Raw genomic sequence first — 125363 nt, 5'->3', positions numbered from 1 at the left:
CCCCCTGCCCCCGATTTGAAAGCGGAGGATAGTCCCATCAGGTGCTCAGAACTGAGTGGCGGGAAGTACGATCCGGGACAGAAGTGTGACGCCACCATTAAAAGCCCAGTTCTGAGGAGAGAAGAACGCACCACAGCCTTCGCAGACGGGACAAAATGGGACAGGCTGGCGGAGAGGAGGCACTAGCTAGGTGGGCAGAGCCTCGTAGAACTAAGCTCCGTCTCACGCTTCTGACCCGGCCACCTCCCCGCGGGAAACAACGTGGGGAGCCCTGCGGCCGTCTCCTCGCCCTGTGCCGGCTGAAGGCGGGTGGGCCCGACGCCTATAGAGAGGGGGCTGCTCGAAATACTGGCCAATGGGAGAGTGAGCGGCGGCGCGCGCATGCGCCTTCAGACGCCCTCCGGGCTTTGCGGGCGCCGAGACTGCTTTGCTGAACCGAGGATCCCTCAACGCCTGCCGAGAGCCAGGGGCGGCGCTTTCCGGGTTTCACTCAAACAAGTTGCTACCCGCCCGACCTGGGATCTGGGATCCACAAAGCAGCGGAACGGGGCGGTCCGGAAAAAGCAGTCCCCTCCCTTTGAGTCATTTGCTTAACCTTGGGTGCCTGACTAGCAGGGCCGGCTGGGAAGAGGCCACCAAGGGGTCTACACACACACACCAGAATCCAGACAGCCCTGAACCAGTGGGCAGGAGGCTTAGACGGTGTTGTGGGACCTAGACTTGGTTGTGGGACCTTGAAAAAGCCATTATCCCTTCCTGGGCCTTATTTCCCCTTCTGTATCTAAAGGGGCTTGAATTTAAGGCTCTCGAAACCTGAAGAATCTGAGTTCTGGAGTCAAACCGCCTGGGTTGACTCCCATCCTGCCTTGGCCAAGGTTCTTTAATCTTGCTTAACTTTTGTGTCTTCGTTTATAAAGTGAGGATTAAAAAATAGTACCTTCCTCTTAAGAGTTGCTGTGAAATTTGAGAAAAATAAATGCACTTAGAGTAGTTCATAGTACATGTTAGCTATTATTAATCCTTCTAGTATCTATAATAGTCTAGGATTTATCCAGCATTTCTGTGCCAAAAACAGAATCAACAGTCAGGCCTAGTCTCGGAGGAGGAGGTTTACTGCCAAAGCTGACCTGCATGCTCACTGGGCCCCCTGCAAATTGCTGGCGTGACTGCAGGAGCTCAATCCAGCCTCATCAGAGTCCAAGTTGGGCCACATCCATGGAACTCAAAATTGAAGGGCTCTTATCAGAGTTAGTTCTACAGGGGAAACTGGCAGGACCACTTCGATGCCTTCTGAGTCCCCTATTTTCTCCTCTTCTTTGCTGGAAGTGTGTTAGATTTCCAAACCAGGCAGAGTCTCTGGACTAGGGCAAGTGACTCCCCCCTCCGCTCTGAAAGTGACCCAGTTTCTCTTACCAGACAGGTCTGGTAACTTTCTCTTAATGGGATAGGTTTTGGGAAAGGAACTTCTTTCTTTTCTCTCAGCCTCTGACTTTGCCTTCTCTCTCTACACCACTCACTGTTGTTGACCTATATGGAGAAAGAAATGAGCATGTTGGTGTTGAAGGATTTCAAAAGCATATGGTGTGGATTAGAAAGAACATCATTAAATCAGATGGCTAAATGTGAGCTGGCTTAGGTAACAGACCATGAGGGTCACAGCCCTTTTTATTTTTGACTTTTTTTTTTAAATCTCTGTAAAGCTTTCTTACTGTTATCCAGAGTGGGGTTTCACTGAGCATTTCTTGCCATCTTTTCTGGCCTAGATTTGCCATTTTAGAAAGTTCAGTTCTACTGCTAATGGGCACGGAGGTTTTTTTGGAGTGATGAAATGTTCTGGATTAAATTGTGGTGATATTTGCACAACTTTGTGCATATATAAAAAATACTAACTGTACACTTTAGAAGGATGAATTTTATGGTATATGAATTTTATCTGTTTAAAAATTAGTCCCAGAAGGCAAAGCAGGTAAGAACGCCAACCAAATTCCCCTGGAAATTTCATGGTAGCCATTCTCCCATTCCCATCATCCTCTCCACTGGAGCACAAAAGCTTACTGCGATAAGCTTTTCCAAATTTCAAAGCCCATCTCCAGGTCAAAATATGACTGACCAGCTTCCCTCTCCCTTCAACACATTTACAGAGCTTTGGATATGTGCTATTTTACCATCTCCTTTCATTTATACAGGTACATTTATTCAGTTATGACTTCATATCTTCTTGATTCTGGGTTTGTAGCTATGTCCTGCGTTTATTTCTTGTCTCCTCAGAGAGCTCTCTAAAAATAGTAACTTTGTTCCATTATTCATCCTTTCTTCCCACAGTGTCTTGAGCAAGGTTTTGTGCATAGGGAGGTGCTTGGAACTCAGTTTTAAATCCATCCTTCCAAGTGATTGGAAATCTGGTTTAGTGCCAGATCCTTAGTTGTGGAAATGGAAATACAGCTGGTTTTGAGAGGAGGAAGGACTATAGACAGAGGTTGGCTCGAAAAGATTTAAGTAATCACAGCGCTATTCTTTCTACATGGTTTCAAAGGTCACCCTCTCTTAAGAATTTGACTGGTAGGGGGAAAATTTGCAACCCATAATTTTCTAGAGAAGATACCCACTCTTAACTAGCTCTGTAGATCACAGGAGTAGGTGATGGAGGCAAGGCATTGGGTTCAATGTGCCTTCTCAGAACAAACCAGGCACCATAGGGAGGCCAAGGCATTGGGGTTAGGCAGGCCACTGTGGCTCCTTCCAGAAAGGCAAGATACCCTTACTCCTACACACACAGATACACACAACCAGTGTCCAACTGTCCAGTGCCTTTTTTGGAAAACCTGAGTTCAGAGGCTTGCACCAAGATTATTCTGATCAACAGGGACCCACTCCTGCTTCCTCCTAGAGAACAGAGTAGTGTAAAAATAGTAGTGGGCATAACTACTATTATCATCTTTGTTTTGCAGATGAAGAGAATGGGCTCAGTGTAGCTCAATAACCTAATAACCAAGGTTATACAACTATTTATATGCCTGAGGAGTGGAATAGATCTGACTCCAAAGTCTATAGTTTGTAACTAGAACAGTTGTTTTCAGAGGGTTCAGAGGGTTCCTCAGAAGTTGCCACCAGGCAGGAGGAGCCCAGTGGTCGGGGTTTCCCATTTCCACAAATGGCTAAAATGGCCACATGTACGTCTATATTGTATATTGGAGTTACATGAGTTAAAAATAAGTTTGAAAAGAACCACATTGTACTATGCTGCCCTACTCCTAAGAATCAAGAAAGAATTATTCTACTCTCAGTCTAATGCTACCCCAGAGCCTGGCAAAAACTTATTGTCTTAAATGAGAAAAAACTGTGTAGTGGACCAATTTCCTGGCTCATTCACCTAGTTGTTTTCCTTAATCTGATTACATCTTTTGTTCCTTTTTAATTCTTCACCCTGTTCACAGGGTGTACCCACCCCATAGTCCTTGCTGTGTGTAGGGGGTGAGAAGGCAGGTTTCTGCAGGGTAGGTGCCCCTCCTCTCAACACCCCTATCCCCACCTACTCACTGATTCAGGGGCCCGGAATGTCTGTGGGGGCAGTAGACAGGTATGTCACCCTAGGGGTGTCTGATGATGATTCATCTCTCATCTCCGCCCAGTCTTCTCCTTACTGCTCTCTGGAAAATTGAACTCTTTTATTTGTCTACAGATAAAAGGAGATCCCAGACTCTGAACTCATGGAGTCTTCAATCTGTGGCTAGGTACAGTACTTAATATATCAGATTATGGTATCTGAGAAATGTATGTTGAAAGAGGAGGAAGGGTGGAAGGGAGGGACAAAGACACATTTTCTCCCCTTTCTTCCTCCAGAATAAAGTTAACCTGAAATTTCCTTGTTTGAATGTAGAGAGGACTGACTTTTAACTCAGAAGAGATTGTGAGACCACTGGTATGCTTTGGGATGGGAGAAATCTTACCCGTGTCCCAGTATTCCTTCTGTGATTCCACAGAGCAATGTGGAATCTCTGAGATTAATATACAGGAAGAGGCCACCAATCAGTGTGAAGAGAGTGGTACTTGAACAGTAAGCAACTTCTTGAGATTTTTATGTTTATTTGGGATGGCTTTGAAGGGGCCTTTCATCTCCCCCTTCCACAACTGCTTCAAGGTTTTGGATGGGGAAATTTAAAACTTTGTTATATATTCCAGTCCAGAGCATTTTTATCAATACTCATCTTTTTATCACCTTAGTTGGACTCCTAATCCCCGGCCTACCCCCTCCCAGATCCTCACCTGAACTTCTGGGGCTGTCTGAAATTGGCTCCCTGGTGGGAAATGAAGGCCATAATGGATTGTAAATGAGACTTATGACTTCCCCTGTCCTCAGTAGGCCTGATGACATTGAAATATGTGCTAAATTGGAATTCTTCCTTCTAAAAGGGACAGGAAGTTGATGTGGGCAGCCCAGACCAGGCTCCATGGATCCTGGAGCCCAGGCCAGTAAGGGCTCCATGGCCGGGGCAAGAGCAAAGAAAAGAGAAGGGACAGGAAGGGAGCTACTCAGCTTGCTAGATAATCTCCTTCCAGGAGTCTGAGGGCAGTTGGGCCTCCACACTGCTTTAAAAAAACTGGTGGGACTTGGTAATGCTGAGATGGGTCTGAAGTCAGGAGTCTTGAGAAAGGACAGAGATCTCCAAGTTTGACCTTCCTACAGACCTTAATGGGCTCAAGCTTCCTATTCTCAGCCAACTGGGGGTGAGCATTTTGCTAATTTAGAAACAGCGGAGAGCAGGCTGGCTGTGCTTCAGCTCTGTGGACTTCAGGCTGTCACCCTCACTCCTAAGACTTTGTGTGGGCTGGGAGCCTTTCCAATGAACTATGGTCTCTGAGAAGTTCCAAATGCTATCTTCCAATTGTTGGGGTCCCAATTCAGAGCCAGGACATGCATCTATACCAATGTCAGTGGTTAGTGGAGATGACCAAGAAGGTTGCTTCTAAGGTACTCAGACAAGGATCCCTTCCTCCAGAAGTTGTTCAAAATTTGCCAATCCAGTATCGTCTGGGGGAAAGAGGGGCACTGTCAGGAAGTGTCTGTGGATGTAAAGTGGCACTTTTCTGGAAGGCATTTTGGCAATATGAATCCAAGCTGGGAAACATCAGCTTTTTTTATTTCTAGGATGTTATTATAAGTTAAAAGTCAAAGACTCAAAGATTTGGGTACAAAGATGTTAATCACAGCACTATTTACAATAGCAAAAAAACAGTGATGACTTATAGGCTAACTATAGGAATCTGAATAGGTAAACAACATTTTAGCCATACCACAGAATATTATCATGTAAACAAAAAAGGCTTTTATATTTTTAATTACATCAACTATAAAAAGCAAGTTACAAAGCAATTGTATCTCTTATATGAATGCTGTAACTATCCCTCTACAGGTATAGAAAAGTATATACACAATATACATTTAAATATAAAATTTATTATAAATTATAGTTTTGTTACAAGATTATGGGTCTAATTTTCTTTTTATTTTCCAAGTTTTTTATTTTGCTATTTTTACCAGGAAATTTTTGAAAAATTAAGAAATCTGCCCTGGCTGGCATGGTTCGATGGTTTGAGCACTGGCCTATGAAGCAAAGGGTTGCTGGTTTGATTCCCGGCCGGGGCACATGCCTGGGTTGCAGGCCAGGTCCCCAGTAAGGGGCACATGAGAGGCAACCACACATTGATGTTTCTCTCCCTCTCCCTTCCCCTCTAAAAGTAAAAAATAAAATATTTTAAAAATCAATAAAAATTGAGAAATCTTAAGGACAGTTGCTATATCCCCGCCATACTGGAAGATGGGCTTTCTTCCACTCCACATATTTCACATTGCTGAACAGACCTCACCTGGAGCCCAGACATCCAATCTTGTCTGCATTGTGCCATCCAGTAGCCAACACAATCTTCATTCTGCGACCAGTGGGTAGAGGAGAAAAATACATTTACTGGAGAAAGCATCCTTGCTGTCACACAAATGCTTGAACATAATGTTTTGGACTATTCCATCCTTCTCTACTCCATGACTGCAAAGAATGAATGCCCTTGACTGCATTAAAAGAATGAATGACTGCAAAGAATAAATGAAAGAACAGTGCTTGGATATGAGCTTATACAGTTCTAAATGACACTTCTTTCCAACTGGTTTGCTTTGGTGACATCTATGATGGCGTAGACATCAAAAGCCTTGACCACAGCTATTGGTACTATTTTCAAAAACATAGCACCCATCCTTATTCCCTGACGAGTAATTTGCCCAGCAGCTGGGGCATCAGGATTCCTGGGCTCCAGGCCCCATAGATGACTCATGGCCAGCCCCAGGCTGGGCCTCCTGGCCTCAGTTTCCCTAGTTTGCTCTGTTGATACTTCCCACCTACTATATAGGGTGTTAACAGGAGTGAGGTGCTTTGAACTCTGCAGATGAAAGAGGCAGGGGAAGCGGCACCCAATTATTATCCCCTGTAACACCAGGCGTGGGAGCAGAGATTGGCTGCTTTCATACTGTTCCAGCCACAGGAGGCTCTTCATCGTGCTTCACTCTGCTCTGGCTGTCAAAACTGGAAAGCAAAGCTCAGTCAGCATTTCAACACTACTTCAGAATAGATTTTCTTTTCTTTTTTTTTAAAGGCAGGAAGAGGAGAGAAACATCAATGTTTGGTTGCCTCTCAGTGCCCCAAACTGGGAACCTGGCCCACAACCCAGATATGTGTCCTGACTGGGAATCGAACCGGCCACCCTTTGTTTTGTAGGCTGTCACTCAATCTACTGAGCCACACCAGCCAGGGCCAGAACAGATTTTGTTAAACTGCCCAAACCACCAGTGACCTATCTTCCCCGGGATTTATGATTCAGTAACACTCTAAAGGTGTTTAAATTCTTCCTTCCACATGGCTGGTGTGGCACAGTGGATTGAGCCCAGGCCTGTGAACCAAAGGGTTGTTGGTTGCAGGCACATGCCTGGGTTGCCAGCCAGGTCCCCAGTAAGGGGCATTTGAGAGGCAACCACACACTGATGTTTCCTTCTGTTTCTCCCTCCCATCCCCTCTAAAAATAAATAAAATCTTTAAAATAAATAAATAATTCCTCCCAATTGGCTCAAATCCTGTAGAATATGAACCATAACGTCACCACTAAGTATTCACAATTAAGAAGTCAACAAAGTGAGCTGGAGAGCCAGGCTTACTGAAGTTCAAATGCATCTTTTCCCTTCTTGTAAAATGGGACTTACTAACAGTCCCCATCTTGTTTGTATCCTTAGGAGTTGCTGTGGAACCACAGGAGGGCTGTGTGTGAAAACACTTTGTAAAATGGCAGCCCTTCATGTATGTTAACAGGACCAAATATCTGCAAGTAAGATTTCTGGCACAATTGCCATCTGTGCCCTTGAACCTCCAAGCTACAACTGTAAAAATAAGCCTGGGTAGCCACCTATTGGTTAAGAACACAAATTGCATCCTACCAGTTGCAAGTAGAGCAAAGGAAGCAAAAAACAGTATTTCCAACTTTAATTCATCTTAATTTTTCCCATGCCGCTCATGTCATATTATGTACTTAATATTGTTCTTTTTTTTTTTACTCTTTAAAATAGATTTTATTTACTTATTTGAGAGGGGAGAGGGAGAAAAAGATGAGAACCATAGATGTGTGAGTGAAACATTCATTAGTTGGCTATCCTTTGCATCTTGACCAGGGACTGAACCTGCAACCCAACCATGTCCCCCAACCTGGAATCCTTCGCTTTGCCAGAGGGCCCCCAATCGAGCCACACAGTGAGGGTTATTATTTATCAGTAAGTTTAAATCCTGGAGGGGTACAGCATTACACAGATTCTGTGTCCAATGGCCTTAGCAGGAAGGTTGCTTCGGAATTTAGCACGAACCATGCCACTGTTTCCATGAGCACGAGTTTCCTTTCCCCAGATTACTCTGGCTTTGTTCAGTTTGCCACCAGGAGTCACTGTGTTGTTCTTAGCTTTGTACACATAAGCACATCTCTTGCCTAGACAGAACTCAGTTTCATCTCGAGCATAAACACCTTCGATTTTAAGAAGAGCTGTGTGCTCCCTCTGGTTCCGGAGACCCCGTTTATAGCCAGCAAAAATGGCCTTGGACCACAGCCTTCCAGACATATTTGTTGTTGCAGAAGTTCGGTTCCCGGCAGTCACCCAAAGTTCAGTCTTATTATGTACTTAATATTGTTCTTTAAAAAACACACTTTATGCCCTGGCTGGTGTGGTTCAGTGGATTAAGCGCTGGCCTGAGAACCAAAAGTTCTCGGTTTCACCTCCCAGCCAGGTCCCCAGTTGGGGGCATGTGAGAGGCAACACTCTATGTTTCTCTCCCTCTCTTTCTCCCTTCCTTCCCCTCCCTCTAAAAATACATACATAAAATCTTTATTTAAAAAAAGCACTTTGTATAAATAACTTCATTTTTAAAGTAAACTTTTAATCACTACTATAAATGGAAACTAGCACTTGCCAAAGGTAGAATAAAACCACGAAATAAATACAATGAAAAGTTAAGATCTAGACAGGAAGCACTGCCTCAAGCTTAAGGATTGTTGTTAAAACTGAGGAGTAACCTAAGTACACAATTGGAGAATAAATGTCAATCCTCTAGTATGACCCTGTGCTTTGGGGGAAATACTGCCCTGTATGAAGAAACAGAACTCTTCTGAGGGAAGATGACATTCATCCGTTCTACCCTAGCTCCCTGAATGGTTGATGGAAGTCTGAAAGCCACAAAACACAGAAGAAAATAACTCTTGTATTGTGGCACGTCCCACCACAGTCCAAGTGGGGCCAGTGCTGAACTCCTGGTGGCAGTGCCCAGCCAGGGCTTGTAAGCACTGATGATATGGTGGGTGCTTTGCTTGAGCCATGCCTGGCATTTAGGCAGCCGTCCTTTGCAGGGCTGAGTGTCTCTTCATCAGTCTCCCACTCTGGCTGGGAGGACTGTTCTCAGATCTGCAGCCTGCTGAGCTGTCCACTGCTCACTGGGAGTTGCCGCCTTCCCTAGTGATTCTTTATGTGTCTTATTCTCCAGAGCCCGGCTGGTGGTTATAGCTTCATGGCTTCCTGCTCCACTGACTGGTCTGAGGGTGCCAGGTACTTCTCCTGGATGCTCAGGGTGCTGCAGGACAGTAGGTCAAGGATGACAGCATGGGCAGGATTTGACCTCTATGGATGACCGCCTTCCAACCATGTCTGGCAGAGTGCTTCCATGCTTTTCCCTTCCTCGTAATTATAGCTTCAGGTAACAGGGACCAACTGGGTCCAAGAAGCCTATCGAAGCAACCCGACTCAAATGCTCCTATATTCACCTCTTCCCACACTGCTGAGGGTCAAAGGACCAGAGAGTGGTAACCCTTCAGCTTTGCGTTATGACACATGCTCTGAGCCAGACCAATGTCATGCCCACTAGTCATGCCATTCTACTTGCAACCCCCCAGACCTGTCTCAGTCTCGGACTCCTATGCCTTTGTATACACCGTTCTCTTTGCCCTGCATTCCCTTTCCCTCTTAAGTTAACCAGGCTGACCCTTACTTTGAGATGATGCAACTCAAATGCCACTACCACACGAAGCTTTCTTCACCCACGCACGTGAAGCTTTCTTCACCCACGCACGTCTTTCTTTGTACCAATCCCTAATTACACAGAGTGAAGATTAACCCTAAGGAAATTAGGGTGCAGGGTAGAATCTAAAGTCAGCACAAATGTATATGGTTAAAAATATCCTAAAAAATCCTTTGTAAAGTACAATATTTGATTGTGTAACCACTATGATGTATACCAGAAACCAAAACAAAATAATACTGAAAGTAAACTATAACTGAAAATTTTTTTAAAATAAAATAAACCAGGGAATCAAAACCAAACTAAAATACCCTTAATATTCCTTAAATCATGTATTAAATACAGTATACATGGTTTTATGAATAGAATCCTGTATGATAAATATGACTGCATAATGTATGGTGTGCAAACCATCACAGCACTATTGAAAGTGCCCCTTCCTTTTTTTGCTGAGCACATGCAGTTGACTTTGCCAACATTAACTGCATGTGTGAGGCAGCTCCTCAGTTCCTCTTGCAGGCACTGCACACTCTACTATCATCATTCGTAACTCGTCTGTTTCCCTGTGAGCACTGTTTCTCATGTGTGAAAGGGTCTGACACAGGTCAGTAAGTGTTGGCTGGACCTACTGTCCTCCCTGTCCAAGGACTCTGGAGCCCTCCCACCCCACCTTGTCTCCAGTATCCTGTGTAGATGCCCCATGTCTGAAACCAGCTTAGAAAGCCTGGACTTCCCTTGTCCTGCCTCATGTGTCACCTCTGTGACCTGAGAGACTTCTGCACATGATCTCAGCTCCACCCCCACTGATCCAGTTCTGAAGGTCTAGCTGCCTCCCAGAGAGCTGACTGTCCCAGGGCCCCTCAAACATAGCACATCTGTCAGCTCCCATCCCTTCTACCCATGTGACAAACATTCCTCTTTCTTTCCTTGCCTCAGTGACTAGCACAACCACCCACCACTGTCTAAGCCAGAAACCAGAATCTAAATTCTGCTCTACGTCCATCTATCTTACAACCATCTAGTCACAAACGCTGGTAGTCTATCACCTTAATATTTTTCTAATCCACACCCTTCTTTCTATTCTCACCATTAACATTTCATCTCTTCTCTTCTCTTCTAGAGACTGTAAAACCTCTCCTGCCCCCAACACATTCCTTAAATGTATTTTCCACACTTGGAGGAGCTTTTAAAAAATGCACATCTGTTCATGTCACACGCTGCTTGACAACACTACACTGGCTGCTACTGTTCACCCAGGAGCTGAAGTCCACACTCTTCAGCAGGGCACTTACACACTACATTGCCAGCCCTGCACCCCGCCTCTCCCCCTCACTCAAGACACTAGGCAAACTGAACCCCTTGCTTTTCTCCCAAGTGACCAGTGCCCTTTCATTTCTGAGCCTCTGTATTTGCTGCTCCTTCTTATCAATATCCTTCCTTGTCCCAGGTACAACCAACCCTGAAGCCTTCTAAGGGACCACCCTTTGTACATGAAAGACAGTCACCAGGGAGCCCAATTGGTCCACATAAAATCAGTCATCTACAAGGGTAGATGTAGCCATTCCTGAGGCCCATGCCTCATTCCCTCTCCCTGCCCCTCAACTTGATTTTGGCTAAGAGGCTAGACAGCAAGGATACGAGGAGAAATGGAAGTCAGCTCCCATTGCAGCAGACATCATGGCCTCCAGGCTTCGCTGCTCCTGAACCCCGAAGCAGTACCCATTGGCTTTATCCACAGCCTGCAGGACCCGCTGGATACTCTCCTTGTCCTAGGCAGACACGAAAGAAACAGCTCTGTGAGTAAAACAGGTGTGTGGAATCGAGGTTATATCAAACTGCCTGCTGTCTCCAAACACCCTCCTCAGTCTTCCCTCATGAAGCCTCTGTATATGCAGCTTCCTTGGCCTGGAGTAGTTCTCCATGTTCCCAGAGGCCTGGCTATGACCCATTTTCCCTGACCCCCAATCCACCTCAATTAGAATAAGCTCCTCTATGCACAATCACAGCCCCCTGGGTTTATCCCTATTGTAGCTCTGATCCTACCATCTTACTATTAATAAATTATTAACTCATCTATTTCCCCTACTCAGCTGCGCCACCCTCAAGATCAGGGACACATTTGTCAAAGTATTCCCAGTGCCTGGCATAGTATTTAGCTAACTGTAAGCACCCAATAAATATGCATGCAACTTATTTATTTACTCGTCCACATTAAAGTAATAAGGATGATTCATACATGTCAGGAAGGAAAGATCAAAGTAATGTATTACAGTTCCTTACCACAATGCGTAGCATAGAAAGCCTTCAATAAGTGGTAGCTGTGCCCTGGCTGGATAGCTCAGTTGGTTAGAACATCGTCCCAATACACCCAAGTTGTGGGTTCAACCCCCAGTCAGATCACATACAAGGATCGACTAATAAATGCATAAATAAGTGAAACAACAAATCGATGTTTCTCTCTAAAAATCAATTTTAAAAAAGTGGTAGTTGTTTATGATTAATATTATATAATTCAACTCATTTTAGAGACGAATGTGGCACTAAAAAGGGAAGAGACAAGTTCACTCAAGTCTCCCAGGCTATCTCTGCAGGGTGAAGGTGAGAGGCACAGTGTTGGGTATGATTTTGCAAAGTTAACAAGCAGTTGCTCATCTTAAAGGAGCCCAAGAGACTTGTTCCTGGCTTTGGTCATATCCCTTGCTGGTGATTTTCTGATCTCATTTATTCTCATACTGAGGAGGGAACATGTGTGGAGAGGACCCAGCAACATAGAATAGATAGGGCCAAAGTTTGGCCCATCCCCTTTACTGGAATCCTGCTCACCAGAGCCCCCTGGTCCCCAAACCAAGGGCAGTGGATGATATTTGGACTCAGGACAAAGAGCATTGTTTGAGCCCTCAAAGCCTCCTGTATACTTGGCTTGATAAGGTCCCAGGCGCTGCCAGAGCCTATAACTAAGGGAAGAGGCTTCTGAGTCCCTGATACCTGGATATTGAGAGGAATGAAGGAGACCAGGCTGTAGTCTTCAATGAGCTGCACCAGTTTCTCATTGAGCTGACGGTAGTGGCGGAAGAAAGGGTCAGAAGCCAGGTGATCGAGCAAGTAGGAGAGGTCCAGGACCTCTGTGTAGTAGTCCAGGTTGAAGGCTAAGGAGAGAAACCAATGTTCAGAAGTAGCTGGCATCAGGCTAAAGTCCCAAGGACAGGGACCGTATTTTTTCTTTCTTTCTCTGCCTTTACTCCTTTCCTCATTTATTCTTTCAACAATGACACTAAAATAATTGCTAAGAAGAAAATAGATAATTTCACCTCCTGGCTCTGTCAATTACTAGCTATATGGATAGGTACTCACCTCATAGGGTTACTGTGAGGACTACCAGTAAATGCTATAAACCCCAGTGCCTGGTACAAAGAAGCATTTGATCAATGGTAGTAAATAATGACATCCAACATGTACCAAGTACAGTGCTTGGTGCCTCCCTCACGAAGCTCAGTCAGGTACCCCCAGGACACAGCACCCACTGTAAGGACTTTAGCAGGGTGGCATCTGGGTAAATCTCTTTCCCTTTCTGGGCCATTTCTTTTTAATGTAAAATGAGATCAGACTAGATGACTCAGGGCTTCCTGACTCTCAGTTCTGTGCCTACAAACTTCCCACTAAGAGGAGGAAAGTGGGCTTGCATTGTCCATTGCAGCCTGGAAAATCAGGCAGTTGCACTGCTCAGCAGGTCTGTCCCAAAGTGACCTGAGGGACTAAGCTCTACGAGATCAGAGATTCATCAACTCACTCCCTGAGCTCTGTCTCCGACATTCTAAATCAGTTCCAATTGGAAACTGACACCCCTCCCTGGCTGGTGTGGCTCCATGGATTAAGCGCCAGCCTGCGAACCTAAAGGCTGCTGGTTCAGTTGCCAGTTAGGGCACATGCCTGGGTTGCATGGTCCCCCACTGAGGGCATGCAAGAGGCAACCTTCTCTCACATACTGATGTTTCTCTCCCTCTCTTTCTCCCTTCCTTCCCCTCTCTCTAAAAAAGTAAACAAATTTAAAAATTGGAAAGAAACTAACGCCCCTGTGTTTTCAAGGAAGAATCTCCTGGGCATTCCAACAAACTTCGTGGGTCGCTTGACAGGTACGCTTCTCAATGAGAATTAACAAAGTGGAGTCGGGTACACCTGGGTTTAGATTTCACCTCAGCTAATGCACTAGCTGTGTGATTCGTGTAAGGTCTCTGGGCCTCAGATGATTTGCTTATCAGCCTCTTGTGAGGATGACTGTCAAGAATCAAAGCTAGGAAGGCTAAAGACTACCACATACCCATCTGGACTCGAGGCTATGAAGGGAGAGAAAGGCTCGGGAGGACTACAGATCTGGGCATAGGTAGGATGGGGCTCCTGGGCTTGCCGAGAGATGGACCAGGACTCTGACTGACACTGACTGACCAGAGGTGCTGACATCCCTCCATGTCCTGACTGGCATCCAGCAGGCCTTTCCTGGATAAGGGCCCTACACATCACTCTCCCAACAACCCTCCCTTCCTGCTCATTGCTGGTTACTTTAGCTGTTTTTTTTTCTTTGTGGCTAGAGATGCTATTTAGGAGAACTGATGCCCCAGCTCAGCAGAACACTAATTTTGTGGGAAAAAAATTCTGGCCATAGGGTCCTTATGAAACTGCACTGCCTCATACCAGCCTGCTTTTCCCTCAATTTTCTCTACCTTGATAAATGTCACCCTTACCTATCTACTGGCTTGGTCAGAAACCTTGAACGTCACCCTTAATTCCTCTAATCCACAAACAAATCCTATTTCTTGAGCAAGTTTTCAATCTATTTCTCTCCATTCCCATCACCACTGCTTGGGTTGCTGTGAAAATCTCCTAAAGCAGCTGTTTTCATTCTTGCCCCTTTCAGTTCATTCTCCACAAAGCAGCCAGAACGACCTTTTCAGTTCATGTTATTCCCCTGCTTAATATTCATGAATTACTTTCCTGTGTTTAAATGGTATAGGTTTTGCCCTGGCTGGTGTGGCTCAGTGGATTGAGAGCCAGCCTGCAAACCAAAAGATCGCTTGTTTGGTTCCCAGTCAGGGTACATGCTTAGGTTGCAGGCTAGGTCCCCAGTTGGGAACCTGTGAGAGGAAACTGATCAATGTATTTACCAAACATTGATATTTCTGTTTCTCTTTCTCCCACTCTCCCTCTAAAAGTAAACATAAATACTTTAAAAAATAGTACAGGTTTTTAGCCCTTGCTGACCTCTCTGACCTGATTGCCTACCACCCTTTCCCTGACCACTATTTTGGCTATCCTGTCTCACCCACTTTCCTTGAACACAAAAAACACTTTCCTGCCTAAAGGCCTTTACTCCTACTGGTCCCTGCCTACAACAGTTCTCCCTTGACAGACTCCTCACCATTCCGATCTCAGGTCAGATGGCACTGCTCATTCCCCACCACTCACTGTCCTATCATTCAATTTTAATTCCTTCAGAACACATATTGCCCTCTGTAGCCCCCTGCCCCCAAAACCCAGAACGGCATCTGGCACAAAATAAATGGGCAGAGGTCATGATCTGTCTGTGGCTATGATCACCAGGCCATTCATAGTCCCTGGAGGTGAGTCCCATAGTCCTTCAGCTGAGATCTCTGCTTCACTGTGGCCTAGCCACTGCCCTCTATACCTTGCCTGACCGAAACAGGAGCACTTACCCAGCTTCCCATAGTGCTCAATGAGGTCCATCTTGGAGAGAAGGTTGACGTGGGGCAGCTCTACGTGCAGCATGGTAGCCAGGGAGGTACACAGTACTGAAATAAACTTGGCCGGGTCTGTGCAGTAGTGAGAATCCACCAGGTGGACAGCAGTCAGCTGGGAGGGGAGGAACAGACAGGGTGAGAGTGGTCTGCAGAAGCAGAGAAAATCAGGGCCTATGTCTCCTCCTCAGTCAGACTGGAGGTGCGTGAGGACAGAGTGCAAGCCCTCTCCATTAGTTTCCTCCTTCTATTTTGTTCTAATAGCCACACTCCCAGGAGATATGGGCATTTTTCTTACAAGATGCCTTGCACTGAGCAAGGCATCAGTGAGCAAACAGTTTGATTTTCACTACATCTGACTCCATTCTTTCACTTAATCTTGCCCCCAACTCACAATAATAATCGCCATGTCGTTTTCCACTTAACTTCTTCCATACTTCCAATAACCCCAAGTTGGGCACGAGCACATCCATTTTACAGATGAGAAAACTAAGATTCAGATAGAGAAACTGACTTACCCAGGACCACATAGTGAGTCAATGGCAGAGCCAGAATTCTAAATCACACCTGTTATACTCCAAAGCAACTCCGCCCCTACCTCGCTGTGTGACATGGGGGTGTGGCACGTCCTCCCTGCCTTAGTTCCTCCATCTGCAAAATGGGCCTGCCCGACCCAAGACGCACCCTGAGGTCCCAATGGGCCATCTGGGAGAAGATGCTCCGCAGGGAGCCATGGTGCGTGCAGAGCTCCACTTGGCCTGGGCAGTCAAAGAGGAAGTAGTGGCCGCGGAGGGGGTCAAGCTTGGCACGCAGCCAGTCCAGGTTGGCCTCCAAGTACTCCATGCAGTACAGCAGACCGCCGTTAGGCCCCAGCCGCAGGGCGTCCATCACGTCGCTCAAGCCTACCAGCTCGCTCACGTCCACCGCGCACTCATACGGCAGCCCGTCGTTGGCCGGGTCCAGGTTCACTACCGCCACGCGCCTACCCAGCGCGCGCAGAAACTCGCTCATGCCAAGGCAGTACGTGGTCTTTCCGGAACCAGGTGGGCCGATCACCGCCTGCCCAAAGGCCGTGGTCAAAGCAGCCCCCGCCATGAGTCGCACTCGATCCGGTGAGCAGCAAGTAAGCGCGGCGGAGAAACAGGGAGGGCGATCGCCCCGGAGACAAAAGGCAAGGCGACGGGACCTATGGTGGAGGAGGAAACGACGCCCTAGATTTCCCTAAGGAGGAACAGCGGTGAACCGAGCAACGCAAAATTAAAGGCTCGGTAAGGGCGGCACCAGCACCAACTTCCGGGTGACATCGGAAACGGCGGGCACCGGGGAGGAAGTCCCGCCCTGACGGTGACGACATCGCTTGGCGCCACGAGTCTGGCTGCGCGCAGCAATTCGTCCTCGGTGGAGAAATGGGTCACGTGTGAGGCACCCTTGGGCAGTTGGGGTCCGGGCTAGGAACATTTCCCGATATTTCCCCAACCTTCCTCCAGGCCCAAATTAGAAGGGAATGAGAATTCCGGTCATACTTTTTTATTCCCCTTTCGGTCGCAGATGCGGGCCACCTGCCGCGGATTCTCCCCCTAATCGGTCGTTGCCAGTTAAGAGGTAGAAGCAGTGGAGGGCCCGCCCCAATACCGTCTTGCCTGAGCACCACAAACTTTATCTTCCAGGTTCCTTTAACACTCTTTCTGGCCTTCACGGTGACCACACCCCAAGGAACGTTGTGATGATAAATAACCTCAGTAAATCCGGCTTTTCAATGTACTGGGGGAGGCAACAGCCCCAAGCCCAAACAGGGACCAGGATTAGACCACGGGAGGTCATTAAGCCCTGGTATCAAAGGGGAGGGTATGGGGCTTTCTGTAAAAATGCCCCTGAGGTAGAGAGCCAGAAGGCAAATTCGTAACAAAGCACCCTGAAGAAGCCTCGAAGATTGCTGCTCCCCAGGCTTCTTGCTTTCATGGGAGATTTCTTCATGCTTCCCAGCCAGATAAGGCTGAGGCAGAGGGCTACCATTGTGCACTTATGATTAATCCTGAGTAAGGAAGCCCCTGAACCTGTCACTCAGGCTCTGAGACGCTGTCCAAGGCACAGCTGGGGCTCCTCACAAAGGTCATGTCTGTCAGAAACTTCATGCTGGTGGGTGGCTGGCGGCGGAGCAGCAACTCCCCTTGGTCCTGGGGTAGAGGCTCATCATAGATGGTGGAGATGAGCCCCAAACCAGTTCCACGGGGTCTCTTCAGTTGCCCAAATGGCTGTAGCTTCTCTCCGTGGTACCTGGATTAAAAAGGACCCAGCTGTCTCTGAAACCCCAGTTAAATGGGTTGGGGAGGACAGGGAAGTAACTACTACATATCCGGTTTGTTCCAAAGACCAGAGCCTTTAAGTCTGGATCTTTGCTCTCCGGCCCCCTTATCCATTCACCGATAGTGCCAGTAACCAGGGGCCTCACTGCTTTCATTTTAAGTATGCAAAGTTTAAAACAACTGTCAACCGCTCTGTGACTTCCTAATGGCAATCATCAAGCACAAATTCCTCAGACTAAGGGAATGACTCCCCTCCCCCAGGACATCCAGACCTGTTTTTTTCTATCTAACTCTATTCTGAAGTTCACCCCCTTGGAGTCTCCAACACCCACCCCAAAACCAGAGGGAAGGGGGAAGCACGGTATAGCTGAAAGGCTAGCTTGGGACCCCAAAGAAGTTCCTCAACCATACTCACCCCAATCCACGCTTGCATCTGGGGTGCTGGCCATCACTGTCCAGGGCCTCAGGCACTCCTGAGCACCGGCTGCCCAGGCCCTGGCCCTCAGCCCAGCCCTGCCGCTCCATCACCTTCCGCCCAATGCCCTGAAGAGGGAAGGGAGAAAACTCAAGAGATGGGGCTCTCGTGGAGGACAGGGGATGGAAGATGGAAAGAATAGGGGCAGAGAAGGCGAGAGGTCAATGGATTGGGCAGGCATAGTACTCACCTTGGTGTGGCGCTCAAAGGTGCCCACCTGGTGTTCCATCACAGAACAGTCCTCCTGGCCCGCACGGAGTCTTTGTTCCAAACGCATTTGAACAGAGTCCCGGGCATCCTTGTCTCCACCATCTGAGGAAGCAGAGCCCAGTTTGCAGAAGCATCTCTCCCAGCAGGCGGGAAAAATCAGGTTTCTAGGACTTCCTCACAAAATTTACATACTCATCTTTATGGTGTTTTATTACTTTATTATTTTTTCTCATTAGACTGGGAACTCACCAAGAGTAGGAACCACGGTTTTCCCATCTTAACAGATGAGGAAATTATGGTGCAGAAAAATCATTTGAACAACAAATGAAAGATAGAATTAGAACCCAGGTCTTCCCCTTCTCTCCTCATCCAGGTCATTCTTGACTCCAGAATCTAAATTCTTAACCAGAGTGTAAGCTACTGATCCCCACTCTACCAGGGTCTGCCCACCAGAATTGAGATTCCTGAGGGCTGTCCTTTCATGTCCTTGCTCCATAAAGGAAAAAGGCTCTGCCAACAGCCAGCACTCAGTGCACTCAACTAGAGATGTCTAAAGAGAGGAACACTCAGTGAGCTACCCCAAGGGAACTGGTGTCCTATCTCAGCTTCTGCTAAGCAGGTCTGGTAAACTTCACTGCAAGACCAGGGCACCAGTTCCCCCTCCCAGTACCACAACCCCTGGCCCAGGACCAGTACCTCTGTCGTAGTACACACTCATGTCCACATCCCAGTCATCGGCTGTCTGTTCATCAAAGTCTGCAGGTATAAAAGCATTAAGCAGCGTGAGCTAAGGACTCTCAGTTCTGTTAAGGGTTAAATCTAGACTTAGACATGTGTTCTAGAACTTGAGGCTTTTGATAATAGTTTTAAATTTCTCCTCTGGGAGTGTCATTCAGAATTTGCTGGAGGGTATTTTCTTTCCACCCAACTAATTCCCCCCCACCCCTGAATAGGATAACTGGGCCTTCATACACAGTCAAGGTAAGCCACTTTCCTAGCGCTTTATTTGGCTCACTACCAGGGAATGCAGCAGGAATCGCTCCCAACCTTGACTGGTGCCAGTATTACCTCCTTCTTCCTCCTGCCAGAACTGGGCATCAGTGTAGAACACCAGACCAGAGCCGCCCTTCTCCCATTTGAGCTCAATCTCCTCCTCAAAGAGCCGCTCAGCGGTACGCTCTTGCCCGGTAACATCTTCATGCAGCGCTTCATGCCGCTCCCACTCCTCACCCCGGTCATCATCCTGGAAGAAGGGGAGAGGTGACCTGCCTGTGTAGCTTCCTGACCTTAGGCCCATAAGGAGGGCAGCTCAGGGGACAGGCCCATGAAATGCACCCTCAGCACTATTCCTCCAAATTCTTCCAAGATGCAACACATATTAGGCTCTTGAGGCCTTGACCACCCCCTCTCTCCACCCCATTTCTCAACATATTTGTCTTTTTCCCCTGACAAGCCTACTTTACTCTTATTTCTGGGGGGGGGGCATATTTTCCCCCCTACCCGAAACATCTGCTCTTCTCTTTCACCACCATGTCTTCACTTGGTTAAATCCTCTTCCTCCCTCAAGGTCTATAGTCTAGATGGAGCCCATCCACACTGAGGCCCACAGCACTCTCACTGGTCTTGGAACTGCTGTTTTAATCAGCACCACTGTTTAGGCCTTTGTATATGGTATCACAAAGAAAGAAGGGACAAGATACCTATTTTCTACTGTGTCAGGCCCTTCACATATCTTAGCTCCTTTAATCACCCCAACAACCCTATGAGGTGAGTACCATTACCCCATTCTACAGGCGAGGAAACTTGGTATCAGAGGAATAAAGTGGTGTGCACAAGGTAGTATGTCTATACATCGGCAGAGCCAGCATTCAAACCTGGCTCGCCACACTATACAGCCTTCCCAATGTTCTCTCTTTCAAGGAGATTTCAAGCCCTTCAATGGCAGGAAATGGTCTTAGAATATCTTTGGAATGCTGTGCTAGGCCCTGTGTTTATACTGCTTGACTGGACTTGTGGAATGGTAAGATGAATCATGGTTTGAAATCTTGGGGTCTGGGTTAAACTCAAAGAGGCCTCAGGGATCACTGCTGCAGAACAGGTGCCAGAGAAGTCTGTATAGCACTACACAAGGGTGTGGTCCAGATGTGTTAGCAACTCTGTGCTTGAAGCTTTGAATGCATAGATGGATTACTTTTTACCCAGTGTGTGCAGGAAAAAAAAAAGTTTCCCAATCACAGGGGGTGTAAGGGATGGGTGGAGGTGACAGAGGATATAGAGGGGAATAAATAGTAATGGGAAAAATACAGTAAAATAAAAAAATAGAAAACATAAAATGGAAAAAAGAAGTTTCCCAACAAATCACACTTCCCCTGACTTTATGCATGCATAACCAAGTTTGGAGAAAGAGGTAGAAGAAAAGTGTATTTCATTGATAAAACTGAAGTGGAGGCTAGTGTTCAATCCACAGACTCAAGGTCAGAAAACAGAGGTGACTTCTCAGCCACATAATGAAAGCACACAGAGATCAGACAAGCAGCAAAGGGGAGTGGGTGCATGTGCCAGCTCTACCTCTCCTTCCTTAGATGATCTTATCTCTTGGTAGGTTTTCATCTATGAAAAGGACTCTCCTTACATTCCTGCTAAGGAATGAAAAGATGGCCCCTTTGAGAATCTTCTGATAAAAGTTCTGGCCCCTCTTCCCCCAAAATTGCATAGTTACACATGCAATTTATATTTAATGCCAGGGAGTTCTAATTCTCTGGAATCTTCCCGAGGACTCCAGGTTCAGAAGTCTTGTAATATACAACTGAAAAGAGGTAGTCTTTTTTTTTTTTAACTGACTGATTGATTGAAAGATAGAGAAACTGATTTGTTGTTCTACTTATTTATGCATTCACTGGTTGTTTCTTGTATGTGCCCTCACAGGAGATGGGACCTGCAACCTTAGCACACTGGGCAACTCTCCAACCAACTAGGCTAACCTAGCCAGGGTGAAGGGTGGTATTCTTAAGGTCCTGGCCTCTCTAAGCTGCCTGCAATGACAGGATGGCTGACTGTACTCACATCATCTGAGTGTGACTCTTCTTCCTCCTCTTTTTCTCCTTCTTCCTCTGGCTCTCCACAGAGGCTGGCTGATATGTCTGTCAGGCAGGTCCCCTGGGGTATTTCCTCACCCTCAGCTGTGTACACATGCTCTTCCTGCTCCACAGTCTCTGAGTCCTCATACTTGAAAGGCACGTTGCCATAGCGCCTGGAGGAGCCTGTCTTGGGGAACTGGAGCTGCAGCTGGGTGATGATCCGAGGGGGCAGGCGGCAGGCCCGGATCAACTCCAAAAAGACATGCAGGGGCGTCCCCACATTTCCATTGGGCATCAGCACTGGTGGGTTCAGCTCTGGCAATTGCTTCAGGTCACCAAGAGTAAAGGCTTCTTCTCTCTTAGCCTTCCGACTCTGCAGTTCCTTCCGGGTCTTGAAGGGAAAGGAGCCCAAACCTTGAGAACCAGTGAGAAGAAATGGCTCTTGAAACCTAGAAAGCCTCCAACAACACTTGAGCCAGAAATTGGTCAAGGTTTAAAAATCCTTTAGTCTAATGTTGTTCCTCTCTTTCAAACTTTCCCAGAATCCCTTCCTCCATTCTCTGACCAGAACCAACCAGTAATTTCATGCGATTTCTCATTACTTCAGTTGAGCACACAAGTTTCTTCCAGATTTGGTTCTTGTTGACCTTTTGGTTCTGCCACTAACCCCAACCCTTGCACACCCTCATATCATGCTCCAGCCACATCGAACAATTTATCATGTCTTGAACTTTCATGGGCTTTCACGTCCCTATTGGTTTCTCCTCCTCTATCTTCTCACAGCACTTAGTGATAAACAGCATATGCTCTGGAGCAAAACGCCTGGGTCTGTATTGTGACTCTGCCTCTGTAACCTTGGGCAAGTAACATAATTTCTGCATCTCTCAGTTTCCTTACCTATAAAATGGGTAACAATAAGTCCTATCTTACAGGATTGATATGAGGAGTCAATAAAAAAATGAAAGGCTTAGAAGAGTGCCTAGTAAGTACACAGGAAGTGCTTAGTAAATGTTAACCATGAGAATGGCTTCTCTGTGACAATTACCTTTTTATACACTTGTCTTCCTCTCTGGACTTTGTGCACAGAATGTGTCCAGCTGGTCTTTACCTACCAGCTGGAGTTACACTGGGTCTAGCAATATAAGCTGGGTTTGTTGAATGAATGAATGAGTGACAGGGCTCTACACTGTTTCTTGTTCCTCATCAAAGTGATTTCCCATGAAAATGGGAGCTGTACTGAGAAAACAAAAAGTCTCTTCATTTGCATCTTGCTTAAAGAGTGCTGGGTGGGGAGCAAGGAAGAAAGCAGGCAATAAAAGGATTAGAAACCTGATTTCCTTCTTATCCTTCTGTGTCAGTACAAAAAAATAAACCCCTTCAAATAGAAAAAAAAGAACTTGAAGGGGACATATTAAATGGAAAATGTTAGATCATCCGCATAGGCCCCTTCCTGTTTTGTTTTTTTTTTCTGAGTAAACTAATGTGCAATTTGAGCCTGAAGCTCTGTCCAGAAATGACCTAAACTCCTATAGAGACGTAAACAGAGAACTGACTTATCCTCATCACCTGTCAGGAAAGGGGCCTGCGTCCCAGGTCCAGTTTGCTATCTTTCCCAACCTTACCTGATGTCTCCGAAGGTAACCGAAGTCTGCGGATGAAACAACGACCAGGCAATGAAGTCCCCTGGGAATCCAGCCACCTGCGGCCCGAATACATGCGAAGCAGGCTCTGGGCTTGAGCCGCCCCCCGTACCGAGATAACGCAGCAGCAGGTACGGGGCTGGGCGGGAGCAGAGACCCGAGTGGAGAAATCTTGGGCATCGGTGACTAAAGTGTGGGCAAGACTCTGGCCCATAGGAGTTAGGCCAGAGTCGGGAGTAGCCTGGGGAGCTGCCCGCTCAGGACGATGCCGATAATGGAAACAAAGGAAACCACAGCCGCTCTGTTCCCGGAACTGGCTAAAGTAACTCCGTAGCTGGGCCGAGCGCAACTCCGGAGGTATGCCACTCACAATTAAGTAAATTACCGCTTCTTCCTCCCCATCTCTGGGCACCGCCATCTTGGATTATCACATGACCGGCTGAAACCAGTTCTCTCGGGAACACCGCAAGCGACGCAGAGAGTCTGCGTCACAGCGCCGTGTAATCCGTGATTGGTCAGCCGGGAGCTGTAGAATTGGACCTGTAATTGGGGAGGTTTCTGGGGGTCATCGTCCTACCTAGAGAAGCCAGCGAAGATGGAGAAACTCACCTGAGCTCTGGCGTGGTGGCTCACTTGGTTGAGCTTGGTCCCGTATACTAAAATTTTTCCGGACGACTTTCAGTCAGGGCACATTCCCAGGTTGCGAGTTCATCCTGGGATGTGAAATAGAGGCAACCCGTTGGTTTTTCTTCGATGTTTTTCTCTGAAATCAGTGAACGTACCCTTGGTACGTACCCTTGGGTGAGGACTTTTTTTTTTTTTTTTTTTTAAGAAAACTCACCAGAGAAGTGGGATTACAGAACTCTTTCATAAACTCTTATGAGTTTATGAAGCCTGCAAGAGGTGTAGTTTTCAAGACTTTTAGTTGTTGGGGAATCTCCCCAATCTAATTTCAATTCTTCAGAGACTTTTCAGTCGTTCGCCCATTTATTCTTCCAAACCACTGGTGGACTTCACAAATCACTAAAAAAAGATAATCCAGTTGAAAAGTGGGCCGAAGTCACTTGACAGAAAAGAAACACTTCTAATGAATTCTTAAAGATGTTCAATCTCTTTATAATCAAGGAAAGGTAAGAAGATCCATTTCACATCTACCAGATTGGCAAAAAAAAAAAAAAAAATTAAATCCTTAAATGTTGGTGACAAAGTGGAGCAAGTGGAGAAAACATACCGTGTTGGTGGAAGTGTGAACTAGTATAACTACTTTGGAAAACAATTTGCCCAGTAAAAACGAAGCTGCATATGTGTTTTGACCCAGCATTTCCACTTATAGGTCTGTATTTTAAAGAATTTTTTTGCTTGTTTATCAGGAGGTGTATTGACATAATTGCACTTTACCAACCCTGTGATCCTGGAAAACGGAAGGTTAAGAAACCCCTCAACCTGTGTTCTGGAACACAGGTTGCTGCAAAGAAACACCCTTCCTTCTATGACAGATAAAACGTATGGGCGCCCTCTTGTTTACCTGTGATAACGCTCAGGCTCCAAATTCCAATTCTTGGCCTCATAAACGCTCAAATGAACTGCTTGTTTCTACTAATCCATCACAACAAAAAGTTTATTAACCATGCTTTGGCTGGTGTGGCTCAGTGGATTGCTTGCCGGCCCTCAAATCAAAGGGTGGCAGGTTTGATTTCCCAGTTTAGTGCACATGCCTGTGTTGTGTGCCAAGTCCCCAATAGGGGGCGCGCGAGAAGCAACCACACATTGATGTTTCTCTCCCTCCCTTCCTCCCTCTAAAATAAAAAAAAATCTCAAACCAAACTTTAGTAACCTTCTCTCCTTCCCCCAGGTCCCTGAAGTTTGCACCCTGCCCCACACACACACCCGCCTCAGCCAGCACACAAACCCTTCTTAACAGCCCCTCCAGAGAACAGACTGGTGTCAGGGTAAAACCTCTGATCAGGCCAAGGCCATTCCACATACTCTCTACCAGTTCTTTCCAGCCAGTTTACTCTTCCCTAAGAAAGAATAACTTTTGCCTAAGGTTAAAACACATGCAGATTTTATGATCAGAGTGTTGTCCCATTACAAAAGCTTCCCGCTTCCTATTGCAATAGTTCCTTTCCTGCACTGCAATAATCATTTCAAATAAAGCCTCTCCTTACCAAGCCCAAATTTGTTTTTATTTGACAGTATATATGAACATTCATAGATGCATTTTCTTGTAAGAGAAATAAATTGGCATTTAGTACCAATAATTTCAGATACATAATATTGAGTGAAAATAAGCAAGTAGGAAAACACAGCTATTTTATTTATATAAAGTTCAAAAATACAAACTAAAAATGTTTTTAGGGGTACATAAATAAGTATGCTTTAAAACCATAAAGAAAAGTAAAGAAATGATTAACCTGAAATTCAGGGTACTCATTACTTTTGGGAACTTCAAACTTGATGATAATAATGACCTATGGGGCAATGATGAATGTTCATTGTACTAGTTTTTTTTTTAAGATTTTATTTATTTATTTTTAGAGGGCGGGGAAGGGAAGAAGAGGGAAACGTCAATGTGTGGTTGCCTCTTGTGCATCCCCCCACCAGGGACCTGGCCTGCAACCGAGGCATGTGCCCTAGACTGGGAATTCAACGAGTGACCCTTTGGTTCACAGGCTGACATTCAATCCACTGAGCCACACCATCCAGGGCCATTGTACTGTTATTCTTTACATGTATTTTATAAATATCACTTTGTTTTATTCAATTTTAATAGAAACATCTTAAATATGAAAATAAATCACTTCAAAAACATAAAGCAATGGTTACTTTGTGGTGATCACAAATTTATACCTATTTGAGAAATAAAAAAATAAAAATTTTAATGAGCATCTGGATAATTGTGAACAGAGACAATGTTATATCTGGATTCTAAAATTAACTGATGGAAGTGTAGATTGGTAGAACCATTTTGGAAAACTGGCAAGATCTACTAAAGTTGAGCACACTTTCTATAACTTGGAATTTCAGTTCTTGTTATATAGCAACAGATCTGCAAACATCTGTGCACCAAAAGATATGTACAAGAATAACCCTAGTAATATTATTTGATGAACCAAATGTTTATCAGCAGTATATGAGTAAATGAATTACAGTATATACTGTACAATGGAAATGAATCAATTACTGCTGCACAGCAAGAGGATGACTCTGAAAATATCAAGTGAAAGAAGACACATACAAAAGAGTACATACTATATGATTCCATTTATATAAAGTTTAAGACAAGCGATCTCATGAAATCAGGGAAAGTGACACCCTTTTGGAAGGATGGTGAGGGTTGATGGGGAGGGTTTCTGGGATGTTGCTAATGCTCTTTTATTTCTTGAGCTGGGTGGTAGTTATAGGAATATATTCATTTCGTGATAATTCATCAATCTATACCTGTATGATTTGTATACTTTTCTGTATGTTATACAACAAGGTTCAGTTAAAACTATATTTTTGTAAATATAAAAATTGAACAATAAATGCTTTACAGCAAACAATGTGGACCAAAGTAAAGCTGGCACGCTTTAGAAAATCTGTTAGATGACCCAAGAAGTTATGCAGTTATGATTGTGTGCAATTGCCATTTGTGGAACTAAATTTCCAGGGCCTCGCATGATGCTAGGTATGTAGTAGACTCTCAGTAAATCATTATCGGTGGAATGAATATTACTGGCACTAATATGGGAATATGCCACTAGGTGTTGGTTGGGGACTGCCTCCAGAAAACTTGGGGCCACTTCCTTGGGGGAACACACAGGTCAGATTTGTCATCAGAAACTTAAACCTGGGCCCTAGCTGGTGTGGCTCAGTGGACTGAGTACCAGCCTGTGAACCAAAAGATCACCAGCTCTATTCCCAGTCAGGCCACATGACTGGGTTGCAGGCCAGGTCCCCAGTTGGGGGTGTTCGAGAGGCAACAGATCTGATGTACCTCTCATACATTGATGTTTCTCTTCCTCTTTCTCCTTTCCTCACCCTCTCTCTAAAATAAATAAATAAATAAAGATCTTTTAAAAAACTTAAACCTGAAGGTAACCAAGACCACATTTTCACTCTCATTCTGCCTTATAGCAAAATTTATTTTCCAGTAGATTGTCCCTAATGTGTAAAGATGCCTGATAGCATAGTGTTTAAGAGCATAAGCTCTAAATCCAGAGCACCTGAGTTCAAATCCTGACTCTACCACTTATTAACTGTGCAACCTTGAGCAAGTTACTTAACCTCTCTGTGCCTTTGTTTCCTCATTTATAAAATGGAGATAATGATAGTACTTCCAGCAAAGAGTTGTTGTGAGTATTAAATAACATAATCCATGTAATGTGTTTAGGTCACAGCTTTCAATAAATGTTTGGTAGTTTTCAATAAGTTTAGTAGCTGCTCCATTTATTGGAGTGCAGCTTCCAATAAATGTTTAGTAGCTCTTCCAGGAATGGGTGATCCCCTTTGTTAGTGTTGATTCCTCTGAGAGCTTAGTCTTGTCACCTCCACCAGTTTTACAAAGATTGCCTTCCCTGCTGCCTTGTTCTGTGACATGGTCTCTGTCCACCATCTCTTGCCACAGTGCTCTCTGACATGTCTCTGCCTTTGCACCTATCATCCCTTCTGTCCGTAATATCCATCCCTTGGTTTGTCTGGCAAGCCCCTATTCATTCTCTTTAGCTCAAAGCAGCCACCACTTGACTGAAGCATTTTTCCCACCTCAGGGCAGATTTAATTACTTCCTCTTCTGAGCTCCTGCTGCCTCTTGTATTCCCTCTATCACCTTTCAGATCACTCTGTGTGTTACAGTTACTACTTATGTGTCTCTCTTTGCCATACAGGATGTTCAGTGAAATCAGAGACTGTATCTTATTTATTCTGTTTCACTTGGTAGCTAGCACAGGGGTCTGGTACAAGTGGATGTCAAGAGAGATGTTGAAAGATGGAGTGAATGGGTGGATGGCTAGTGGGTGTTGGCTTTTTGGAGGCATGACTGGTTCTAGAAATTGTGACTGCCCCAAGGCCAGGGTGTGTCAGTGCAGGGCACAGCTCCCTTCTGTGGCTGACTGCTTAATAAGCAGTCAGTGATTTGGCTAATAAAGGTAATGATAATAAAAATAATAAAATAGTACCCAAGACTGACCCTGATTCCCAGTGAGTCATCCCTGGCTGGGCCTCAGAGCAGAGATCATGGTAGATGGTCAGTGAACCGTTGCTGAGCTGGCTGCAGATAACTGGACCCTGCCATGATTCACTCTAGCCTGTGCTGGTGGCAAGAGCCTGGTCTCCAGAGTCCCACAGGCCTGTGTTCAAATCCAGCACAGTGATCTACCCAGACCTTGAGTAAGTTTCAAACTCTGTCTGAGCCTGTTTCCTTCTCTACCTTCCCTGGTTGAAGAGACACAGGTGCCATTCCTCAGAGGATGCTGATAATGGAGAAAGAGTCCCCCACCTTCGGAAAGCCTGCAGTCTCACAGAGAAAACATTACTGTATTTTCCTTATTACATTATACTGCAATTCTCTCTTTAGTTTTGCTGTTTCGTCTTTGTGTTTCTTGCAGATGGCTGGGGTAGGGCGTAAGAAGTGACTTAAGAGACAGCTATGAAACAAACAGAAGTGTAGCTCCTAGACCATATGGCGGGTGGGGGGAGTAGGAAAAACATTTGAAAAGGGGCAAGCTATTCAGATGATGGAAAAATAAGTTGAGGGGGAAAAGCCTGTGGAGAGGGGCAGTGGAGAGGCATGCCTTGTAATTAGTGGTTGTGCAGGGTTGGAGGAGGGGAAGGGTAAAAGGCAGGAAGACTCAGCCTGAGGGTTTAAAGAGGTGCAACAGTAAACTCAAGGGATCAGTTAGTAAAGGGACATAAAAGATAGAATGACCTGAGATCCCTACATCTGCTGGATTTGGTTCCTATGGGAAGATAAGGCATCTGTTCTGGGAAGAATTGCCTCCTGTGTCTGCAAGGTGAGAAGGGGCTGTGTGTGCCAAAGTGCTGGGAAGGGCAGGGCAGGGAGAGGTGCCTGTGGGCCTGAGGTTTGGGTCTGGGGCATCTGCGGTGCGGTAAGGGGTTGGGGGAGATGCAGGACCTGTTCTAGGTTCTAAAGGACATTTCTGCCCTGGCCTGTTTTGCTCAATGGGTTGGACCGTCATCCTGTGACCAAGGAGGTGCAGGTTCGATTTCTGCTTGGGCACAAACCTAGGTTGTGGTTCCACCCCTGTCCAGGCACATGCGGAAGGCAGCTAATCAATGCTTTTCTCTCACATCAGTATTTCTCTCTCTCCCTTCCTCTCTCTCTCAAAACAATGAGAGAGAAAAAAAGGAAATTAAAAAAATATATATTTTATTGATTATATGCTATTACAGTTGTCCCATTTTCTCCCCTTTATTCCCCTCCACCCTGCACACCCCCCTCCCACCCACATTCCCCATTTAGTCATGTTCATTGGTCATATATAAGTTCTTTGGCTTCTACATTTCCTATACTATTCTTAACCTCCACCTGTCTATTTCCTACCTACCATTTATGCTACATATTCTTTGTACCTTTTCCCCCTCTCTACCCCTCCCACTCCCCCACTGATAACCCTCCATGTGATCTCCATTTCTGTGATTCTGTTCCTGTTCTAGCTGTTTACTTAGTTTGTTTTTGTTTTAGGTTTGGTTGTTAATAACTGTGAATTTGTTGTCATTTTAGTGTTCATATTTTTAAAAGATTTTTAAAATTTATCTTTAGAGGGTAAGGGAAGGAGAGAGGGAGAGAAATATCAATGTATGGTTGCCTCTCATGTGTCCCCTGGGAACTGGCCTGCAACCCAGACGTGTGCCCTGACTGGGAATCGAATCACAATCCTTTGGTTCACAGGCCCACACTTAATCCACTGAGCTACACCAGCCTAGGCTAGTGTTCATATTTTTTATTTTCTTTTTCTTAGTAAGTCCCTTTAACATTTCATATAGTAAGGGCTTAGTGATGATGAACTCCTTTAACTTGACCTTGTCTGGGAAGCACTTTATCTGCCCTTTCATTCTAAATGATAGCTTTGCTAGATGGAGTAATCTTGGATGTAGGTCCTTGCCTTTCATAACTGGGAATACTTCTTTCCAGCCCCTTCTTGCCCGCAATGTTTCTTGTGAGAAGTCAGCTGATAGTCTCATGGGCACTCCTTTGTAGGTAACTGTCTCCTATTCTCTTGCAGCTTTTAAGATTCCCTCCTTAACTTTAGTCTTGGTTATGTAATTGTGATGTGCCTCGGTGTGTTCCTCCTTGGGTCCAATTTCTTTGGGACTCTGAGCTTCCTGGACTTCCTGGAAGTCTACTTCCTTTGCCAGATTGGGGAAGTTATTTTTCATTATTTTTTCAAATAAATTTTCAATTTCTTGCTCTTCCTCTTCTCCTTCTGGCATCCCTATGTTTTGGATGTTGGAACGTTTAAAGATGTCCTGGAGGTTCCTAAGCCTCTCTTCATTTTTTTGAATCCTTGTTTCTTTATTCTGTTCTGGTTAAATGTTTCTTTCTTCCTTCTGGTCCACACCATTGATTTGAGTCTTGGTTTCCTGTCCATCATTATTGGTTCCATGTACATTTTCCTTTATTTCGCTTAGCATAGCTTTCATTTTTTCATTTAATTTGTGATCATATTCAACCAAGTGTGTGAGCATCCTGATTACCAGTGTTTTGAACTGTGCATCTGGTAGGTTGGCTATCTCTTCATCACTTAGTTGTATTTATTTCTGGAGCTTTGACCTGTTCTTTCATTTGGACCATCGTTTTTGTCTCAATGCACCTGTTATGTATAAGGGAAGGAGCCTTAGGTGTTCACCAGGGCAGGGCAATACGTCAGTGCGTTGTGACGCTGTATGTTGGGGAGGAATCCAAGAGGAAACAATGCTGCTTGCCTTGCTCTCTGCCAGTTTTCAGTCCCTTCCCCCACTACCCACAATCAAATTGAGCCCTTCTGGTGCTGATTTCTGTGGGTGGGCTTGCGTACATTCTAGGACCCTGTGTGTCTCTCCAATGGACTCTCCTGTGAGGCTGGGAGTTTATCCCACTGCCACAACCCCCACAGGTGTTTTCAGTCAGAGGTTTGAAGCTTTATTTCCCTGCAGTTGGACCATGGTTTGTGAAGTCTATCTTGCTCTGCAGTTGTTCTTTCCAGTTTATCTGCACTTGAATGTGGGACCACCCAGTCCGCAATCCACTACCTCATCGGGTCTATCAGCTGCAGCCTTGCCCTCCCCAGTCCTCCAGCCACTGCTGTGCTGTGAGTCCTCTCTGCACTGGCTGCCCGTGCCCACCCCTCCTACTGGTCTTGATGAATGTTTCTTCTTTAACTCCTTGGTTGTTGGACTTCTATACAGTTCAATTTTCTGTCAGTTCTGCATGGTTTTGTTTTTAAATTTGTTGTTTTCCTTCTTTTGGTTGTGCATAGGTAGTGTGTCTACCTACACCTCCATCTTGGCAGGAAGTCCCAAAAAAGGATACTTTTATTTGGGGATTTGATTAGGTTCTGACTGGAAGAAGTTAAGAAGGGCATGGCATGGCTGAGAAGAGGGTGGATGTTGGAGTCACCATGGGGAAAAGGGGTGATTGGCTAGGTGAGGCACTAAATGCCAGGCTCTGGGCAGACATTGTAGATGTGCAGACGCAGGCCTGCCTACTTTGGGGGTTACTCTCCCTTTTACTGTGACACACAGAAGATGGAGAACACACCCTGGTGTGAGGATGTCTGTATGTTGTATGTCACACCCTTGGGTGCAGGGGTGCATGTCTCCGCGGTGTGATGTGTTTGGGTCTGTTACGTGTCACTGAGTAAGTGTATCTGTATTTCCATGCTGTGTGCTGTGTATGGGTGGATGGAGGGTCTATTTTATGGGTCTATGTAGGTGTGTCTGAGTATATGGGCGGGTGTGAGAGAGCCATAGGTGTGAGTGTGTGTCTTTTGTGTGGGGTCTGAAGTGTGTGTTTCTGTCTCATTCTGGGTTTGAGTGGTGCGTGGGTGAGAGGCACCCGGGTGCGTGCCTTGTTGCTGCTACTGGGTGCCCATAATGGGTACAGGGCCAATTCAGCTGTGGTCCCTATCCTGGGGGACCTTAGGGAGAGGCCTGAGTGACGATTTGACTCCTAGACTGTCGTCCCTGAGTGAATGACCTCTCATTGAGCAATAATTAACTTGGCCACCATGAGAAGAATTCAAACTGTGGTGGTGAAGGGGGTGGGGACTGGTGAAGGCAGGCCTTATTGCTGGAGAAAGGAGGAGGCCTCAAAGGGAGTCCCATAGGCATGTGTGTTGCTATCATTCCTTCCTGTCTACCCTGCAGGTCAGTCACCCTGACCAGGGTGCTATTCAAAATATTTAACAAAGAGTGAGGAACAGGGATTGACCAATCAGAACAGATATAAGCTGTGCCCTGAATGGAACAGTCTGGGAAGCCATGGCTATGTCAAGCATTGCCTCTCTAGTTGCTGAACAATGGGAATGGATTCTGGGAGAAGGACTGGGATACAGGGGCAGTACAAGAGAGTTCAGGGGGCTTAGGGAAGTGGCTGTGAACCAACGTCATGGAAGTGTTTTAGACTTTAACAACTAAACCTCTACTTGCCTTAGCCTTTGAACCCAGCCATGGGTGTCCTTGCCCACTCCCATTGGGAGAATCATGGACCATCCTCTTCTCTTGGCTGTGGGCATGGGGTAAGTGAATCATGCCAGACTGTAGAAATTCCAGACACTTTGCCTGTTTCAGACTAATGACATGGGATGGGCTGCTTTGTTTTCCTCACCGGCTGTGATCTGATTCTTATTGAGGTGAGAGGGAACTTGTAGGAGGCAGGAGCTAAGGTGGGGGTCAGTAAGGAGTTGGGGGACAAAGAGAAACCCCTTTCCTTCAAAGATAAAGGCAAGGAGGTGATGAGGCTCTGAACTAGATTCATCTCATGCAAATAAATCTCATCCCCAGAAATGAAATCATCACCCGCCTCTGAAAATTAATATTCCATTTCTCTGAGGTCTGGCTCCTACATTCCTTATGGTTCCTTCCTCTTGGGCTTGCTGTGATGGGGTCTGGAGGCTGGAGTCTGGAGGCTAAGGTGAGATGGTCCCTTCTACGTGCACAAACTACAGTGTCAGGCTCCAAGGGTATAAAACATTTTATTACAAAAACTAATAAGTTAGTTATGTACAAAGTCAGTAGGACATCTAGTCCAATAGCAGTCTAAGCTTTCATCCCCACCCCAAGAGAGGACAGGAATCTTGCACCAGAAAATATGGGGACTACCAAGGGCTCGCCAGACATCTGGAGCACTGTGCCAGACCAAGGAAGGCCAAGACAGGGTGTGGCCGAGTGAGGGTCCATTCAGTCCATCTGGCTGTGCCAGGGCCAACTTGCTTCTTGGAAGCCAAGTGTTGTATGCATAGGCTTGCCCCTTTGGGAGCGCTAGGTCAGCCCTGGGGACAGCTTGGCCAAATCAGTGCTTCCAACTTCTGCTCAAGCTACAGCTGATCTCTGCTTGGACTGGAGTCGGTCGACTCCTCAGCAAAAGCTCATCTTCGAGCAGGCCAGTGATGTCAACATCTCCAATGATGGGGCGAAAGAAGAGGTCCCCAAGCAGGCTGGGAGGAATGGACTTAAGGGTAGAGGCTGTGAGGAGGACACGAGCCAAACGGCCTTGGCTTGCTGGGCACCAGGGTTCCAGGACCTCACACAGTGCTTGATGAGCTTCCTGTTGCAGGTGCCAGATGTGGGAGGAGGCATGAAGGCCTGGTATGTCTGTGGGCAAAGGGCGAAGAGGGCTGGTGAGCACCCCATGCCCAGCCACCCCTGGGTGAGACTGGCTACATACCTGAGGCTACTGCTCAGCCTTTGAGGCCCCACTACCAGCTCCTTCATTTACTTTTTTCACTTTATTCATTCATCGATTTATGAAGAGGCAGTATAGAGTAATGGTAAAGAGCCAGGCTGCCTGCGTTTGAATCATAGGTTGTCACTTATTAGCTGTCTGACCTCGGGCAAGTTATATCAGCTCTGTGCCTTGGTCTCCTCATCTGTAAAATGGGTATAACATTAGTAACTCAGCTTGTTATTTCCTCAGCTTGTTATTTTTAAAAGATTTTATTTATTTCTTTTTAGAGAGAGGGGAAGGGAGGGAGAAAGGGAGAGAAATATCATTGTTCAAGGGAAATATTGATAGTTGCCTCTCACAAGCCCCCAACTGGGGACCAGGCCTACAACCAAGGCATGTGCCCTTACAGGAAATGAAACTGATGACCCTTAAACTCACAGGCCAGTATTCAATCCACTGAGCCACACCAGCCAGGGTCTAGGCTTGTTACAATGTTTAAATGAGCTTGTATATGTAAAACTATAGAATTGGGCCTAACATATGGTGAGTGTAATATGAGTATTTTCCTACTATTATTATGATTAATTACTACAATTTTTTGCAGGCCTCTTGGCAAGGAATTCTCATCTAGATGCTCTGCAGATTACAAAAAACACTACCTCAATCCATTGCTTTCCTGGCTGCACTTTACAAAGGCTCCTCCCTCCCCTCCCCCACACCTCCTTATTTTCATTCCTCTTCTCACATAATGTTACTTGTGTCTGAGGCACAGCTGTGTCCGCCTACCCTTCCCTCCCTCACTCCCACCTTTCCTGAGGGTCAGGGCAAGCTTTTTGGGCAGAGTGGCAAGGGCCAGTCTTTGGTGTGGACAGATTTAAGTTTCTATTCCTGCTCTGCCCCTACCTGGCTGTGACCTTCAGCAAGTCACTTAGCCTCTCTGAGCCTCTTTCTTGAGATGACTGATATAAGGAGGATCTAAAGAGATAACAAATGTCAAACCTTTAGCGGGTGCCTTCCCTGGCCAGGCCCTCCCCCATCCAGCTTCGGCCCTCATCCTGGAGTGTCTGGGAGCTCACCAGGGTTGAAGAGGATGGTCCCTTTCAGGTAGGCATACTCTTTGGGGCCCAGCTCCAGGCTCCAGATGGACCCCAGGCAACACTGAAGCCACTGCACTGCAGCAAGTGAGGGCTGGGGCTGATCCGGCTGCTGGCCACTGCCTGTACTCCTGTTAGGCTCCTCCAGCAAGATCTTCTTGAGTATGCTGGGAACTGGGGCCTCCATCACCTCGAAGGTCACAGTGTCTTGGGCCAACCCAATCAGGAAGAGGGGGCCCCAGCAGCCCCGCAGCAGCTGCCGCTGATCCTGGGGCAGCAGCTGGCAGAAGGACGGCAGGTTTTTGAGGAAAACCACTGTCTTGGCCAGAACGTCCAAGGCTTCCCGGCAGGTGCGATGTGGGGCGCACAGCCTGACAGGCCGGTGCTGCCTACAGAGGCAGTGCCTAGGGGCTGGGGACACAGAGGGCCTGGCCCTGAGGCTGGGGCTCAAAAGTGCATACAGAATGGCTGGGCGTTCTGCAGCATACTGGCACGGGCAGGTTCCTGCCTGGCTGGAGCTCATGGTCGAAGATCCACTCCTCCTTCCTCCAAGCTCTCCCGCCCTCCCTCTGCTCTGCACTGTGGGTGCTATTTATATTCCCAATGGGGAGGAGGGGGGAATGGCCTGACAACCTTGACTCCAGAAGTCATGTTCATTGAAAAAAAAAAGAAATACACTGACCCTGGCAGGCCTGGTGGGGAACTGCTGGGGGAGGGGTACTTGGGAGTTCCACGTGGCCCTGATATCGCTTCAGTCAATGAAGTGAATGGTGCAGGGCATGGGGCCACCTGTCCACTGGCCCAGCTGCCCCTTATCGGATGACTCAGGTGGATAAACAGGGTCATTAACCCAAGCTGTACCAGGGCATCAAGGCCTCAGGTGCACAATCAGCAGGTGACCATGGCAGCTGTCCCTACTGGTGCCTGCAGGACTCACTAAGCTGGGAAGGCAGCCCCAGAGCTGGACAAGCCTTGAATACGAGGCCCAACCTGGAAGTGCCTTATCACTGGCTTGTTTGCCTAACCTTGAGGCTCAGTTCCTGTTGTTGGTAAGGAAGAGGCTGCAGGGAAGGGAGCCAGAAACCTGGGGGCTGGGAGGACTCTGCCCACTGTGTAGTTCGGGAGGCTCCTTCCTCTGACTCCAGTTCTGGGACCTCTGCAGAAATAAGATCCTTAAGAACTCTCCTTCCCCAATCTGGATTCCTAGAGCTCCTGAAAGGCTGTATCTGTCGGGAAGCCCTTGTAGGATGACAGTGAAATATGGCTGCTGCTTACCTACTATGTGCTGGGAACTCTCCACTCTAGTCTTCAGAGCTTCCCTATGAGGTAAGATTTTTACTTTTGAGACTCAGAGAGGTGAAGCGAATTGCCCAAGGTCATGATGCTAAGAAAAGAGAGAGAGAGAGAGAGAGAGAGCCCAGATCCGTCTGATTTCAAAGTCTTCCCTTGTTCTTCCACACCCATTGACCCAAATGTGCAGCTAGAAGAACTCTGGTGGCCTGAGTTTCCTAGCATTGGTGGCTATCTGGGCCCTCACCTTGGCACTGCCTTGTTTGCAGATGTTGCCCACTTATACCTATGCAGAAACATTGCTCTGTCTCTAGCCACATGGCAACTCTGTCCTTGGCAACTGTCTCAGGTGTTAGGGCATGCAGTATGAGAATGGCAGGAAGGTCCTCAGCTGTGTCATGTCTGTGGACCTTACCAAGCCCAGCCTGCCTGGGCAACCATCACTGTCCCTGACACTAACTCCTGGCTCCCAGTTGCGACCTTGGGCTGGTCCCCAAATCTCTGTGAGCCTCAAGAACTTCATCTGGAACAGTAACGCCTGCCTATAGGGCTGCTGTGAGGACAAAGTGAGGTCCTGGATCCAAATTCCAAGCAGTTTCTGGCATATGTTAGGACTTTGCTCCCGCATTGCCTCTGCCTAAGGACCTAAGTATCAGCAGACAAATGAGGCATGCCTCTTTCATTTGATTGTTAGTAATTTTAAACCTTCTATTTATAAAGTCCCTTTCATGTCCTTTTTTCCCCTCAATCTTCATATCTTCCCCTCAAAGGAGACTCTGGGGTCAGACTGCCTGAATCTAAATTCTGCTGCCTCACTTAGCCGGTGACCTTGGGCAAGTCACTTTAGATTTCTGTGCTTCAGTTTCTTCATCCTTAAAGGGGTAGCAAGAAAGGCCAATAGTGGATATTGGTTTTGTGGGTCCTAAAACTTATACAATTTGGAGGGCCCTCTTTTTTCATTTATTGATTTGAGAGAGAGAGAGAAAGAGCGAGACAGCAATTTTGTTGTTCTACTTAGTTATACATTCATTGGTTGATTCCTGTATGTTCTCTGACCAGGGACCAAAACTGCAACTTTGGCATATCAGGACGATGCTCTAACCAGCAGAGCTACCTGGCCAGGGTGGAGGGCTCTCTTTAATAATAGAAAAGCAAGTATAAAAGTGGGTATTTAAAATGAGAAAACAAGTCACTACCAATTACAAACTAAAATGAGCTGACCAAAAACACAAATAGCAGAAACTCAGGAAAATATCAAAATACCTTTGCTGACCAGTTGCCTGACAATATCTGCCTGTGTGTTTTAGCTGTGCACTTTTTGCTCATCTCTTCACCTGTCAATGCTAGTTCTTTTGAAATCATCACAAACACAAAAAGTTTGCAAGTACAGGGAACTTTTTTTACTTTGAACCATTGAGAGTAAATTTTTGCCTTCCTAATGCCTCAGAACTCTTGAATACTTTAGTGTGTAATTCCTACAAAGACATCCTCCTATATAATCATAATATAATAATCAAAATCAAGAAACGAACATCCAATCTCAGACCCCATTTCAGTTTCACCAAATGCTCCTGTGACATAAGTTACAGTGGAAGGGCCCAGTCCAGAAGCTCGTACTGCATTTCTTTGTCCTGTCTCCTCATCTCTGCCAGTTGGGGAACTTTCTCTCAGTCTTTCCTTGCCTTTCAGGACCTTGACACTTTGGAAGGGTTGTAGTTATTTGGTTGCAAAGCTCTCATTTTGGGTTTGTTTGAGGCTTCCTTATGATTAGCTTTGAGTTACATAGCTTTATTTTTTATTTACAAATGTTTTATTTATTGATTTTAGAGGGAGAAACAATTTATTGCTTCTCTTATTTATGCATTCATTGGTTGATTTTTTTTTTTTACTTTACTTATTTAGCCCTGGCTCGTGTGGCTTCAGTGGATTGAGTGCCGGCCTGTGGACTGAAATGTTGCTGGTTTGATTCCCGGTCAGGGCACATGCCTGGCTTGTGGACTAAGTCCCCAGATGGGGGCATGCGAGAGGCAGTGGATAGATGCATGTCTCACACATCGATGTTTTTTTTTTAAAAACATTTTACTTATTTTTATTTCTTTTAAAAATATTTTATCTATTTTATTTTTAGACAGAGAAGGGAAGGGAGGGAGAAAGAGAGGGAGAGAAACATTGATCAGGGTCGGGACCAAACCAGCAACTCAGGCACGCACCCTGGCTGGGAATCAAACTGGCATCCTTCTGTCTTGTGGAGGATGCCCAACCAACTGAGCACACCAGTCAGGGCACTGGCGTATTCTTGTATGTGCCCTGACCGAGGATCGAGCCCACAACCTTGGTATATTGGGACAATGTCTAACCAACTGACCTACTGGGCCAGGACCAAGTTATGTATCATTAGTAGGAGTATCACAGAAGTGATGCTGTGTTCTTCTTGACACATCCTTTCAAGGAACACACATATCCATTTGTCCCATGGTTTACTTTGGTCACTGATTAAGGGATGTCTGCCAAACTTCTCCACTATAGTTACTCTTTCTTCTTCGTAATGAATCAGTATTTTGTGAGGAGGCATTTTGAAATGATGTAGCTATTCCTCCTCATACTTTGAATGTATGTATGTAGGTACTTAGGTATGAACTCATGGTCTCCTGTTTTACTCAGTGGCTTATAATCTGTTATTATCATGATTTATTTTGATGCTCAGATTGTCACAGATTTGGCCAAAGGGGGCCACATTCAAGCTGGAGTCTATATTCTTTTGATATTCCCCATGATTCTCTGAACACCTTTTATTTTCTGGTAAAACAAAATGTCATTTTTCCAGCTCCTGTAATCAACCACTACTCCAGGAAGCTCAGACTCAATCTTTTAGTGGAGAATAGTGTGTAAAACTGTGATCTGGGCACTGGAGTCATATTTAGAAAGCAAGATCTGCTCATTGCTGTTAGGGTGTCACTGGTCCCAGGCCCTCCCAGAGCTAAGGGACGTGGGTAACACAAGTGCACTAACACACATTTATATTGAGGTCTATACCTACTTACAGATAATAAAAAACATGAATTCAGATTATTTGCTGCAATGTTAATGTACTATAATGGGGTTTATTCCAGTTCTCACCCTTTCTATATTTATGCTCCCCTTCTCTGACACTGATAAATCTGGCTTCCATTATTCTTAATTTATTAACTTGTTGGATCATGCCTCTAGTTGTAACCAATCTCCCATCTCTGCCCTACCCCATGCCATGAGAGAGAGAGATACCTTCCTCACCCGACTTGGGCCCTGATACCTTTTGCCAGGCTGTCCCACCCCCTGCCACTCAGGGTCCCCTTCTTCACCATGCTGAGCCTCTGTCACCTCATGCCAGGTTACCACCACTGATGGTTGCCCTCCTCATCTTGCTGGGGCTTTGACTTCCACTTGGGCACATAACTCTACCTTGTTGTGCCCAACCTAATTGTTTTAGGACTAAAATTTTTCAAGAGAAAGAAAGAAGAGGTAAAGCTGTCAATGACTATTAAAAATAAATTCCGACTTCCGCCAAGATGGAGGTATAGGTGGATGTGCCGTGCCTTCTCACACAACCAAGTTTAGGGACAACTAAATATTAGCAACACAAAACACAGCCAGAACACGGAAAATTGAACTTTTCGGAAGTCCGTTAACAACAAATTCTGCAGCCTGACCAGTAAGGGGCGAAACCAGTGGCTGGTGGAGCGGGATTGCACAGGAGGACTCGGTCAGACGGGCTCAGGCGCGGAATCCAGAAGCGGAATCCAGGCGCAGGGTTGGACCTAGTGAGCGACCCAGCGAGTGACCAGGCGAGCGACCGCGGAGGAGACAGCGGGGAAGCGGTGCTGCGTGTTGACTGGGGTCGCCTATTTGTGCGCGAGCCGACAGGCGAGGGAGTGGGTTCGACCAGGGCGGCTGTAGAGGGCGCCGCCATTTCCCCGCTCTGACCACGCCCCCACATACAGCGTCACAACCCAGCGACCTGGGAGTCCAAGGTGCCGCTTCTCACACTTAAAGGGCCAGAACAGACCAAAAATGTCGCAAATTCTCAAAATCCCTGAGCCCATAGACCTAAGCGATGAAGAAATAGCAAAACTCTCAGACGCACAGTTTAAAACACTGGTCATCAGGATCCTCACAGAACTGGTTGATTATAGCCACAAATTAGAGAAACATATGAAGGCGAAACTAATTGAAATGAACGGAATTGCACAGGAAACCAATAGCGATGAAAAGGAAACTGGGACTCAAATCAATGGAGTGGACCAGAAGAAAGCAAATAATGGCCAAACAGAAAAGAGTCAGGAAGCAAGAATTCAAAGAAATGAGGAGAGTCTTAGGAACCTCCAGGACATCTTCAAACGCTCCAATATCCGAATTATAGGGGTACCAGAAAGGGGAAAGGCACAGCCACCAGTGGAAAACTTATTTGCACAAATAATAAAGGAAAATTTCCCCAATTTGGCAAAGGAAATAGACAGGATTTGTAGGAAATCCAGGAAGCTCAGAGAGTCTCAAAGAAGTTGGACCCAAGAAGGAACACACCAAGGCACATCATCATTACATTAGCCAAGATTAAAATGAAGGAGAGAATCCTAGAAGCAGCAAGAGCTAAGGGGACAGTCACCTACAAAGGAGTCCCCATCAGACTGTCAGCAGATTTCTCAAAAGAGACCTTACAGGCAAGAAGGGGCTGGAAAGAGGTATTCCAAGTCATGAAATCCAAAGACCTACAACCAAGATTGCTCTATCCAGCAAAACTTTCATTTAGAATGGAAGGACAGATAAGGTGCTTCTCAGATAAGATCAAATTCAAGGAGTTCATCATCACCAAGCCCTTATTATATGAAATGTTAAAGGGACTTATCTAAGAAAAAGAAGTTAAAGAAACATGAACAGTGAAAGGACAACAAACTCACAGTTATTAACAACCACACCTAAAACGAAAGCAAACTAAAAGGACAGCTAGATCAGGAGTGGAAACATAGAAATGAAGATCTCAAGGAGGGTTAGCAACAAGGGAGTGGGAGGAGGAGATAGGGGGAGAAGGTACAGAAAATAAGCATAGACAGTAGAAAGAAAATAGATGGGGGGGCAAGAATAGCATGGGAAATATAGAATCTAAAGGACTTGAGACACATGGTCATAAACTAAAGGGGGGTAATGGTGGGTATGGGGGGTAGGGTAGAGGGGAATGAAGGGGGGAATAGAACAACTGTAACAGCATAATCAATTAAAAAAATAAAAATTAAAAAAAAAATAAATTCCCACAGTGAAGTTAAAGAGACGATTCTGTTTTTTCTCTTGCATGGTTTGTAAAAAAAATTTTCCTTCTTGATAGTCAGGATACATAAACCTACCACTTCACAGAGATGTATATGCCACTTGTAGTACTGCTTATAGGTTTGTAGCAGGAATTTTGATAAACTCTACATTGTGGAGTTCCTATCAAAAAAGAAAGATAGGGGGGACCATTTTAATTGATGTGCTCAGTATTCCTTAAAGGAAATATCCTCTTTCTTGAGTTGATCTCAGTATGAAATAACAACTTAGTGATAATTGATAGGATTTCGCACAGCTTTGCTTCTTGTTCCACACATATCCTTTTTTCTCCTCCACCACCCACGTACTGCCAGGCATCTTGGGAATCATTCATATTGGGAAGTGGGATTAGAGCAGGAAGAAACAGTGGTCTTAAACCAGTTGTAGTCTTACAATTTTATTTTTGAAAATAAAAAATATACATGACCCTATGACATTGCTGGGACCTCTCCCAGTGCCTTGAATGGGCCCATACAAGTGCAAGGCCCTGAAGTTCGAGCCTCACTGGCTGTACAGAAAATCTGCCTCTAATAGTGCCTGCCTTTCCTAGGTGTTTGTAAGGCTCACATGAGATGTTTGGGAGGACACAAAGTGTTTGGCACACAGCAAGTGTTGAATGCAATGGCAATTCATGAACAGCTACTTTTAAGTAAGGGAGTAACAAGATCTGGCTTATCCTTTAGCCAAAAGATTGCTCTGACTGCTGGGGGGAGGATGGACTACAAAGGGATGAGAACAGAGGTTAGACCAGTGAGGAAACTATAGGAACAGTTATCCAAGCAAGAGATGATCTGATTTAGACAGCAAGGTGGGAGGGGACAAAATCAGAATATATTTTAGAGGGAGAGCTGATAGGACTTACTAGTGGATTCCATGAGACTAGACTTTTGGCTGTGCAAATGGATGGGCAAATGGAGGCTTGGGCTTTGGTGAACGCATGCTTGAAGGGGCCATTTACTCCATGGGAAAGACCTTGGGAGGAATTAATTTCTGTGTGCAGGTGTAAAGATGTTTGCCATGTTAGTTTTTTTAAAAAATACTAATTCTTGAATAAAAGCAAATACCTATTAAACTCAAATTTCAAATTGTCTCATATAGTCTCAATTTTTATTGCAGCAAAATACACATACCATTAAATTGACCATTTTAAGTGTACCGTTCAATAGTATTAAGTACATTCACATTGTTGTGCAACCATCACCACCTTTCATCACCAGAACTTTTTCATCTTCTCAAAGTCATGTGACTTTTGAGATATCTGTTAATCATCCAAGTGGAGTTGTCCAGGAGGTAGTTAACTAGATGAATCTGGATCTCAGGAGAGGTCTAGGCCTGAATTATTGTGAGCTCACCTATGGAGAAAGTGTAGAGACGAAAAGAAGAGAGAGCAAAGGACAGGGCCTCCAACATCTTTACAAGTCTGGGTAGGACAGGGCACTGGGAAAGTGTGTTAGTGAGTGAGAAGGAAACCAAGTAAGTGCAGTGACACAGAGCTCCATTAATTTGCTGGGGCCGCCATGACAACCACAGACTGAGTAACTTTAACGACAGAAAATTATTTGCTCAGTTCTAGAGGCTACAAGTCCCAGATCAAAGTGTTCGACTCATTAGGAGTCTCTTCAGCTTGCAGACAGCTGCCTCCTGTGGCCTTTTCTCTGTGGTTGGTCTCTTTCTCTTCTTGTAAGGACACTAGTCCTGTTGGAGGAGGGCCCCCTTTCTTATGAACTCATTTCACCTTCATTGCCTTTTTATAGGGCCCTATCTCCAAAAACAGTCACATTGAGGCTTCAATATATGAATTTGGGGAACATAATTCTGTCCATAACAGAAGCCTAAGAACAAAAGTGTTTCCATAAGGAGGAAGGGGTAATAAGCTATGTCAAATGTAGCTGAGAGACTGAGAAAGATAACAGTGGTCCATGGTCAGAGGCTTTTAGGAAAAAACTAATTAAACTGAGGAGAGATGGAAGGTAAGGAAGTGGAGAAATAAATATAACAATCTTTTCAAATTTTGCTGTGAATTAGCACTGAAAATTAGGCCCTGGATGAGCGCAGACCTGCTAACTGAAAGGTCACAGGTTAATTGACCTGTCAAGACACATGCCAGGGTTGCCAAAAACAAGAGGCAACCAATCGATGTTTCTCTCAGACATTGACGTTTTTCTCCCTCTCTCCCTCCCTTCTCCTCTCTCTGAAAATAAATAAAATCTCAATGAAAAAAATCCTAAAAATTGGGGCACAGTAGAAAAAGTGGGCCCCCAAATAATAAAACAGATAAGTGACATTAAAGCATGTTTGTAAGTTGCAGGGAGTGATCCGGAAGAAATTTGTAAAACGGTTAACTTTAAAAAAGGGTAACAAAGGTAGAGCCCCTGAAAGACTAAGATGTGAAACTCACTGCCAAGCTAACTGCCAGATGCCTGGGACCTGCCCCCACTGAAGGTCGAATACAGCACTATTACATACTTTGCAGGCCCTAGCGCAAAATGAAAAATTGAGCTACCTTGTTAAAAAATAATTAAGAATTTCAGGACTGCATCAGAAGAGCGTTAAACCAAGCACACAGTTCCTTTAAGCCAACGGCCAGGGCGACTGAATTATTGCATACACCCACTAAACCGGTAGAGTCGGCAGCGATGACGGAGGTAGGCGGACCTTTGGGCAGGTCCCCGCGCCTTTCTAGGTCTTCACTGACTCAGGGAAGGACTGGAAGAGATATCTGACTGTGGACACTTTTAGACCCACCGTTCCAGAACCTGGGAAACCACCCTCACGGATGTTGAATCAAGTTTGTTCCTTTTTAACTTCCAAGTCCCGCCTCCACGCTCCCCGCCCCCGGCATATTAACTCTGGCATTTCTGGAAGGCTCCAAAGCGTCTGGTGACCATAGCAACGCACTCCAAACTTGGGAGCCCTCGGTTCCGCCCACAGCTTACTGGGCGCGCTCGTTGATTGGCTCAGCAATTTAGCCAGTGGTCGGCGAGGCGGGCTGTTTGCTGCGTGTTCAATGGTCTCCAGCCGAGAAAGAGACGGGAAGAGAGAGCGAGAAGGCGGGGCGGAGTGGCGAAACTGTGCGTGTTTCCGGCTCCGCTGCGGCGGAAGGTAGGGGACTGGTGTCTCGCGGCCGGACGGGGCCTGAAGGAGCGGGGAAACCGCGGACTCGAGTGCGGAGTGCGGATCTTGGAGGGTGGCTAGCGGTCGACGTGATGGGCGGAGAGCAGGAGGAGGAGCGGTTCGACGGCATGTTGCTGGCCATGGCGCAGCAGCACGAGGGCGGTGTGCAGGAGGTAACGGCCCGCGCGGCGTCAGACAGGCCTGGTTTAGCAGCATCCGCCCACCTACTAGGCCCTAGACACGCTCCCTCTGTCCTTCTGTGCTTTCAAAGTCTAAGGTCCACCCTTAGACCTTCCAGGCTCCAGGGATACCCCCACATTCTCATCCTGGAAGGTCTTCTCTCTCCGCCTCACGTCCTGCCTGTTTGGTATCAGTCTCAGGCCCGGGCTCTGTTGTGTAGTTTCTGTCTTTGTAACTCTGGCGTCCCTGAATCTGCAGCTGGAAAACCCCAAGAGTCGTGGGACCCCCCCCCCCTCAGTCTCACACATTCTTCGGCCCTGTTTCCTCTCTGATGGCCTCCTGCGAAGAGCATCCCCTAGGGCGAACCATCCCGACATTGGGATTGGCAGCTACCTATTTGGAGTGAGCCCAGTGATGTTTGAGGGGCGGGGTGATGTTAGCACGTGGTTTTCAAGTATTTGTTGAGTGATGTGTGTCAGACACTCACTGGACTGGGTGCTGGGGATTCAGATCTGAGCATAAACCCTGTCCTTGGCCTGATGGAATTTACAAAAAGTTTTTCAAAAGCATAATTCATGCGTAGTGACCACACACAATGACACATAGTGTGTGAACAAAATGGACCAACTAGTATTGATTCTGGTGTTGGTTTGTTGGGACCAAGACACAGGGAGTTAGAGGCAGAAAAACCTATTACATCAGCCCAGAATGCTCATTCTGTAAAGAGACCGAAGGAACTTGTTCAAGGCCATCCAGCAGGTTCCTGATATAGATGGGCCCAGACTCCTTAGGCTTGTGTGTTTTCTGCAGTTCACTGCTGATTCTCTATCTCCCTGGGACAGGGTTTTTTTATTTTTATTTTTAATTTTTTTTTAAATTTCTTGATTTTTAGGACAAGAAATACTGATTTGTTGTTCCACTCATTTCTGTTGATTCTTTTACTAAAGATTTTATTTATTTTTAGAGAGAGGGGAGAGGAGGGAGAAAGTGAGGGAGAGGAACCTGATGTTCCAGAGAAACACCAATCTGTTGTTTCTCTCACGCCCCCTGCTAGGGACATGGACTGCAACCCAGGCATGTGCCCTGAGTGGGAATTGAACCTGTGATCCTTTGGTTCATAGGCCAGCACTCAGTCCACGGAGCCACACCAGCCAGGGCAAGACCTTTTTTTTAAAAAAGACTTGTTTATTAATTCATTGAATAATAATAACAATAGCACACTCATTACATTCTTTATGTAATGTAAACATACTTTATGAACAATAACTTTTCAAAACAAAATAAATTTAGCGAAAAGCATTATTTTACTCTTTTTGAGGTAAATCTCTTTAATATTTGACTTAATCCAAGACCGATTCTGCTAGATTCTGATATCTGCTTCTGCATCTGCATCCAATCCTGTTGTAATGTCACGTGTCATGTGGCCTCTGGAAAACTCCACTCTGTATACACCTGTGAGGGCATGAGATGAAAAAGACAAATTAAAGTCTCTCTGGGTCCTCAGATATCCAGACCACATCTTGAGGGCTCTGCTCTATAACAAGATCTGTTTATTTCTTACTTAAAACTTATATCTGTCTGAAATTACCTTGCTTACTTGTCTGATTATTGTCTCTTCTTCTTGCTTTTAGTGCTTTTCCCTTGTTTTATTTTTTTGTTTGCTTTTACATTTTTGAAATTATTGGGGTGACATTGGTTTATAAAATTATATTGGTTTCAAGTGTACAGTTCTACAATATATCATCAGTATATTGTATTGTGTGTTCACCACCCAAAGTCAAGTCTCCTCCCAGGGCCCAGGTTTGATTTTGTTTTTTCCTCCTTATTCTAACCTGAGGACATTTTTTCATTGCTTTTAGAGAGAGAGAAACATGGATGTAAGAGACAAGCATTGATTTGTTACCTCTCGTATGTGCCCGGACTAGGGATAGTACACACCCAGACCGGGGACCAAACCTGCAACTTAGGTGTGTGCTCTGACTAGCAATCAAACTCGCAACCTTCGGTTTTGGGTCAGTGCTCCAACCAACTGAGCCGTACTGTCCAGGGCGAGGGCCCATGGTTTTTAAGCCCTGGTGGATGTAAGAGGAGTCCTTCGTATCATTAGGTTGCTTCCAGGGCCACAAGGAATGTGAAACTCCTTTACACATACACACAAGAAATGAGAATTTGCCTTTCAGGTGATACAGGTAAGTGACTAAAGTAGGGCCTGTTTGGGAGGATGTTTCCTTAGTTGAGAGGCTCCTGCATAAAACAGTGAATACCCAAGTTCCCTTGTAGACAAAGGAAGTTGATTTTTGTGCGGTTGAGGAGCTTGCAAAAGGGCATTTCTGTAGCTTCAATCTTATTTTGTCTTTCAGCTTGTGAACACTTTCTTCAGCTTCCTTCGGCGCAAAACAGACTTTTTCATTGGAGGAGAAGAAGGGATGGCAGAGAAGGTAAATGTCGGGGGCCGCTCTCCCTTTGATAGCTGTTTCTTTAGAAGAAAAGCTCGTCTAGCCTTTCTTCGCCATGATAGTAACCTTCAGCAGAAGTAAATGCCAAGGGGCTTTTTATTCTCCCTGCCAGGTGCTTAATCTACCCTATTTCCAATGAACCTTTAGCAGTTCCAAAGGGGTAGGTGTTACTATCCCTACTTCATAAATGAGGAAATTGACTCTGGGGTGTTTGGCACTTTATCCAAAATCTTGAGCTGAGTTGTGGGATAGCCAGGGTTGGAACCAGAGTCTGTCGTAAAATTGCCTTCTGCCCCTGACACCATGCTTCCCGGTTCCTTTTCTACTGTGGAGGTTTTATATAATTACCTAGCTGGGAAGTGAGAGCAGGCAAATGTTAGAAACTGAGCTTAGTCCTGGCTGGGTAGCTGAATTGATAAGAGCATTGTCCTGATACACCATGGTTGTGGGTTCGATACCCAATGGGGCACATACAAGATTCAGCTATAAAATAAGTGGAACAACAGATTGATGTTTTTCTCTCTCCCTTTGCTCTCTCTAAAATTAGATTTTATTTATTTACTTTTAGAGAGAGGGGAAGGGAAGGAGAAAGAGAGGGAGAGCAACATCAGTGTGTGGGAGATACATCAATTGGTTGCCTCTCTCATGCCTTGAGGTGGGGACCTGGCCTGCAACCCAGGCATGTGCCCTGACTGGGAATTGAACTGGTGACCTTTTTGTTTGCAGGTTGCTGCTCAATCCACTAACCCACACCAGCCAGGGTTCTCTGGTCTTTTTAACCTTCACATCTGTAAAATGGAGAAGGGTGGGCTCTGATCTGTAGGACCTCTTCTGGCTCAGATATTATTTTGTATTAGCACTAGCACCTCCCATTTTTTTCTTTGGGCCAGACTACCATATCAGCATTCATTCATTTGTTCAGTGAATACTTATTCAAATTTTTCAGTGAGTGTGTTTTGAACACTTAACATTTTACCTGTGTTAGGTATTACGCCATTCCCTTCAGGATTATGGAGGTGAATACAGACGTGGTCTTTGTTTTCATTGATTTCACAGTAAAGTACCTTCCACCCCCCAAAAAGAAGAGAAAGGAAGATGAAGAAGTGTGTAATAGGGCAGAAGCCCTGGGAGCATATAACGGGTATTAGCCTAGGCTGGGGGCTTAGGAAGACTTCATGAGGAAGTGATATACGAGGCATGAAGGATGAGTAAGAGGTAGCTGGGAGAAGGATGAATAATATTAACAAGCTTCAGAAGTATTAGGGGTAATGTTAGCTGCCATGTAGTGGCTGTGTGCATGTCCCCTCTTAGACCTGGTTGTGCTCCTTGGCTCTTTGTTTCCATAGGGTCAGCTTCTTCCCCAGAGGTTGGTCAGGCTCTGAGGCAGGCAGAAACCTGTCCAGGCTTCCCGCCTGGTCTCCATTTGCAACACAGTAACTCCTTTGTGTTGAGCACCTACCATGTGCAGGTCCACCAGGTACATCGTTTCCAGTCACAGTGGTTAAAGAGCAAAGGCTCTGGAGTCCAGCAGATATGAGTTTGACTCCTGGTCCCTCTACTCCCCACTTGACAACTGTGTGGCATTGGCTGAATCACTGTCTCTGAGCCACATTTTTCTTACCTGTAAGCAGGGATAATCTTCACAAGACTGCTGTGAGGATTAAAAGGTAATAAAGTGGCCGGCATATGAGAGTACAAGCCCATAGTCCCTTTATTTTAAACCTCTTGGGGCCATATGTGTTTTGGGATTTAGAATTCTTTGGACTTTAGGAGGCAATACAGTGCATATACTGTACTTCTCGCATAATACCCCAGTCTAGGGGTCAGGAGCAGCATCTTGTAATCAAGCACATTAAAATTTCTGTAGAGAAATGCATGTCAGTATTCATACTAAGTGGGAGATATGAAGACTAAACATCTTCATGCCACAAACGTACAAAAACACTTAGTTTTTTTTTTTTTTTAAGATTTTAAGGGAGGGGGAGACCGGGCGGGGGGGGGGGGAAGAGAAAAAAAATGTACTTGAAAAGTAACTAAATAAAATTTAATATTTAAAAAAAAAAAAGATTTTATTTGTTTATCTTTAGAGGGGAAGGGAAGGAGAGAGGGAGAGAAACATCGATGTATGGTTGCCTTTTGTGCGTCCCCTGCTGGGAACCGGCCTGCAGGGAACTGGTCTGCAACCCAGGCATGTGCCCTGACTGGGAATTGAACCGCGATTGTCTGGTTCGCAGGCCTGCGCTCAATCCACTGAGCTACACCAGCCAGGGGTAAAAACACTTAGTTTTTATAGCTTTGGAGACTAGCAATTATGTATGGATAAGAGGTGGATTTGGGTAAAGCCATAATGATCAGATCAGTATGGTATGGACAGAGGAAGGGAAGTGGACCACTGAAGCAGAAAAGAGAACCTAGAAAAAGTCTAGCATGTATATGGGGTTTCATATTGGTCTAATATGGTAATTCAGTTCAGTAGGCAAAGGATGATTTAAAAAGTCATGCTGCTACAAGTGGTTATTTGTGAAAAACCCAAATTGTACCATCTGTTTAACTCTTACGTAATAAATTACAGAGTAATAAATTCAAGCGGAGTCTTGTAAGGAAAGCTAGGAAACTGTGTCATCATGTGTGAGGAGGCCTTGCAAGTAGAAACCTGGAAGCTGTGAAAGAAAAGGTTGCTGTTCGCCTCTTCAAACATTGAAAACTTTGGTATGGCAAAAGAGATACTGACATAGAAAGTCAACTGAAAAACCATAGATTTGGGAAAATGCAATGTGGAGGGCAGATACAATCTAATAGCTGATTTAATATTTAGGAACTCTCATAAATTGACAAGAAAAGGATAAACAGTGGGCAATTACAAGAAGAGCAGATCTAAAGAGAATATGAACAGATGCTCAAATTCACAAGTAGTCAAGGAAATATAAGTTAAAGGAACAGTGAGATGCCCTTTTCTTTCTAACAACAATTTTTTAAAAAGTGCTTACAAGAATGTGGGAAATAGCTACTTTTTGCACATTGCTAATAAAGGTGAATTTTTGTAACTCTTTAAGAACTATTGTGAAAGATGCTCAGCGTCCCTGTCCTGGCTGGTGTGGCTCAGTGGATTGAGCATTGACCTGTGAACTGAAAGGTCACTGGTTCAGTTGCTAGCCAGGGCACATGCCTGGGTTGCAGGCCAGTTCCCCAGTTGGGGGCGTGTAAGACGCAACCAATCGATGTTTCTCTTGTACATTGATGCTTCTCTCCCTCTCTTTTTTCCTTCCCCTCTCTCTAAAAATAAATACATAAATCTTTTTTTAAAATGCTCAGCATTTCTGTAATTATTAGAGAAATGTAAATCAAAACCACAAGATACCACCCCTTACCCATTAGGATGGCTTCTATTAAAAAAAAAAAAAGTAAAAGGTGTTGGTGAGGATATGGAGAAATGTAAGCATGTACACTGTAGGTGTGAATATAAAGTCATGTAGCCACTATGGAAAACAGTATGTGGTTCCTCAAAAAATTGAAATAGAACTACTGTATGATCCAGCGGTCTTACTTCTAAGTATATACCCAAAAGAATGGAAAGTTGAAGAGAGTTTTGTACATCCATATTCATAGAACTATTTACTCAGGTAGAAGCAACCCATGTGTCTGTTGACGGCATATGGATAAACAAAACATTGTATATACATATAATGGAATATATTCAGCCTTTTAAAGAAAGACATACACATGTAAGATTACATTTATATGAATTTCAAAAAATAGCCCTTGCTGGTGTAGCTCAGTACATTGAGCACAGGCCTGCAAACCAAAGGGTCGCCTGTTCAATTCCCAGTCAGGGCATATGCCTGAGTCGTGGGCCAGGTCCCCAGTAGGGGGCATGCGAGAGACAACCACACACTGATATTTCTCTTTCTCCTTTCCTCCCCATCTTGCTAAAAATAAATAAATAAAATCGTTTTTAAAGAAAGAAAGAAAGTAGGAATATGTTATCTTCCTCAGGTGTGTTGGGGATTGATTCTCCCTCCTTTTTGCGGTCAGGATCCATCCAAGTTCAGGATCTCATGCCTTTGGATTAAATTTAAATACCTCTGTGGCTTCCCTGGCTAGACTGGTGGGCACCACTCTTTACATCCCTGTCACCCACCCCAGGTCAGGAAAAGCCTGTGTTCAGGTATGTCTGCTGAGTAGCCTGGGGCCTATCTTCTAGAACTAGCTCAGCCTTCCTCACCCCTTCCCTACTTTGCTGGGCTGTGGTTCCCAAAGATGTGCCCTGTGGCAGCAGCTCGACTGACAGCCTGCTGGTTGGCACTCTGAGTAGGCTACGCACCCCCAGGGGTCTCTGCTTGGGACTGGGGCTGGGCCTAGGTAAAGCTGGTCGGAGGATATGGGGAGGTGGGGTCTGAGGCTGCTGTGATCGGCCTTGACTCTTCTCTTTGGTTCAGCTCTGCCCTCATCTAACCTCCAGGAGCTAGGAAGCAACAGGACAGGCGTAACATGATTTACTGGAGCTGGGAAAGGGGAGGACTCTGCTCCCGCCTACCCTTGGCTACTGGTTAGCAAATGGCTTGAGTTCAAGGTCTCCCCGATTAGGGACTTGCAACCAAAGCCCTGTGATAGAACAGTCTCCACTGGTGTGATTGTCTCATGACTGTTTCTGTTAATAGCAGAATGGCCTTCATGTGGCTGATTTCTCTCTCTCCCTCCCTCTCTTCCTCTCCTCCCTCGCCCCATTTTGTTAACCCATTTGGTTTTAGGAAGGGTTTTGGTGCCCTTTCAACTTTGTAGAGTACAGAACTTCTGCAGTATGGCGTAGAGTTGAGGATATGGGGGTGCCAGGAGGAATTTGCATCAAATGAATGAGAAGTCACAGGACATTTGATCCAACGTTTAATTGGGAGCCCATGAATAACTTGGGTGACTCTGAGTACCTCCTGGGCCTTTCAACTTTGGCTAACCCCTTTTTCCATCTATCTTGGGCTCAGAGATTCTGCAAAGATGGTTTATTCATCACTGTAGGTGGTGGGTACCCTGCCAGACTTCCAGATGGGTGGGTCAATATAGGTTGGGTTTCCAAGTTTGGTATGTTTGTAGGCCTTCTGAAGATGAAGAGGTAAAACTCCAAACACTTGAGCTGGTCCTGGAGGATGAGTAGGAGTTTGCCAGGTGACCTGAGAGTAAGAACAAGGACATTCTAGGCGAAGAACAGCTTATACAAGGCTACTTTTAGGATAAAATAGAAGCACAGAGAGTGGTGACGCCTGATGTCTCACAGCTAGAAGGAGTAGGCCAAGAACTCAAATCTAGATGTGATTCTCCTGTGCATATGAGAATTAGCTAGGAATATTTCTTAAAAATACAGATTGCTGGGCCATACCCCCAGAAATTTTGATTCAATAGGTTTGGGGTCGGTCTGAAATTTAGCATTTCTAACAGATTCTGGGTGATGCTAATGCTGCAGGTTGTAGGAACCATACTTTAAGAGCTACTTGCTAGTGAGGTGGAGCCATTGTTCTCGTGTGTTTGTTGCAGAGAAGATATTTCTCCCCAGCCCCCAAAGCTGACTTTGGCTTACCCTCAGCCAGGTGAGCTGTGATGTGGCAAGGACTGTGGCAGGCTCTAGACAAGTGTCTGTCATGTTTGATTCTCATGAGAGGTGAGGAAGCAGGCTTAGAAAACACTGTTCACTTGTCCAAGGCCACAGTACAGACAGAGTAGACGAGTGTAGGTCCAAGCTCAGGAAAAGCTTAAGACTGGCTAAGTCTGGAGTTCTGATAGCTTCACTCTCTAGCGAAGGACTTTGAGGGCATCAGAGCACTTAACCGTTTGGTTTGCACACCAACCTATGAGGTGGGGATTCATTCTCATTGGTGAGGATTTCAAAGCTCTTATAGTTAGTAATTTGCAAAAAATACAATAGCTAGTGTGTGACAAAACCTGGATTAGAACCCAGGTTGTCCAACTTCGGTGTCCATACTCTTAGTCACTAGACCGTGTTTTTTCTTTTAATGTAGTCACTGTCTATTGAACCAGGTGTTTGCAGGTGTTCTCAGTATAACTATCAGTTAACGTGTGTTCCCATTTCGGAGGTGAGGAAACAGGTTCTGGGTGCAGTGCCTTGCCCAGGCATCTAGCGGATGGGGACTGTCTCCTGTCTCAGTGGCTCATTGCCTAAACTTCCTTCCCCAGCTCATCACACAGACCTTTAACCACCACAACCAGCTGGCACAGAAGGCCCGGCAGGAGAAGAGAGCTCGGCAGGAGACTGAGCGGCGGGAGAAGGCGGAGCGGGCAGCTAGGCTGGCCAGGGAGACCAAGTCAGAGAGCTCTGGGCCCCAGATCAAGGAGCTTACAGATGAGGAGGCAGAGAGGCTGCAGCTGGAGATTGACCAGGTAAGAATGGGCTTCCCTCATTTGCACCCCAACTTGTTGGCACTGGAAGAGAGGAGCCTTCTGCCAACTGCTTTGCCCTCTGCCACAGAAAAAGGATGCAGAGAATCATGAGGCTCAGCTCAAGAATGGCAGCCTTGACTCACCAGGGAAGCAGGTGAGATGGGCTGGGGATGCTTGGGAACTTTTGGGGACTCTACCACCTTGTCTCATCTCCAGAATACCCTTCCCTACTTTCCCTCAGCTTTGGGGTCCTCCCCATACTTCAAGATCTTGCTCACTCAGAGACATTGGACCAAAGGGTTTGTGTTAAAAACACCCAAAATCCGCTGGCCTTAAACCTTGGCAAGAAAGCCCAGAGGCCAAAGAGGGCAATGCCTGTGCAGGTATTGTTCAGGTAGGCTGGGGTCTCGGGGCCCAGCCTGGCCCTTTGTGGTGGGTCACTCTGGGGAAGGAGCCCCCCCCCAACCTCCTCCCACTGACCAAGTCCAGGTTCCCAAACAATTAACAATTGCTGGGGCACTAACTTGGCTTTCTGGAGGCTCTGATCTGAGACTAGGGGTCTTAGCCATACAGATACAGAAAAAGGATGTTGACCATTTGGCAGCAGCCTGGTTTTATTTTAGAACAGCCCTGCTCATGGCCATTTTGTGACCTTCTATTTTTCTATGCTGGGCTTTCTTCCCAAATCCCTTGGCTTGACAGCTCCAGCTGGATCCTATGGGTCCATTTCTGGTTGTCACTGCCCCTCAGCTGTGCCCTTTATCACATGGTTAGAACAGTCTGACCTCCTCTTAGAGACCAGAACCAGGTTTTATTTCTGGCTCCCAGTGGGCCATGGAGTAGGCAGGGGCTGGGTCTGTCTCATTTGTGGCTGTAGCCCAGTGCCAGTCCTGGGCCCAGCCCAGAGGGTTTCAGTCTGTGTCTGTCAAGTGAGTGGCTGAGCCCTCTGACCATGAGCAGGAGGCTGAGGACGAGGAGGAGGAGGACGAGAAGGACAAAGGAAAACTGAAGCCCAACCTTGGCAATGGGGCAGACCTGTCCAATTATCGCTGGACCCAGACTCTGTCGGAGCTGGATGTGAGTAGCAGGGCCAGGGAAGAGGGGAGGGAGCCAGGGCCTGGGGCCCCTCCTGACCACCTCTGTGTCGTGCAGTTGGCAGTGCCCTTCCGTGTGAACTTCCGGCTGAAAGGAAAGGATGTGGTGGTGGACATCCAGCGGAAGCACCTCCGGGTGGGGCTCAAGGGGCAGCCTGCAGTCATTGATGGCGAGCTCTACAATGAGGTGAAGGTGGAGGAGAGCTCCTGGCTCATTGAGGACGGCAAGGTGGTGACGGTGCATCTGGAGAAGGTGCGTGAGGCCCAACCTCCTGGCCTGCATCTTCATTCTTTTTTTTTTTTTTTGAGATTTTTATTTATTAATTTTTAGAGAGATGGGAAGAGGAGAGAAATATCACTGTGCGGTTGCCTCAGTTGCCTTTCCCGCTCCCCGTACTGGGGACCTGGCCCTCAACCCAGGCATGTGCCCTGAGTGGGAATTGAACTGGTGACCCTTTGGTTCACAGCCCACACTCAGTCCACCGAGCTACACCAGCCAGGGCTGCATCTTCATTCTTGATGAAGGAAGGGAAAGGGTCTGCTCATTCACTCAAGGACCATGCTGGGGACCTGGTGGACATATCTTATTGACTATACAAGACTTCAAATAGGTCTCTCCCATTTTTGAGTCAGGAAAAGGGCAGCTCATAGATTTGCCTAAGCTCTTAACATCCAGGAAGGGGTGGAGTCAGGGTCAAAACAGTCTTTATTACCAACCGCTCACCTTCCCTTAGATTCATATATGCATTCAGTTTCACAAATACTTAAAACAAGTACTGTGTACCAGGGACTATTCGATATGCTGAAGAGAACAATGAATAAAAGGTAGAAAACTGCCCTCAGAAAGTGAACATTCTTGCTGTCCCTTGAAAAAAGGTGGGACGCAGATGCTCGGAAACAAAGGTGGTCTTTGTGAAGTGCCACAGGTCTGAGGAGGGCTGGATGGCACCCGAGGCCCATCCCAGCCTACTAGACTGGCCATGGCTGTCCTTTCTCGCAGCCCTGTGTGCTCTTGGCACTTGCTTTTTCTCAACTGGAATGTCCTTCCCAGCTTCGTAAATCTGGTATAGTGCTTGTCTAGCTAGGTATCACTCTCACTTTTTTCTCTTCACCCTGGATGGCATCCCCCTCTATACTTTATTCTTTCCCTGCTGATTTGTAAGTATATTGGGGTCAATCTCCCCAGCTGCTGTGGAGGGCAGAGGTCCTGCTCCTCCATACTTAAGGTCCCAGCATAGGCCTGCTTGGGTCTCAGGTGAAGGACATGGGTGGGGGTTTGGTTTCTGGGAGGGTTGGTGGGTGGTTCCTGGGGCCCAGAGTGAGCTGCCTCCTCACCCCAGTGGTCCTCCCCTTCCTCACAGATCAACAAGATGGAGTGGTGGAGCCGCTTGGTGTCCAGTGACCCTGAGATCAATACCAAGAAGATCAACCCCGAGAACTCCAAGGTGAGCCCTGGCTGGTTGGGGAAGCTTCAGCTGGGAGATGAGGACCTGGGTGGCCCCAGAGTTTCACCTGTTCCTGTTGCTACCTGCCCCCAGCTGTCAGACTTGGACAGTGAGACGCGCAGCATGGTGGAAAAGATGATGTATGACCAGAGACAGAAGTCTATGGGGCTGCCTACCTCGGACGAACAAAAGAAACAGGAAATTCTGAAGAAGTGAGCAATCCAGAGATTGGAGTTTGGGGTGGTGAATATTGGGGGACTTGGATTTTGGTGATAGCAAGACACAGGAGCTGCCTGCCCATTCCAGAATGAGTCAGCCAAGTTCATAGCCTTATAGCCTTAGTTTGCCTACCCTAATCACTTGCTGAGGTCATCTCGAGGGCAAGGCCACCTGAGGATAGGAAGGAAGGTAATAATAGGTGGTCACTGCAATCTACAGAGCAGAGCCAGTATTGGCACCTTACCTTCCAGCCTGATGGGCACTAATGGGCCTCAGAGACCCTGGGGTCCACCCCATGCCTGGCCTGGCTCCAGGTTGCTCAGGGTTCTAAAGAGATTAGACTTCACAAAGGAGGTTGGGAGACAGGGACTAACTTTGGGGGAGAAGAACAACCTGTCTCACTTCCTGTTTTTCCTTCCCAGGTTCATGGATCAGCACCCAGAGATGGATTTTTCCAAGGCCAAATTCAACTAGCCCTGAACTAGCCCATTTGCCTCCCTGAACTCTTGGCGCTGAGCCTACAGTCATCCACCTTTCTTTCCCACTCTTCTCTGGGACTTGAGAGCCTCAGAGCTGAGGCAGACATGGGACCGGCCTAGGCACACAGGTCCCAGGGTATCATGGAAGAAGGGCTGAGGCCCTGGAGGGGGGTCTTATCCTCCTTAATTGGCCTACTGTGCTGTTACACATTAAAACTGTTTCCCCAATTCCACTTCTTTCCTCTCTTCTCTCTGGCCTTTACCTGGGAGGACAGGCCTCTTGTGCCTGCTGCAAGGAGCTGGGGATTTGGCGTCTCTCTGATTCCGCCCTGTGACCTAGGGAAAGTTCTTGCCCCCATCTGGGGTTCAGTTTCTCATTACTTCAAGGGAGGATTAAATCAAGACTTGGAGTTTGTGATTCTGAGCAAAGGTGAGCTTTTCTGGCTACAGGGACCAAAACATAATGTCTAATTTTCGGAGGGGCCTATGCCTCAGCAGAGTTTAAGACCAGCTATACTGGATTTCATTTTCACCTCTAAGACATCTTCCCACTGCAGTGGGTCTGTCCTCCAGCCCTGGGTCATGTTTTCTGAAAATACACGTTGTTGTTTCACAGGGGTCAAGAGCAGCAAAGGCAGAGGTGCCAGCCAGGGCTCAGGTCTGCTCTAGGTAGGGTCCAGTGGGGCCCTACTGTTTGTGTCCAACCTGGACCTCTGCAGGTTTCAGGGCTAGAGAGGTGCTTGCCTCTGCCCAAATCCAGTCCCCCACCTCACTGGCCAGAGTGGAGGTCACAGAGTGCAGGGAGCCGCAGAGGTTATGGTTGCAGCAGGAACGTCCAGATTGACTTGCCCAGGGTGTTTCACTCTGTGGATTAGGCTGACCCCTGAATTTGTGGAACACAGCATATTCTTTCAGCATTTCAGAATAGCTTATTGAAGACTGAGGCTGTGCGGTACTTAGCTTTGTCTGTTTCCCGTGCTTGATAAACCCTTTTTTTTTTTTTTAAGGGGGGGGGGATGCCAGTACTGGTTCCCAAGGATGTGTTGGGAAAATTGGGCTCTAGGGCCAAGGCTGGGTTTGAAGGATTATTTGTCACTCCTGTGTTCTGTGATATCCCTGGTCTCCAGTGCCCTGTGGTCATTTTCAGCCTTGGAGAGGCCTTGACCTGGGTGAGATAGCTTCAGGAAAAGTGCTCGTTTTGTCACTGGTATTGAGCCCCGTGGTCAATCCCAAGGGGCCATCCTGTGTGTCCCATAGGAAACTGAATAGACAGGTACAGTTTATTTACTTGTCACTTTCCAAAGGATGCCCATGAAGACAATGATACGGGCTGTGGGGGCTATAGGTGAGGTGGTCCTGGATTCTTCCAGGTTGTTCAGTCAGCTGGGCTGGTGGTCCTGCTCTGCCCTCATAGGGGAAAGAGACCCTCCTATCTGAGTAACTAAGTAGGATCCTTCTGAACCCAGCTGGTCTCTGGGACCCTGCTTCTGCCCCAAGCAGGTGAGCTTGCCAGCTTGGGGGCAGAATCTCTGAGACCAGCTTCTAGGTCCAGAGCCGTTACTTAGCCACGTGGCCCTCTAAATTCTTTGACCCTTCTGTGAAAATGACCCCACTCCAATATTGTTGGCAAAGTCAAGAAGGAAACCGGGAACACAGTGCTCTGCAGCACCAGGGAGAGGTGGAGGGAGTCGCAGGTCCAGAGCTGGGTGAAACTGCAGCTGGCCTGCAGGCAGTGAGCCTGGGCAGCAGCGGCAGTCCAGACAGGCCAGCATAGAACCTCACAATGACAAAGCAAATGTGAGACCTTAGGTACAGACTCTGCCTGGGCTCTTCTGGAACAGTGAATCTGAGAGGTTGGTGTTACTACTCCCATTTTAGCTTTCTGACCTTGGCCCTACAACACTAGCCAGGCGGGATAGTCTATCCTGTTTCCTGTTTTGGGCAGTAGTCAGGCAAATGGACAGAAAGGCCAGTGCCACAGCCAAGCTAACAAGGCAGACATCTTTATTTCCTTTGTATTTTTAACTATGGTCACAATACATGTGAAAACAACTGTTCAACAGAATATAACACAGAGTAGGCACTGCCCACAGAAATCGACTGAGACTTTCCTGCCCCGCAACCCAGTCCATTTAAGATAAGCTGCTTTTAGCCTTCATCCTCTCCCACCCGCTGTGGGAATAGGGAGGTGTGCATGATTGGGGCGCAGGTAGGCGTAGGGCTGGGATTCAATCCCAGAAAGTTAAGTTTTTGCTTTCCATGGCCCAGGCTGCCTGAAGGTCAGAGGCAGAAAGAGTCAGGTCGGGTCAGCCAGGGATCCAGGGGAATGTGGGCACCATGGCCCAGTGAAGTGCATGTGTTCCAGGAACCAAGGATGGAGAAGCCAGAGTGGGCACTGCCTCCTCCAAAGGGGGTCCTGGTCCCCCTTTTCATTCTATAGGCTGTGCTGCTCTCAGAAGAAGTTGGTTGTGGCCACTGGGCCCAGCTGGGGTTAGCAGTACACCTGGAGCAGGGGGGCCCCTGAGGAGTCCGTGTCCGTGCCCTGGAAGGACGAGTCGTGGCTGGCTGGGTATCCTGATGGGGAAGAGAGGAGGAGACAGGCTGAGAGGGGAAGGTACTCATTCAGGTCCCATGGGCAGGGAGAAGCCCACTGAGCAGGAGCAGAGAGAAACTTGAGCCTGGGTCTGTCTGATCCTAGCTGGGTGGCCCACTCAGTTTCTTGATCTCTGAACCCCAGCCTTCCTGTCTGTTAAAGGTAACCCCACGCCCAGAGGCTTGTGAAGGCCAAGAAGATAGCAGTAGAAATCACACACAGTACACTCAGCATCAGACTGGATGGCCTCCCATCCTCCACTCCCTTCTCCAGTGACCTGGGCCTAGAGACTGGTGCACCATCACTTCCAGCTTGCCTGTTCTGGGCACCACCTTCTTGCTGATTCAGGGGCAGCCCCCCTGAATCTCTCCCCACCGAACCCTTTAAGCTAGCTTGCAGGATTGGGATAGCATCTGCAGCTCCTCAGGTTTCTTGTCCCTTTCTGATCCCATCCTCACCCACCCCAGGAGGAAGTTGGGAGAGGGTCATGTGGGGGTCCCTAGGGCAGTCCCCTCTCCTCTCCACATTCATTAGGTCAGGACCAAACCTGGGGGTCCAAAAGGCCTCAGCTTCCTGGCGATGGCATCTGCAGTCGTCTCCTGGGAGATCTGCACTGTGAGTTCTAGAAAGGGAACATGAGGTGGGTAGCGGTCATTATTGCATCTTTTTAACTCCCCACTTCTGTCCCCGGCCCAAAGAGGGCGGGACCACTCACAGCTGGGCTGGAGAAACAATGTTTAAGGCAAAGACAGATAACAAGTGCGTGTGTGCGCACACGTGCGCTTCTAAGTATGCACAGTGGTGGGTGTTTTAATTTGGCCAGGACAGGTCAGAGGTCCAAATACGTATAAGCTCTTGAGTCCTGCTAACCATGCCACGCCTGGAACCTACTCCGGGAAGGTGGTAGCAAGGGATAGGAGACTGTTGGGAGATGTAGAGCCACTGAGAAAAAGGAGGAAGAGCAGGGATTGCCTGAAGGGTGGTCCAACCCCAGGGGCCAAAGACCCCAGCGCTGCCCTCCCTCAGCCACAGCCTCCTTCATTCCGTTCCTTAGCCCTGTGGGGTCCCACCTACCATCCTGGCTGAGCCCAGAGCCCACCATGGTCTCATGGCCACTGTCAGGGGCAGTGTTAGCAGGGGCAGCAGCCCGGGTTGAGCGCCCCTCTGTGGTCTGTGGTCGGGTGCGGCTCTTTCGGGTACTGATGCGAATGATGCCGCGTACTAGGCGGCCCTCAGCATCCTGCTCATCCAGGTGGTAGTCCTGTGTGATGCTGCTGATGAGGTCTGAGATCTTACTGGTCTTCTCCAGGAACACAGTGTCTGACGTGCACTTGGCCAGCTCATCGATCTGGTGTACGCTGAACAATTCTGTCAGCTTCTTGAAGATAAGCACATCAATCTCTCGGCTTGACATGGAGCCACTGCCCATTTCAGGCAGGTCCAGGTCCGACTCATGGAAGGAGTAGTACTCCTCAGAGCCACGAGGGCTGCTGGCAAGGGTACTCGGCAGGCTGTGCCGCATGGGTGGGAGCTCAGCCAGTGGCTCCTTACAGCAGGAGTCCGCATCAGGGGCTGGAGCGGTGTTACTGCGGTAGGGATATACAGGGATGCCTTTGAGCTTGACGTCAGGATAGCTGAAGCTGCTCCCCATGGGTGATTTGAGCCGCTGGCCATCCCGCCGGCCAGAGGGTGGACGGTCAGGACTGGGGGGCACTCCATTGTGCTCCTTGGCCCAGTTGACTTCAGCGGCCCCCTCAGGGGAGTCCCCAGTGGACAAGCAGGGGCTGCAGCCTCTCGCACAGGCTCCACAGCGCTGGAGGCAATCCCGGCAGCGGCGGAAGCAGAAGGCAGCCAGGCACCAGTCCCACACCCAGGGTTGCCACAGCTGGCAGCAGGCTGGGGGTTCCACAGCAGGCTCAGCAGAGCTGGAGATGAAGGTAAGGCTCTCAGGGCCATGATGGCCAGGATCCTTGGGGTCTGGCCTACGGGTGCGGCGGCTTGGTGGGGGCTGAGATGGTTCATCATAGGTCTCCAGGCATAGCTCGGATGGCAGCTCCCAGGGTCCCAAGCGTGGGGGCCCAGATGATGGGCGTGGGTGTCCAGGGCGGGGCATGGCTCATTACATGGTTTGCTGCAGCCAGGCACCTGTGGGGAGAGGTCGGGAAGGAGTCAAGATCAGAGATTAGGGGCAAGTTCCTGCACTGACCTGAGGAGCTTTAGACTTCTGTTTTCTGAGAGGCCTGTGATGTGGACGAGCCCAAGTATGCCCACAGACCCTCATCTAGTGCTCCCTTCCTTCCCCCTTCCAGGAGGAAGTTCTTTCTGTGGTCTAACCTACATGTCAGAATCTTCACACTCATTAGAATGACTACCATTGAAAAGGAAAACAGATTTGACTTCCGCCAAGATGGAGGTGTAGGTGGAAACGCTTTGCGTCCTCGCACAACCAAACCTAAAAACAGCGGAGTTTTAACAACAATAAACACAACCAAACCACACAGAGAATCGACAATACGGAGTCCAAAATCAATGAAATGCTCAGCTAAATCGGTGAGAGGGGCAAAGCCAGCATCAGAGCGGGTTGGGCAGGGAAGATCCCCCCGACCCGGGAGGTGCACAGGCAGCTGAGGGCAAGGATCCCAGGTGCAGGATAGCTACCGGCGGACACAGGGAAGAGGCGAGGCTGTCTGCGGTCGAGCGATCAGGATGCTCATAGAACTGGTTGGTTTTAGTCACAAATTAGAGGAACATATGAAGGCTAAACTAATTGAAATGAATGGTAATGCACAGGAAACCAATAGTAATGGAAAGGAAACTGGGACTCAAACCAAGGGAGCAGACAGAAGGAAGGAAAAAATGACCAAACAGAAAAATATGAAGAATCAAGAATTCAAAAAAATGAGGAGAGGCTTAGGAACCTCCAAGACATCTTTAAACGCTCCAATGTCCGAATTATAGGGATACCAGAAGGGGAAAAGGAACAGTCACAAGTGGAAACCTTATTTGAACAAATAATAAAAGCACTTCCCCATTCTGGCAAAGGAAATAGACTTCCAGAAAATCCAAGAAGCTCAGAGAGTCCCAAAGAAGTTGGACCCAAGAAGGAACACACCAAGGCACATCATAATCACATTAGCCAAGATTAAAATCAAGGAGAGAATCCTAGAAGCAGCAAGAGATAAGGGAACAGTCACCTACAAAGGAGTGCCCATCAGACTGTCAGCTGATTTCTCAAAAGAGACCTTACAGGCAAGAAGGGGCTGGAAAGAAGTATTCCAAGTCATGAAATGCAAGGACCTACATCCAAGATTGCTCTATCCAGCAAAGTTTTTATTTAGAATGGAAGGACAGATAAAGTCCTCAGATAAGATTAAATTCAAGGAGTTCATCATCACCAAGCCCTAATTATATGAAATGTTAAAGGGATTTACCTAAGAAAAAGGAGATAAAAAAGATGAACAGTGAAAGGACAGCAAACTCACAGTTATCAACAACCACACGTAAAACAAAAGCAAATTAAGAGGACAGCTAGATCAGGAGTGAACCATAGAAATGAAGATCTCAAGGAGGGTTAGCAACAGGGGAGTGGGAGAAGGAGAAGGGGGGAGAAGGTACAGAAAATAAGTAGCATAGACAGTAGATAGAAAATAGGGGGAGGGTAAGAATAGGGGAAATATAGAATCTAAAGAACTTGAGACACGTGTTCATGAACTAAAGGGGGGAATGGTGGGGGAGGGGTGCGCAGGGTGGAGGGGAACGAAGGGGGGGAAATAGAACAAATGTAATGGCATAATCAATAAAATAAAAAATATATTTAAAAAAAAGGAAAGAAAAACAGACCTGGTTAATGTGGCTCAGTGTATTGAATGCTAGCCTGTGAATCAAAGGGTCACTGGTTTGATTCCCAGTCAGGGCACATGCCTGGGTTGTGGGCCAGGTTCCCAGTAGGAGTGTGTGAGAGGCAACCACACATTGATGTATTTCTCCCTTTCTTCCCCCCTCTCTAAAAATAAATGAATGAATAAGTAAATAAATAAATAAATAAATAAACAAAATCTTTCAAAAAAACAGAAAGTGATAAGAATTGGAGAGAATGTAGAGAAGTTGGAACCCTTGTGCATTGCTGGTGAGAATGCAGAATGGCGCAGCTTCTGTGGAAAACAGTTTGGTGGGTCATCAGAAAAATTAAACAATTACAATGCGATCCAGCAATTCCACTTCTGGTATATACAAAAAAGAACTGAAAACAGGAACTTAAACATTATTTCTACAAAAATATTCACAGCAGCATTGTTCACAATAAGCAAAAGATGGAAACAAGGAACCATAGGCTCCTTGATGGATGAATAAAATAAAATGTGATGTACACATACAGTGAAATATTGTTCAGCCCTAAAGAGGAATGAGATTTTGATATATGCTATAATATAGATGAACCTTGAGACATTATGCTAAGTGACATAAGCCTGACATAAAAGGACAAATATTGTATGGTCCTACTTATATGAAATGTCTAGAATAGTCACATCTGTAGAGACAGAAAGGAGAATGGTGGTTGCCAGGGACTGGTAAAGGGAACAAGGAGTTAGCATGTAATGGGTAGAGTTTCCTCGGGTAGAGTTTCAGTTTGGAAAGGTGAAAGTTCTGGAGATGGTGGCGGTGATGATTATACAAGACTGTGACTGTTCAGCACCACAGGAACAGATGGTTAAGATAATTTTTTTTTGAATGTTAAAATGGTGCCCTGCTTATGTAGCTCAGTTGGTTAGAGCATCGTCCCAATACCCCAAGCTTGTGGGCTTGATCCCCGATCGGGGTACATACAAAAACCCACTAATGAGCCCTGGCCATTGTGGCTCAGTTGATCTGCAAATGGAAAGGTCGCAGGTTCAATTTCGGGGCGGGGCACATGCCTAGGTTGTAGGTTTGGTCCCTGGTCAGAGTATGTACACAAGAGGCAACCTATCGGTGTTTTTCTTTTACATCCATGTTTCTCTTCCCCTCTCTCCCTCCCTTCCCTCTAAAATCAATAAGCATGTCTTTGGGTGAGGATATTAAAAAAAAATCAACTAATGAATGAGTAAATAAGTGGAACAACAAATAGATGTTTTTCTCTTTCCCCTTGTTTCTCTTCCCCCTCCCTCCTTCTCTCTAAAATCAAGACATAAAAGTTTAAAATGGTAAATTTTTTTCAATGGTTATTGATAGTTTACCACATAAAAAGCAAAAAGCCCTGGCTGGTGTGGCTCGGTTGAGCATCATCCTGAGAACTGAAAGGTCGCAGGTTTGATTCTTGGTCAGGGCACGTGCCTGGGTTGCAGGTTCAGTTCCCTGGGGTATGGAAGGCAACCAGTTGATGTCTCTCACATAGGTGTTTCTCACCCTCTCCTTTTCCTTCCCTTCCCCTCTCACTAAAATAAAAGAGAAAAAAAATTCCTGGGATCTCGCTGTCTGGGGAATAGTCTCCCACAGTTTCTTCCCACTGCTGATAAGCCCACCCAGCACAGAGCCTCTGAGGCTGCCCAATAAATGCCTTTCCATGTGACTTGCTACCGAACCTGATCATCACCACCTTCTCCCTCTTCCCCTCCTCCTTCAAATCAGAGACGGGAATGTAACAGGTACCCTATCAATATTTCAGTCTGGCATAGATTTGCTCTTCTTAGCAATATTTAATATGGAGCAATTTTGCTTCTTTTGATTAGACAAGAAAGCCGAGCTACAAAATACATCTTCTCTCCCCTTTTGACTTGATTGCTAGAAAGCTCAGAGCTAAGACTTCCTTCATTTCATAATAATGAGCCTGGTTCTGTGTCAGGCACTGTAGAACCAAAGATGAGTGAACTATAGACCCTTCATGGGTTCTTGTGATCTACGCATGGTTTTGTAGGGAAAACAGATGACTAAAGTCTCTTAACGTGGGACATGTAGTTTAGATGAGGCATCACTGGAGTAAATAACTCTGCCGGAGGGAGTCAGGAAACATTATGTACTGATATATTTGGGAGGGCACTTGGTCACACGTAGGGGTTTGCAGGGCAGTAACTCTTCTTAGGCTGGATTTTCTACAATATTGATCCCTTACCTTTTTATCCCTGATTTAATGGCACTGGGATCCTAGAACTGGGGATATGTGAGAACTAAGTGTCTGGATACCTGTGCTTTAGTCCCAGTTCTGGCTCTAATAGGTAATATGCTTTGGGCAAATCAATGCCACCTCCCTAAAGAAAATCACCATCATCTCTCACCCAGATACTATCAAGACCCCCCATTCTGGCCACCTCTATTCCTTTCTGCAGCCAGTGAGAACTTAAAAACAAAAAACAAACCAAAACCCCCAAATCTGGAAAAACTTGGCAAACACCACTTCAATGAAATGATCAACATTAACATCACCAAGAATGGGACGTACTGACATCATGTGCCTCTTGATACTATGTACGAAGAAGGATACAATATTGTCTATGACGTATTCCTGCCAAAAATGCATAACCTGGACACAGTCATGAGGAAACAGACAAGCCCAAGCTGAGGGACATGTCAACTAAGCACAATGTGTGGTCCTGTACTGGGTCCTGGATCAACAGGAAAAATTGGAATAATGTGGATAATTGGTGAAATTTAAAAATAGACTGTATATTATTTAATTATATTGTACCAATCTTAAATTTCCTGAATTTGATTCCTATGGTTATATAAGATAATGTTCTTATGCTAGGAAATATACACTGAAAAATGTAGGGGTAAAAGAGCATGATGTCTGAAAAATCTAAAAAGGTTTCCCCCAAAAAGCAGAAGGTGCGTGTTGTAGAGAGAGGAAGGGAGGGAGGAACTGTTAGCCATGGTGAATGTGGATGAGGACACAGGGCTGCTTCATTCCTACAACTCTTCAACCCACTCTGCTGTCCCCATTCAGCGCTGCTTCCCCAAGGACCCTCCGGAGCCCCACATTTCTCCCCACAGAATTCTGCTGGGCTGTCAGCTGGGTTGGCCTTGAACCCACAGTTTGAAGACAAGCCAATATGACCCAGAGGGACAGGGACCGTGTCTGATTCCTTTCTGCCTCAATGTCTGAAACAGGTGTGGGTACAGTAAGTGCTTCAGGGAACTGACAGTCTGTTGCACAGTCTGTGTAACCTCAGGGTGAGCAAGGACCACTGGGTGGAAATAAAAAGGACTTAGGCTCTAGGCTGACCAGGGTGGAAGTGGCAGAGTCTCTGTGTGTGTGTGTGTGTGTGTGTGTGTGTGTGTGTGTGTGTGTGTTTGAAAGAGAGAGAGACCCTCTCTCCAAAGGGGTACAAACTGAAACTGTAATAGTCCTTCACAACCCAGGAAGGCAATGCAAGCAGTTAAAAGCCTTTGCCTTAGTTTGAGCAATGTGGGAGTGGGAATGGGTTCATTCATTCACTCAATTAAATACCATCTGAGGGCCTACTGTGTGTCAGATACTGTTATAAATCCTGTGGACATAGTGGCAAAACAGACAAAATTCCTGAATCTCAGGTGTTTGCATTCTAGTGAAAGAGTTAATTATTGATGGCTTATCTTGTTCTAAGTGCTTTGAATGTATTAAATCAATTCTCACAGCCCTATTTGTAGTTATTATTATTATTACTATACAGAGAGACTAAATAAGTTGTCCAAAGCCACACATTTATTTGTACCCAACCAGCCTAGCCCAGCTCTTGTCCACTACCCCATCCCATCTGTTACTTGGGAGGGAGGGGGAAGTCACAGTGGCCAGCAGCCAACTCCATGCACAAGCCCAAAGAGGGAGCCCTGACTCTTTCAGGCCCTGACCTTGGACGAGAAGGATGATCGTATCTATACTGATTCAACCACACTGAGCTCTGAGGTGCCTGGGTTTTTTTAAGAACATCAAGGAGTTACTGATGATGGTCTGGGTCACTATCTCTTCCTCCACCTCCAAGCCTTTAGAAGTTGCCACTATTCATGAAATTCATCCAACAAGTATTTACTGAGCACTTACCATGTGCCCAGCACTGTGCTAAATGTTGGGAAACAGCAGTGAATGGGCCAGAAACAGGCTCCAGTCCAAGAGGAGTTCTGCTTTATTTAACACTCACAGTTGCCCTGTAAGTATTATACCTCTACTTTACAGATTGAGGAGTGTGAAGCCCAGAGAGCTGAAGTGACTTGACACCTAGCTGGGAAGGGATACAACCAGATTTGTACCGTGGTCTGCCGACTCCAGAGCCCAAGTAACTTTGCTGTGTGCTACACATTTCGAATAGGAGTGGGAGAGAGGAGAGGGGAGCAAAAGCTGAGGTTTGGACAATGCCTGGCCTCAGTTCTCCCTTCCCCTCTGGGCCCTGCGTGCTCCTGAAGTCAAATTCGACCCATTTTATCTAGTCTGTATCTTCCCATCCATGCTGCTGCCCGCACCTCCGAAATCCTAGGAAGGGTGCTCATTTGGTTTTGTAAGGGGAGAGTCCCTGCTGCTATTGTAGTCTGGGGCAAGATTCTGGGCTTCGGTTTCTCGTTTTTAAAGATTTTTTGTTGATTTTTGAGAGAGAGGGAGGGGGAAGAGAGGGGTAGAGAAAGAGAAACATCATTTGTTGTCCCACTTATTTTATGCGTTCATTGGTTGATTCTTGTATGTGCCCTGACTGAGGATCCAACTGCAACCTTGGCCTATCAAGACAATGCTCTAACCAACTGAGCTACCCAGCCCGTTTGCTAAACTTTAGCAAGGGGAGATGAGTATCTTCATGCACCAGGTAAGGTTTAAATGAAATGTTGCATGGAGGGGCTTTAGCGCCTGGAAGGATCTGGGTCACCGGGAGCCCCAAGGCACCACAGGGATCTTCCTGTGGTCTTCTCCACACTTCTTATTGACGCTCTTCCCCACCCCTCAGTCCTTGAGAACACACACTCAGGGGTCTGTCTCCCTCCTCCCTGCACCGGCCTCTGTCCCACACCCGTGCCCAGTCGAGTCTCGCACACTGGGCCGGGAGGGGCACTCCAATCCTGCTCAAGAAACAGCCCTAGGTTCTCGGGCCCCGCATCCGTGCCCCTTCCGTCTCTTGCTCCAAAGGCTCAGCCTGCAACTCCTGCATCCGCGGGCACCTAGCCCGGGGAAGGGGAGACTAGACCCTAACACTGTCCCACGGACTATCACAGCCCCTGTACCAGCAATGCCCTGGGGGCCAGCCCCACTCTCTCCAGCTGCGGGGGCGGGGGAGGGGGGGGCTCCGCCCTCTCGCGGACCCAGCCTTCCTCCAGCCCCGACTGTTTCTCAGAGTGTGCACGGTCCCCACCCCAAGCCAGCGCAGCTCTAAGGGCGAACACAGCCCCCTTTGCCTCACTCTGCCGGTTCGGCCCAGGCATCCGCTCAGGCCTTTCCTTGGCTGGGTCCGCGCACCCCGGAAGTGGGAGGGTGGTCCCCGAGGAACCGGCCCGGGATCCTCCTCCGCCCCTGCATGGCCTCGGGGGTCTCTATACACTGGTGCCTCCCTGGTTCGCACCCCCTCGGGCCCGCGCGGGGCTTACCTGTCCCGCCAGGTGAGAGCCTCCGGCGCGGCCCCTCCCCCTGCCCCCTTCCTCCCGCCCCCGCTGCTCACCTGGGGTGCAGGTGAGCCTCTCGCGGGAGCGCTGCACGGGCCGCCGCTGGGGACACACTTCCTGCCTCCGCGAAGCGCCGCCGAGCACCTGGGCCAGGCCCCGCCCCGGGCGCTGGGCTGGCACCTGGGCCGGCACCTGGGCCAGGCTTGGCCTCTCTGCCTGTAGACTCTGAGAGCTGTGCTCTGCCCAGTCGGGTAGGTGAGGCCTGGTGGGCGGAGGGTTCACACACTGGGGCGCAGTCCCCTCTTCCATAGGCAGGTGGTCCTATCATCTCCGAGCCCCAGGAGCGCTTGCTAGACCTTAAAAAGCTCAGCTCAAAGGGCGTGTCTCCTGAGACGCCTTCTCTGCCCCCGACCTGATTTTGTTATATAAAACAATTTTCTGTACCTTTAAAAAATCATAATATTCAGCACACCTTTGTGTTCTTTTCTTCTGTCTCCTTTAGCCTCTGACTTTGAGGACAGGATCTGGTCTTATTCCCAATGCTCCTGCAGCGTAGGACCTGGCACATACTAAGTGCTCAGCAGGTATTTTCAACTGCATGACCCATTGGGCTCAGGTTTCTTTTTTTTGCCCTGGGGCAGAATTGGGGGCCTGGGTCTTCTACTCCCTGGTCAGTTCACCTCTGTTCCAGGAAATCTACAGGAGAAAACAAGTACTTCTGCTCTGGGAGGAGGGGGCTGGGTTATGAAGTCCTGGAAGACATGTTCAACATCAGCAGAAGTGGCCCAAATGGGCCATGATAACCCTCTCCCATGGAGTCTCTACGAAAGGCAACATCAGCCCTGGCTGGTGTGGCTCAGTGGCTTCAGTGCTGGCCTTCAAACCACAGGGTCACTGGTTCAATTCCCAGTTAGGGCACATGCCTAGGTTGTGGGTCAGGTCCCCAGTGGGGTGTGCATGTGAGGTCACCACACACTGATGTTTACTTCCACTTTTCTCTCCCTTTCCCCCTCTCTAAAAATAAATAAATGAAATCTATATTTTAAAAAAGAGGCAACATCACTGGGTGGCAAGAAGTCAAGGCTCAGACTATCTTTGGTTCCTCCTTCCCTTAATAACAACTTTATAACTTTTAAAAACATTTTATTGTATTTTTTCATTACTATTTATTTCCCCCATACCCTCTTCTACCTCCATCCACCCCCCACAACTTAATAACCTAATAGCACCAATAAACAAGTGACTTTTAGGGAGCATCTCCAGGATTCATGCCAAACCCCTTACTTGCATAGTATTATTTAACCTTTCCACTAATCTGTGAGGTGGGGCAGGTGTTATCATTCCCAGTTTACTGATAATGAAACTGAGGTTTAGAAAGGGGAAGGCTTATTTGCTCAGACAGTTAGCACAAACTGTTTGATTTAGAAGAAGGCACTTTGCTTTCTAAGAAGTAAAGGCACTTTACTTTTCTATGTGGAAATAATAGTACTTCTCTCCCACTGGGCAAATTAGTATATGTGCTGCCAAAGTGAGCACATTTCACTGGGAGAATTAAAAAAGATAATGATTGCAAATCGAAATAAAGACTATGGGAAAAGAAGACTGGGAATAAGGATTGACAAGTGGGAGGAATTCAATACTGCCTAGCCCTCTTCCCCTCCAGGTGTACCACAAATACAGGACCTTCCAACCCCAGGCCCCCTTTCACCTCCCATCCCCCAAATGGAGATACTGCCAATTAGGGCAGACCCCTTTATCTGCCTTGTTTGGGTTGGCAAGCCCACCCCTTTCCCATTTTCTTTTTTTAACTTTTAAAAAATGTATTGATTTTAGAGAGATAGGGCAAAAGAGGGGGAGAAATTGATTTGTTCCGCTAATTGATGCACTCATCGGTTGATTCTTGTATGTGCCTTCACTGGGGATCAAACCTGCAACCTTGGCATATTGTGCATCAGGAAAACACTCTAACCCACTGAGCTGCCTAGCCAGGGAGCCATTGCCCATTTTCTTGGAAGATGAATCTTACCATAACTGGGGAGTTTTCTTCCCTGTATTACCTCTCAAGACACTATCATCTCATTCCACAGGTGCCCTACCATGTGCACACAATAGGTGTTTGATTTCCACCAGAGACCCTCCATGGTGACCCCTCCCACCATATTTTGTTCACCTTCTCAGCTGGAGCAAGTGGCACATTGTGTCCTCATTTGGAGCTCAGAAAGCATTACTGCATGGTGCATAGTAGAACATCTGTGTACCCTAAGACCCAGTGAGTCCATTCCTAGGGTATCAGAATTGCATGCATGCCCCAGGAGATATGTGCAAGAATAGTAGTAAAAACATTGTTCACATTAGCCCCAAACAAAAACACCTAAATGCCGGTGACAGGAGGTAAGGAATGAAAAACAGCAATATGGCTGGATCACGGTGACAGAATGTTGAATGAAAAAATGCAAGTCCCAGAGGAGTGCATACAAGGTGATGTCCTTTCTATAAAGTTCAAATGCAACCAGAACTACTATGTTTAGGAATAATATTGGGTTGAATCATATGAAATTAGTTTTTGACCTGTTCTGACCTATACAAATTGTAAATTTATAATGTTTAGCATAATTTACATGTGAAAACTTTTTTAAAAAGCAGAAGAATGAGGAACACAAAATTCAGAGTAGTGATTACCTGGGGTTGGGTAGAGAAGGGGTCAGAGATGGCAGGGAGCCCATTAATAGATTTAATTTTTAGTAGTGTTCTGGTTCATGGTTTGGATGTTAGATTCAAGGACTTTTATTTTTGAATAAATGGATGTATAGATGAATCAATCAATAAAATATAGAATTTTTGCTGTAAATAATTAAGGGTACTGTCACTTGCAAAGTTTGTCAAGGTAGCAAAAATGTGAGTCTAGAGTCTATCTAGTTTTTCCCCCACTCATTCATTTTTTTAAAATATTAAGCTATAACATAGTAAAATTCATATTTTTAGTGTACTGGTCTGTGAGTTTTGAAAATGCATACAGATGCATAAATACCACCACAATCAATTATAGATCAATTCCATAATCTCCCAAAATTCCCCTAAGGCCCTCTGTAGTCAGTTCCTTCCCTCAACCCTACCCCTTGGCAACCACTAATCTCTTTTCTGTCTCCATAGCTTTGTTCTTTCCAGAACATGTTTAATTATAAAAGTTCAGAACTGCACTACAAAATTATGATTTGTGCTACCTAATGCTGAAGATAGGAATAGGAATATGATGACTGAAGCAGCCCAGAACTCCTTTCTTTACCTAGAAAGAGAAAATAAAGGAAGGAAGGAAAGTGGATCTCTGACTCTCTGGCTGCACTTTCTGATGGCTACGGGAATCTTTTCTGGAGCCCCAGTGTTTCCTCTCACCAGCTGAGTGAACTTGGAGAACTTCTCATTGGTTAAATAGGGATGATTATAATTCCCCCTTAGATTTTTTTGTGGAGTGTTTTTCAAAAGCCACAAGTTAGCTGTTATTCCAACCACAGCCACACTGAAACCTCTCTCCTTCTCTGCCCTTCTCCCTCCCATACTTGAACACGTTGGGCCCTCCGTATTCCCCTGCCACAGTGCATATTGAACAACTCCATCAAAAATGGGTGTCATTCTATGTGTTTACCTGAAAGAGTTGAAAACAGGGACTCAGATAGATATTATATACCAATGTTCATTACAGCATTATTCACTATAGGGAACCGATCCACATGGCGGTGGCGAATGTAGCTCAGCCCTGATTCGGAAAACCAGCAGGTTTGAGGCGGTATACAGGAGCCAGGCCCACAGATTGGCTTTCCCATGGGGAACCAGGCCTACATTGTACCTAGGCTGCTTTGAGGCTTGCTTTTGCTAAAACTCCCTCACCCTGAATTGAGGCAGAAAATTTACTGCATATCTTTAAAGTAACTTACTAAAGTGTGTGCTAAGCCTCCCAAGGATGAAGTGTAACCAGTTCATTCACTTTTCCCTTTGCATTTGCAACATTCTTTTCTTTGAAGTAATCAGCAACATCCTTCCCTTTGTTATCTATAAAAGGTAACCACCTAAACTGAACTTGTGCATAGTAAATGAGGACCATCCTTGATGTAATGTGCTCAGAAAAGCAAAACATGCCTGTCCGGGCAAGGGTTGGGGGGCCCCCTCTCTCACTCAGAGAGTGGCCATGCCATCCCTTTTTCTCCACAGGACTACTGCAGTCTGTGTGAATTTGTTCGTTGGAGCTACAACACATGGACCCCACTGGGCAGAGTCCACATCAATTCACAATAGCCAAAAGGCAGGAACAACTCAGGTGTCCATCAATAGAGAATGGATAAAGAAAATGTTTTATGTATACAAAATGGAATATTATTCAGCAACAAAAAATGAAGTTCGGATACATGCTGAAATAGAAATGAACCTTGAAGATATTATGCAAAGTGAAATAAGCCAGACACAAAGAGACAAGTATTGTGATTCCACTTATATTAAATATATCAAATATTTAGAGCAGAGAACTTTATATAGAGACAGAAATTAGCAGTAAGCAGGGGCTGCAGAGAAGGGGTTGGTGAGTTATTGCTTAATGGGTACAGAGTTTTTATTTTGACTCACGGCTCACAGATGCTGAAAAGTTTTGGATATAGATAGTGGTAATGGTTGCACAACAGTGTGAGTGTAATTAATGCCACTGGATTATATATTTTTAAATGGTTAAAATTGCAAATATTATGCTCAAATAAGGGGGTGCCCCCCAAAAACAGAATTATTATCTGGAGGGCAGGCCTCTTGTAGTACAGGCTTCCCCCACTAGGTGAGTGTTCTAGGAACCCACCTGTATCAGTGCACCAGCGGGCATTATTGTGAGAGTCTGTGTTCAGCTTCAGTGAATTTTTTTTTTACCAATGTACGGTTGCTTCTTGTGCATCCCCTGCTGGGAACTGGCCCCTGCTGGGAACTGGCCTGCAACCCAGGCATGTGCCCTGATGGGGAATCGAACCGCGATCTTTTGGTTCGCAGGCCCGTGCTCAATCCACTGAGCTACAACAGCAAGGGATACAGTGAATTTTTTTTGAAGACTCTTTCAATGTATTTGCCCATTTCATGAAGGGTGATTTATGAGTGCACCTGCCCACACCACACTGAGTGTTTGATCCATGCCCCACCCTCCCTATTCACCCAATCTTGCCCTGAGTGGCTTTTTTCTTTTAATTTCCCCAGATGAAAAATTCCTCAAAGGAAAACATTTTGCTAATGTGGAAGAGGTGAAACCAAAAATGGCAGAAGCACTAAAAGTCATCAAAATTAATGACTTCAGAAACTGTTTTGAGCCCTGGATGATGTTACTCAGTGGTTTGTGTGCTGGCCTGAAAATCAAAGTGTTGCCAGTTCAATTCCCAGTCAGGGCACATGCCTGGGTTGTGGGCCAGGTCCCCAGTTGGTGGTATGTGAGGGCAACCAATTGATGTATCTTTTGCACATCAATGTTTTTTTCCCTCCCTTCCTCTGTCTCTAAAAACAAACAAATATTTTAGACTTCTGGCCAAGATGGAGGCATAGGTGGATACACTGTGCCTCCTCAAACAACCAAAAGGACAACAAAAATTAAGAAAAAAAAACCAACCATGACTGGCAAAGAATCTAACTGTAAGGAGGTCTGACAACTAAGGAGTGAAAGAAGAAACATTCATCCAGACTGGTAGGAGGAGTGGAGACAGGCAGCTAGACAGAGAGGACTCACAGCAAGACATTAGCTGGAGGACTGGGGTGATTGAGGTGACAGCAGGTGGACTGGCAGGTGGACTGGGCAAGGTGGCCGCTGGCAGAGCGGGTGGTCCCACATTTGTGTGTGGATAAACTGGTAGGAACAACGAGGAAGTGAGACAGACTGTGCAACCCAAGATTCCAGTGTGGGGAAATAAAGCCTTGAAACCTCTGACTGAAAAAACCTGTGGGGGTTGAGGCAGTGGGAGAAAACTCCCATCTTCATAGGAGAGTCTGTTGGAGACCCACAGAGTCCTAGAACATACACAAGCCCACCCATCTGGGAGTCAGCACCAGAAGGGCCCAATTTGCTTGCAGGAAGCAGGGGAAGTGACTGAAAGCTGGCAGAGAGCTGAGCAAGCAACACTGTTCCCTCCTTCTAATGCAGCACCACAATGCAGCAGCAACGTGGGTTGCCCCACCCTGGTGAATATCTAAGGCTCTGCCCCTCACTACATAACAGGTGTGCCAAAACAAAACAAAACAAAAAAATGGCCCAAATGAAAGAACAGATCAAAACTCCAGAAAAAAATACAACTAAGTGATGAAGACATAGCCAACCTATCAAATACACAGTTTAAAACACTGGTAATCAGGACGCTCACAGAATTGGTTCAATATAATTACAAAATGGAGGGAAAAGTGAAGGCTATGGAAAGTGAAATAAAGGAAAATGTACAGGGAACCAACAATGATGGGTAGGAAACCAGGATTCAAATAAACAATTTGGACGAGAAGGAAGAAAGAAACATTCAACCAGAACAGTATGAAGAAACAAGAATTCAGAAAAAATTAGGAGAGGCTTAGGAATCTCCAGGACAACTTTAAATATTCCAACATTTGAATTATAGGGGTGCTAGAAGAAGAAGATGGAGAGCAAAAAAATGAAAATTTACTTGAAAAAATAATGAAGGAGAACTTCCCCAATCTGGCAAAGGAAATAGATTTCCAGGAAATCCAGAAAGCTCAGAGAGTCCCAAAGAAGTTGGACCCAAGGAGGAACACACCAAGGCACATCATAATTACAGTAGCCAAGATTAAAGAGGAGAGAATCTTAAAAGCTGCAAGAGAAAAGGAAACAGTTACCTACAAAGGAATTTCCATCAGACTGTCAGCTGATTTCCCAAAAGAAACCTTACAGGCAAGAAAGGGCTGGAAAGAAGTATTCTGAGTCATGAAAGGCAAGGACCGACATCCAAGATTATTTTATCAAGCAAAGCTATCACTTAGAATGTAAGGGCAGATAAAGTGCTTCCCAGACAAGGTAAGTTAAAGGAGTTCATCATCACTAAGCCCTTACTATATGAAATGTTAAAGGGACTTACTAAGAAAAAGAAGATAAAAAAATATGAACAGTAAAATGACAACACACAACTATCAACAGCCGAACCTAAAAACAAAAACAAAAAGAAACTAAGCAAACAACTAGAACAGGAACAGAATCACAGAAATGGAGATCACATAGAGGGTTATCAGTTGGGAAAGAGAGGGAGGATTAAGGGAAAAGGTACAAGGAATAAGTACCATAAATGGTAAGTACAAAATAGACAGGGGAGGGCATTAAGAATAGTATAGGAGATGGAGAAGCCAAAGTACTTATATGTACGACCCATGGACATGAACTAGGTGGGGGAGGATGTGGATGGGAGGCAGTGTGCAGGATGGAGGGGAATAAAGGGCGGGGGGAATGGGACAAATGCAATAGCATAATCAATAGCATATATTAAAAAATAAAAATAAAATCTTTTGAAAAAACTGTTTTGAACAGTGGAAAAAAATGTCTCAATAGGTGTGTGTATTGCATCAAATGGAGAGTACTTTGAAGGTGACTGAAGTGTAAACATGTAAGAATAAAAACATATATTTTTGACACTTTTTAAAAAGATTTTATTTGTTTACTTTTAGAGAGCGGGGAAGGAAGGGAGAAAGAGAAGGAGAAAAACATCAATCAGTTTCCTCTGCCCCCAACCAGGGACACTGCCTGCACCCCGGGCAGGCACGCTGACTGGGCATAGAACTGGTAAGCTCTTGGTTCGCAGGCTAGTGCTCAATCCACTGAGCCACACCAGCCAGGACATAAATACACAATTTTTAAAATAAATAAATCCTGTTTTTCATATATATATGTGTGTGTGTGTGTATATATATATATATATATATATATATATATATATATCCACAATTTTAAAAATGTGTAGCAAAGGAAAGAGAGGTCTACTGGAGTAAATTGTCCAGATAACAATCCATCTCTTCTATGCCCTTCCCTTTACAGTTTACAAAGCAAACACTCTTTAATTTGACCCTTACAAAAGCCTTAGGTAGGCATCATCATATTCTTTTACTGATGAGGAAATTGAGGCTCATCAGGATCCCAAGACCCTACTGGACTGAATAGTGGAGCTGGGTGGGATCCCAGGGTGGAATCCCAGCCCTACTAGCTCTCAGTACAATGCCCTCCTCCCAGCCATGCACTTGGACTTCTCTCTGAGTGGAAAGGCCTGCCTCTGTAACCAGAGCCGCCCAAGCTCAGTTTTGTTTCTTGGCCATGACTGGGGCCATTGTCCCGATCCTCTGCTTCCACCACTGTTGCTCTACTGTATTCAGTGTTTACTTTTCTGGCCTTCTTCCTTGGCTACCATGCAGACTCCTGGGCTGGTGACAGGTGGTGGTGAGGGAATGGAAGTGTCAAGGATAACTAGGGTCTGGCTTGTGCAGCTGGATGAATAGATATGACTGAGGAGGGCAAATTTGAGTTGTAAAAGAATAAACTTGGTGTTAGACCTGTTGAGCTGGAGGATTTGTAAGAGAGCCAAGAAATGTCATGACTGTATATGCAGATGACTTGTGGAGTTATATTTAGTATCTATGAGACCTGCAAGTTTGGGTGCCAGAAGGAGCAGTGTGGGTCAGGGAAGTGTGGATCCCTGAGTTATTCATCTTCTACTTGCCTCTATTGTGCATCTCCCACAGGGGGCACTAGGGGGCAGCACGCAACAGCATAAATGCCAGAACTTCAAGGTCACAGGGTTTGAGTTGGAGTCTTAATTGCACCCCTGTTCAGCTCAGTGTGAACTTCAGCTCTTTGAACCTCAGCATTAGTTCATTGTTATATATTTTATTAATATAAATTTTAAATATTTTATTTATTTATTTTTAGAGAGAGGGGAAGGGAGGGAGAGAAACATCAATGTGTGGTTGCCACTCACATGCCTCCAACCAGGGACCTGGCCCATAACCCAGGCACGTGCCCTGACTGGCATTTGAAATGGTGACCCTTTGGTTTTGCAGGTCGGCACTCAATCCACTGAGCCACACCAGCCAGGGCTAACAAATAATTTTAAAAAGACCACTGACTTTGAGAATCAGTAGGAAAACAAATTACTACTACTGACAATGGTCACCTACTGTGTGGTAGGTAAAGGATGTGCTTAATTCCATTTAATCCTCACAATACCTCAGTGAATAGATCCCAAATCCCCACTGTACAGCTAAGGAAACAACGGCTATGAGATTAAAGTCACTTGCCCAAGATCAGCCCAAGTCCCTTCTGTTCAGAGCCTGAGCTTCTTGCAGTGGCTCCTTTGGGTGTTCCAGAACCTGAGCCCTGGAGATTGCCCCAGGCCCCGGCTGAGTGAGGAATTCTCCCCTCAAGAAGTCCCTTCTGTAGTCAACTGCAATTCTGTCTACCATATCCCATTTTCCCAGGTAGAATACCCTGGAATTCTGAGTGGAATAAATGGAATGGCACCAACTGAAAGGAAACCCACTGAGGTGGAAGGGAAGAGAATGGTGGAGGATGGGCAGAATTGGAATGTGAAAATTGAGGCTGTCTCATCTCTGATTGGTCAAGTCTGTCTGTAAGGTCAGACAATGGGCCAATGGCAATTCAGAGTTGCCTCTCCCCTTTCTTTCATTGGTCAAAGGATGGTGTGTCCTGGAAGCTGGAGAGAACCAGGGAACCCAGAGAACCAGAGAAGCTAGGAGTTACCTGGGGGGAGTGAGGGGCAGTTACCTGGGGGGAGTGATCTGGAATCTGGGCTGGGCCAATAATGTGGCTAAGGTGCAGCTTGAGCCCCAGAAGTCTAAGGAGCTGGGCTGTAGGGGCTTCTGGAACTCTGTATTGGGCATCATGGTGGGGAGTCCCTCAGTTTAGCTAGAGTGTGGCACCCAGCTGCTGAGCCTGGAGGGAGCTTCAGGGTGAGGCACTGTCCGGTACCAGGTTGAGGCAGGGGCTCCTGCTTTGATCCTGGCTTTGGTTCCAAGCTCTGGTAGAATTATTTTCTGCAGTCTTTGTGCTTAAAGAAACTATATCAAACTCCCTCAATTTATTGGTGAGGAGATGAGGCCCACGAGGGGAATGGTCTTAGCTGAGGTCACAGAGTGAATAAGCAGTGGGTCCTGGAGGAGGTAAACTTCTACTTTTTCACCTTGCTCTGTATTTATCAAGAAGGCCTGGGTTCAAATTCTGCCTTAGCCACCTAGCGGTTTTGTGAATTGGAGTAAGTGACCCATCCTCTCTGGGCTTTAATTCCCACATCAGTAAAATCCATTTATCCAGTCAGCCCTTTTCAATTATCCCCCACCTCACCAGCAGTACTGCTGCCTCATTTTCACACACACACACACACACACACACACACACACACACACACACACACACGCTGGCATGGATACATGTGGCCAATGCTGAGTAATCTTCCTGTCACTAACAGGGAACAATAGGCACCTCTGGTCACTGAACACCATCCCCATTTCTGCACCCTCTCTTCTCCACCCCCACCTCTACCCCTGCAGAGAATTTCACAACCCTGTTAAGCCTTTCCAGAAAGCCCCCAGCTCCCTGGAAGTCATTTTCCCTGAGCTAACTCAGAGGCTGCCTGAGCCCCTCTGATGATCTTGACCTCCTCTGCTGCTTTCCATGTCCCCAGACAGAAGCTCTCAGAGAGCAAAGTCTGGTTTGATTTGTCTCTCATCCCCCAGCTGAAGGCAGGGTCCAAAGGCTACAGCTGGTAGTGTTTGTGGAAAGAAGCCCCTCCAAGCCCTCCCCTTTCTCAGGAGCCCATGCCCAAACCCTCCCAAACCACTGATGTGATAGAAAGAGCCCTAGAGTTGGGGGCGGGGGGAGGGTCACACAGACCTAGGTTGGAATCCCAGCCCAGCCTCTTCCTGTGTGAACTTGGGAAATGGCCTCATTTCTTCAAGTCTGTTTTCTCTTCCATAAGTGGCCTTCCTGAGGTGGGTACATTTGAGCTGAGTACTGAAAGACCCAGAGGAAAAATATTCTGGGCCCCAATGTGGGGATCCATTTGGCATGTTCTGGAAACAGAAGGGACGCCGGTGTTGCTGTTGAGCTGGGGGAGTGTGGTAGACTCCGGTCAGCAGAGTTCGCCTGTTGTGACTGAAGATGAAAATAATGCATGGGCTGCAGCAACCCTGTGGGGAAAAGGGGGGACACACGGCCACTCTCTCAAGAAGAGAGCACTTCTTTTTTTAAAAAAAATATTTAATTAATTTATTTTTAAAGAGAGGGGAAGGGAAGGAGAAAGAGTGGGAGAGAAACATCAATGTGTGGTTGCCTCTCATGTGTCCCCAATGGGGACCTGGCCTGCAACCCAGGCATGTACCCTGACTGGGAATTGAACCAGCAACCCTTTGCTTCAGAGGACTGTGCTCCATCCACTGAGCTACACCAGCCAGGGCAAGAAGAGAGGACCTCTGAGGGCCTTACCCACTCTCTCAAGAGGAGAGCGCCCTGACCCTTGCCTAGACAGGCTTTTATTGAGGGTTTTTTTTGTGTGTGTGTGTTATATCAAAGAAGGAATTATTATCTATTACATAGAATATTATTGTCTATATTTTAGGTATAATCAAGGAAATGAAAATAACAAGCAGATGGGAAAGGCGGTGAGCTGATTAGTTTGTCCTTGGGGAAATTCACACAGGCTTTGGAAATTATCTTGAAGATAGACAATATATATTTGCGGTTTTAGACTAGGGTGATGGAGTTTTAGCAAGAGCAAGCCATAACAATCTGTATGCATTTTCTAGGCCTGATTCCCATGGGAAAACTTGGTTCGAAGGTCTGGCTCCTGCCTACCACCTCGTTTCTGTAGGTTTTCCATACAGAGCTGAGTCACATTTGCCAGACCAAAACAAGCCGGTCCCTTACAGGGGAGAGTGACTGGAGATGGGGGAGGAGACAGAGCAGGCACTGGCCTTCACAGGCTCCAAAGGGCGCTAAGGAGTCTGTCTTTTAATCCAAGTGCTACTAAAACTTACTGGAGGGCCTTGAGCGGGGCAATGGCTTCACTGGATCAAGCCCCCAGAAGCTTCACTCTGGTCACTGTATGGCAAATGCAGGAGAGTAAGACCCAAGGCAGGGAGTCCCATGAGGAGTGTGTGGTACTATCCAGCTGAGAGATGATGGTGGCCAGGGCAAGGGTGGTGCCTGGGGACAGGGCAAGAAGCAGTCAAGACATGTGATCTACTCTGGAGGTGGATCCCTGAGGACTACATGTGGAGGATAAAGGAAAATGCATTTATTAAGTAATCTATTGCTGAGAAATAAACTACTCTCAAAGTTAGTGCCTTAAAGCAGCAATGACATTATTTCTAAAACTTCTGTGGTTCAACTGGGGTCCACTGGTCAATTCTGCTGGTTGCCCTGAGGGTTGAGTCTGGGGCTGCATGTAACTGGGGCAGCTGGAATTACCACGATGGTTTCTCTGCCCCCGGGACCTTTGTCTGGCCTCTCATCATTTAGAAGTCCAGCTGATCTCTTTCACAGTGTGGTAGCTGACTTCCAACAGGTCAAGTTCCAATAGGTGGGTATCTATTCATTTTTTGCTTCCTTCATGTTTCTTGACATCCCATTAACCAAAGCAAGTCATACTAGCCAAGCTCAGAGTCAGCACAGGAGGTGACACCCATGGCATGGATATCTGGGGCTGCTTCATTGGAGGCCACCAACGCAACAATTTAGCACACCCTTCCCTGTTTGCAGCCTGAGGAGATGGCTGAAATTCAAGTGTAAAGGGGAAAGGATGGGGTTTACCAGAAGTCTCAAGGTGGTGGTACAGTGTTCCATCCCCGGACCTCCCAAGTGAGACCCAGAGGAGGACAGTGGGCTTGGGAAAGCCAGCAGCACTGGAGGCACACCGTCGTGGTGAGGGTAGGGCAGGGTAAGGTAAGAATAGACACCAGAGGGGGTAGCAATCATGGCGGAGAACCTGAAAAGCCCTGGTCCATTCTCTCACACAGCAGGGATCACTGAGCCCCTACTCTGTGCCTTGCTCTGGGCTGAGTGCTGCAGACACCAGGAGGAATAAGACTCAATGTGTGACCTGGGGAGTTCACAGTATGGGGGGAGATCCACCATACCGAGAGGTACCAACAGTGTGAGGTGACAGCTCAGTGCTGCAGCAGAAGGTTTTCGGGGGCCCTTTGGGGTCCCAGGGAAGGGATTCCAGAAGTGCTTCCCAAGGCAGGAACGCTAGAGGGATAAATAGTTGATCGGACAAAGTGGTGGAGCTGGAGCAGGTGGAGGCCAGCCTGGGGCAGCTGCCTTCCAGCCCTGGCAGCGAAAGGATGAAAAGCAGATCCACAGTGGGCTCTGGGAAGACCACCAGAGTGGTCTTGTTGTAGATGCACAAACTGAGGCTCAGAGTGGGGAAGTCACTTGACCCAGACCTGTCTCCTCACATGCAGAGCTTCCTTTCACCCTGTTCAGTTCTTGCCAAAATCATAGGGAAGGTGGGGCCATGGCAGGGTTCTCTCCTGAGCTTGCAGGGATGAGTCTAGATGCTAGTGTGGAAGTGGAAGGAGCTGCTGTGTGGTGTCCTGCCCTGTATCCTGGATGCGGGTCACCTCCCTAAGGAAGACACAACCCTGTGGGGGGACAAAGGGAGGTGGTGACATGGACTGGGAATGGGTAGACCCAGAAGTGGAGCTCCCCACTCTTGCCTTTAGGCCCACCTGTGGAGTTTAGCCCTCCAGGACCTCCATCAGGGGGAGGAAACGTAGATCTGAGGGATGAAAAATGGAGGCGGACTGTGTGGAGGTCAAAGATCAGCGCCAGGAGAGAGCATGGGGTACCTCTGGCTACATCTGAGCCAGAGCAAGTAGGAAAGGGTGTGGGGTTGCCAGGTTTGGCCCTAGGGGCTCAGGTGGGGGCACAGCAGGGAGACTGGGAGCTTAGAGCCTGGCTCAGCTCAGCTCAGCCTCAGCCCAAATGACTTTGAGGTTGTTTCACTCCTCTAGGCTGGCCCTCAGGGTCCCCAGTGTTCTGTGGAGCCACCAGTGAAGGAGCTCAGTCATATGTGAGCCAAGAGAGCCCTGGCCTCCCTTCTGAAGGGAATAGCAGCCCTACATGTGACCCTGGCCCGGGCTCTGCGGTTCCTTCCTCCCAGCTTTTCTGGAGGTGGGGGTGGGGGTGGCTGCTGAGTCCAAGCCTCAGATACTAGGAGTGGAGGGGAGGTAAGGTGGGAGGGAGGCTGGGGTGAGAGAAAGGCAAACCTGGAGAGGGAGATGGAGACAGACCTAGAGAGTCAGAAAGAGACAGAAGGTCTCTTTCCAACGTGGGTGTTGAGTGAAACAATAGAAAATGCATATTCGGGCACACCTCAGAGATACAGCAGATTCAGTTCCAGATCACTGCAATAAAGTGAGTAATGGAATAAAGTGAATCATAATCTTTGCTGGTGGTGGGTCTTGCTTTCAATCTGTTAAAAACAAAAACAAAAAACATGCAACATCTGTGAAGAGCACTAAGTGAAGCACAATAAAACGAGGTATGCCTATGTTGCTGTCTGCCCCCAGTTCCTGATGCAGAGCTCCTAAATCCTTAGAATTTCCTGGGTCATAGGAGCGCCTTTTGTTTTAATAAAGTGACTCTTCGTGGGTACCTGGATAGCTTCAGGATGGTGGCTGGTCACCAGAAAGACCAAGCCATGATTAGAAGCTTGGAACTTGCAGCCCCAGACAATGCCCACCTCATCCTCTGGGAAGGGGAGAGGGGCTGGAGATTGAGTTAGTGATCAACATGCCTATGAGATGAGGCCTTCATAGAGATCCCAGAAGTACGAGATTCAGAGACCTGGTGAACACATCCTCTTGCTGGGGGCGTGGCACAGGCCAATTCCATGGAGACAAAATCTCCTACACTCAGGACATCTTGCCCTATGTATCTCTTCATTTGGCTGTTCGTCTGTATCCTTTATCATATCCTTTATTCTATAATAAACTGGTAAATGTGTTTCTCTGAGTTCTGTGAGCTGTTCCACCAAATGACTGAATCCAAGAAGATCATGGGAACCTCTGATGTATAGCCAAATGGGACAGAAATTGTGGATAAGCTGAGGAGCTACTGCTTGCAATTGGCATCTGAAGTAGGGGGTAGTCTTGTGTGAGTGAGCCCTTGACATCGGTGGTCTGCATTAACTCTGGTACTGTCAGAATTGAATTGAGCCCTGGCTGGGTAGCTCAGTTGGTTAGAGTGTCATCCTGATATGCCAAGGTTGCAGGTTCTATCCCTGGTCAGGGCATTTACAAGAATATCAACCAATTAATGCATAAATAAGTGGAACAACAAATCAATCTCTCTTTCTCTCTCAAAAATAAAAAATAATTAAATTGGTCCTGGCTTATGTGGCTCAATACATTGAGTGCTGGTCTGTGAGCTGAAGGGTCCCCAGTTCAATTCCAGGTCAGAGCACATGCCTGGGTTGCAGGCCAGGTCCCTGGATGGGGTCGTGCAAGAGGAAACCAACTGATGTATCTCTCTGGCACATTGCAGTTTCTCTGCCTCTCTTTCTCCCTCCCTTCCCCTATCTCTAAAAAGTAAATAAATAAAATCTTTAAAAAAAGAATTGAATTGCATTGCAGGACAAGCAGCTGGTGTCAGAGAATTGATTGGAGTGGGGAAAAAAAACACATGTTTGGTGCCCAGAAGTGAAGCAATCTGTGAGGAGAGCACTGAGTAGAGGATAAAAGCAGAAAAGTTTCCAAAACAAAATTATTTTCAAAAGCTTGTCCCCTATGTGTGTAGACTTTTACCAGAAAAACATTTTTCCTCTCTATATTATTTTTATTGAGCTTGCTTTTCTCGTTAGACTGATACACAATGAACAGAGTTTTACAAGCAAGACCTCCATTGTCCAGTGCTCTGTGATGCAAATCGCACAATCTGAGTTTGATGTCAATGCTAGTTATCTGTAACAGTTGTTTCACTTTTGAAACTGAAGGTATACCTCTGCACAATATAGTGTTTATTAGACTAAAAAATGGGAAGATATAATGGGCTATTACTATAGACCCCTTTTGTTCTTATTTTTATAATGAAGCAATTATCGTTTAGGATAAAAAAAAAAAAACCTCTTGACTTTGACTTTTCCACTAACTCTGTTCCTCCCTTGGTCTTCGGTCTTTCCCATCTCAGTCAAGGGTATGACAATCACTTCTGCTGCTCTATCCACAAACCCAGAAAGCATTCCCTCACCCTCACCCTCACACTAATCCATCCACAAATCCTCTCAGTTCACCTCCAAATAGAACCCAAATTCATCCCTCCTGCCCACCTCATGTCATTACTCCTGGATGGGCACTTTCTTCTCTCTGCTGGATTACTGTAGTAATCTCCTAATTGGTCTCCTTCAACCCCCTTACTCCCTGTGAGTTCATTCTCAACACAGCAAACAGCACAATCTTTTAAAAACAAATCAGATCATGTGGATCCCCACTTAAACCTTTCAAAGGCTTACCCTGCACATATAGGAAAATCCAAAACCCTCGCCCTGGCCTCCAGGCCCCGCCTACCACTCTGACCTCAGCTCTCCCCATTTTCCTGCTGGCTTAGCAGGCACTGAACACGTTGATCTTTCTGTCTCCGGATCTTTGCACATACTATTTTTTTCTGCTGGAAAATTTCTCTGCCCAATTCCACATAACTGAATCCTTCTTGTATTCTAGGTTTCAGTTTAAATATCACCTCCTAAGAAGAAGCCCCCTGACTCCCCTTTTCATGGTGTCACCAGCTTATTCTTTGTTCATTATTGTGAAGGAAGCCCTATGGCTTCATGGTTGAAACAGGCTCAGGAAGCAGACTGCCCACCTGGTGAATCCTAGCTCAACCACTCCTTGACCATGTGACCTTGGCCACATTTAATTAACCACTGTCCTTTAGTTTCCCCATCTATAAAATGGGGCATGTTAATAGCACCTCATGGCTCAGTATGTAACATAGAGTAAGCACTAACTAAATATTAGCAGGCATTTTATTATTCCTTTGTGGCACATGCCTTGGGATTTAATTATTTTGTTTTTTTTTCTTTAAAGATTTTATTTATTTTTAAAAAGAGGGAAGGGAAGGGAGAAAGAGAGAGAGAGAAACATGGATCTGTTACCTCACGCATCTGCCCCAACCAGGAACTGGGGCTGCAACCCAGGCCTGTGCCCTGACTAGGAATTGAACCAGTGACCTTTCGCTTTACAGGATGACACCCAACCAACTGAGCCATGACAGTCAGGGCAGTTTAATTATTTTGATTTCTGAAATGTAAGCTTTGAGGGAACATGGACTACGCTATTAGTTTTTCCTCTGCCTCTAGCACCTTGCATAGTGTCTCTTTCACAGTGAGTGCTGAATTCTGTTGTTGAATAAATGCATGAAAACAGAAGTGATCTCACCCTTTTGGAGCTTAAACTCTAGAGGCTGTACAGTCTTATTTACCTTGTTCTGCTTACCCTTCAACACCTGGCCTCTTTAGAGATGTCAAAACTGAGACCCATAAAGGTTTGGGCAAAGACCCATCAAGGGGGGAGGGGTATTGCTCTTCCCAACTTCCCAGAGGAAAGTAAAATTTCTACCTGTCAGAAATGTGATGAAGCACCAAAAGCACGTGACACCTGCTGCATGCATTGTGAACGCAAGTCACGCACAGCTTATTATTCTAAGAATAATAACCAGGACAAAATTTTCATCACAAGAGAAGTCAAAAACAAAGAGAACCTGTGAGCTCTCGGGATGGAGCAGCAGGATGGCTTGCAGTGCTGCTGGCGGGGACAGCAATGCCATGGCAGCTGGGCCCTCCTGGGAACGACATCCAGTCCCCCGGCCAAGTAACTGCCGCCACCCAAACATTTTGTTTCTGCCACACTTAGGAATCCAGAGGCCTCCTTGTATAAAAGCAGAAAGAGAGGCTCAGAAGGCATTTGCTCAGTGCACATAATGAATTAAACTCAAGCTTCTGACTTCCAGCACGAGTCTTTTAAGCTCTAATTAATATAAAAGCTCTTAATATGAGAATTGAGAGAAAGCAGAGGTGAGGAGGAGAGTGGAGGAGGAGAAGGACTAGAATAAGAAAAAGGAGGTGAGGTGCCCACTGGTGGGCAGGGGCAGTGGCAGGTGTAGGGGCAACCAGAAGCCTTGGAAAGAGGAGATGGAGGCTGGGCCTCGCTGGGTTATTTTCAGAGCTGCTATCTTTGTCTGCATCTGCTAAATTATTAAACTGATATCACATCCTAGTGGGTGCCAGATCAGGTTGCAGGGAAGATACTGAAAGGGAGGGGTTGGATCTCTTAGCAGAGGCCTTGAATCTTCTAGGCTGTGGGATGGAAGTAGCCTTTTCAGGCCTTGACCTCCTGCCCCATCCCACTTCCGGCTGATGGAGGGGGATCCTGATTTGGGTCACAGCCACACCCTCCCACCGTAGGCTCTGCCTCTGCTGGCTGGGTGTGTAGATAATGGACAGGACTCTGGAATCGGGTCCCTCTTGGGCTGCCTCTTCTCTTTCAGTGTCTCTGGCTGAGATGGAGGACAGATATTATCAGCTTCCGAAACCTTGGACAAATTCTTCTATCCATCCATGCCCTTGTCTGTGTCATAGGTATTAACAGTTCCATTCCTTAGACCCTGAAGATCAGAGAGAAAACATGCCTTTCTTAGGGTTGCCCAGCTAGAAAAGGACGGAGCTTCAATTCAGACTCAAGTCTCTCTAATTCCAGATGCCTTCCTTCTCTATATTTTTATTTTATTTTTTATTTTTTAGAGTTAGGGGAAGGAAGTGAGAGAAACATCAATGTTTGAGAAATACATCAATCAGTTGCCTCTCGAGCCCACAACCCAGGCGTGTGTCCTGACTGGGAATCCACCCGGCGACCTTTTGGTTCACAGGCCGGTGCTCAATCCACTGAGCCACACCAGCCAGGGCCCTATTTTAAAAATCTTAATATTTTCTACGTTTTTCACCTTTGCTACATTAGGAGGAATGTATAACTTATAATGCTCAGAAAAAAAACAATGGTAATTACCGTCTAAATATGTACTTCCTAATTCCAAATATTGTGTTTGCCAGGCTGGCTGTGTACTAAGAGATGGTTGGCTGTAGTCCCCTGTCCACTTCTGGGAGTGCAGAGCCCAGGGCCATTAAGGGAGGCAGGAAGGAAGCTGGCAGGTGCCCAAGCTCTCACCCTGGTCCTGCGCACACAGTGTTCCCATCCTGAGTCCTTCTACTTTTCCACCCCCCATCATATCTGCGTCACCTACTTTGATTCATCCTTCAGGTCTCAGTTTAAACAGCATGTGCAGGGGACTCTCCCTGACCCCCTCCCCATCTGATTGGGCTCACTCTCTGCCTTGTGTTCCCAGAGCCTCTGTTTTGCCCTATCCCAGTAGAGACCCCACTGAACTGCTATTGCATGTGTGTGTCCCCCCTACACTGCATGCTCCCTGAGGGCAGGGCCCCATCTGACCATTTGGGCTGTACTTTCAGCAGCCAGCCCAAAAGAAAAGATAATGATCAAATTTGTCGAATAAGTGAACTAAGAAATGAATGAATAAAGAAGGGGACTTCTCTGTTCTCAACAAGCTCTATCTACCCTTGCATTATTTTTTAATTCAAATGTTTATTGGGTGCTTTATGGGGACATTCTATTTAACTTCAGGGGAGTCTAATGATAAGCAAAACCAGTTTAGGGTGAGAGACTATTAAATAACTAAACAAGCAAATACAGATATAGATATACGTATATATCTATATTTCCATCTTGTGGAAAATATCATAGAGGATAGGAAGAGGGGACATATTGGAGAATAATAGGGCGGTGAACTGTGGCTTTGGACTGGGTCAGATCTGTGTTTGAATTCTTGCGTGGTCACTTATCTGCTGTGTGACCGACCTCTTTGGGCTTTGGTTTCTTACCAGGAAAAAAAGACTGCTGATGCCCCCTTCTTCTGTATGTTGGGAGGAGAGAGAGAACATTTATTCGTTCAATAAAAATAGGTTATCTCCTCCTACTTAGAGAAATGACTTTTCCAAGGTCACTCAGGTGGGCCCTGTGTGCGATGTGAACTCGGATCTGGCTGATTCTCTGGTTCTGGCTGATGGTGGGTAAGTCCTAGTTTTGTTCCCCTTACTTATCTCCAGAAGTTGGCAGCAGTGATCCACCTACTTCGGGCAAAACCTCTGCCAATCTCGCCACAGTGATGATGATGATGGGGTGTCGGGGAGTCATCTGCACAGAGAAAGACACAGGGTTTGATGACACGAAGGAGACCATTCAAAGGAACAACACCGTTAAGCAGGGCATCCCTCCTTGCTGGGGGCAACCTGCTAATTCCTGAGCCTCCATCATCCCCATTGAGCCTCTCTGACTCCCTGAGGCCTTATCTCTGTCACTAAATTTCCCTTCTCCTCACTCTGTGAGCCTCTTCTATTACCAATGCACCCATGAATCTCCTCCCCACTCCCTTAGCCCTTCACAGTCAGTGAACCCCCAAGTCTTGCCCTTACTGAGCCCCCCCCCTCTGCTGAGCCTCCACCACTCCTGGTCACTGAACACTCTCCCTGTCAGGCCCTCCTTCAAAGTCTTCCTCCCTTCTTCGCTGAGCCAGGCCCCTTCTTGGATCTCTCCCTCCTCTTCTGAGCTGCCTCTCAGGAGCCCAGCTGGCTCACCCACGAGTCCCAATCACTCAATCTAAGTGTACCTGAAAGCACTTAGAGCACATGCAGGGGAGGCTTCATCCTTGTCCTCCTCCTCCACATCAAGCGAGTGCAGCTCCCCCATCTGCTTCCTCTTCAGGTTGAGGCAGCAATCATACTGGCCACTTTTGGCATGTCCCCCCAAGCCCAGGGTTGGCTGCAGTTCCCAACTGGTATGAACTAGTTTCTGGCCCTCCAGCGCCTGCCCCTCCAGCATTTGCCCCACCCGTCACAGAGACCTCTCTCATCTCTGACAGCACATCCAAAGGGATGGAAGCTGAGGTGGGGCCCTGTTGTCTGGGCCAGTATTTGGAGAAGGCATGGCAGGGTCATTTCTGTTGTGGGGAAAATGGGGAGGGCTCCATTCTGTCATTTTGCCAGGTTGACAAGGTCCCAGTTAAGGTCCTCCCCAACGACAGTGAGCAGACCCAGGTATCTGAACCTCCAGAGGGCATGAATGACTGAGCTGGTCCCATTCAGTGGTCCCATTCAGCAACAGACCTGCAATGTGACCCCGAGGAAGGCACCACTGCTACCTCCTGGGTGTGTTTCCCCTCTAGGTAAAGAATGGGGACATCCACTAGGAGGGGCAAACAAACAGGAGCAAGGGCATGAAAAGAATTTTGCACGCCATGCGGTCTGGGGCTCCTTTGGGGGATCCCTCAAGTTTTGTAAAAGTTGGGCCAGACTCAGTGGCAGTCCTATACTTCCTTCCGCATGCAAAAGGCCTGCCTGGTGGGGCACCGACCAGATCAGATCCCCACCAGGATGCTGGGCGCCCCTGTGTCAACCTCTACACTGCCCCAGGGTAACACCGGAGCTCCAAACTGGGGAGCTGCACTTGTGTTCATGATATTCCGGAAAACCCACCCAGAGGACCAACAGTGTGGATGCTGTGAACATGCCGTTTATTATTCACGTTACAAGGGAGTGCACCAATGGCAGTGGATGGGCGTGAGAAGGGCTGCACCCTGCACCCAGCCTTGGTGCTACTTATAGGGTTAGGGACGGAGTAGCATGTGAAAAATCTACCCTTTTGTGATAAACACAGGAGCCTTGAGACCCAGGGGCCTCGAGAGGGCTGGGACATCCAGATACAGACTGTTTTCTTCGTTCCTTATGGCTGCTGGCCAGGCAGCCAGCCATCTGTTCTCTGAGGTCCTGGATGGGCCATGTCCTGAATTACTCCACACCCGGGGAGACTGGAGAAGGGGTTTTTGGTGAGCCTTGTGGCCTAGGAGACCGGGCAGAACCGGTTGGACCAAGGGGTGTGCGCTGGGGGAAGGGGCACTGTGCAAGGAGTTAAGCCTCCTGAGTTCTGGTCCAGGCTTTCACTGTCACAGGGCCTCAGGCAAAACCCTCCCCAGGTGGAGACTGGAGTCCACGATTTCTACCCACTAGCTACCGGAGCTTATGATAGGGGCCAAACCAGTGAAGATGCGGTCCTCCTTCCACCGAAAATTGCGGGGGGGGGGGGCGAGTTGGATGGAGATGGGTTGTCCTAGCAGAGCGGATCGAAGGACCTGAAGGGTGTGGGCAACGTCCTGAACAGGCGGGGCAGAGGAGGCGGTGTCAGGGCATGTCAGCCTTTGATTGGCTGTGCTGTCTATCGCTCCGCCCCATCTTCCATAAGAGGCACTGGCCGCTGGTTAGGCGCTGGTGCGGGGGTTGCGGCCACATTTCTTGCGTCGTTCGTGTCCATCCTCCTCTGCGCTGGTGCCGCTGAACAAACCTGCGGACATCGCGCTGCTGACCGCCAGGGGGGCGGGGGATGCCGGGCTGCCGCATCAGCGCCTGCGGCCCCGGGACCCAGGAAGGGGCGGCGGAACCCGGGTCTCCGCCGCTGCCGCCCCGGGAGCCCCTGCCATCCCCTCAGCCCCCGCCCCCAACCCCGACCTTGACCCCGACCCCTACCCCAACTCAGGCCTCGTCTCTGCCAGAGGCGACCCCCGCGTCGGTGGGCTTGGCCGAGGGGCCAGAGCTGCAGCGCTGGCGCCAGAGCGCTGACGGGGGTGCTGGGGGCACCGGGCTGGCAGGGGGCGCGGGCGGCGGCCGGGGCGCGGCGGGGGCGGGGGGCCGCGCACTGGAGCTGGCCGAAGCGCGTCGGCGACTGCTGGAGGTAGAGGGCCGCCGGCGCCTAGTGTCGGAGCTGGAAAGCCGCGTGCTGCAGCTTCACCGCGTCTTCTTGGCGGCCGAGCTGCGCCTGGCGCACCGCGCTGAGAGCCTGGGCCGCCTGGGCGGTGGCGTGGCCCAGGCCGAGCTCTACCTGGCGGCGCACGGGTCGCGTCTCAAGAAGGGCTCGCGTCGCGGTCGCCGCGGCCGCCCGCCCGCGCTGCTCGCCTCGGCGTTGGGTCTGGGTAGCTGCGTACCCTGGGGTACTGGACGCCTGCGGCGGGGCCACGGCCCAGAGCCGGACTCGCCCTTCCGCCGAAGTCCGCCCCGCGGCCCCGCCTCCCCCCAGCGCTGACCTCAGCGCCGCGACCCCTGGCTACCCCCAACAGGCTGTCACAGAGGTGTCACGACGAAGGATTGAGGACGTCAGCTGGATGAACGGCGTCACCAACGCGGATGGATGGACTGATCGACCACAGGAAGAGACAGTCGGGGGGCCGGGGGACCAGTAAAGTAGGCTGAGGTGCGGTCTTAGGGGCTGGTGCATCCAGGGGGAGGAGAGGGGTGGTGCAGGGACCAGGATCTCCCTTCCTTGGGGCTTGTGGAGTTTGCTGGGTCCCTAATAAAGCTGTCTATTTTCTGTTGCTGCCTTTCCCAGACCTCCTGGGAAGTGAGGCGGTAGCACCAATTCCCCATTGTAGAGTTGGACAAATTGAGGGTGCTTAGACCTCAGGAGGGTTTGCCAGCAAACTTTTACCAGTTGGATCCTGCTGCACTGACGCAGCATCCCTCCTCCCTCCGCGTACCCGCGTTGACTTTCCTGAGTCCCTTGGGGCTGTAAGAAGAGTCTTGCCCTTGAGGCTGCGGTTTTCTGGCACCACCTACCTCCATACCTTTGGGCTGACAGAATAATGAGGTCCCAAGATGGCGTGGAGGCTGGTAGAGAAATGTACCTCTGAGTTCTCTAATAAGACCCTGTTTCCCATTTGAGGAGATGGAATCCTGGAGAGACTGAGGATCTCCCCTCCCCACTCCACCTCCCATAATACTTATACTTAGGGCCTTCCACATGTAGGAAGGCCTTAAGAATTTTTTTCTCATGCAGCTTTGCTCAGAGTACAGCCTGACTTAGATAACCAGTATTTGGCAACTGCCTGAAGCCTCACCTGCTCTCCTAGGGGACCCCCTCCCAACCTGTCTCTAAAATGGCTCTGCCAGGGATGGAGCCAGGTGACATCTTTTAACAGGCTCCAAGGGGGCAGGTATGTCATTGGCTTCTAGAAAGGGGGGCCTTAAAGGGCCAGACCTGAAATGAGATCTTCTTCTTTTCCTGTCCACATGCCCTCAGGCTCCCCTCCTCCGCCCCCACTCAGCTGTGAAGGCCTCTCTGCTGCTTTGCTGCTCACCAGCTGAGTTGACTGCCACCTTTTCTGTCTGTGAAGTGGGTATCTGCACCTCCTGGAAGGGCCGTAGTGAGGTTGACACAGGGCAGAGATCTCTCTTCTTCCCGCATAAGTTATGGAAGAATATTTTCTATTAAATCACACTTAGAAGAGGCAGTGTTTTTGCCGGTGGAGCCAGAAGCTAATTTAAAGCCCTCATTTTGCAGAGTGGCAAGGTCATGTACCAGCAAAGGTGACTAGATCCCAGGCCTTCTCTTAGTGTCTCTTCCCTGCCCAAGGCCAGGGGCTAGAGAGAGCTGATGTCCAACTTGTCTGCTGTGTGACGTAGAACAACTCCTCCCCCTCTTTGGGCCGGTTTCCTCAGTCTCTCTCTGAACATAGCTGTCCCCCCTCATGTCAGGGCTTGGAAACAGGGAGGAGGGGGTAGGATGAGAATGCAGAGTCAAGGGAATCTGGTTTAGTCCCAGGGTCCTGAGGGTCCGCTGTACTGCTCTGAAAGGCAAAGCCCAGGGGCCCTCCCCTGACTGCCCCCCATCAGCTCTTTCTCTCCCCAGGTACTAAACTTTTCAGCTGGTTTCTCAGCAAACAGCTGGACCTTCCTGAACCCATTCTTAGCTGGGGAACGGAAATCCAGGAGGAGGTCTCAGAGACTGAGGAGAGCTTGGGGACCAGGAAAGCAGTGGGTAGCCCTGGTGTCCTCTGGCCTCCCCAGAGAGAAGAACCTTCTGAAGCTGATAGGGTCATTTGGGTCCAGGGGCCCAGACAGGACAAGGACTTCTTGGAGGGGGGCACAGTGAGGAGTTTCAGTGCAGTGTTAGGCTGCAGCCAGAACTGTTTGTTTTCTGGGTTTCATGGAAGAGGGGCACTTTGTCCAGAGAAGCTTTTAGCTAATGGTGTAAAGTGCTCTGCGCCAGCAAAATTTTGCCTTCTCTGGGATTTATTGGTAATCAGCTTTGTCCTGATTTGGAGGCGGGGGTGAGGAATTAGAGATGACTCTTGGCAGAGAAAATGGAATGTGTGTATAGGAAATGGAAATTGGTCCTGATGTCACAGCAGCTCTGTGCCCTTCACTTCCAGATGTCCCACTGCTTCTCAGTGAGGGCTTCGGCCAGGCACACAGCACTCAGTGGCTCGCACCCCAGCTCTTGGTTCAGTGCTCTGCCTGCTACCCTTCAGCCCCCCTCTAGGAGGTTCCGTTTTCTCCTCAACCAACACAATGTTGATATCTACCTAGTTCAGGGATTCAAGAAGCAGCACTGTGTCAGGGGGGTCTCTGCTTTTAAGGGTTTGCGTCTCCTGGCTCTCCTCAAGGCAGCCTTTCCGGACAGCCACTGTCCCAGGGGACCTTCCAGGAGCTGGGCAGTTCGTGTTGTGGGAGGGCTGTTTTTAGGCCTTCACAAATAATTAGAGTCCCTGGGCAGAAAACTGACCCCTGTCCCCACCTGTGACTTCCTGAACACTTTCTCGGTGGCCCCTAGCCCTGGGGACTGGACCTGTGCACTGAGGCTATTGATGGCCACCAGTGAATCTGGGATCCCGGCAAAGGGAAATGAGCAAACAGGAGCCTCTCTTCAGGTTAGTGCCTGGGGCTGGGGAACCAGTTCAGGGTTCTAGTCTGGGGCCTGTTGATCCTTGGATGAGCCCCTTCCCTCTCTTGGCTCTCAGTCCAGAGAAGGTATCTCTCCAATATCTGGGTGGCACCACCAGAGGGCAGTGTGGGGCTGCTTCCTGGGGCACTGGGCGCTGCCTGGAGCAGCTGGGCTTCTAGTATCCCTGCCCCCAACCAGCCTCTTCCTGGCAGTGGTAGGGCGTCCCAGGCCCTGAGCTTTAAATGTTTGGCAGAAAGTTGATTAGGGTGGGTCACTTAAACAGGGGGCTCAAAGGAAGCACTCTGGTTGGCCTGGTCCCTGGGCCTGGTGAGCAGGTCCATCAGGACACTTCTTGGAAAGAGGCTGCCCCGCTTGGTGATCACCATTTGAGTAAAAGTAAAAGCCCAGGGTTGTTTGGCTTCTCACAGATTTGTTACACCGATAAATGACCGGAACACTGCCACCTGGGCACCAAGGTGGCTTCCTAGAGATCAGGTTGAAGCAACGGGTCTTGGCTCAGGTGTTCCAAGTCTCCAGGAGTCTCCTCTTCACTGACAGTCAGCAATGGAGGAAAATCCAGGGGCCCAGGCTTCTCAGAGCTGAAGGTTAGGCTCTTTACAGGCAGCAGGAAAGGAGGTACTTGGGAAAGCTGGGAGATCCCCAGCCTATTTCTCCCTGCATTAGTCCTGACCAGCCAGCCGCACCGGGCCAGGAGTCGTGGGGGAAGGGAATCTTTGGCTCTGGAATAATATATAAACCACCTCCTCCATGCCAGGCACTGGGCTAAGCACTTTACACCCATTATCTGTTTCAATCCTCCCAGCTATTCATAGGGGTTATTCTTATTTCCACAAATGAGGAAACAGGATCAGGAAGAACAGGTGACTCATCTAAGGACATGGAACCTGTGAGAGAGCCATTAAATATTTGGCTATGTGACTTTTCATTTATAAGGTGAATGTGGGGGATTTCTGGGCTCTCACTTTGATATGTGGGTCCAGTGATCCCCGGTCCTTGGTTCTGGGAGTGATGTGATAAGATGTTGGAGGGGTAACAGAAGGTGCTACTCCCCAAGGTCTGGGCACACCCCCAGAGGCTGGCTCCCCAGCCTGGTTGTTGGGGGGAAGGGGGTTGGTGAGTCAGGCTGAGTCAGCCCACCTGGTTTCAGGCAAGGGCAGGCCAACGACATTGAGGGCCTACAGTTGCCTCAGAGGGCTGCCTCCTCCCTGCACACCTGGGCTGCAATGCTTGGTGTCAAAGAGAGCCAAGAGCCTGGGGTGGCAGAGGAGCAGGGTGATGGGCTACACGGTGGGGCATAAAGTACCCCAGGCTGGCAACAAAACAAACCTGGGATTCTGGCCTGGCCTGGAACTTCTCAGCTGGGAGACCTTGGGCAAATAACTTACCTTCTCCCTTAAACCAGTTTCTTTTCTGTATGTGTGTGTGTACATACGTGTTTTGGGCAGCTGGGGAGGAAATAGCTTCTGAGTATTAGATGAGAGGTCACGCTCAGTGCCTAGCACATAGTGGAGGCCTGCAGATGTGTAACGGAGCAGATCTGCCCAGCCTAGGAGAGGCTGCCAGGACATAGTCCCCGGGCAGTGTGGGCCTTGGCTTCTCCAGAGCATCGCCATATCAGGAATCCCTGGAAAGGCCCCCTCTCCCCTCACCATGGGCCTGGGGAATTCCATAAGGGGAGAGGTGGAGGAAGAAGCAGGCTTTCATCCCAGGAACATTCCATTCCTGCTGCTCAGACCAGTGGGGATCCCGGCCAAGGACAAAGGCCCAAGAGAACCTCTGCTTACCCGAGGAGCCCCCACCTCTTCTGGGGTGGGGGTCAGCGGGGCCCAGATCCATAATATTGCCTCAGCACCTTCCCTCCATAATGGCCCCTCTTAAGGAGGTAGAGGTTGAAGTGTTGGGGTTTGGCTGGGCGGCTGTGGGAAAGAGGTAATTGAAGCTCTCGAAATTGTTCTCTCCAGCTCCTCCCAGTAACTCAGAGCCTGCACTCTATGGATCTGAACTCCTGGATTCTGTTCCTTCCCTGAGCACCTCCTCCAGGAAGACTTCTGCAGTCGACCCTACACAACTTCACACGAGCCCTTTGTTTTAACAGAGGCGAAGGGCTGGGATCTGGGGAAGTTGCGTGTACCATGCGTTTCTTGATGTGTGCCGCATTCAACTCTGGCTTATGCTATGTAATCAGAAGTGTTCCTACAGGTCCGTGAGACACAGTCAGGTTCTTTAAGAGTGCGGTGAACATTTCCAATATAAAAGTGGAAAGGATTTCTTTTAAAATATAGTCATTGTTCTTAAGTCACAACACAGCTTGGTAGCTGCCATTGCTTCTCAGTCTAACAGCTTGGAGACCTGTTTGAGGGAAACCGGTTTGAGAAATCCGTCTTCCTCATTCATTGCCTTTGCCCTGTCCCTGTGGGAGCATGCCTGTGGCCCGCAGGTGACCAGCTCTGGCTCCTGGGGGGACACCTCTTTCTCAGAAAGAGGTAGTGGCCACGTCAAAATTCTAAGCAAAGTTAGATATGAGCGAAGGAACCACACTTATTCAAATATCCGGATAATAGAAGGGGGCCATATTTACTCACATACAATCCAGAACTTGTAGAATTCTGCAGAATGAGTGTGTACTGAGTCAATCCCCTGATTCATACAGGCAGGAAGAATAAATTTCAATAATGCGGCACAAACACATGTGGTTTTGAGGTTTACTTTGCCAGTGTCCTCGCCTCCTTTCTTTTGTGTGTCTGTCACCACTCTGTAAGGTGGCAGTTCCTCGAGCATATTCTGTTTAGTTTCATTTGGCAATCCTGGGATTGTTGACTGATTTGCAAACTGATTTCTCCCTTGACTTGGTTCAAAGCTGACCCTCTCCAGGAAGTCTTCCCTGATTGAGGCTGTGATGAGGAAGTTAGGGGATGCACGTGTAAGACCGTGTGACCAGGAGGGAGGTCGTGCATGTTTGTGTTAACATGGCAACGGGACTGTGCTGGTGACCGTGTGGGCCTGTCAGTCAGGGTCCCAGCAGGAGACAGGGCACCCTCATGCTGGGAGGAGATTTAAAAGGGGCTGTTTCCAAAAATGTGGGCTTAAGAAACTAACATGTCGTACAGCTCTCAGGGGCTAGCAAGAGTGGGAAGGCTTTACCTCTCCTGGGCCTAAAAAGGGGCAGGGGAGGGGAGGGAAGGGCAAAGGGCTGAGTGTGCAGCTGTGGTGGAGAGGGTCCCTGACAAGAACAGCAGCCTTTGATTGAGAGATATAGCCAGCCACGACAACCTGGTGGGGATGGAACAAGGGAATAAACACCCAATTTACTCCAATTTCCTGCTGGGGCCTCTCATTGGCCAAACCCAACAGGAAGGCAGGGAACAAGGGAGTCATTGATGTGAAGTCCCTAGAGGTCGCCCTCCTAAGGGCACAGAGCAGGGAGTAGGGTGCATAGTGGGACCAGAGGGCCAATAGTGCTTGGGGTGGTGGCAGGACTGTATCTCCTGTTCCTTAATGTTCACAGCAATGCTTCTCTCTCTGCTGGAGCTCCCCCACCTGCTGTGGTCAGGGGTGGGTGGACTGTCGCTCGGAAAGCACTGTTGGGCTGGTGGTGGAGGGTGGGGGCCAGCGCCTTTCCTTCCTCACCCTTCCCCTCTCTGGCTGGCTCATGTACAGTTCTTGATTGCTGCTTGTCCTGGCATCTTAGATGGTTTCAGGAATTGTCCACGAGAAAAGTGACAGTCACTGAATCAATGTTTTTATCACACCTACTGCACCACCCCCAAACATACCCACAGGTATGTCTTCACCACAGGCCTCTGATGTACTCCCAAGTCATGGCTGTTGTCACATGTACATCAAGAAAATACACATCTTGTCACACTGCGACACTCTGCCATAGACATAAAATGGCAAATGCCACAGAAATACAAACTTATCTCTGTCACACACTTGTGTAGGAGACATGCTGTCATGCTTATCTGTGGGAAGTCAGTGCAGGGGCAGGAAGGTGCGGGCTTTAACGGCAATGGCTTTGGAGTTAAACAAACTTCTCTGACCTCTCTGGCGTTAGTTTCTTGGTCTGTAACATGGAGATGACCCTTGCTCTTCTCTCGTGGAGTTGTGAAGATGAAATGAGAGGTAATGATGGGGAAGACCTTAGCGTAGTTTTGGCCTGGAGCAAAACACTTTAGAAATGGTAGTGTTACTGAGAACTGCTGTCTCGCTCTCTCCTGCTTCTCACACCCGTGTAGGCTGCATATGGGCAGCAGGGAGCACATGCACCTTGCACAAGGCCAGCTAGACACGCTCAGGTACACGCGCCCTCCCCAGACATGCCTGCTGGGAGTATGCATATGTTATCAAACAAGTTCCCTCTGCCTGGACGCTGTTTCCCCAGATACCTGAATGGCTTGCTTCCCTCCACCTTTAATCTGTGCAATCAAATGTCACACTTTCAATGAGGTCCACCCTGAATTCTTTTAAAAATTGTAAACTCCAGTCCTGGCTGGTGTGGCTCAATGGATTGAGGAGTGACCTGCAAAGCAAAGGGTTGCTGGTTTGATTCCCAGTCAGGGCATATGCCTGGGTTATGGGCCAGGTCCCCAGTACGGGGAGTGCTAGAGGCAACCACACATTGATGTTTCTCTCCTTCTCCTTCTCTTCCCCTCTGTCTAAAAATAAAAATAAAATCTTTTTAAAAATCATAAACTCCAGCTATTCCAATCCCTTACTCTGCTATGTATCAATATATTTTTGAGCATCACTGACTTAAGACTATATAATTTGATTTCTGTCTACCCCATTAGAATATCAACTTTAAGAGGGTAGGAGTCTTGGTCTTGGTCTTGCTGACATATTCCTGACCACTACAAGGGTAGCTGGCTCCCCATGGGCTGAATGTAGGTACATACACATGTGTACCATAGGTTCCTGGCTTTCTCACCTTCCGAAACAAGCACGCCCAGGTGAAGCCCTCTGCCTACCCTAACAAGTTAAACATGTATGCTTGCACTGTGAGCATCCTCTGTGCCCAAACCAGAAGCTGGGACAAACTCAGTCCCTCCCAGGACCCCAGTTGAGAGGACACACTCAGAGTGAAGGTGGGGACTATTTTCAGTCACTAAGCAAAGAAAGCCTTTCCATCACCCTTCTAGCCATTTTGAACCCAGCAGGGACCCACTGAGCAGGTGAGGCGGCTGGACTCATTCAGGTGACCTGGGGGGGCCTCTGCTGTGGCCTTGTTTTTCTCACCCTGGCTGAAACCATCAAAGCCACCACTTCAGAAGACACTAATGAGGCTGAATATGTCAAGAGCTTTGTAATCCCTGGATCAAAGCGACCTGGTAAACAGCAGGCAGGGAAGCAACCAGGACCATGACTAGATGATGCCCTGAGGGAACAGCTCCCTGTGGGCTTGAGTTCAGTCCCCACAGCCTGATATGGCCCCATGTGGGTCTGGAAAGGAGAGACCTGGCCCTCTAGGGAACCTGCTGAGAACCGGATGGAATGTCCCCACTGGCACTTGGGGGTGACAGAGAGAGCCAGAGGATTGAGGGAACCTCTCCCAGATAGGGAGGCCAAACCGGGCTTGGGCTCTGGCCATGGGGCCCCAGAAATCTCTGTCTTAGTTGCCACTACTGGAGGAGTCTCCAGTCTGGATTCACCCCACTTGTCCTCCACCTGCTTCCTGGAAAGGGTTGGGTAGGATGGGCAGAGATGGAGTCAAGCAGCCAGTGTGAGGCCAGGTCCAGGGTCACTTGGACTCTAGGTTGGAACCACTGAAATATTTGCTATTTTTTTAGAGAGAAGGGAAGGGAGGGAGAAACAGAGAACCATTGATAGGTTGCCTCTCACTCATGCCCCAACTGGGAACCGAACTGGGAACTGAACCCACAGCCCTGTGCCCTGACCTGGAATCAGATGACCTCTCACTTTGCAGGACAATGCCCAACCAAATAAGCCACACTGGTTAGGGCTGAAATATTTACTCTTGAACATAAGAATTGCTGAGGCAATGTGCAGGTGCAAGTTATGTATGTAGACCTGAGCTCCAGCACAGCTGTCAAGCTGGGGCTAGTGCTGAGGGGAAGGGGCATTTCATCAGCCACAGCCCAGGACTCAGATCCCCACCCTGCGTTGTCCCCTCCCACAACATAAGCCAGACTCAGGCTGGGGGAGGCAGCCATGGCCCTGTCATGAAAGATCCTTCTCCCAGGAGAAAACATGGCACTAGGCTCAGTGTAGACAATTTTTATTGGCAGGTGTTAAGAGTGCAAAATAGTAACAGGAGGTGGAGTGTGTCTCTCCTCCCCCAAGTGAGGACCCTGTAACCAAACCAATGGAGTGGGAACACTTGAATGGGGCCACTTTGGTCTTCCCCCTAAGAACAGGCTCCCGGGTAGGAAGGTTCCTCATGACATGGGGGAAGGAGCCCAGGCCACTTGGGGCCTACTCACCACACTGCTGGATGGCTGAGGTTAGGGGTGTCAGGGGACACCCCTGACATAGAGGGCCTGACATAGCCCTCTCCAGGTGTCCGTCTCATGCCTCACTTTCCCTCCCTCCATTGATTAGCCAGGTTGGACCACCAGGTTCAGCCTGACCCAAAGTGACTAGTTCCTATAATGTACCATATTTCAGTCATTGTATGGGCTGCAGGCCCTCAGAGGACGCTGGCTCACTGCAGGCTGGCCCTAGCCAAAAAGACCCTTTCTAGGCCACAGAAAGCAACTCAAGATGATGAACACTGAGGCTACCACCCCACACAAACTTTGTCTCCTAAGGGAAATTACCCCCAAGATGAAAAGTTCTTGTACCCCACAGTCGTGCTGATCTAAGTGTGCTGCAATAGGCAAAGGGTCCGTCTGCCAACAACCCCGGCTTGGCCTTAATGCCCACAGGGGCCTCACTCAGGGAGTCTGGTCTGTTCAGTTGGAGGCCCAACCCTGCAGCAGTGCTGGGCCACCTGGCATAGGCTGCCTGTCTCTGGTCATGCCCTCCACACACTTCTGGAGACCCCACTCCATCTGGGGAGGCCCAGTCACTTCTGGCCAGGGTCTGAGTCAGTTACAAGGCAGCCAGGTGGGGTAGCAGGAGTGGGCCCGGGCCAGCAGAGGCTGCACCGGGGTCACATAGTAGTTGACAGTGGGAGGCACAACTCCATTGGGGCCTGGAGGGCGCCAGGCCAGAGCAGCAGCAGCAGCTGGGCCCTGCTCAGCTAGCGCCTGGAGCGCCATGGTGGCGATGAGGTCCAGCGTCTGGCGGCGCTCATGGTTCATGAGGCACACGGTGCTTTCATTGACCACCTGGTGCAGCGTCACCAGGCAGGCATAGCGGCGGGCTGAGTCGGCCCCGCTGAAGTGGGCCTCCAGGTAGCGCTCCAGTGTGCGCTGCTGCTCTACCAGGTCTGGGAAGTCGATGAAGAAGCGGGAGCACATGTAGCGTTGCAGGGCACGCACATCCGTGCTGGGCTGTGGCCGGAAGCCACGCACCAGGAGGTGGCAGTACTTGAGGAGGCCACCACCGCGGATCTCTTCGGGGTTTCGAGTGGCGATGACTCTGTGCCGCAGGTGCTCCAGGGCTTCGTTGAAGTCCCCGTACAGGCTCTCACCTGTCACAGATGGATGGAAGGCCTCAGACATGGGCGTGGATGAGCACTGGCCGAAGAGCAGCAGGGAGTCCAGGATGATCTGGAAGGAGTCTACACTGAACTCGAACTGGCGCCTGACTGAGTCCACAAATTTGAGCTCCACATTCTTGCCACTCTTGTTGGATAGTGAGATGAGGCTCCAGCGGTCCGTGTCTGTGCACACCTTCACCAGCTTCTGCACGTATGCCTCCTTGAGTGTCAGTGGCGTGATCTTGGCCCGGCTCACACCAGCGGGCAGGAAGTCCAGCAAGCAGGCCAGCACGACCTCCTTGGTCAGCTGGAAGGAGGCCTCACTGCGCAGGTCCACACGGAATACTAGGTCCAGATCTTTATAGCCCAGGCCATTCTCGGGGTGCAGTACATGGCTGGCCGCTGAGCCGTGTAGCCGCACACTATGCACGCGCAGCCCCTGTGCCTCCAGGCTGCTGCGGACAACCTGCGGAGGGGACAGCAGGAAGGAGAGGTATCAAGAGCCTGGGTCCCTGAGGCCCACTCTGGGCTTTGAATCTAATAGTGACAGTAGCATCAACCACTGTTGACCACTTACCAGCTGTCGTGCTTTTGGAAAAACTTTTAACTCTCTAAGCATTGATTTCCTGAGCTAGGGAGAGGCCTATTGGAGGAAAGCCTCAGAAAGCACAGCAATAATGGTAACACACACAAGCATAGAATTTACTAAAAGCCAGGTACTGTTCTCAGCATTTTATATGTTAGGATATAAATTCACATAATTCTCACAATAACCCTGTAAGGCAGGTAACTATTATCCCTATGTACTATCACTATTACCCTATGTTTGAGTACTATAATCCCAATTTATAGATGGGGGATCTGAGGCACAGAGAGGTTACACACAACCACGCTGAGGCTGAGACGGTGACCAACTGAGAGCAGAACTCAGGTCAGTTGGATTCTCAAGTGCAGGCACGTTCTTTTGACTGTGAGATACTCATTCGTCTTTACAAAGATACAATGAGGCAAACATTATACTCATTTTACAGATGAGGAAACTGAGGCTTACTGTGGCGAGATATCTAAGGCTCCGAGAAGCTATTCAGAAATGCTAGGGCTAGAGTTAAAACCCAGACCATTTCCACTCTTGGGAGAGGGGATGGGTCAAGCTCTCAGGAAACTTCCCACACCAGGTGGGAAGAGATGTAGCAGATCCCACCTGCTGCCACAGGAGCATATGACCGGTAAACCTACAAGTCTTCTTGAACCTGCTCCTCTAGCCAGGGATGTCTTCCCAGGCCTAGAGCCAGGTGGAGAGAAGAGGAGAGCCTGGCTGAACAGTTTTCTCAGCAATTCAGAGTGCTTCGCACACTGTCCTGAAAGTGACCAGGCAGCATTCCTTCCCCGAGTGATTCTGCAACCCGTGCTGCCAAGTCAGCTCGCCTGTGGAGGGGCTGCCCTCCTCACCTCCCAGGGAATGACTGCAAAGAATGCACCTAAGTGCTGAGAAGGCAAGCCGCAGTGGGGCAATCTGAGGCGGGCGGGTCCCTCCAGAAAAGCTTCCGGGAGGAGGACCTTGACTTTCGGGAAGGTATTATTATGGCTCTGGGGGGGTGAGTGACTGGCCATCAGAATTTTGCAAGGGCAAGGGGGTGGCTGGGGGAGGGGTAGAAGAATATTGGTTAGGTACCTATTGGGGGCCAGGCACCGGACCTTCTCACCAGAAACTACAGGGGATAGGCCTTTATGATCTCCAAGTTATAGAGGGGGACCCGGAGGCTCCCAGGAGTGAAGTCACATGCCCAAGGTCATTTGAAGTCATATATCTTCAAATTCAGGTCTGATTGCCTCCAAAGTCTGTCTCCTTTTTACCACATTGCCATTCCAACGTTGAGGGGGAGCAGAGACCAGAACGTAGGGTTCATCCTCCCTCCCTCTCAAAGTTTCAAAGTGAGGCTAAATCTTCCAGTCACTAAAGCCCACAGCCAGAATAGTTGGGGAAAAGGAAGGTGAGTGTTGGGAGAATGACTTGACTCGACAGAGAGGGGAGGCTGGAGGTAAGGGGCCAGCTGATGCAGTCCAGCCGGTGGGACTTCTAACACATACCCTGGCAGGTATGTCCATGTAGACCAAGGAAAGAGATGGGCCAAAGACCTTGTTTCAAAGACCTGGTCAGCCCTGCAGAGCAGACCAGCCTCCTTCCCAAGTATCATTAAAGCTAAGCCTTACTCAGTGCCAACTCCTGCTCCCAGGCTGATGGCACCCTGCCCCCAGGGCATGGCATCTGGCCTGGTGAGTAGGTAGCAGTACCCTTGTTAAATTGCCTGCGTCAGGCCATGGGGCCAGCTATGTCAGCCAGACAGAGGCTGTTGTCTCTTTCCCAGGTGTGACTACAGCCAGCTTGGCAGACAGTCCCCAGATACTGCCACACCCAAAGACTGCAGGGCAGCTTGGAGCCTCCTGAATCAGACTTGCCAGCCATTGAGGGGGCAGTGGCGGCACCCTCGTCTCTCCTGTGCAAGGGCCTTCCCTGGAACCACTCTGCTCCCAGGCCACTGCTGAGACCTGAAGGGAGACTGGAGGTGCCACCAGACAGCAGGCTAATAAAACTTCAAACCCACCTAATGCAAGCCCTCTGGCTGCAGCTGGAGAGATAAGATTGTGATCTTGGGCAAAGGACTTATCCAAGGTCACAAAGCCAATTTATGGCTGAGCTTAATTACAACCAGGCCTCCAAGACTGCAGGGGGCTTCCTACAAAAGAGTGGGTCCCCCTAGTCCAGGTACAAGCAAGAAGAGCATCTCTAGGTGCTTAAATTTCTACTGTAGGTGAAACCCTTGTAGGGAAAAGAGGGAGAAAGATTCCAATTCTTGAACTGTGGGGCAACTCAGCACTGGTGAGAAGGCCAAAGTTAACAGCCAGCACCTACACCACATACCCCCAGCACCTGCACCATGAATTTCCCACCAGCTTGTGAAGCTGCCAGCTGCAGATTCCTGCCAGGAAATGGACTTTCTCCCTTGTGGATGCAAGTGCACAGGCCAGGTGAAGGCACCTGTTCCCTTTGGATTCTGGAACCAGAAAGGGTGTTGGAGAGCAGTCCAACCCATCCCCATTGAACAGATGGGGACACTGGGCCCAGCCAAGGGAATAGACAACAGTACAGGTCCCAAACCTCCCAGGCCAGCTCCGAAGTCTCTGCTGCCCCTCCTCACCACAGCGGGCAGCTTGCTGTTCTATGATGTCTCTGGTCTTTGTCTAGGAGGATATTGTACTATTATCGCATTGTAAAGGCAACTCCTGTTGACCTGCAGTCTCCCCCACCTGGCTGGGAGGACCTGGAAAGCAGAAAGTCTGGGTACCAGTCATATCTATGAAGAGGGCTTGGCACAGAGTAGCACTAGTAAAGGCAGCTTGGACCGTATTGACAAGGGCAGGTACTTCTCTTCCAGGGCACTCCTTGTCCTTGCAGAGGGGAGCTGCCACACTGGGCTCCTCTACTCCCTCCCCCATGCCTGGGACAACAGTCCTGGAAGTACAGCAGTTGGCGTCCAAAGTTGACCTGACTGTGTCGGGGAGAAAAGCCTCAAATGGTTTCCTAATTACTCCGTGACAGCGGGCAGCAGCTTAGTCGAGGAATGCCTCTGTGAGGTGCCACTGAGCTGCAGGTGAGTCAGCCCTGGAGAATCTACCCCCACCCCCTCCCATTCCTTGGGAGGGAGGGCAAGGCAAGTCCCCCAATGAGCACCCCTCCCTCTCTGTAGAAGCTAAGGCTTAACCTAGCTTGTCGGCTACTGCTGGAGAAAGAAAGTCCATCTCTGGTACGAAAGTGCAGGAATTGTGGCTGATTTCTGGTTTCTTCCCATCAGAAGACGTCTCATAAGACTTAGAAGTTGAGTACCGGGAGCTGGGGAAGGGGTGGAAGCAGCTCCTGGAAGACCCAAGATTCTCTGCATTCGATTTTCACTTCCGTAGGTCGTCTTAGGCAGCTCACTTCCCCTTTGGGGGCCTTAGCTTCCCCAGCTATAAAATGGGTACAACAATTACCATAGTCTAGTATGTCAGAGAATGACAGTACATGGGCTGTACACATGAAAGAGCAATTTTAGGGTTGCTGAAGGTCAGGTAAAGGGAAGAGGGAGTCTGGGGAAGAGGAGGGGGGTTGCCAGAATTCTCTTCTCCTGCTCCTCAGGACACAAATGGGGCTTGGGACCTGGTCTGACTTTCATTTCCAATTTGGGGAGGAGAAGAAACACCTAAACTGGACACCTGAGGTTGCCTTCCAGCATGTGGGCATTGGGTCTAGCCTGGTGCTTAATCCCCCCTGGCCACAACCCCAGCTAAGAGGGAGTTCTTTGTCAGGATTTCTTGGCTCTTCCACGTAGCTAAGGGGCTCTTGATTCAAGGGCTGTGGGAGCACAGGACAGAGTCTGCCCCCAGAACCTTGAGCGAGGGAGAGTGTGGCATTGAGGCCCAGGAGTGGCGATTTGGAAATGAAAAGAACTATTTTGGACCCAAGAAGGCACACCCACCCACCCAGAACTGCCTGGCACCTTTAGTCCTTGCAGGCGGGACTGTTCTTTCCCAGCTGCCAAGTCTCTCCTCATTCTGCTCCCTTCCAAGCCAGAGCCTGGGTGAACTTCGAGGGGAATCGGGGCTCCCCAGGGGCGGGGGGGAGGGAAAGCCAAGAGGGGAGGTATTATGAGGTGCAGGGGGAAGGGGATATAGTCTACCATCAGTGCTGTGCCTTTTTGTTTCAGCCTCTGTCGCTCTCGGACCCTGATTTTCCATAGCTGCCCAGCGAATTGAGCAGACTCCGGGGTCCTTCCAGCCAGAAGAGCCTCAGGTTAGAGACCCCATTCCCGTCACCCCGCGCCCTCTCACCTGCACGATCTGCCCCGGCTGCACGCTCAGCGTAGGGAAGTTGCCGCGCCCGTGAATTGGAATCGGCTCGCTCAGGAGCGCGTCCAGCCGCTTCACCTGTGGCCAGCTCAGCCCACTCAGGTGCCGTCCGAGGGAAGCCGAAGAGGCTTCCGGGCCGGGGCCGCCGCTCGTCTGGGAGGCCATGGCCACCGCCGAGGCCGCAGTCGTCCCAACCTGAGCAGCCGCCGGGTCCCGGCTCTCAGCTCCGCTCTCCGACGGCATCGTTAACCCTGTCCCGGGGCCCCGACAGCAAAAACCGCGGGTGGTTAAGGGGAGGAGGGCAGGGAGAGCGGCTGGGCGGGAGCCGAGGTGGGGGGGCGCGGCTGCAGGGACTGGACGGCAGCGACCGGGAGGCAATCCTAGGGCACACCTTCGACGGCGACGACCTACCGACCCTAAAGCTTGTCGCTTCGGGCCCAGAGGACTTTTATAGGCCGCGGGCGGCATGCCCATTGGTACCGGCAACTGTCAGACAGCTGGAGCTGCCCCGCCTCTCGGCAACCCTGCCATTGGCCAGCAGCGTCAGGGAAATTCTGATTAGCTGAGAGGCACGCCCCTGCCCCGCCCCCTCCTCGACTAAACTCCCTCTTTGGCTCTTAACGAACTTTTGTTCCCGGTGATTGGCCCAGGCCAAGCAGGCCCGGACTTAAAGGGATTGCGCTTTCTCAGGGCTGACGGGAGGGAGGTGATCTCTCAGTGGAGTTCGCAGCGGAGTCGAACCACTAAGAAATTTCGGGGTGTATTTTGTTTGTTTGTTTTTGGTGCTGGAAGGAATTTAGAAACACCTGGCCTGGTCCTAGTCATCCACTGTTTTCAGAAGCCCAGGGAGACTGCCACTTGTTCAACTCCACATAGCGCTCCTGCTTTCCCGCAATCTTCCAGAGGTGAAGAAAGGTAACAAACTCAGTGTACCGAGGTAGAGACTTTTTAACGTGCTCTCTTGATTGTCCCTTGACAGGCTGGCCAGCCTTAAGGTTCATGTTCAGAGAAGGGGAAACCTGCTCAGAGAGGGATGCCCGTGACTCCCTCCAGGTTGTCCCCAGTGCTGACCCTGGACCATAGAATCTGTGGGCGCCTGCTCATTCCACTAAACTTGCACAGACCCAGGGGGGCTTGGTCTTCCTAACCCAGCGTCTCAGGCCCTTCTGCAGCCCTGTCTGTCAGGGGCTTCCTGGGTGGCTGGTGGAAATCTTTCCTGCCAGCCTTTTCTCAGCCTTCTCAGGTCCTGTGTGCCGTTAGGCAAGTCACTAAACCCCTCTGAGTGAGTTTCCTTATCCATCCCAAAGAAGGTGCTCAGTAAATATTTTTTTAATTTGATTTATTTAGAGATGGCCAAAGATTTTCATATGTTCTATTGAAATAATATGTTTACAAGTTTTTGTTTTCCACTTTACAGAGCCCAGAGGGATGCAGTTTATTATTACTTTTAATCTTTTTTTTTCTGAATTTTAATATATGTTCTTGTGGCAAAATTTTAGAAATTGAGTCTGTGATTCATCACTACAATATTTTCTCTTAAGTGAAATGTCATGCTTCTAACAATATATCAAATTAAATATCATTCTCCTAACACTCCCATTCTGTAAGGCAGGCTGGGCAAGGAGTAATATGCCCAATGCACAGAAAGAAATTGAGACTGGAAATAGTGCCCTATATCCCAAAGTCACCAGCTTGACTCTGACAAACACAGGACTAGAACCCTGCAGGCTGACTCTCAGACTAGAGCAGCCACTTTCTGGAGGTCCAGCACAAGCGAGATCCTGCCCAGTCCTCTTTCTCCATCTCGTTTGGGATCAGGGGCTTCCTCTGTCCCCCAGAAAGGGGACCTGCTGCTTACTTCACTGCCTGGTTGTATGACTTTGGCCAAGTCCCTTGTGCTGTCCTAGGCTAAGTTGCTTGAAATTTTGTTTTACCTTCTCCTGAAAGATGAGAAATAGATAAGTGACCTCTTGGCTGAGTCCACAATCTCCAAACCCTTGACCTCTATGCCTCAGAGGAAGGAAGAGAAAGGGAATTAACATTTACTAGATACCTGCTATGACCAGATCACTTTATATACATCACTTCTAATTCCTAAAAATACATCTTGCAATGTGGGATCATTATCCTCAATTTATTATAGATGAAGAAATCAAGGCTTAGAGAGGTCAAGTGAAATGCCTAAGGTGATACAACCACTAATTGGCAGTTTGGGACTCAAATCCAGGTCTCCTGACTCCAGAGTCCTATTTCTCAGCTGCTCCTCATGGAAGAGTTGGTACAGATCACAGCCATGCTTGGCGCAGCTCTGGTACCACCCACAGATCCATTCATTCATTCATTTATCCATTCAAACATTAGACAACACATATATACTAAGCACTTACTGTATACCAGGTACTGGACTAGGCCCAGAGCTATGAAAAGCAAGATTCCTGACCTTTAGAACTAACGTTGTAGTGTAGAAAGACAATAGTCAAGTAAACAAGTATATAAGACGTTTCAGGTAGTGCTAAGAAGAAAATAAAACAGGATAATGGGAGAGGGAGCAACCATGTGTGTATGTGAGTATGAAAAGGAGATATGCTGAGTGAGAAAGAGAATTGGAGACATCTGATCATTAGATGATGTAATCATGGAAGTCCTCCTAATGAGGTGACGTTTCCATTGAGTCTGCTGGATCCACTTCTACCCTATCTCTCTGCATGCTTGTTTCTAGACAGGGCAGCAGAGAAGGTGCTAAGCCACACATTCCTAGAACCCTGAAGGCTCAAGCTGGGAGGTCTTTTGACAATCATTTTGTTCACTCTGCACTTTATAGATGGGAAACCTGGGGTCCAGGAAGCAGAAGGGATTTTCCCAGGGAGACTGGCTGGGGCTGGAACTATGCAGGGGCAGGGCCTTGTAAGGGTGGCCTGGTGCTGTGCTCAGTCCACACGATTGAATCAGGTTCTCTAAGGAAGGAAACTTAGATCTCTTTTCTTCTCTCCTTCCTTCTGTCTGTGCCAGGAAGAGCAATTAGAAAATTCATGTACTGTGAATCACCCTTCTGTAGGCACTTCTATTCCCAAAGCTAATTGGTCCCATGTTTGCCCAGTCACAGGATCTGGGCAAACATCATTATGATGGGGGTGGGGGTGACTTGGGGATGTATGAAGAGGATAGAGGAAAAAGGGGAGGGGGTAAAGAGATAGGGTTTACTGAAAGAGAAGAGGTATGCTCAATAGAGTTTCTCATTTTCACCAAAACCAAACCTTAATCGTCCTGGTGAATGGAGGGAAGCAATGGAGGCTGGGATGCACCCTAAAGAGTCCAACTGGCTTTCAAATGTTATACATGAGTCTTTTACCATGTACAAATTTCCCATATTATTTCTGACTTTGATTGATTTTAAAAGGGAACTTCATCTCTATGATAGTTGAGTCTCAGTGACGTAGAGGTGAGTCACTTTCCCTATTGGACCTCAGTTTTCTATTCTGTAAAATGGGAGTGAAATAGGAGTCAGGCTCTTCCATTCACACCTTCTATGATTTGAGGTAGTGGGAAGGGAGAGCGTTCTGGGAAGAGTCTTGGTGCCTACATTGGCCCCTCCTCAGCTTTGGGATGCCAAACAAGAGCCTGGAATCGCACTGGGCACTAATTTTTTGACATAGGAGCAGTCTCTCACTTCACCCATATAAAGCGTACAACTCAATACTGATTTGTATGCTCACAGAGTTATTCAACAAGTACCATAATGAATTTCAGAACACTTCCATTAGCCCCGAAGGAAACCCTATACCTTTGAGCAGGCAATCACTCCCTATTTTCCCCTAATCCCTGCAGCTCATAGTCTAGGCAACCACTAAACTATTTTCTATTTCTATATAGATTGGCCTATTCTGGACTTTTCATATAAATGGAACCATATACTATATGGTCTTTGTGATTTGCTTTTTTAAATTAGCATAGTGTTTTCAAGGTTCATCTGTGTTGTAGCATGTATTATTGTTTTCTTTAAAATTTTATTTACTCATTTTTAGAGAGAGGGAAGGGAGGGAGAGAGGGAAAGAAACATCACTGTGTGGTTGCCTCTCCCGTGCGCCCCCACTGGGGACCTGGCCCACAACCCAGGCATGTGCCCTGACTGGGAATCGAACTGTAACCCTTTGGTTCACAGGCCAGTGCTCAATCCACTGAGTCACACCAGTCAGGACTATTTTTTCTTTATCGCCAAAAACTATTCCCTGGATACATGGATATAACACATTTTAGTTATCCATTCACTAGTTAATGGACATATGGGATGTTTCCACTCTTCTACTATTATGGGTGCTGTTACGAATATTAATGTACAAGTTTCTTTAAACTCTTTTTAGAGCAGTTTTAGACTCACAGCAAAATTAAGAGGAAGGTCCAGAGATTTTCCTTATAGCTTCTGCTCCCGCATATTGCATAGTCTCCCCCATTGTCAACGAAACCCTCCCAGAGTGGCCCACTTGTTACAGCTGATGAACTTTCATTGACTCCTCATAATCACCCAGAGTCAGAGCTTACATTAGGGCTCTCTTTGGGTGTTATCCATGTATACGTTTTTGTGGGGGTATGTGTTTTCATTTCTCTTGGATTTGTACCTAGGAGTAGAATTGCTAGTCATAAGGGAACTTTATGTTTAACCATTTGAGACTTTTTTTCAAAGCAGCTGAACCATTTTACATTCTCACCAGCAGGGTGTGAGAGTTATGATTTCTGTACATCCTCACCAACACAAATAATTATCTGTCATTTTGATTATAGCCATTTTAGTGGGTATGAAGTTGTATCTCCTTGTGATTTTGATTTTGATTTTGATTTCTTGGGGGCTGAATGATGTTGAATATCTTTTCATGTATTTTTTGGCCCATCTGTATCTTTGGGGAAAGGTCCGTTCAAATCAGTCCTCTGCCCATTTTTAACTGTATTATTTGAAAAAAATTACTGTTGAGTTCTGAGAGGTCTTTATATATTCTAGATACGTGTCCTTTATCATATATGTGATTTGCAAAATTTTCTCCCATTCTAATAGTGCTCCCATGCCTTTTTTTCCCTTTTCCTCTCACTGGTTTCAGAGAGAGAGAGAGGGAAAGAGAGAGAGAGAGAAACATCAATTTGTCACTCTACCCACATACCACCCACTGGTTGATTCCACTTGTGCCCCAACCCGTCAGCCCATTGCTCCTACCAAGCTACCAGGCCAGGGCCAAAGCTGAATTCTTAATGGAATTGCTCCTCCCACAGAAAATGGCAACTTCCAGTTCTTGGACTGAAAATCTAAGGCCATTTTTTACTCCTTTTTCTGTCACATCCCACCATTACCCCCTCTCTCACTGGCCCCCTGCTATTGCACTTGCCTTCTACAGTCTCTTTTTAACCCAGCAGCCAGAGTGATTCCTTTAAAATTTTTTTAAAATTTATTTTAGAGAGGGGAAGTGAGGGAGAAAGAGAGGGAGAGCAACATTGATGTGAGAGAGACATCAATTGGTTGCCTTTCACACACCCGCAGCTGGGGACCTGGCTCTCAACCTGGGCATGTGCCCTGACTGGAATGGAACAGGTGACCTTTCAGTTCACAGGCTCAGTCCACTGAGCCACATTGGCCAAGGCCAGAGTGATCTTAAAACCTAAGTAAGGCCCTGACCGGTGTGACTCAGTTGGTTGGGTGTCATGCAAAGCAAAAGGTTGCCAGTTCGATTCCCACTCAGGGCACATGCCTGGGTTGCTGGTTTGGTCCTAGGATTGAGGTGTGTATGAGAGACAACTGATCGATGTTTCTCTCTCACACTGATGTTTCTTTCACTCTCTCTTTCCCTCCGTTCTCTTCACTCTAAAAATAAATAAATCTTTTTAAAAAACCAACACCTCGGTTCATGTTGTTTTAATGCCTTTGTCACACTTGGGGTAAAAGCCGGTCCTTCCAATCACCACAAGGCTCTACTGAGCACCCCACCTCGTTCCCCCTCCTGTCACTCATCAAGGAGGCCCATGGGCTTCCTTGACGTTTGTCTCCCACCTCAGGGCCTTTGCAATAGCTCTTGCATCTGTCCCTACACCTCTTCACCTTGATAGCCAGGTGGCCTCTCCCCGAGTTCTTCCTGGTCTTTTCTCCGTGAGTTCTTTCACAGGGAGGCCTTCAAACAACACAGTAAGCATGGCAGCCTCCCTCTCCAGCCCAGCTGTCCTCTACTCCAGTGAATGTCAACCTTTTTCATCTCACGGCGCACAAACTAATTTCTAAAATTCTGCGGCACATCAAGAAAGATACCTTTTGCCGATCTGACAAAAAAATAGCTATAACTTTGATTCATTCACATCGGACGGCTACTGTGTCGGCCGTTGTCCTGTTTTTATTGGACAGTCTAAGGGGAGAGAGGTTTGTGCCCCCGACTAAGCAGTCAGCAACGCATACTTGAAAACTGGCTGAAAATCCCGCTCTGTCCTATTGTTTCCACAGCACCCATCATGCTGTGAATTGACCTGTTTCTTCATGGCTTGTTTCCAGGCTTCAGGAGGGCAGGGGTTTTGTCCGTTTTCTGCGTGGCCCAGCTCCTGAAACTGCTCAGTAAATATTCACGGAATGAGTGAAGCAACACTTGAAGAATGAAGGAAGGAGCGCTCTTCTGGATTCAGATCTTGCAGCAAGTGGGCCAGTGTGGCCACAGCCAGATCTCTGACGTGGGGACTTTCAACTTGGGACTTGGGGATTCCTCCCAAGGTCACTGAAAGTTGGCTCCTGTTTGCCAGCCAAGGAAGCCTGGTGCAGTGGGAGCCGAAAGCTTGAGTTCCTGTTCCAGCTTGGCCTCTTATTGTCTGTGTGACCTGGAGCAAATCACTCTCCCTCTCTGAGCCCCAGTTTCTCATCTGTTCATGGGGTCATCGTCACCTACTCTCAGAGCAACATAAAAGACCCAGTGTGTGAGCAGCGCCCGTGCCCAGCGTGTAGTTCATGTACTCAGTGCTTAGTCCATGCTTGCTCTCCCCAGAAACAGCGCTAATTTGGGGCATGGTTCAGATGGGTGCTTTTGTTTTTTGTTTTTTTGTTTGTTTTTGCAGCATGGGAAGGACATAGAGTGAGATCACAGAGGAGGCTGAAGCTCTGGGAGAGAATCAGGAGGGCCAGGGCTGGGCTCTGAGGGACAGAGAGGGGCAGCAGAGGCAGAGCGGTCAGCAGGGCACACCTGAGGCTCACTTCCTTCGGGTTCAAGACAGTTCACAGCACTGCCTCACCACTCCCCTGCCACTCCCCCCGTTGCCATTTGAGCCTGTCCAACCCTGGTGGAGATGACTGATGATTAAGCCCATTTCATGGGTGAGGAAACTGAGGCTCAAGAAGACGGCAATATGCATCTTTGTCTGATCTCCCCTCCTAGAGCGGAAGCTTCTCGGGTTCAAGGGATGCTACCTTCCATTTCTGTCCTGTCAGGGCTAATGTTGCCAACTAAAAACAGGGCGGGTGCTCATCAGTGGGTTCCCCTCAGTGGGTTGCCAGCCCCAGAAGACCCCACCTCCCTTTTGTAACAAACATCTCTCAATACCTTCTTCCCTGTAATGAAATGCAATTCACAGTAATATATACTATGTATACAGTCCTAATTTTGAAAAAAATAAAGATAATGTTCTAACTGAAATGTAAAGAAGAAAAAGAAAGGTAATCTTTTTTATGGCTTAATTTTTCACTGAGATATAATTGACATATGACATGTTTCAGGTGTACAACATGACTCCATGTTTGTACATGTTGTGAAGTGATCACCACAGTAAGTCTAGTTACCATCTATCAGCATTCAGTTACAATTGTTGTCTTGTGACAGAGAACTTTCAAGACCTACTTCCTTAGCAACTTTCAAATATACATTTTTGTTAACTGTAGTCACCGTGCTGTATATACATTCCCAGGACTTATTTATAGCTGGAAGTTTGTCGATGTCTTTTTCTTTTTAAACCTGTAAGCGTGCAGGCTGACTCTTGTAGAACAGGGCTTCTCAAACTGAAATGTGCATAGGAGTCACCAGGGTATCCTGTTACAATACAGATTATGAAATCTGCAGGTCTGGAGAAAGACCTGAGAGTCTTCATCTCTAACCAGCTCCCAGGTGTTGCCCAGCTTTTGCTCTGCAGGCTGCAGGAGGTGTCTGGTTCCCTGGGCCCACTGGGGAGCTTCCACCCACAGCCATCCCCTTCTGCAGGCCCCAGCAAGGGGCAGCCCTGTCTGGCGCCTCCCAGATGGCTGCCCAGGACAGTGCCCGCCCTGCAGCCCAGCCTCATTCCTGGCACACACAGGTGGCTGGGCGCCCGCTGCCTAAACAGCAGTTCCCACGGGAGGAGCCCGCCCTGGGGAATGAGCCTCTGGGGAGGGAGGGAGGCCTGGGGAACTGACATCCTAGTGGGGAGGGCCTTTGAGTCCCCCTCCCCCTCCCTCCAGCCCCACCCTCCTCCCTACTACCGTTTGGGGCAATAAATCCCACTGCCCTGATCGCTTGCTCCACCTACCCTCCCAGCCCCTTTTCTCCCATGCTCCCTTCTTCTCTTTGCCCTCTGTCTGGGCTGGGCCCCTACAGTGGGGAATCCAGATGAAGGCGGCTGTTCCCTGCCCTGAAGACACTCAGTCTGGGGGCCAGCAGATAGGCAAACAGACAACTTGCATCTTTAAGCGGGTTTTCTGTTGAAAGAGGTGGGTAGGAGAGAGCTCATCTAGCCTCCTGGAGCAGGCCCTTCTCTTGTCTGGGCCAGCCTAAAGGGATGGAGGATCCCCAAATCTGGTCCAGCTCTGAAGTCTTGATCCCTTCGTGGCCAGTGAGGGTTTGTCCAACCCAGAGGTGGATAGTCCAGGTAGAAGACTTAATGTCGGCTAGAGCTGGTTCTGGGTGGGGCGGGGGGTCATGGGTCCTGGGGAGGCTCTGAGGAGGTCTCCCACCAACCAGGCCAGGCTGACCCACTCTGTGGGCCCTGCTGGAAGGTGAAATGTTACTAACTCATGCCAACAACCATTGCAACTGCCCCTCCCTCCTCTGAGGACTGAATGCTACAATTTATAAAACACTTTGCTTGCTACCATCTCACTTGATCCTCCTAAAGTTGGTATTAGTGCCATTTGTCAGATGAGAAAACTGAGGCCCAGAGAGGCCAAGTTGCTAGCACAAGGTGCCAGAGCCAAGAGGACATCCTAGGACTTGAACACAGTCCCTGGGTCTGAATTATCCAGGAAGTACAATCTTTCTAACCCTTGAACATGGGGCCCTAAATTTCCACCAGAGCCCTTAACTTTGGATATTAGAGCTGTGCTATATAGTCATGCACTCTACATGATGACGGCTGGGTCAGTTACAGACCGCAGATTCAATGGTGGTCCCGTAAGATTATAATGGAGCTGAAAAATTCATGCCTAATGATGTTTTAGCCCTGTAACAAGCTGACTTTGTAATGCAATGCATTACACAAATACTTTCCATTACATTATAATTGCCTACAGTACTTAGTACAGTAACATGCTGTACATGTTTATAACCTAGGAGCTGTAGGGAAACAGAATTCGTCATCCCCAAATATGTCTCTTTGGCATAGGGTTACTCTAGGCTGCTAAATTTTAAGGAATGACAGGGAGAACCACTGAAAACCAAGTAGAGCTTACACTCTGTATAACATACATTTGTAAGGAAAATATCCATTTGTAAGGGTGTCTCCTTTGCTGTACATACCTGGAGGTGGTGGAGGGAGGGGGGATTGCCATTGTATCAATGCAGAAGACCAAGACTGAAATCTGCATAATAACCTTACTGTGCTCTTCCTGCCTGGTAACCTCCCATAATTCTCCCCATCCCCAACCTCTTCTTTGGTCTTAGCATTTAAGGGGGTGGCTTCAGCCATTTGGGAAAGTTGCTCAGTTTTCCTGGATCCCTCCATGTATGTGCACAGGAGGCATGTATGTTATTAAACACCTGTTTGTTTCTCTCCCACCACCCTATCTTTTATATAGGGATGTCTCATCCAAGAACTTGGTGCATAGAGAGAAAATTAATTATCCTTCCCTCTAGAGCAATAGGCTACCATTAGGTTTGTGTAACTACACTCTATGATGTTTGCACAACACAATTGCCTGACAATGCATTTCTCGGAATATATTCGACGTGACGTGGAACCTGACTGTATAAATGGGGAAACAGGCCCAGAGAGGGGAAGGGTCTTGCCCCAGCCCATAAGCCAGATAAGGCCCTGGCCTCCACCCCCAGGGGCTTTCACAGCTCCCTCTCCTCCTGGGGACCCGGAGGCTACATGGAGACAGCAGGGAGTGAGGGTTTAAGGCAAGAATCCTCCAAATCAAAAAGGGAACCCAGCAGGGGTGGGGAGGGGTTAGGGCCTTAGAACAGAGACGTGTCACTAAAGCAAGGAGCATGTGGTGGTGGGCTTTCATTTGGGTTTGTTTTTCACAGTTTGCTCCTCAGGCAAGAGCTCTAGTCCCAGCTGCAGAGGTGAACAACGGTGCTGAGTCAAGCTGGCTCCTGGCCTGTTCCACTTTGTGCTCAAGGGCCAGGCTTGCCATGATTCTAGGGATGAGCCAGGGCCTGTGTCAGACGCAGATGGAGGTGAGAGTGTATTTTCTGTGGCCTGATCAGTGCCCAACCCAGAACCAGGGTGGGGCTCTCTCTGGGCCTGGTTGGAGATCTTTGTCACCAGGCTTAGGCCCAGTTTGTGACCAAAGTTAGGTCTCATCCTGGGATCAGGGAACAGGGAGAAGCAGCCCTTGGTCCCTCCCAGGACAGACCCAGCTCTGGATTCCAACGTCAAGAGGGTGAGTCAGGCTAAAAGCCACAGGCCTTGGGCTGCAGCAGAGGCTCTGGTGAAGGTGATGCACCTGAGCTAATGCCCAGGGTCTCTGGTCTGCCATCAGGTGTGTCTTTTGGGAGGGTGACCTCCTATCTCCACTACATTCCCCCCCACCCCCCATCACCTGTCCCCAGGAATTCTAGGCACAGGGTTAGCTGGCTCCTGCTGGTCCTGCTCCAGGCTCTGGAGTTTGCAGAGGCAAGTGGTGGGAATCAGGGTCTCTCACATTTCCAGGGCTCTGTCCAGAGATATGCTGACAAACTGAGAAAAATAACCAAAACCCCTCCCCTGTGGCTGGTTTCAAGTTACCTACGAGATGTCGCCACATTCTGAGTTGGGAAGAGATTCACAGAATTCGCTCTTGTAAGCTGGTGAGAAGGGCCACCTGATCTGACCCGACACAAGACAGTCCCATTGCTTTCCACAGGCCCAGGAGAGGTCTGGGGACCTGCCAACTCTCAAGGTCAGGGGGCCCTTGAGGATTTCCTATCCTGTCCTTGTGCCTGTTGGTATGAAGGTGATGGGGACTATGATTGTGGCTGTACTTGATCTGCTTGTGATGAGTGAGGTTTCAGTTGCTACCACTGGTCTCTTCTCAGTGACCAGGGAGGCATCAGTCCAGGAAGTGCTGCCATCCCCCCCCAGGAAACTGCAAGGAGGTACCCGGGAGCCTCCGGGTACCTCCTTAAATGGGGGCCATTTAAGGCCTGAGTTCCTAAGGGCAGTATCATAATTACCCAGGACACCAGAAAGCTGACATGGCCCAATGCAGTAGCCCTCAACTTTTTTGGCACCAGGGACTGGTTTCGTGGAAGACAATTTTTCCAGGACCAGGAGGAGGCAGGGATGGTTTCGGGATGATTCAAGGGCATTACATTCAAGGTCACCTCTCCTGTGCAGCCAGGTTCCTAACAGGCCTGGGCCAGTACTGGTCTGGGGACACACGGCCTAATGGACACGTGTCTTGCCACTCTCTCCCTCCCCCTATGCAGCGATGACCTAGCTGAGGACACAGGAGCCCAGCGTGGGGGAAACCCTCACCTTACCGTCACTGAATCTGTACAAGTGCCCGCACTATGCCTGTCTTCTCTTTCTAGATTTATGCCTGATGACAAGTTCCTCTAATCAAAGGATAGCCCTTACTGATGAGGAAAATGCCCCTTTTTTCACCTGGCTCTGTAGGCCGCAGCTACACCGTCCATTTCTCTGGTCCATGAGCACAACAAGCTTGTCCTTGCCTTCGGACTGGGAGCCCACCCCTCCTGCCCCAGAACCCGCATGCGCGTCTGGCTGCTCACCCTTCCAGCTTTGGCTTGAGGAGCTGAATCCTCTAGTCCCTCCCTATCACATTCTCCTTGTGTTTCCAGCCCCGCACTTACCTTGTCTACATGTGCTACTAGTTTGTCTTCTCCATGGATCATAAGCTTCATGGGGGCCGGCCCTTATTCTCTGCTCTAACAGGTATCTGGTTGGCACCAAATAAATGGGCGTGGAATAAATGAAAAGATGTCTGTGCTTCTTTCCTCTGTGTTCTCCCTGGACAACTGATAGCATCTTACCTGAATGTCCTGGTCCCCGCTCTACACTGGGCTATAAAGGAAAGCGTCAGGGTCCCATCTGCTCTTGGCCAGAGTATGAAAGACGGTCCACAGGGGCACCTGTGGTGGCGACAGCAGAAGTCCCTGGGTGATCACAAGGGGCTTTAGGTCTTGCCAGAGTTGAAAGGTCCTGCTGCCCCCAAACTTAGTTTTGTTTTAATGAAGAAGGCAGCATCATTTTCAGCTTCTTTATTCCATCATCACCACCAGGCCTCCTCACTAAGTGGGCTTTAGTTGATTTTTGGCTGCCATGCATCCAAATCCCTCTTCTTTTTAGGGGAAAACCCCCACTGTGTGAGTTTTGACAGACATCAAGGCCCCACTGCTTACTACTAAAGCTGGAAGGGACCACAGACCCGCCTCCTGCCACTCTCTGGCAGAGGGGACAGGGTCACATAACCTGGCCTGGGCCAAGTTGATGCTTTAGCCCAGGACTTTGGATCTTGAGTGAGTGATGCAAAGACAGGAGGGTTTGGAATTTGCTCGGAAAGGTGGTCTTTAGTAGCAATAGTTGGTGTGGTGTCTGGTGGTGACAGTTGTGTCTGGGTGTCTTGAACTGGGGTTTGGTCTGCCCAATGCTGTCACTTCCGTTGTTCCTGCTCTCTATCTGAGCCAGGGCCTCTGGGCTTTGCGTCTATCACCGGCTCCCCAACACTGTCCTTTTCTTCATAAGCCAGCCAGAGTCAGATTCCACTGCGTGCACCGAGACCTCTTGTGACACCTGCTTCCACCATGTGCATCAATCCCAAGATCCAGCGCCCACCAAACTAGCCCCATAAGCCTCACCAGTCGCCCCATGTGTCACTTTAAGTATCAACAGCCTCAGCCACCAGGCTTTCAGTCTGTGTTTGTCAGGGTTCAGAACAGGAAACAGAAACCCTCCCTTGGTATTTTTAGCAGAAAGGCATGCCGCAGATCGTTGGCGAGGCTTGGTGAGCCCAGCCTCCAGGAATGACTCCTAGGCAATACACAACTGACCCACCAGGAGAACCACCACCTGGAGGAGCTGTGGATTCGAGGTGCTTCAATCTGGGGATCAGGAGGCTGTGTTTAAGAAGCTGCTCCCACCGCTTTCCCCACCGTCACTGCCTCTGGGCCAGCTGGAAGCTGGAGACCCGACACCAGAAAGCTGAGGCAGACAGACGCCCATTACTGCAGCCTTGCTAGTGGGCAGAAACAGCCAAAAAGGGGCAAGAAACGATTAAGGAAATTTTTTTAAAAAGCAACAACAACTGACATTTACAAAGTACTTATTATGTAGCAGGCACTGTCCTGTGTATTGCTGTTTTATAAATGAGAAAACTGAAATGCAGAAGCAAGAGTCTCACTTTAGCTTGGATCTTGCTCGAGTGAATGTCATTTACATGGTCCACAGGCAAACGCTGCAAGGTAGAGGAACGTATTTGCTGCCTTTCCAGCCTCCCCATCTAGGAGGGAGGAATGGAGGCTGAGAGCCCAGCCACAGGGTCATCACCGCCACCGTCGCCTCTCCATCAACGCTAGGATCTGCCACCACCATGAGTCATCACCTTAACTACCACTGGTCAATTACTAGCCCCATCACCTCCTCCATCAAGATCCATCAGGGGATCTTGATCAACATCAAGATCTGACAGAGCCGTCATCTTTTCTGTCACTTGAGAACGTCACAGTCAGTGTCATTACCACCACTGCCATGATTACCCCCATTACCTCCAGCCCCAGTGGCAGGGTGGTGTCAAGTGACCAGTGAGGTCACTTCCGTGGTTTGGAGCTCCCAGAGCTAATTGCTTAATGAGATGGTTGCAGTTCTGAGCTGTTAGTTACATTGTACGACTAGGAAATCTTCCCAGGCTCTGGTGAACCCAGGAGGGTTTGTACCCTGGAAGGGTCTTCAACTGTGAGGGTGGGTGGGAAGAACCAAGACAGGCCTCTGAGAAGCCATTTCATTCATCCCCCTGCCTTCGTGGTGGAGAAAAGCAGCCTGGTGTAGTAGAGGGCGGTAGAGCTGGCCCAGGTCACCCTAGACAAGTGGCCTCACCTTTGTGGGTCTCAGTTTCTTCATCTGTAAAACGGGAACTATGAGAACTATCTCATAGAGAGATGTGGGGATCAGAGGTAACGTAAATACCTCTAACAAGAGGGCCTCGTTTGTCCCCCACCCCCCATGACTGGATGGGGGACCTCTCATACCCTCACTGAGCTCCAGACCCATCACCAACCCCCCCTCTCAAGTTTCTGCATCCTCACCCAGGCCATGGTACACTTTCTGGGCCTTCTCTCTCTCCATCCTCTTGGGTATGGCTCTACCCTGTCCATCCTGAGTCCAACCACTTCTTGCCCCCCACGCCATCGCCACCTCTTGTCAGTATTGTCACATTATCCTGTGAACGAGGCCTCCAGCTTCCCCTCTGCCAGAGCGAGCATCCCAACAACTGCCCCTCCGAACCCCTCATCAGCTTCCAGTCAGAATAAAACCCAAACTTTCCAGGGATTTACCAGGTCCTGAGTGATGGGGTCCTGCTAGCCCTCTGGTCTCATCTCCTGTCATTCTGGCCCCCATTTGTTCCATTCTGAACCCACTGGCCTCCTTGCATGTCAAGTTCCAGGGCCTCAGGGCCCTCCGCTGTTCTCTCTGCCTGGAATGTTCCACACCCAGATGTTTCTCTGTGGCTTCCCTTTACTTCATACAAGCCTCTGTTCAGACATTACTGTCCCACAATTCTGTCCCCCCTCCCTTCTATCCTTTGTCCTGCTTTGCTTTCTTCCAGAGTGTGGATCAGCACCTCGCATTTTATTGTCTGTGTGTTTGTCATCGTCGGCTCCCCGCCCCCTCCCCAGGGCAGGGTTCTGTCATCCGTCACTGCGTGTGGGTGCCTGGTCCATCCCTGGTCCGCAGGGGGTCAGGAGGCACTGAGCAAACAAATGAAGTCGATAATGAAGCAGGACAAGGGCTAAGAGTGAAAAATACAGGAAACCTGCAGATGAGGGAACAGGAGGCCTCACCTAATTGGTGGCAGAGTCAGAAATGGTTCCCAGAAGGGCTGGAACACCCTTCAGAGTTAGCCCAAACTCAGGCCTTTGAACCTCCCCATTGACCCACGACCTTGTCCCTGAGAAAAGGGACGTCTGAGCTGAGATCTGTGCGATGCGAAGGAGCTGACTGGCATGTGGGCCAGAGCACTCGGTGTGAAAGCCGGGAGGTAGAGAAGATGTCCTGCCGGTGGAGGAGCTCAGAGGAGGTGAGGGGCCTGGGGGGTGGTGAGTCGGGTCACAGGGCTTCAGTTTATCCTAAAAACAATGGGAAGCCTGGAAGAGCTTTAAGCTGGGGAGTGGCTGGATCAGCTTTGAGTTTCAGGAAGATCCTTCAGGCTGCCCCACAGAGAGGGCGCTGCAAGAGGCAGAAGAGGACGGAGGGAACCACCCGGGGAGCTTTGGTGATTCATGAGCAAGCTGACGCTTGGCCTCGGCCTCTCCCCACAGGGTGCTGGGAGCTGGGACAGCCCTTCATTTTGGCCCAAACTGAGGCAAGGAGGCCAGGCCTTTGAGACCCCCGGTGACCTATCACTGAATACAGGCTGCCCCAGTGAAGAGACATAATCTCTTATTAGGTAGCTTCTGGGGGAATGAGTGTCTCAGTTCTTCAAGGGGCTCTGGGCGATGCATCCTAGCAACTGTGAGCAGCCCCTTCGCAGGACCCCCCAGAGGAGCCCTCTTCGCCCCGGCTTAACTGTGGAAAATCTAGACTTATTACAAAGCTCTTTCCACCCCCTAAATTTGTGGGGACTCTAGCGGTGTTTATATATGTACAGAAGCCCTCTTGGTCAGTCCCAACTCTGGGTCTACTCAGCCTGCTATGCAGTAAGCACTCATGAACTGTTAGATGGCTGGACTAGTGTGGAGGGAAGAGAAAGAAGGAAATCTAGGAACATTTCCAACCTTCCTTGTGGTTTGGGTCCCTGGCTAAAGTGGAGGCCAAATTGGAGAGAAGTGGTATAGTGGGTTTGGGACACACCAAGACCCTGGTGTGACTAAGATGTCAGGGCCCTGGGGTTTGGTGCCAGCTCCTCAAGGCCACCCGCCATGAAGACTGCAGCAGGGGAGGGGAGCCTAAGCAGAGTGGAGTCTCAGAATCCAGGAAGCAGCCGTGATGTCAGATACCAAGAGGACAAAGCGGATGGCTCCATCCCCTTGGGTAGAGCCAACAGGACGTATGTATGGGTGTCTGAGGCACGGAGAGATGCCACAGGATAACACCTGTAAATTGAAACCCTGGCTTTTATGTGATTACCTGATTCTGTTCAGAAGAGCCCTTGGTCGGTCTGTTTTTGCTCACTGCGCTTAGCTGAGTGCCCGGTACACTGTAGCTGCTTTGTGAATGTTTGTTGAATGACTGAATGAAAGGGATGTGGTACTAAGTAGGACTTAACCTGTGGTCTTCCAGCTCCATGCCCAGTGCCTTTTCTCTCCTACTAGGGTTTTGGTGAGGATCAAAAGAGACAGGGGCTGTCTCTTGCTCATGGGCCAAGCGTCAACTTGCTCATGAATCGCCAAAGCTCCCCGGGTGGTTCCCTCCGTCCTCTTCTGCCTCTTGCAGCGCCCTCTCTGTAGGGCAGCCCGAAGGATCTTCCTGAAACTCAAAGCTGATCCAGTCACTCCCCAGCTTAAAGCTCTTCCAGAGAAGTGGTATAGTGGGTTTGGGTAAGGGCTTTGCAAGGAGCAAAGCAGAACCCGCAGACTCTGGCGTTGTTACCAAGCAGTAGCCCAACGAACCCAACTCAGTCAGTGTAGCCTCCAGCCTGCCCTGCCTGCAAGGTGGACAGGTTGCCACACCACCCTGGCACAGCCTCATCTGGGGAACAGCCCTCCCCCAACCAACTCATAGCCCAGCCCCCTACAGCCCAAGCCTGGAACAGCTATGCCAGAAGGGTAGGCCCACATGTCCAAGCTTCAGACCCCAGGGCCTGAGCCAGCCCCCCACCCCTCAGGAGACACAAAGCAGATGTGAAGAGACTAGGACTCCGCGAAGGCCTCTTTCTCTTTCCTGGCAGATCCTGAAGGCCTCACTCCAGGGGGATCCTTTGGCAGAGCTCTCCTTCCCCTGGGGCCAGCGTGGGTAGGAGAAGGCGTCAGCTGGATGTGCTGGCCTCCTGCGGCCTTCACGCCACCTCATTGGTGCCCTTGGGCCAGTGGCGGCCCTGTCCTGAGATCCAGGATCTCCACCCCAGACGGTGGAGGTGAGAGTTATCCTTGGCTGCTGCTGTACGGTTTTGTTGGGGCTGCACTGGGGCCCTTAACCCAGCCATGTATTTATTTGTATGATCGGCTACTTGGTGTCAGCTCTCTGGGTGCAGGGGCAAGGCCAGGAGCTACCAGGACCCAGCACTGTGTTGGTTGATCCAGGAGGCACTTGGTGAACGTTGGATGCACGAGTGACAGCACTTCGTAGACTGTAAAGCAGGGGGTGATGGGAACGCTGGGCTG

The 125363-nt window shown here is 48.2% G+C and overlaps 8 protein-coding genes across 12 annotated transcripts; 2 read left to right on the top strand and 6 right to left on the bottom strand.

Moving 5' to 3' along the window:
* Positions 1 to 5219: 5219 nt before the first annotated feature.
* Positions 5220 to 8344, bottom strand: LOC128626681 (60S ribosomal protein L35a-like). The gene has a single exon (XM_053660703.1). The coding sequence runs from the start codon at positions 8141 to 8143 to the stop codon at positions 7811 to 7813; it is 333 nt and encodes a 110-aa protein (XP_053516678.1). The 5' UTR covers positions 8144 to 8344; the 3' UTR covers positions 5220 to 7810.
* Positions 8345 to 8438: 94 nt separating this feature from the next.
* Positions 8439 to 16432, bottom strand: GPN2 (GPN-loop GTPase 2). The gene is made up of 5 exons (XM_037135876.2): positions 16022 to 16432; positions 15296 to 15452; positions 12576 to 12736; positions 11229 to 11359; positions 8439 to 9146 (listed from the first exon to the last, which is right to left on the bottom strand). The coding sequence occupies exons 1-5, from the start codon at positions 16430 to 16432 to the stop codon at positions 9074 to 9076; spliced, it is 933 nt and encodes a 310-aa protein (XP_036991771.1). The 3' UTR covers positions 8439 to 9073.
* A 953-nt stretch (positions 16433 to 17385) lies between these two features.
* On the bottom strand, positions 17386 to 35073 carry GPATCH3 (G-patch domain containing 3). Its single transcript, XM_037135875.2, has 9 exons — positions 34986 to 35073; positions 23884 to 24065; positions 23025 to 23755; positions 21389 to 21816; positions 19394 to 19568; positions 19022 to 19081; positions 18306 to 18427; positions 18056 to 18183; positions 17386 to 17611 (listed from the first exon to the last, which is right to left on the bottom strand). The coding sequence occupies exons 3-9, from the start codon at positions 23458 to 23460 to the stop codon at positions 17395 to 17397; spliced, it is 1566 nt and encodes a 521-aa protein (XP_036991770.2). The 5' UTR covers positions 23461 to 23755; positions 23884 to 24065; positions 34986 to 35073; the 3' UTR covers positions 17386 to 17394.
* Positions 33175 to 35559, bottom strand: NR0B2 (nuclear receptor subfamily 0 group B member 2). Its single transcript, XM_037135877.2, has 2 exons — positions 34986 to 35559; positions 33175 to 33836 (listed from the first exon to the last, which is right to left on the bottom strand). The coding sequence occupies exons 1-2, from the start codon at positions 35524 to 35526 to the stop codon at positions 33535 to 33537; spliced, it is 843 nt and encodes a 280-aa protein (XP_036991772.2). The 5' UTR covers positions 35527 to 35559; the 3' UTR covers positions 33175 to 33534.
* A 608-nt stretch (positions 35560 to 36167) lies between these two features.
* Positions 36168 to 57231, top strand: NUDC (nuclear distribution C, dynein complex regulator). 2 transcript variants are annotated; one of them, XM_037135957.2, is made up of 9 exons: positions 36168 to 36329; positions 47282 to 47359; positions 53558 to 53761; positions 53850 to 53915; positions 54722 to 54838; positions 54914 to 55108; positions 56217 to 56300; positions 56394 to 56512; positions 56942 to 57231. In XM_037135957.2, the coding sequence occupies exons 2-9, from the start codon at positions 47348 to 47350 to the stop codon at positions 56991 to 56993; spliced, it is 849 nt and encodes a 282-aa protein (XP_036991852.1). In that variant the 5' UTR covers positions 36168 to 36329; positions 47282 to 47347; the 3' UTR covers positions 56994 to 57231. The 2 variants fall into 2 exon arrangements, with proteins under 2 accessions (XP_036991852.1, XP_036991851.1); XM_037135956.2 differs by lacking the exon at positions 36168 to 36329 and adding an exon at positions 44700 to 44914.
* A 1765-nt stretch (positions 57232 to 58996) lies between these two features.
* On the bottom strand, positions 58997 to 69224 carry KDF1 (keratinocyte differentiation factor 1). Of its 2 annotated transcripts, none has more exons than XM_053660500.1 (4): positions 69176 to 69224; positions 60666 to 61736; positions 60139 to 60213; positions 58997 to 59572 (listed from the first exon to the last, which is right to left on the bottom strand). In XM_053660500.1, the coding sequence occupies exons 2-4, from the start codon at positions 61702 to 61704 to the stop codon at positions 59490 to 59492; spliced, it is 1197 nt and encodes a 398-aa protein (XP_053516475.1). In that variant the 5' UTR covers positions 61705 to 61736; positions 69176 to 69224; the 3' UTR covers positions 58997 to 59489. The 2 variants fall into 2 exon arrangements, with proteins under 2 accessions (XP_053516475.1, XP_037005119.1); XM_037149224.2 differs by lacking the exon at positions 69176 to 69224 and adding an exon at positions 69105 to 69149.
* A 22279-nt stretch (positions 69225 to 91503) lies between these two features.
* Positions 91504 to 97668, top strand: TRNP1 (TMF1 regulated nuclear protein 1). Of its 3 annotated transcripts, none has more exons than XM_037149787.2 (3): positions 91504 to 92489; positions 94848 to 94944; positions 96941 to 97668. In XM_037149787.2, the coding sequence occupies exon 1, from the start codon at positions 91626 to 91628 to the stop codon at positions 92319 to 92321; it is 696 nt and encodes a 231-aa protein (XP_037005682.1). In that variant the 5' UTR covers positions 91504 to 91625; the 3' UTR covers positions 92322 to 92489; positions 94848 to 94944; positions 96941 to 97668. The 3 variants fall into 3 exon arrangements, with proteins under 3 accessions (XP_037005682.1, XP_037005683.1, XP_037005680.1); XM_037149788.2 differs by lacking the exon at positions 94848 to 94944 and adding an exon at positions 93072 to 93228; XM_037149785.2 differs by lacking the exon at positions 94848 to 94944.
* Positions 97669 to 101212: 3544 nt separating this feature from the next.
* On the bottom strand, positions 101213 to 107871 carry TENT5B (terminal nucleotidyltransferase 5B). Its single transcript, XM_037149223.2, has 2 exons — positions 107449 to 107871; positions 101213 to 103048 (listed from the first exon to the last, which is right to left on the bottom strand). Exons 1-2 carry the CDS (start codon positions 107707 to 107709, stop codon positions 102026 to 102028), a joined length of 1284 nt encoding a protein of 427 aa, XP_037005118.1. The 5' UTR covers positions 107710 to 107871; the 3' UTR covers positions 101213 to 102025.
* Positions 107872 to 125363: the final 17492 nt, after the last annotated feature.

Source organism: Artibeus jamaicensis, unplaced genomic scaffold, assembly GCF_021234435.1.
Source record: "Artibeus jamaicensis isolate MK-2021 breed Jamaican fruit bat unplaced genomic scaffold, CSHL_Jam_final scaffold_847, whole genome shotgun sequence".
NCBI classification, from domain to species: Eukaryota; Metazoa; Chordata; class Mammalia; order Chiroptera; family Phyllostomidae; genus Artibeus; species Artibeus jamaicensis.
The sequence above is the reverse complement of the archived record's forward strand: the minus strand, read 5'-3'. Positions and strand labels throughout refer to the sequence as shown.

Coding starts and splice junctions, on each gene's coding strand:
- NR0B2 (XM_037135877.2), bottom strand. CDS start 35,526: ATGAGCTCCAGCCAGGCAGGAACCTGCCCGTGCCAGTATGCTGCAGAA. Junction 33,837..34,985: donor GACCATCCTCTTCAACCCTG/GTGAGCTCCCAG, acceptor CTTTGCCCACAG/ACATACCAGGCCTTCATGCC.
- TENT5B (XM_037149223.2), bottom strand. CDS start 107,709: ATGCCGTCGGAGAGCGGAGCTGAGAGCCGGGACCCGGCGGCTGCTCAG. Junction 103,049..107,448: donor AGCCGGGGCAGATCGTGCAG/GTGAGAGGGCGC, acceptor TCCCCTCCGCAG/GTTGTCCGCAGCAGCCTGGA.
- GPATCH3 (XM_037135875.2), bottom strand. CDS start 23,460: ATGGCGGTGCCCAGAGATGGGGAGGAAGAAGCGGTAATTTACTTAATT. Junction 18,184..18,305: donor CCTTTGAGCGCCACACCAAG/GTGAGTACTATG, acceptor TTCCCTCTTCAG/GGCATTGGGCGGAAGGTGAT. Junction 17,612..18,055: donor AGATGCAAGCGTGGATTGGG/GTGAGTATGGTT, acceptor TTTTTAATCCAG/GTACCACGGAGAGAAGCTAC.
- GPN2 (XM_037135876.2), bottom strand. CDS start 16,432: ATGGCGGGGGCTGCTTTGACCACGGCCTTTGGGCAGGCGGTGATCGGC. Junction 15,453..16,021: donor TGGCCCATTGGGACCTCAGG/GTGCGTCTTGGG, acceptor CTCCCCTCCCAG/CTGACTGCTGTCCACCTGGT. Junction 12,737..15,295: donor TGAGCACTATGGGAAGCTGG/GTAAGTGCTCCT, acceptor TTCTCTCCTTAG/CCTTCAACCTGGACTACTAC.
- TRNP1 (XM_037149785.2), top strand. CDS start 91,626: ATGCCGGGCTGCCGCATCAGCGCCTGCGGCCCCGGGACCCAGGAAGGG.
- KDF1 (XM_053660500.1), bottom strand. CDS start 61,704: ATGCCCCGCCCTGGACACCCACGCCCATCATCTGGGCCCCCACGCTTG. Junction 60,214..60,665: donor CTCTGGGCTCAGCCAGGATG/GTAGGTGGGACC, acceptor TTCCCTTTCTAG/AACTCACAGTGCAGATCTCC. Junction 59,573..60,138: donor GAGGCCTTTTGGACCCCCAG/GTTTGGTCCTGA, acceptor CTTCCCCATCAG/GATACCCAGCCAGCCACGAC.
- LOC128626681 (XM_053660703.1), bottom strand. CDS start 8,143: ATGTCTGGAAGGCTGTGGTCCAAGGCCATTTTTGCTGGCTATAAACGG.
- NUDC (XM_037135956.2), top strand. CDS start 44,834: ATGGGCGGAGAGCAGGAGGAGGAGCGGTTCGACGGCATGTTGCTGGCC. Junction 44,915..47,281: donor ACGAGGGCGGTGTGCAGGAG/GTAACGGCCCGC, acceptor TTTGTCTTTCAG/CTTGTGAACACTTTCTTCAG. Junction 47,360..53,557: donor AAGAAGGGATGGCAGAGAAG/GTAAATGTCGGG, acceptor TTCCTTCCCCAG/CTCATCACACAGACCTTTAA.